Here is a 123,313-nt window from a genome sequence, read left to right on the forward strand (position 1 = left end):
ATTGCATTTACAGTATTCCTCATCAAGTGCAAGACCAGTGCTGGACTATCACAGTCGAGGTATAGGAATAGTCCGGTTATTTTTGCTATAATTAATCCAGTTTATTTTTTTGTTTTGTGTTAGTTACTATTGTTTCACATTATTTCTTGGAACATTTATTTTAAACAACCCACTTCTAAAATAATTGTTATTTTGCATTAATCGACAATTCTGAGGAAAAGTAGTGTGACAATTTGTGATAATCATCTTGATTGCAAAAACCACAACATAAGCCATTTCAGGAATTCAAGTCAAGACAGTTTTGAGTTAGTAAAGTCACCTTGAAATATTTTTCCAGAAATGATCATTCTAAAAGCCGATCTGAACCAGCTGTAAAAGAAAGCATAAATAAATGGATTGAGCATTGAATTTGACAGTGTAAGCCAGTTGAGAGTTTCAATCACAGGAACTGGTACTGAATTATTAGTAAAAGGCAGGAAGGTGACACAAAGAAAGAAAGGAGTCCAACATAATAGAAAAACTCCTAAAACAGTAGCCAGAGTTTTGGTGGCCTTTCTCTCCATCTTACTGACAGTGGCCCCAGACGTTGTTCTCTGACAGGTTGTATTCCGAATGCTGCGTGCCTGTCTCTGTGCCACAAGGAAAATCTTTACATAGATACAGAGCATTATTAACACTGGAAGATAAAATGTCAATATTGGTCCAATAGTGTTTTCTAGGAGAACATCAATTAAACATTTTTCCTCACATTTTTCATTCTTTAAACCAGCGATTATGATGCCAACTCCGATTATAACAGAAACCCCCCAGCTCACCAGGATCATGATCACAATGACACGATAGCTTATTATAGTTCGATAAGTCAGAGGATGACATATTGCATAATATCTGTCAATAGAAATACAACATAGGTTCAGAATAGAAGCTGAGCTCAGTGATATATCAACACTGCTTCGTACTTTGCAGAAGACACTCTCATAATACAAACACGAGCTCAGTGAGAAAGCCATGCTGAAAGGAAAGACAATGATACCAACAAGCAAGTCAGCTACAGCCAGAGAGAGAATGAGGTAGTTAGTAGGAGTGTGGAGCTGTTGGAAATAAAAGACAGAGATTATAACGAGAAGGTTTCCACATATTGTTATAACAGACAATAACATGAGGAAAATATATAATGATACACAAATAATGGAAGGGTTCTTTGTCAGTATGTAATGTAAATTATCTAGTTCGTAGCAGGGATGTATGGCAGTCACAACGTTGGTCCAGTTGAAAGTGACTTCTGGTTCCATGTTTTAGTGTTCCTACAATTAAGGAAAATTCGTATAATCAATAAGCATTCATTTTATGTAGACCGATGGTATCTAGGCAATTGGCCCAATCTAATACCATCTTTTTAACAATTCATTACATTTATGTCTCTGCATTTATTTGTTATATTTTGCAAAAATCAATGTTTAAAAGTGAAGCCTGACACATACAATGCATAACAGAATGTATACAAAAGATATATACAGTGTGTATATTGATCAGTCAACACAACAACCATTCTGAAGAGTTTTACATCATACCTGTTGTTCACCTCACGATAACAACAATAGTGCTAATGTGCAGAACCTTCATACTTATGAACATCTATCTGATCCCCATCATTGTTGTTGTCCAATCAGGAATGATACTGCCTCCTGTTTGCATGACAGCAAAGATACAATGGAAGGACATAGTTGACTAATGATGTGTCAACTTATTTTTTTTTTTGTAATGCCACAACACAATTTCACATGTTTTTTATCCTTCAATTCTCAAGCAGACAGTTACATTGTTGACAGATTGAGTGGTAAACTGTCCGATTGGAGTAGTTTTCATTAGCTTGAGTTGGAAAATACAGTGCAGTGCGTGATAGATACAATAAACAAGTAAATTAAACAATCCTGCATTTTATTGTCATTAAACATAACTATGAGTTCCTTAATCGCCTGGTAACTGACAATACCTCTCTAGCAGTCCAGGGCCCTATTTCTCGTATGTGGTTCAACAAAGTCGAGCAAATGTCCTATTATCCATCTTAAATTAGCGAGATGATTGACGTCAGGGAACGACAGATCCGTTGTGAAACAGTCTCGTTAATTCTAGCCAGACGTCAGTCATCTGTATAAATGCGCGTGCCTGTTCCTCTTCAGAAGGGATCATAATGGAGCACTGACACCACAATGTTCTAACAGTACAATGGCAAATAAACTCAGAGGAACCTCATTTTTCAGGAGATGATCATGAACGCATATGAGGAATTCAAGACCTTAATCATTCACAGCAAACGCGTTGCGAATATTCGCAACGTTTTTGCAACGTTGTTGGTGTGAACGCAGCTTAACACCACCCCTGCTGCCAGACATAAGCATTGCAAATATATCAGACAAGTTAAATGCGTCAGTGTTGGGAAAATGAATCGGCAAATTTTAAGTGCTTCATCACCCAAATCAATCAGATTATATTTATTTAAATGTGCCTACTGGCAGTAGTATACCAATTAATATATACTTATGAGGATATATGTACTATATGCGCGTATGTATCATGTACTATATATGTGTATATACATGTATGTGTAGATTACCATATAACTAAGAGTTTGAATATGTGTATGGGCGGATCATTATGTATGTATTATTCACAATCAGAAATTCAATCAATTGAAGCAGTGAAAAGAAATTGATTGTGATTCTCTGTATTCTCATCACGATCACCTTAATCATGTTCTACAATAATCAGAATCAGAATCCGTCTATTTGCCAGGAATGTTTACACAAACAAGGATTTTTTCTAGGCGGAAGGTGCATACACTAGACATGAGACGTTAGACGAGACAAACAACAATCAACAATCAACGACAACAACAGCGCAATGGGTATTAAATTAAGTATAAGATAAAGTGCTCAAACAAACAGATAATGTTAATGGAAGTGTATGTTAAAGTGACATGTGTGTTTAAGTTAAAGTGTATGTTAAGTGACATGAGTGTTTAAATATGAAGTGTGCACGGGAGTGACCGGTAAGAAGAAAAAAAAATAGTCCTGAGGGTGACAGGATCAGTCAGTGGAGGACCCGGGCTCTGTTTATGAGCCTGACTGCCGACGGGAAAAAACTGTTAGTGTGGCGTGAGGTCTTGGTCCTGATGGAGCGTGAGGTCTTGGTCCTGATGGACTGTGAGGTCTTGGTCCTGATGGACTGTGAGGTCTTGGTCCTGATGGACCTCAGCCTCCTGCCAGAAGGAAGGGACTCAAACAGGTTGTGTCCAGGGTGAGAGGGGTCAGCTACGATCTATCTTTCTAGCTCGCTTCAGAGTTCTGGAAGCGAACAAGTCCTGGAGGGACGGCAGATGCAGCCAATCACCTCTCAGCAGAGCGGATGATGCGCTGCAGCCTGCCCTTGGTAGTGGCGGCGGTGTGTCAGACGGTGATGGAGGAGCAGAGGATGGACTCAACGATGGCAGTGTAGAATTGCACCATCATTTTCTTTGGCAGGTTGAATTTCTTCAGCTGCCTCAGGAAGAACATCCTCTGCTGGGCCTTCTAGGTGATGGAGCTGGTGTTCAGCTCCCACTTGAGGTCCTGAATTAGGTTGGAGCCCAGAAAGCGGAAGGACTCCACAGCGTCGACGGGGGAGTCACACAGGGTGAGAGGGGCGGGTGGGACTGCATTCTCTCTGAAGTCCACAACCATCTCCACTGTCTTCAGGGCGTTGAGCTCCAGGTTGTTTTGGCTGCACGAGGTCACCAGGTGGTCAGTCTCCCACCTGTAGGCGGACTCGTCCCCACCAGAGATGAGTCCAATGAGGATGGTGTCATCCACGAACTTCAGGAGCTTGGTGACCGGAGGTGCAGCTGTTGGTGTACAGGGAGAAGAGCAGCGGGGAAAGAACGCAGCCTTGGGGGGAACCGGTGCTGATGGTCCGAGAGCCTGAGACGTGTTTCCCCAGCTTCACGTGCTGCTTCCTGTCAGTCAGGAAGTCTGTGATCCACCTGCAGGTGGAGTCGGGTACGTGCAGCTGGGAGAGCTTGTCTGCAGCAGGGATGGGATGATGGTATTAAAGGCAAAGCTGAAGTCCACAAACAGGATCCTGGGGAGTCCAGATACTGGAGGATGTAGTGGAGGGCCATGTTGACAGCAATGTTTACAAACCTGTTGGTCCTGTAGGTGAACTGCAGAGGGTCCAGGACTGGGTCAGTGAGGTAGGACAGGAACAGGCGCTCAAAAGACTTCATGACCATAGAGGTGGAGAGGCGTGAGCCCCTGATGGTTTGTGGCTGGCTGATCGGCCTGTGGGGGATGGCGTCAGGACTGCTCCATTGTCTATCAAAGCGACAGAAGAACTCGTTCAGCTCTTCTGCTCGGCGGAGATCATTCATGTCATGGGTTGTTTTTGGCTTGTAGTTGGTGATCTGCCTGAGCCCTCTCCAGACAGAAGCAGAGTCACTTGTTGGGAGCTGTTGTTGCAGTTTCTCAGAGTGCAGTCGTTTACCGTCTCTCGCCGCCTTGCTGAACCTGTATTTTGACTCTGTGTACTGTAAGTCCTTGTCCCCACTGCTAAATGCCTGGTCCTTGTGCAGTCTTAGCTTTCTGAGTTCCGCTGTGAACCAGGGTTTGTTGTTGTTATAACTCACCCTGGAGCTGGTTGGAACACAGCTGTCCTCACAGAAGCTGATGTAGGAAGTTACAGCTGCTGTGAACTCATCCAGACTGTTAGTAGCAGTCCTGAAGACATCCCAGTCTGTACAGTCCAGGCACGCCCGAAGATCCTCCAGAGCCTCACTGGTCCACTTCTTGAATTTCCTCACCACTGGTTTGCAGAGCTTTAGTTTCTGCCTGTATGAGGGAATCAAGTGAACCATGGCGTGGTCAGAGTTTCCCAGAGCAGCACGAGGAACGGCGTGATAAGTGAGCGTCCGCTGTGCATCCTGGGCGTTGGCCTGCGGCGCCATGTAAACACCGACCAGGATGAAGGAAGCAAACTCACGTGGGGAGTAGAAGGGTTTGCAGTGGATGATCAGGGATTCCAGGTCCGGCAAACAGTGCTGTAGAATCACTGTTACGTCGTTACACCAGCCGTTGTTGGAGTAGAAACAGATTCCTCCACCCTTCGTCTTGCCGGAGATCTCCGTGTCGCGGTTCGCTCTGAACAGCTAGAAGCCAGCCAGCTGGAACGTGAAGTCCGGTATCGATCCACAGAGCCAGGTCTCCGTGAAGCACAAAACGAAGGAAGAAGAAAAGTCTCTGTCTCTCCCGACAAGAAGCTGGAGTTCCTCCAGTTTGTTGCACAGTGAGCGGACGTTGGAGAGAAATATTCCCGGCAGCGCTGTACGAGATCCTCATTTACGGAGCCAGCACGTTTCCCTCTCCGACGCCATTTCACTGCGTGAGTTAAGGTGAGCGCACCTTTCACGAGAATGTCCAGTAATTCCACAGAAGTTAAAAAAGTTGGAAATAAGTCCGCTGGAGTTGTTCCCTTGATGTTCAAGAGCTCATCTCCGGTGAAAGAGCTCCTGGAATCGCAGCAGAAAACAGCAATTAAAACAAAAACAATAAAAAACAATGAGCATCAACACACCTAGGCTGCCATGTGCAGCGCCATCTTGTGTTCTAATAATAATATAACGATATGTATGGTGTACTAATAATACTGTCATAGAATTATGAATGCTTTCAACACATCCATAAGTTTCTTAAGCGCTAAATAAACGTTACGAACAGCAAGGCAAGCAGCGGCTGAGTCTGTAAGACGTGCGATGACAATGGGCGTGTAGTGATCAATGTCCGCGGCTCGAGAAGCTCTCATAAATAAGTGATTCCTTGTCGGCAGAATCGATAGCGCTCGTACAGGAAGTCATCATGATGTGAGGTCGTACAGGAAGTCATGATGATGTGAGCTCGTACAGGAAGTCATGATGATGTGAGCTCGTACAGGAAGTCATGATGATGTGAGCTCGTACAGGAAGTCATCATGATGTGAGAACGGATCTTGGCGATCTAGAAGAACTCTCTCCCTATAAAACTAATATAACTAATATCGCTCCTTCATCAACAAGGAAGGGATCTGCCTTTTTAGTCCGGTAGGAGTGGCCAGCTCATCCAGTGAATTTCAGTTAGCCTGCGCTGGAGCAGGTTTACATTTTTGGCTGTGTTGCTATGGTGAATTTTCTAAACTTGCTTCGAGGAACCAAAAAGCCTGACCGACGTCATCTTATCCTGAAAATTAGCCCGCTAATTCAGTAAACCAGGTACGAAGAATAGGCCCCAGCAGAACATGAGACTCAGATCAGCCATCGCAGACATTTCCGATGTATGACACGCAACCCGTGCAACAGCTTTTAGGTAAACTTATCGAAAAGGGATCGTAAATTCTACTTGGCAACAACAGTTGAACTGCTGCACTATAAGGCGCATATTGATACGGCTGATGATGTCATTGTATTGTCTGACACGCTGTTCGACCAACTTGAAACATTATCTCAACAGTTAGGACAAACCCTCCATTTGCATTGTTGGACACTGGACGTCTATACCTTGTCCACATGGAGGCACCAAGCTGAAATTGTTAGCCCTAATACACTGGACGATCAGACAAATTAAGCTTGTCCATCTAGTCTGCGAAGTCAAACAGAAGCCCACTGCTATGGTTTCAATGCTGATGAACAAGCACCACAACCTCTGCCTGAAGACAAGGTGCTCAATCAGGGAAACTCAATCAGGATAGGAAGAAAAAGCCATGAGAACATGAAGACCTCCCTTTGGCCTCCTCCAGGAAAACAAAGAATTCCCCTGTTGTTTTGAAAAACCTCAACCAACAAGGTCTAATACTGCCTTCTTAATACTGCCCCCTTTTGAAGGCTGGATACTTTTGAAAGGGCACTCTGTCTCAGGAAGCAGTCCTTGTCCCGCGAGCAAACACATATGTAATCTCCTTGAACCTGGTTGAAGCTCTACTGTGCAACTATTCTGAATTACAATTGGTTGATAAATCCTTTCACTTTGAGCACCAACCTACCAACCACCGTCACAAGAGTAAGAAAGGGTACAATACACCTGAAATGGAACCAGCAGTGCTACAACTCTGAATTTGTCAGGATTGTCATTGGGCTAGCTCGGGGGTTCTTAACCTTTTTGACCTCGGGGCCCAACTTTTCAAGTACTAAGTGCCCCAGGGTCCATTCAAATATTAGTACTGTATTGGTTTATTAACTAATTGATCTCACTCTTGATTTGACTTGTATTCAATAACTGTCGAAATGAGTGAGGAGTCCTTACTTTAAATCCAAGCCGGTTGTTTATTTCGTTAACTTGTAGAAACCATATGAACCTGAATACAACTGAGTATAACAGGCTAACATTTTAACTAGACGGGAGGTGCGCGCACTGAACCCGAACCCCACTGCGCATGTGCACTTCTCCGAGTACGGTGTCCCGTAGCGTGCATACAGAGCCCGAACATAATCATTCACCAGAAAGATCTACATCCCCTTTCTTTAGTTTGTGCCTTCCATAGAGAACAAATGGAGGGTTGGGCATTAACTAACAAGATAATAGCATAGCTGTTGTTTTTAACATTGCGACATTGTTATATAGAATAGAAATTAGCAACAGTTTCAAACAACCATCTTTAAATATACTTGAACGGTAATTAACCAACTTATACATTCATATTGCAAGACATTCCAACATTCATTGCACTTCAACTAGACATACAACGTCCCATAGAATACAGTGCGGATTCAGCTCTTTTTTTTTTTTTTTTAAAGTCCTCAGCTTATAATAACTCAATGTTCATTGTTCATACTTTGGGTTTGGCCTGCAAATGCGACCTGAGCGCGTCACATATAGTGAGTTACCCAGTGTTACCTCTGTAGGAGAGTGAGCTGCAGGCCTCCGCTGCTCACTGGTGGATCGCTGAGGTGTTGCCGGAGTCAGTTAAGATGTCTGCGGCGTGGAGGGGAGACTGTCCGGTACAGCTGGGTCGGCATATTGATGATCAAGGTCTGCAGGGTCGACCTGTCCTGGTGGTGGCTCAGCGACAGGAAGGATGTGACGGCGATTTCTCCTGTAGGTCCCTCCATCAGACTTGATGATGTAGGAGCGTGGTTCCTTGCACCGTCCTTTGACAGTGCCCAGACGGTCGTGTCCCTTGGTAGTCCGCATCCTGACGACTTGTCCCTCTGCGAGTGGCTGTAGTGGGCGGCTTGACGCATCATAGTATCGCTTTTGGGTGAGTCTTTTATTATGGAGTTGGGCAGTAACCTGCTTTGTGATTTTTGGGGCTGGCTATAACAGTCTGGTGCTGACAGGAAGAGCTGAGCGTGTCTGTCGTGACATCAGACATTCTGCGGGTGAGCCCAATGCTTGGTCGCGGGGAATATTTCTGATGTTCAGCAGATTTCTCCATCAATTGTTTGGCACTGCGGACCGCCCTTTCTGCCAATCCATTCGACTGTGGATAATCCTGGCTGCTGGTGACATGGATAAAGTCCCACTGTATGGCGAAATCTTTGACACTGCCTTGCATTGTCTGTGATGAGGGTGTGAGGCGCACCGTGAACCGAAAAGTGTCTTTTCAGCTTTGTGACCACAGCTGCTGAAGTTGCGTCACGGAGGAGGTCCATTTCATACCATCCTGAGTACGAGTCTACCAGCACCTGGTATTGTTGTCCGTGCCACTCGAACATATCAGTAGCCACTGTGGACCATGGCAAGACTGGAACCGGATGAAGTTGTAGAGGTTCCTTTTGCTGGTGTGGTCTGGTGCTATTGCAGACGGAGCACAACAGCAGCTCCTCCGCAATGTCATTGTTCATTGTCGGACAAAAGACTGTGCTCCTGACTCTGCGCTTGGTCGACTCTAAACCTGGGTAACCCCTGTGTATGATGTTAATGTATTTTCGGTGTAGATAACTTGGAATCACGGTTCTGTGGCCCTTAATAACTATCCCGTCCTCCACTACCAACTCGTCTCTGTGAGGGAAGAATGGACGAATGGAAGGGTGGACGCTGCGTTCTTTGCCAGGCCAACCGCGGTGGATGACTGTGCTGAGAGTCTGTAGCACTTGATCCCGTGTCGTGTGGGTCCAGAGCTCCTCCAGTCTGTTAGTCGAGATGTAGCTAACAGACATCACCTCAAACGGGTCGTCTGCAGCTGGACTTTGTGAGATGGTTTTGTTTGGAGCTCGTGATAGGGTATCGGCTAGGTACATGTGCTTACCCTTCTTGTAAACCAGTGTGATATCATAGGCTTGTAACTGTAGTAACATCCTTTGCAGTCGGGCAGGAGCAGTGTGGATGGGCTTCTTCCGGATTGTGACAAGGGGTTGGTGGTCAGTTTCAACGACCGTGGGCTTCCCATACACGTAATCCTTGAATTTGATGCATGCAAACACCACTGCCAAAAGCTCCTTTTCGATTTGAGCATATCGTGTTTCTGTGTCCGTGAGCGTGCGAGACGCGTAGGCAACTGGCCTCCCATCCTGTAGACATGCAGCACCAAGTCCGTAACATGACGCATCACAGGTCAGTGTGACTGGTTTTCTTACGTCGTAGTAGGATAGAATCGGTGAACTGGAAAAGCATGATTTGAGACGATCGAACGCCTGCTGATGCTGTGGAAACCAACACCACGCAGCGTCTTTGTGTTTGAGCTGTCTCAGAGGTGCTGCAATATCGCTGAGGTTTGGGATAAACTTCCCAAGGTAATTCACCATGCCAAGGAATCGCTGCATGGCTAGGACGTCCTGAGGGACTGGCATGTTTGTGATCGACACTTTTTTTGCGGGGTCGACGCTGCGCATTGGATAGTGAGTTCTCTTCAGGGCTGTGTCGAGGTCCTTTGGATTGATGCACAGCCTGATTACCTGTTTGTCCTTTTTGTGTGCTGCAACCATGGACGAAATCCAGTCCGTAGGTTCAGCAACTGTGGTTATGACACCTTTGTTCTGCATGCTGTTGAGCTCAGCTGTTACGTCCCCTTTCCCGTCTAGGGGATAAGGGGGGAACGAACACAGGTCAGTCCAAAGAATAAAAGGAAACAAAGTCAGAAAATAGGAGTAATGAAGAAACAATATTTATTCGACACTGGCGGTTCACAACACACAAGGAAAAGGTTCTGTCACGTGGGAGAGATTGGGGACAGCTTGTGGTCGTGCCAAACAAACAGAAATCAAGAAAACAAAACTAGGCCTAGCTCTCTACCTCTGGAAAATAAACAAACAAAATGGCTTCTCTAACTTCTCTACAAAAGAGTGGTCAAAACATATACAGAGGGAGCACCGACCATTAACCTAGTTTTTCTAGACACAAAGTACCTACGTGTCTGCACCAGTGTACAGGGTATCCCAAACTTACCTACTGCCCTCAACCTCTCACCACAAACCTTCCATCTAGCAGTGTCAGTGTGCATTCAGTAATGACCAAACAAAATCCGCCCCGAACTCTTCTAACCTCCTCCTTTTAAAATGGCCGACCGTCTCGCCGATTGGTCTTCACAGGTGGCAACAATTAGCCAATAGGAAACTGTGGGGGAAAACAAGAGGGGAGGGGAGAACACAACACTGACACGTAACATCAGCTTTGACTCATGCTTGCATTGCCACCGGGATGCGGTGTGCTGGACGAACTACCGGTTGTGCAGCTGGATCCAGTGTCATGGAGTATGTGATAGGGAGTTCTCCAAGCTCGTCACTGAACACGTCTTTGTATTGTACATGGACCTGTTTAGTGAATTCAGCATTGCTCTCGGTGCTGACCTGATGAACGTGTGGGCTCATTGCGACAATTCCGAGTCGCACACACGGGCGGAATCCCAATAGTGGCACTACGTCTCTGTCCATTATGAAAAAAGGTAGTGTGTGTTGCTGTTCATCTAAACAACAAAGCAGTGTGGCTATGCCTATAGTCTCTATTTTGCTGCCTCCATAAGCCACAAGGTTGATATCTTTACTTTGTTCCACTGGTTGCTTGCCATTCTCCAGCTGTCGGAAAGTGTCTATTGACATTACATTGCACTTTGCGCCCGTGTCAACATTTATCTCGATTGGCCGGTCGTGTATATGTAGTGTAACAAATCCTTCATCTTGTCCTTCTGTTTGAGGATTGATAGTGTCCACTATGAGACCATCCACATAGAAAGTGTCGTCACTGGCACTGTCATCGGGCTCTTGTAGCTCTAACTGGTGCACTGATCTTCCGCAGTCCCCTCTCTTTACGTAGCCTTTCTTTTCATAGCCTTATCCGTATGACATGGACTTGCAGCATTTTTTGTAATGATTACATTTTCTGCAGATATGGCATTGCTGCCCGAAGGCAGAACATTTGTCTCTCTGTGCGGCATGGCTGCCTCCACAGTTATTGCAGTTTGCAATGGATCTTGCCTCACGTTGGCCTGCTTGAGGTTTAGGTCTTGACCTGTAGTACCAACCACTGGAGTTTGGCTGAATTGCGTCAACAGTAGTAGCTGTTTGGGCCTTATTACTCTCCTCAGTCATTTCATAGATGCGGCAGATTGTAATGGCTTTATTCAGGGTTAATTCACTGTCACGTAGCAAAGCCTTTCTTATACTGTCATTTCTGATGCCACACACTATTCTGTCACAAATCAGTTTATCTGTCAGGTCTCCAAAGTGACAACTTCTAGTTTTGATCCTTACGTCAGTGATGTAGGATTCAATAGTCTCACCTTGCTTTTGATTTCTTGAATGGAATTTGTGTATCTCCGTAGTTTTGTTGTGTTGAGGGTTACATACTTCCCGAAATTTCCGTTTCAAGCACTCTGGGTTTTCTCTGGATTCAGCCGGAACGATGACGGCTCCATCTTCACCAGGCGCTCTCACCTCTGCTGCATAAACAAATAAACGCTATCGTTCGATGGCCTCCGCTACTGCGAGATTGAGAAGGATATGTGCCTTTGTCCGAGCAGTCTTGTCTGAGTGCGCCGCTGCTATGAAGATATCATACTCTTGTTCAAAAATCCGCCAATTCTCGGCGATGTTCCCGTCAAAAACGAGGGGGTCTGGTCTGCGAAATCCATCTGCCATATTTTCCGTACGTTGAGACGTTAGCTTAGTTGTCCGCTCCGCACGAAGAAAAAAATAATAATCCCAGGCGATAGATTTATCCCTCTTCTGACACCATGTCGAAATGAGTGAGGAGTCCTTACTTTAAATCCAAGCCGGTTGTTTATTTCGTTAACTTGTAGAAACCATATGAACCTGAATACAACCGAGTATAACAGGCTAACATTTTAACTAGACGGGAGGTGCACGCACTGAACCCGAACCCCACTGCGCATGTGCACTAGATCATTCACCAGAATGATCTACAATAACTAAATCAAATCTACCTACAGTTTAACAAGCACACACCTTATCAAATAAATGACAATGTGATACAATGTGATACAATGTGATCATCACAGATACATTTATTGATCATGTGTATGTAAACCTGCACAGACAACAAGTCAGTCATGGGACAAATCAAGCTAATACAAGAACTCATTTACAGGCTCAAATCAGGCGTATTAACACACAAATAACTAATTATACAATTTTTCTACAAAAACAAGGGAGACTTGAAATGTGATAAATACATAATGTGGTAATACAATAAATACACTGCACAATTATTAGGAAAGTAGTTATTTTAGGATTAATTGTATTACTGAACAACTACAGTGCTCTCGGTTAATCTAACATGTAAATAAACCTCAAACCTGAATATTTAAGACAGTAAAAGTGAGGTTTTTGCTTTCTTCAAAGGAGAATATCTGTGTGTTCACAATTATTGGGCAACTTTTATATAACAATATAACAATTCCAAATAATAATTTTCAAATTAAATAAACTGTAAATAACATTTAAATAAAGTGCAAATTCAAATATAGCCTTATGATGTGAATGATATGCTTCAGCAGTCTTCATGTTTGCAGAACCAGAAGTTGCTCTTCATATCTGACAGCTGGCTTTACAGCACATTTGGAGTTGCCAGTCAGTGACAGACCTTTTCTACATCTGTAGTACATCGTCCTTTCTCTGGAAAAATCCCACCTGCTTTCCCACAAGCGTTGGATGTTTGGTCTCTAGATACCGCTTTAGCTTTAAAGCCTTCAGTGCTGCGTTAGCTAGCGAAGGTAGCGTTAGCCCACACTCCACACACTGGGCTCAGGGCTCCGCCTCGTTACCTCCTTTTACGAAGCTCTACTTCGTGAAGTCAGGATCATACTTCACAAACATTTAGACGTTTGGGGGGAAGTTCAGCAGCACTTTAGTCTTCATGTTTTCATTTTAAATACTTCTCTATAAATTTTGCTACAGGCTAACGGCTGGCTGAGTGTCTTCTTCTGCATATTGGAACTTGTTAAATAACTGACTGACGCATTACCGCCAGCAAGTGTTGGGAAACTATATTGTAACTGAGCTTCTCGTTGATAACAGTGATATCTCTGTTGTCGGATCGTTTTTGGCGGCCCGATGGTTAAGAATCACTGGGCTAGCTGATGCTACTGTCCACCAGATTCCATCAAAGGGCTAAATCTCAGACACCTCATGGTAGTTGTCATTGGTTTCCTTGTATATGACTTTGAAGACCACTCATAAATCAATACCACTCTCATGTCTGTCGATTTAAATATGGAATCCACAGCCAGCTGCCTTTTAGCTTAGATTGGATCATGACTAAAAACAGCTGTACACATCTAGCCTGCATATTTTAAAAGTAAAATAATCTACCTAGCAGCACCTCTAAAGTGAACAAAGTATTGCTGTAATTGCCTCAAAACAACAAAAACTATCCAGAACCCCAAAATTAGCATTTACGTTATGAAATAGATAATACAATTGAAGTTATAAATACACCCGAGTATTCTATGGAAATAGAATAGATGTGCTCAATCCGTACACCTCATGGCGTTTAAGCAGAACATTAGTGTTGTTGTTTTGTTAATGTGTTTGCTTTACTTTAAATAAATCACTTTCGTTATAACTGAAACATTCTAGTCTGCTCAATTTTTTTTTACGGACCTTTTAGCCCTTAGAGAACTGCTACTGCTTCGAAGCGGTCTACAATGTTTACGCGATATTTCTGTTATTAGTTCCGCGAAAAAACAGCACAGAAATATGGTTCCGATGTTGCTGGGCGCTCCAGACTCTCCACTTCCGCGTTCTTGTTCTGTGAGATCGTACGTGATTCACACAAGAGCTCTGAGCCTGTGGCGTTTGTGTCGAGCTCCGCCTTTCACCGTGATTTGTAGATTTGTGTTTCATTCGACAATTTGTGTGAAACTAACCAATGAACACTCAGGAAATCCTTAAGGACCTACCCACCTTACACTGCAAAAGTACACTGGTTTTCAGTCAGAGACGACAGACCTACCCACCTTACACTGCAAAAAAAACTGCACTTTTCAGTCAGAAAGACGACAGCTCAGATCAGAACAGCTGTTCAGTATTGCTCTGCGCGACGTAACACACGACCATGCGCTGGTAAAGAGTACATAGTAAGGCAAGGCAAGGCTAGTTTATTGGCATAGCACATTTCAACAAGAAGGTGATTCAAAGGGCTTCATATAAAACCATTAAAAGCATCAAAACATAATGCAGAAGAAAACAAGATTTTAAAACAATTAAGAACATTCATTAAAACATTAAAAGACTGTCAAAAAGCAAAAGAAAATATAATAAAAGTTGCAGTGTCGTTCAAGAAATAAAATGCAGTAGTGAGATGCAGAAATTGATATCCTTTAATCTGGTTCAATTAAGGATGACAAGCTACAATACCCTCATAATCCAAAACAGAAAGAAATATTTATTTTACAATATGGATTTCATTCTCATTTCTGTACAGAAAACCACGTATTGTTCTCAATTTAGCAATTCTAGTGTTAAAAGGTTCAATATGCAGCTTTTCCCTTCAAAACAATATAAAAACTGATTGAGAAATAAAGATTCTCAATCATCACATATGACCAGCTAGAATTGTCTGGCAGTGCCTGAATTCTGAGAGACCCTGGCCTCTTCCTGTGTTGTCTTTTTTTCTTATTATTTTATTGGGCTCGGTAGGGCTAGGCGGTATGGCCAAACATTCATATTGCGGTAGCTGGCCAGCAGCTGTTTGTACGTTGGTACATAGGTTGTGTTAGGAAGATAATCTTGGAGGGATTTAGGACCCAGGGGAACATAGTTATTTAAATACCTTCAGACCGGTGGCACATGCATAGGCAGGAACATTGAGTGTTTTTAGTCACAGTGGCATCTACAGCGGTCTGAGCTACTTACGTCTCAGGGATAGAACTTGACTCATGGTTTGAAAGAAATTGCATCGCCAAAATGCATATTGTGTAAAGCCCGCCCACTCAGTCACACAGGAAGACTCTTCTTATTCTATCCCTGAGACGTAAGTAGCTCCGTCCGCTGCTCCCTCAGCTTCAAGTTGTGAACATTAAATGTTGTTGCCTCCTAAAGAGCGGCCACCAGTATGACTGTATATGAAAAAATCATACCGTATGGAAAGTATACCATGATCGGATGTTTGTGGGCCTTTGGACAGAGCCTTTGGGCCACAGTTGGGTGTGTAACCCCCAGCCAATAAGCAGGGTGCAGTTCTCCTTGTGTGGTTGTAAAACATAACTGTTTTGTCATGGCCTGATACTGATGCACAATGACTCCTTTATCATTTGTATGACACAAAGCGGCAATGAACTTGGGCGTGTGTATGTATCAGTGTTTTCCCTCTTTGGCTGTTTCCTCTGCTGTGTGCTGCTATCGGTGGCTCGTTAAGAACTGGAGACGCTTTGAATTCTGTATGTACACAAACTGTAAATGCAATTCAATGAACAGTTTCAGCTTCAAGAAAAAACATGTGGCATTATTGTCAGTGTTTGTTCCTCATCAAGTGCTATACCAGTACTGGATTGTCATAGTCAAGGTATAGGAATAGTCAGCATATTATTGCTTTAATTAATCCAGTTTATTTTGTTGTTTTGTGTTAGTTACTATTGTTTCACATTATTTCTTGGACGATTTATTTGAAACAACCCATTTCTAAAAATGTTTTTATCACGTTTGCACATGTATCCACTTGTGAGTAAAATGTATGGTACAGTAAAGTGACAAAGTGTGAAGATAATTATCTGTATTACAGCAATCACTGTCAGGGCCGGCTACAGAGGGAGGACCCAAAATGCCAACAACTGTTTAAAGTCAATTTATTCTCAAAAAACAAGGACAGGCTTCCAAACAGACCGGGTCAACAAAGGCGGAGGAACGAACAGGAAACAAACGGGCATCAGAGCAGGGATCTAACAGGAATCAAAAACTGGAATCTGACAGGACATCTAACAGGACAAACACACAGTCTACACGCAGAACAACCTGACACTGGGGCAGAAGACCAACAGGGTTTAAAAACACAGCGAGGTGCAGGTGATTGGACACAGCAAAATAAATCAGGAAACAAGAACAAGTCAAACCATGACAATCACATCATACGCCATATCAGTAATTCAAGTCAAGACAGCTTTGAATTTGTAAGATCACCTCGAAATATTTTTCCAGAAATGATAATTCTAAAAGCCGATCTGAACCAGCTGTAAAAGAAAGCATAAATAAATGGATTGAGCATTGAATTTGACAGTGTAAGCCAGTTGAGAGTTTCGATCACAGTAACTGGTGCTGGCCCATTAGTAAAAGGCAGAAAGGTGAAACAAAGACAGAAAGGAGTCCAGCATATTATAAAAACTCCTAAGACAATAGCCAGAGTTTTGGTGGCCTTTCTCTCCATCTTACTGACAGTGGCCCCAGACGTTGTTCTCTGACAGGTTGTATTCCGAACGCTGCGTGCCTGTCTCTGTGCCACAATGAATATCTTTACATAGACACAGGTCAGTATTATCATTGGAAGATAGAATGTCAATAGAGGTCCAACAGTGTTTTCTGTGAGACGATCAATTAAACAACCTCCCTCACAATTTGCATTCTTTAAACCAGCAATTAGGAAGCTAACTCCGATTATAACAGAAACCCCCCAGCTCACCAGGATCATGATCACAATAACACGATAGCTTATTATAGTTTGATAAGTCAGAGGATGACATATTGCATAATATCTGTCAATAGAAATACAACATAGGTTCAGAATAGAAGCTGAGCTCAGTGATATATCAACACTGCTTCGTACTTTGCAGAAGACACTCTCATAATACAAACACAAGCTCAGTGAGAAAGCCATGCTGAAAGGAAAGACAATGATACCAACAAGCAAGTCAGCTACAGCCAGAGATAGAATGAGGTAGTTAGTAGGAGTGTGGAGCTGTTGGAAATAAAAGACAGAGATTATAACGAGAAGGTTTCCACATATTGTTATAACAGACAATAACATGAGGAAAATATATAATGATACACAAATAATTGAAGGGTTCTTTGTCAGTATGTAATATAAATTATCTAGTTCGTAGCAGGGATGTATGGCAGTCACAACGTTGGTCCAGTTGAAAGTGACTTCTGGTTCCATGTTTTAGTGTTCCTACAATTAAGGAAAATTCATATAATCAATAAGCATTCATTTCATGTAGACCGATGGTATCTGGGCAATTGGCCCAATCTGATTCCATCTTTTTAACAATTCATTACATTCATGTCTCTGCATTTATTTGTTATATTTTGTTTTTCAAAGTTAAGAAAACAATGTTTAAGTCAAGCCTGACACGTAAAACACAAAACAGAATGTATACAACAAATATACACAGTATATGTATTTATCAGTCAACACAACAACCATTCTGAAGAGTTTTACATCATACCTGTTGTTCACCTCACGATAACAACAATAGTGCTGATGTGCAGAACCTTCATACTTATGAACATCTATCTGATCCCCATCATTGTTGTTGTCCAATCAGGAATGATACTGCCTCCTGTTTGCATGACATCGAAGATACAATGGAAGGACATAGTTGACCAATGATGTGTCTACTCTTCATTTTTATTATGTCAAATTACAATTTCATGAGTTTTTAAAAAAACAGACAGTTACATTGTAGTGTTGGCAGATTGAGTGGTAAAACTGTCCGATTGGAGTAGTTTTCAATTGCTTAAGTTGGGGGACCAAAAGTGGGCGAATGATCTGAACACATTCCCCAGTCATGTTTTCTCAAAAATTGCAAATGGTTTTGCATACCCATACTAAATACAGAATATCTCCTCAACCACAAGAGCTATTTGAATCATTTCAAAAGGCATAATATATGAACACCATGTTCGAGCATAAGGTGGCTCATACGTGTACCTGGTACCAGAACACCGAGTGGACCATGTTCAAAGCCTCTATTGTGGACGTGGCCGCTAGGAGCTGTGGTCGGAAGGTCATTGGTGCCTGTCGTGGCGGCAACCCGAGAACCCGGTGGTGGAAATCGGGGGGTCAGGGAAGCCGTCGAGGCTGCTTCAGGGGTCTCCTGAAGCAGCTGACAGGTACCGGCAGGCCAGAAGGGCTGCAGCTGCGATGGTCGCAGATGCTAAAACTCGGGCATGGGAGCAGTTCGGAGAGGCCATGGAGAAGGACTTTTGGTTGGCCTCAAGGAGGTTCTGGCAAACCATCCGACAACTCAAGAAGGAAAAGCAGGGCCTACCTCAGGCTGTTCTCAGCAGGGGAGTGGAACCCGGTGCTGACCCGGACTGGGGATATCGTCGACTGGGGCGCTGGAAAGAGCACTTTGAGGAACTGCAGAATCCGGTCAACATGTCTCCTGGAGAGGGGGCAGCGCCTGACTTATCCCTGGCAGAGGTCGCTAAGGTAGTCAAAAAGCTCCTTGGTGGCAAGGCGCCGGGGGTGGATGAGATCCGCCCTGAGATGCTGAAGGCGCTGGACGTTGTTGGGCTGTCTTGGCTGACACACCTTTTCAATGTTGGGCACAGTGCCCATGAACTGGCAGACCGGGGTGGTGGATCCCATCATCAAGAAGGGGGACCAGAGAGAGTGATTGAACCATCGTGGTATCACACTACTCAGCTTCCCGGGTGCTGGAAAGGAGGCTCAGACAGTTTGTCAAACCTCGAATTCAAGAGGAGCAGTGCGGATTTCGTCCCGGCCGTGGAACAGTGGACCAGCTCTTTACCCTTGCAAGACTACTAGAGGGGTCCTGAGAGTTTGCCCAACCAGTCTACATGTGCTTTGTAGACTTGGAGAAGGCTTTCGACCGGGTCCCTCTGTTTTTTTGGGGGGGGGGTGGGGAGGGTGCTGCGGGAGTATGGGGTGCCGGACCAGTTGCAACGAGCCATCCGATCTCTGTACCCCTGCAATTAATTGTGTTAGCTGTGTTCGTATCCTCGGTAATAAGTCAGACACATTCCCGGTGGGTGTTGGCCTCCGCCAGGGCTGCCCTTTATCACCGGTCCTGTTCGTGACTTTCATGGACAGGATATCTATGCGCAGCCAGGGGGCGGAGAACGTCAGGTTCGGGGGTCTCGGGATCGCCTCTCTGCTGTTCGCAGATGATGTGGTCCAGTTTGCCTCCTCGTTCCGTGACCTCCAGCATTCACTGCGGCGTTTTGCAGCCGAGTGTGAAGCAACGGGGATGAGAGTTAGCGCCTCCAAATCTGAGGCCATGGTACTCTGCCGGAAACCGGTGGATTGCTCCCTTCAACCCTCACCTATGGTCACAAACTCTGGGTTGTGACCGAAAGAACAAGGTCTTGGATACAAGTAGCCGAAATGAGTTTCTTCCGTAGGGTGGGCTCAGCCTTAGAGATAGGGTTAGGAGTTTGGATAACAGGAGGAAGCTTGGAGTTGAGCCGCTACTCCTTTGTGTCGAAAGGAGTCAGCTGAGATGGTTCAGGCATCTACCTCACTGCATGAATCCTGGACTACCTCACCAACCTATGTGCAGATACGGGATTGTGAGTCAGACCGGGTGTCCTGCAGGACGGGGGAACCGTTCTGGCTCCATTCCTCTTCTCCATATACACCTCAGACTTCAAATACAACTCTGATAACTGCCACCTGCAAAAGTTTTCTGACGACTCTGCAATCGTCAGCCTCATCTCCGCCGATGATGACGGGGAATACAGAGAACTGAACCAGGAATGTATATGATGGTGGAGTACAGAGAACTGAACCAGGACTTTATAGGATGCCAGGATTGCATCCACATCAACTCTAGTAAGACCAAAGAGCTGGTGGTCGTGGACTACCGCCGGGGTAAACGCTCTCCTCCGGTACCAGTGAACATACAGGGACTGGACATTGAGATTGTACAATTTTACAATTACCTGGGTGTTCGCTTGAACAATAAACTAGACTGACCACACACACGCACTCTATAAAAAGGGACAGAGCAGACGCTTTCTGCTGAGGAGACTGAGGTCTTTTGGAGTGCAGGGAGCTCCTGAAGACCTTCTTCGACTCTGTGGTGGCATCAGCCATTTACTATGGCGTGGTCTTCTGGAGCAGCAACATCACAACAGCTGACAGGAAGAGACTGGACAAACTGGTAAAGAAGGCCAGCAGCGTGCTGAGGTGTCCTCAGGATACTGTGGAGGTAATGGGAGACAGGAGGATGATGACTAAGCTCTCGTGCCTGATGAACAACACCTCCCACACCATGCAGGACACCCGAACAGCTCCGCACAGCTCCTTCAGCCACCGGCTGATTCACCCCCGGTGTGCGAAAGAGAGGTAATGCAAATCCTTCCTTCTTGCTGCTGTCAGGCTGCATAACAAACTGAGCTCGCAGTAGATCACAAAAACACTTAATAACACTTCAATCACTTTGGTAACTTTAATGACTTAAACTGGTGCAATATAAATATATTTTAAATAATTATTATTCCGTCTGTATATATAATATTGCTATTGTGGATCATGTTTTCTTCTTTACTGTTTTTATTACTGTTTTTACTGTTTATTTATATTACTTGTTTTTTTATTTTGCTATGTGTAACTGGTGTGCACTGCTGCTGTAATCTTGTAAATTCCCCACTGCGGGACTAATAAAGGATTATTTTATTATATAAACTTATGTTCAAGCCTCAAGATTGTCCACGCATTAGTACGGATGTGCAGAACCTTCATACTTATCAACATCTATCTAATCATTAGAATTGTTGTTGTCCAATCAAGAATGGGGCCACATCCTGTTTGCATGAGACATCAAAGATACAAGGAAATTACATAGTTGAAAGATACAAGGAAAGGACATAGTTGACCATTTTTATTGATATACCACAACACAATTTCATTGATAATTTGTTTTACTTTGACTCTACACCAGACCTCAGTGGTAGATTTAGTTAAATCTTCTTTGTTAAAGCAGTGTTGCCAGTTTGGGTGGTAAACTGGTCGATTGGACTTGTTTTTATCAGTTTACGCTTGACAGAAGTGTAGTGGGTGGGCTTGAAAAAGGGTTTTTTGGGCAGATTAGTTAGCAGAACCATCACTGAAGACTGCAGTTCCTTGGTTCCAGTTGGCATAATTCGCTAGACAGAAAAACGGTATGATAGCAATCGCTATTGTGGTGCTGGAAGGCGAGCTGTCTGCAGACATTCAGCTGTGTCCTTCGGTATGTGGTACCACTGGGGGCCAAATCCTGTGTAATACCAAAGTCAGTAAAATATGAGAAAATCCATCAGAAGGAGTGGGGCATTAAGCCTGACCTAAGTTTGCACCAGTTCCAGGTAATGAGTCCAAAGCTCGTGGTATGAACTGTGATTAATGGAACCCCTTCTGTGATTATGATTGGCCGAGCTGCACTCAAACCCGTTGTAAAATACTCCATTACCAGCTGTGACTTAATTACAGTATCACCGTGCCAATTAGTCACCTATCATCACAACTGGAATGAATGAAAGAGAAACTGGAAGGCTTGAAAAGTAAAAGGAAGCTGCTTTTATGTCGAAGTCTGTGTTTCCCTCCTTAAGATGATGTTGTCAATTGCTTGAGAAATACTTATTTAAGTGTAATTCATGCAATAACATGAAGAGGCTATTATTAAATATACTACAGTGTCGTGTTGAAGTAAGACAAGACATTGGTCGTATCATTAGATGCAGGTAAAGCTTTTGATAGGATAGAATGGCCATACTTAGTCCATGTCCTTGCTAATTTTGGACTCGTTGATAACTTCCTTAAATGGACTAAGATGCTTTATGCTGTTTCAAAAGCCTCTTTCATTTCAAACAGCAAATGATTTCCCGTCTTTTCACTTCAACGAAGCACTGCAGAAGGCTGCTGCTCTCACTTTCACTCGTAGCATTAGCAATACAGCCTCTTCCAGAGGCCATCCATACTGATCCTGATGTTAGGGCTATTCAAACAGGGGCGAAGCAGCACAAAACAGCATTGTATGCTATTGATATATTACTTTACTTGTGTAATCCTGCCAAGTCTCTTCACTGAGTTATAAAGCGTATTGATATGTTCTCTATATTCTTAGGGTACAGGATTAATTGCACAACATCTGAAGCAATATCTCTCTCCAAGCAGGGTCCTTGTTCACCCGATGCTTCTACTTTCCATAGTCTCCTTCAGGATATACTTACTTATGCGCATTACCATCTCTCTACCTGATTTGTACATTGACACATTCACACACTCCCAAAATGGAATGGGAGACGGATGTTGGTGTAGAAATAGAAGATACAGAGTGGGATGGTGTGTGGCTGATCCAAACAAAGGAACTTTGAATCATCGGCTTCCTGTCCACGGTGAACCCGGCCTTCGTGCCAATGGCTCACCCCTCCCCACAACTTTCTGATAACGGATGGATGGATAGACTACGTATTACCTTAGTGTAGCTAGTCATCCTGAATCTAAGTCAGTGGTTCTCAAACTTGTTCTGTCTTTGGAGGAAGAAAAATGTTCATGCCCCAACAAAACAACTAAACATTGTGTGACTCCTCCATCTGTGCTTTTATGAATAATGGAATAAAGAAAATTGCAATAACTTTCAAGTTAACCAGATTGCTCCATAAAACAAAAACGAATACAGTTTGCAATCACTTTGTTAGAACAATGCAAATAAAGTTAAAAAAAATGACTAACATTTGGCAGAAGGAGGAGAGGAAATGTTCTAGTGGGGTGTGTGTCAAGAATTAAAGTGGTTGCCATCTTGTGCAGACTACTGAGCAGCGTTCAATCCAATTCAGTTCATTTTATATAGCCCAACATCACACATACAAGTTTCCCTGTCCCGGGACCTCACATCGGATCAGGAGAAACTCCCTAAATAAAGAGAGTAAAAACCCTTTCACAGGGAAAAAAGTCTGTGTACTTTGTACTTTTGTAATATGAGTTCTCAATAAAGTTCTTGAAATAAAAACATTCTGCATTTCCTCTTGCTCCCCGCCTGTAATGAACCCCCACAGTTTGATAAATACTATATATATATATATATATATATATATATATATATATATATATATATATATATATATATATATATAAAACAGAAGGCTCATATAATCACCGCTTTACCAGAATGTACACAAATAACTTAGGACCTGATTGTTTTCTCACATGAATGTAGATTTTTTATTTACAATGTTCTGTGTTTGTTCATTGCTGTTCTGTAATGTCACAGGCTTTTTCTTTGTCAAATGTCACATACTGTAAACATTATGATATTTAATAAAAACAAATGCTCACTTGTGTGTTTTGATAATTATGCCTCCAGTTAGATGAAGTGATGCAACGGCCTTCAATTAGAGGTGTGAATGTCTGTTGTGGTTGCTGCTCCCTGGGCCACACACACGCACACACACACACACGCACACACACGCACACACACACACACACACACACACACACACACACACACACACACACACACACACACACACGCACACACACGCACACACACACACACACACACACACACACACACACACACACACACACACACACACACACACACACACACACACACACACACACACTCTCTCTCGCTCTCTCTCTCTCTCTTCCTGCATCATCTCACCTTTTCAACCTGGGGCCTTACAGCTTTCTAGCAATAACAAAACTAATTGAGCAAAACAGATGTGTGTCACTCTAATGATCTGAATAACGACATCATACACCACAGAGTCCAATTTAATGAGAAACAAGAAACAAACTAGAAATATGAATTAGCCGTCCTTATATTCTAGAGAATACATTCGGTTTTTGTAATTGTTAGATGTTAAATGTACTTAAGTATTGAAAGTAAAAGTAAATGCTGTTAATAAAAAAGCAAACGGTCAGAATTTTGAGAATTATGAAGTTTATTCTTTTAAGTGCTGAGGCTCCATGACCAAGGAAAGGAGTTGTGTTGAACATAGTTGTGTTGGCTGTGATCCATCAGGAGCAACAATGTTCAACATAATATATTGTACAGAAGTATACTTTTGCATCTACTATGAACTTATCATCATAATTCTCCAAAAAGCAATATGACACTATGAAGGAGTTGTAACAGTGTGGTTACAAGTATGTTCATTCCACCCAGTACCAGACCGTGGGTCCCTTAGTACCAGACCGTGGGTCCCTTAGTACCAGACCGTGGGTCCCTTAGTACTGGACCGTGGGTCCCTTAGTACCAGACCGTGGGTCCCTTAGTACTGGACCGTGGGTCCCTTAGTATCGCATTGTGGAGCCGTGGGTCCCTTAGTTCCAGACCGTGGGTCCCTTAGTACCGGGCAGTGGGCTCCTTAGTACCGGGCCATGGGTCCTTTAGTACCGGGCCGTGGGTCCCTTAGTACCGGGCAGTGGGTCCCTTAGTACCGGACCGTGGGTCCCTTAGTACCGGGCAGTGGGCTCCTTAGTACCGGGCAGTGGGCTCCTTAGTACCGGGCCATGGGTCCTTTAGTACCGGGCCGTGGGTCCTTTAGTACCGGGCCGTGGGTCCCTTAGTACAGGGCAGTGGGCTCCTTAGTACCGGGCCATGGGTCCTTTAGTACCGGGCCGTGGGTCCCTTAGTACCGGGCAGTGGGTCCCTTAGTACCGGACCGTGGGTCCCTTAGTACCGCTTTGTGGGACCGTGGGTCCCTTAGTACCGGGCCGTGGGTCCCTTAGTACCGCTTTGTGGGACCGTTGGTCCCTTAGTACCGGGCCGTGGGTCCCTTAGTACCGGGCCGTGGGTCCCTTAGTACCGCTTTGTGGGACCGTGGGTCCCTTAGTACCGGGCCGTGGGTCCTTTAGTACCGGGCAGTGGGTCCCTTAGTACCGGGCCGTGGGTCCTTTAGTACCGGGCAGTGGGTCCCTTAGTACCGGACCGTGGGTCCCTTAGTACCGCTTTGTGGGACCGTGGGTCCCTTAGTACCGGGCCGTGGGTCCCTTCGTATCGCTCTGTAGGAGCCGTGGGGCCCTTAGTACCGGGCCGTGGGTCCCTTAGTACCGGGCAGTGGGTCCCTTAGTACCGGGCCGTGGGTCCTTTAGTACCGGGCAGTGGGTCCCTTAGTACCGGGCCGTGGGTCCTTTAGTACCGGGTCGTGGGTCCTTTGGTACCGGGCCGTGGGTCACTTAGTACCGGGTCGTGGGTCCCTTAGTACCGGGCAGTGGGTCCCTTAGTACCGGGCCGTGGGTCCCTTAGTACCGGGCCGTGGGTCCTTTGGTACCGGGCCGTGGGTCACTTAGTACCGGGTCGTGGGTCCCTTAGTACCGGGCAGTGGGTCCCTTAGTACCGGACCGTGGGTCCCTTAGTACCGCTTTGTGGGACCGTGGGTCCCTTATTACCGGACCGTGGGTCCTTTAGTACCGGGCCGTGGGTCCCTTAGTATCGCTCTGTGGGTCCCTTAGTACCGGGCCGTGGGTCCCTTAGTACCGGGCCGTGGGTCCTTTGGTACCGGACCGTGGGTCCTTTAGTACCGGGCCGTGGGTCCCTTAGTATCGCTCTGTGGGTCCCTTAGTACCGGGCCGTGGGTCCTTTAGTACCGGGCCGTGGGTCCCTTAGTATCGCTCTGTGGGTCCTTTAGTACCGGGCCGTGGGTCCTTTAGTACCGGGCCGTGGGTCCTTTAGTACCGGGCCGTGGGTCCTTTGGTACCGGACCGTGGGTCCTTTAGTACCGGGCCGTGGGTCCCTTAGTATCGCTCTGTGGGTCCCTTAGTACCGGGCCGTGGGTCCTTTAGTACCACAGTCCCCATCTGGTCTCATGATTGTTTTTTCTAAAGATAGATTTTGTAGCGAGTAACGAAGGTTTCAGGGGAAATGTATTGGAGTAAAAGTATCAGTTTTCTTTGCAAAATTAAGTGAAGTTCATTTTTCAAAGAAAACCATTAAAAGTCAACAGAAATATAAATAGTAAAGTACAGATATCCAAAAAAACGACTTATATTAAAGTAACAAAGTATTTCTACTTTGCTACTGTACACCACTGCTTATGGAATTATCAAAAGAAGATCTCTAATGCGTGTGATTTGGTGAAAGAGACACCGTAGCTTTTGGGAATGTCGCTAGTTTCCCTCTTTCCCGAGTCGGAAACTAATAAACGCTTAAAAACAGACCTTTGTTATGTATTATGTGTAGTCTGAAGCTATGTCAAACACAATATTGGATTAATTTACTGGCGTCTATGGGATCAAATAATATCATGATTCCATAGGCATCCAGGAAGTAAGAAAAACTAAGTAATCTTAGGCGGGGGGGGGGACGGAGCGCAGACTTTTAAAAACCTGGTTTAGGTGCCATGTGATGAACCATGTGCTGCTGTTTGTTGCACCAAGACTTTCTATTGTCAAATCAATGTTTTCGGGATATCGGACTGTCTATTCGATCAAGTGGGACATTTTTGGACTATTGGGGTTCTCATAATAATGGGCTGTCAGAAAAGTGGGCGGTCCCTAGCAGTCAAACCTCAGACAATGAAACAATGTATATTATGTGCATCCAGTGGCCGGTACATTCTTCAAGCCATTCAAGCTCGTTTCTGTTGCACTTTGTCACAGTTTACCTTGACTGACCGGTCGGGTTTTCCACAAAGCATCAATATTCAAATTATGCAGTTATTTTTATGTGTGCAAAAGATGTCCAAGTTGCCTCCTCAATCCTTACATCTGCAATCACCCACTTTCAGGACAAAAAGATGTCAAACACCGTCAACATATATTTTACAAAGTTTTAAGCAAATTAGGCCATTTTCTGACAGTAAGTGTTAATGTCAGTCTGGTTTTAACAGGTTTTTTCATGACTCCTGTACAACACTTTGTGACCTTTGTCTGTGAAAAGTGATTTATAAATACACTTAACTTACTTCCTTACTTCCTTTAATCAATAGAGTAACTTTTCAAGAAAGCCATAGAAGTCTGTTGTAAAAAACATTTATTTAATGATTTGATCGTTGTAATATACTTATTATTGTAAAATATTATTTGTAAAGCTTATTAATATGCTTGTGGTATGCGTCAGGCTTTTCATGGGCTTCCTGCGCTGTATTAAAATGAATGCATTAAACAGATGGCTAAACATGGCACGGGGCCACCACTAGGGGACTGAGGCCCCACATGGATGCACCACGTTTGGGCAAACTGTGCTGTCAGTAAAGTGAAGTAAATATTGGAATAGCTTCCCATGTGCAATAAGGGAATGTCCACATATTCCCCCTTTAAGACCCATCTCAAACAAACACAAAGGCAAACCAGAACTAACTTGAATTATAGTACAAGCCTTTTGTCTTGTTTACTGGGTTTTGCATATTTGTATCTGTAGATCTTCACCTGTAATGTTTCTGTTTGTGGTACCGGCCTCGGGACTACGGATCTAGATTAGCATGTTTGCTAACTCATTACATCAAGTATGTTATACTGATGTTCATTAACATGCTCGCCTTATCAAAGAAATACGTAAATAAATACATTTGACTTTAATTGATATACCAACTTTTCCTATTCAGACAAGCATACTTTTCTTTTGCAAAATTTGTACTTTAAATATTAGACTCCCTACAAGAATAAATACTCTTAGGAGTCTTCTGGTTAAAGTAATAGCCGTCTTCAGTTGTCTTGGATGGACTATCGCCCACTGTTATATATTCTCCACCTTGTACACATATTGTCAGCACAATTCCTGAAAGTGGTTCAGTATGTTCTGAACTTTTTTTTTTCAGTGCTATAACATCACCCGACTTCTGACTTCACTACTTGAACATGAACGTGATGTCCTTTTCACTGCCATACAAAGCTGTGTCGTTTCTGGAGAGGACATTATTTGCAAGACCACAAGAGGATGCTGCCGACAGCTCCTTGGAGCAAATGACTCATGCTATGGATTTCATACGAAAGCACTTTCATGTAGGCATAGAGAAACATTTAGTAATGTCTTGTAAATATGCCGTGTAAGATTAAAAGCATGATCACAACATCAGCATATATGATACATACAACATATGAGTGAAGATGTAGGCACGTAGTCTTAGTTTGTGTATTTAGATTCCCCTGTGGTTCTACCACTGCACAGTAATACAGTTTACTGCCAGGAGGAAGGCTGGTGCTCAATGCTCAAGGAGGAAATGGAATTCCTAAACTTCTCTTTAAAGCTGTTGCATGAATAGGAGCCTCTTTGTGGCCCAACATGCATGCTTTTGTTTCAAGATTCACACATGTACAAATATTGAGTCCCTCTATCCACTACTCATTTATTAACTGAGAAACTATGTGTGGTCGACCTCTATGTAGAATGCATACATACACCTAAATCTAGGATCGTTAACAGGCATGTGCACAGACATTTTGGGGGGCAGGTGCTCAAACCAAAAAAAAGGGCACCCATCGCCAAAATTATTTATGAAAATAAAAATTAGAATAATACATAAATAAAACACACAGTAGGGTATTTTCAACTTATATATTTATTTTTGTTAACAAACTAACTCAAATTAAATAAATAAATAACACGCAAAAATTGATGGATTTTCTACCTGCCCACATCCCTGTCCCAGGACCTCACATCACATCAAGGACAACTCCCCAAATAAAGATAGTAAAAACTCTTTCACAGGGAAAACAGGAAGAACCTTCAGGAGAGCAACAGAGGAGGATCCCTCTCCCCGGATAGACAGAAGAATAGATGTCATGTGACCAGAATGAACAACGTAACAGAGTTACAGCACATTACATGAATATGACAGGAATTGAATAAACTGCAATCTGCTGCATTAAAAATTCCCTTCAAAATAAAAGCACAGGGTTTTTGTTTTTTTGCCCATGCAAATGCCCGTGAACGACTGAATACGGCTCTGTGAACGACATTAAACATGACAAACGTCAGTACACAGCTGGACAAGGCTTTGAAATCACGGATTTCGTGAGTTTTCTGTTTGTTTATTTTTTTTAGGAAACGTAGGACCAGTTGCGACGTAATGTTTTCAGCGGCGCTAATGTTGTGATTAATTTATCACCAAACATTGCACAAACACGTCAATAGGCTCGTTCGATAGAGCTGCTTCTCGCCTGGAGTCCAGAGAGCAGCGGCCTCAGCAGCAGGCGATGTCAATAAACTGAGATCAAGTCGGACAGTTTCCAGCTGCCTTCAAAGTAAACACAGGAAGTCACAGAAAAAATTACTTCCTGTTAGTTCCGAACTTTTGTCTACTTGTAGTTTACAGATCACGTTTGGATTTATTCATATGTGTTTGTAAATATATATTTATGCAGAAATGTATGTGTAGCTGCAGCCTTTGTTCTTTTTATGTCTGCCTGTGAAATACATTACTACTGGTTTAGATATGTGTTATATAAATATGATTTTGTGTTATCAACCACACAAGATATGTTTTTAGATTAAACATGAGACGAATAGTCAACAATCCAGCGTTCAGTATTACAACTACACATAAAATAAGGATTTTCTACAACACGTGGTGTTTGCTGTCAGATCTAATAGCCAATCAGCTCTCTGATGTGGCGAGAGCCAGGCGCTTCCCATCATGCACTGGGCCAAGCAGTCGTTGGAGAGCTACTGCGGCGCCTGACTCTGAAATCGACAGCCGGCTTGATCTCGTGAGAGTATTGTTGACAACGTGTGCATGACGTCAGAGCAAGTCGGACACAAATCTAACCGGCATGCATAATCTGGATATTTTCTTTACCTAAAACTAATAGGATTTAAACATTTGAACGACCCCGCCCAGCCACCGCCACCTGTCAGACACAATGCTTTGATGTCTATATGCAATAGTGAAAGATCATCATATCACATTGCTCCATTATACAACCAACCAGTAGAAGACAATGAAAGGTAAAAAAATACAAATAGCATTTTAAAACTTCATTTTCTTTTTCTGTACATAGGTGTTACAATGCTTTCAAGGAAACTGTAGCTGCATAATACAAAGAAGCATGTTTGACGTAGCTTGGATAGTCTTAGTTAAACTTAGTCTTCAAATAAATGATCTAAGTTAGGTTTTTACCAGTCAGACATTTATTGGCAAATGCAATTTATACCTGTGCCATTTGCCAGACAGTAAAAGTGAGAGCAGCAGCCTTCTGCAGTGCTTCGTTGAAGTGAAAAGACGGGAAATCATTTGCTCTTTGAAATGAAAGAGGCTTTTGAAACAGCATAAAGCATCTTAGTCCATTTAAGGAAGTTATTAACGAGTCCAAATTAAGCAAGGACATGGACTAAGTATGGCCATTCTATCCTATCAAAAGCTTTACCTGCATCTATTGATACGGCCAATGTCTTGTCTTACTTCAACACTACACTGTAGTATATTTAATAATAGCCTCTTCATGTTATTGCATGAATTACACTTAAATAAGTATTTCTCATGATGAGAAGTTGTAGTCTTTAAAAGGCAATCGTGTCATCATGTCATACAAAGTGTTCTCAAACACATTTCATTCATTTTGATTATTTGCTCCTTTGCCAGTAAGAGCGTGAGGCTTCTCATAAAAGATAAAAGGTGATGGAAGTTTCACAGAAGAACATAATTGGATTGAATGCTGGGAAAAAAGAAGAAAACAATCGAAAACCTATGAAAAAGTTAATATGCAACAAATCAATAGCAATATTCATTTATAAGCATTGTGCTATTAACTGAACATACTATCATTTAAAAAATAAAAAGGGTTAAAAAACAAAACCAGCAGATCGGAAGACACAAGAACAGTGAGAAGATCAAAAGAACCATATGTGTGTGCTGATGAATAATAATAATGATAATAAATAATATGAATAATTTCTGTCATTCATTGAATGTGCTGTAACTCTCTTTAAAACCTTTTAAAAACCAATAGGGGGAAACTGAGCGATTGTTTGAGGATGATTACATTCCAATATAATATTTTCTGTTGTTATTGCCCAACCTCTGGCTGGAATGCCCCTCTATGCTGACAGTTCCCCTACTTTCTTTGAACATGTGACACGTAAGCCCATGGAACATGTATGTGAAATGACAACTCACGTGGCGGTGACATGTATTGAGGTTAACATTCCCCGCAATTTAAAGTGTCAGCTGTGAATTCCCTCAACATTTTTTTTTCTTGGTGATACCATCTCATGCTGCGTTGTCGACGCCAGAAATGTTCAACCAATTTGTTCCAGTGACTTAAAGATAACTCAACCTTAACCCAAGTTGCCTTAAGCACATTGTGTGGAAAATTAAAACACAAACAAAAAAGTCTGTATTTTCTGCTTGCATGTTCAGTATCATGTGTCCACAAGCCACACTTATAACTGTACGTGTGGGAAAAAAAGCTGTTATTCTTCTCTAACCACCCGTTATTATTTTTTTCTTGTTAACTTCCTGGTAGCATTTTGAAAAAAAAGCTCATGCCTTGCAGTTCCGAGCATCTATGCAACCATCAGCTCCCGCCTGGGTCTGGGTGCATTATTGAAATGTTAACGGCATATGAGTCCTCGCAGCCTTAGATCCTCCGCTAGGGCCCTCCTGGCCCTTCTGGCCCTCCTGGCCCTCCTGACCCTCCTGGCCTCCCTGGCCCTCCTGGCACTTCTGGCCCTCCTGGCCCTCCTGGCCCTCCTGGCCCTCCTGGCACTTCTGGCCCTCCTGGCCCTCCTGGCCCTCCTGGCCCTCCTGACCCTCCTGGCCCTTCTGGCCCTCCTGACCCTCCTGGCCTCCCTGGCCCTCCTGGCACTTCTGGCCCTCCTGGCCCTCCTGGCCTCCCTGACCCTTCTGGCCTCCCTGGCCCTCCTGTCACTTCTGGCCCTCCTGGCCCTCTTGACCCTCCTGACCCTCCTGACCCTCCTGGCCCTTCTCCTGGCCCTCCTGGCCCTCCTGGCCCTCCTGGCCCTCCTGACCCTCCTGGCCCTTCTCCTGGCCCTCCTGACCCTCCTGGCCCTTCTCCTGGCCCTTCTGGCCCTCCTGGCACTTCTGGCCCTCCTGGCCCTCCTGGCCCTCCTGGCACTTCTGGCCCTCCTGACCCTCCTGGCCCTTCTGGCCCTCCTGGCCCTCCTGGCCGCTTCGAAGTCAAAGCTTAAATCAAAGGGTGACTGTGCTTTTGCCATCACTTGACTTTGGAACGACCTACCGGAGGAGATAAGGCTGGCAGAATCAATGACTTCTTTGTAAACTTTGTTTTTAAAGGTGCTATATAAATACAGTTATTAGTATTAGTATTAGTATTATTACACTACACAGAGTGCATGTATACCATCTGACCGACCTGGTAATGAGAAATCATGGTGTTGCTTGTAGTCTCTCTAGTTGGGATGGCGTGGTCAAAGGCAGCGGGATTCCTGGTTGTTCTTCTGAGTTTATTCTTTAAGGTAAGAAGAAGAAGAAATATTAACACTCAACTGTCCCTAAAGATGTGAAATATGTGCTGTGTAGTTTTGCCAGTATTCAGTCACAGTACAAAGAACTAATCAGCTGGACATTGATATTTTTCAGGAATTGTTGGGTACAAAAGCATCGCATGGCGGAGTAAAAAGAGCGGTTGAGACACATTTGTGTATTGTCAACAGAATATAGCCCTCCTCAGTCTGTCCTTATCTCCTCACTAAATTGTGGACTCAATATTCAGTATCTGATTCTGTCCATCCCATGTCTTCTCAGCTAACTCGGAAGCGCCTGAGTACGAATACAAAGTTATCCTCAACACCTCTGACCTGGAGTGGATCCAAACGCTCTTGAGCAACCTCAGATTCCCTCCACCGATCGACAGCAGCTCCGTAATTACCAGCATTAACGCCACAACAGGTACAACGTCCTTTCATCGTGTTGCCATGTTGTTTAACAGGGCGACTGTGGCTCAGTGGGAGAGCAGGGTCGTCCTTCAATCAGAAGATCGGAGGTTTGATCCCTGGCTGTGCCAGTCGATGGGTTCTTGGGCGAGACACTTAGCTGTGCCTACGGTCTGATGTAATGTTAGTTAGTCCAGGTGGGCATAGTAGGCCCCTGTCATCATCCTATAAATGGGTTAAAGCACTAGACTAGCTACACAAGTACAGACCTTTTGTTAAAATATGTGTTAATGTCACCAGTGAACGCGTCCTTAAACCTTGATGTTGTGCGTTGCCGCAGTGTGTTCACCAACTGGGGCTGCGTACCAGTGCAGATGTGAGGAGAGCTACGTCTGGTCATGCAACAACTGCGTTACCCATAATGCCTGCGATGACATCATCGGGGACACGTGTGGATGCATTAGTGGCTTTCCAGCTTATGACCAGTCCTGCCAACCAAGAGCCAGTCCAGCAGGTGAGCCCCGCCTTCCAGCAAGAGAGGATCGCTCACTCATCACATCACATCGGGTTTTATGTGGACTGAGATGTGTATTATCTGGACAAAAACAATATGTGGAGTATAGACTTGAGCCATTTTCAAATCCCGGTGGTATGATTTTCAATACCATCATAAATCCACGCCCCACTTTTGTATTAATCTCTATTGATGTGGTGTATTGCACCAGAGGCCGCTCTCTACAGTGTAACCATAGATTGTAACATTTGAAAGCCCCATGCTGAAAGGAACCCAAAAGCACGACACAGGGACAGATTAACGAGGACAGTGTGTTTACTTGAGTTCAGGCAGTTTTAAGACACTTCCACATTGGCTTCCGAAGGGTTTCCGCCTGGGTGTAACAGGCAGCTGAGCTGAGAAAGACGTGAGGCGTACAAAGGAAATAGTCATGACTACAGCATATGATGAACACTGTTGTGAGGATGAGTTGTGTCTAATGGTGATCCTCCTGTTCTCCTCCACAGACCTTCCAGTGAGGAGCCTCTCATTCATTATGGACCTGCCTTTTGATTCTTCATTCAATAACCCAACCAATAGCGTTTACCAAAACGTGTATAAGTCTGTGAGTTTTAATTTGTCTTCTGCATCTGTGATTCAGCTTTGTCACAATGTTGATGCAATGAACGTATGTGATATTTTACCCTGATTGTTATGGATCGGAGAACAAGCAGGCTATGTCACTGTCTCATACAGATTGAAAAGCAAAGTGGAACGTACATCTCAACCTTTCAGTCAATACAGTCAATTAATTTCCGGTAAGTTCAATTTTATTATTTTGATTTTTGATTTTACTCTTCTGAAATCAGTAATGGGTCTGATTGCAGCCGCAGCCGTTGATCGTTGGTTTACGCAGGACAGGAACGCCCAGTGGGGGCAGTGCCTTGGCTTGGATGGCCATCAGCTACTGGCTTCATTGTCCTGTTCATGTCATTCTGTTCTAAGTATGATTTACCTAAACTCTTAAATCCCCATTATTTGTGACTTTGAAGAAACATGTTGAGCAAACTAAGCTAACTAAGTGCTGAGTATTACACCAACATCCGTTATGTGTACCAACTTAATTTTAACTAAGCTAGCTTTGAAGCGATTCAAAATCCATTGTTGCTAGTAATATAATAATGTCCTTCCATAGCCTACATAATCTAATAACCTAAATTATGACATGAAAAAAGGCTCATCTTGGTTTGTTATCTGGTGTGTCTTTATGGTGTCGAACATGGATGTACTGATGTACTTATTAGACCACAAGCAAGGAAACATTAGCATTAGCCAGCTAGCTAGCTAGTCCGCCTTAGTCCCCGTCGCTCAGATTACATCTCCAGGACATCTCTCTGCTCTTCTCCCGGCAAAGTAGTATGCCAGCGGCAGGGAGTGAATGGTATGCTCATGACAAACAGCCAAAACCAGCTGTGCATTGGGAAGGCGGTGGCTTGTACCCACGAGCCAATTGAAGCGTTGCTGTCCTGCTTGAAAGGAACACCCCGCCGTGGCTGCAATCAGAATTTACTGAAATCACTTTTGGTCCAGTTAAAAATATCTCAACAACTTCTTGTTTTCAAAAGTGAACACTCACTTAACTAAACTGAAAATTACAGAACTCAAACAAGTCACCATACAGGGTTCAGTGTACAAAGATTAATGGTTAATGGTGATCCAGAGCAGATGCAAAACGGTCTTTACCTTTTATCTACCTGCTTGTGATTTAGGACTGCGATTGAATTCTGCATTGCAGGAGCGGAAGCACCATCTGCGACTATGATTTAAGAGCAACTTCTTTTCAAGACACGGAAATAAATGCTGTAAAACAAGGAATGTTTAATGAGCTGGCAGAAAAATACACAATGTTTTATGACAGTAAGACCATTTTACACATTTTTTAAATAATAAACACTGTTTGTAATGAGGAATGCGTGATCATGTTGTTTGGTAATTGACTGGTCTGTGTGTGTGTTTTTTAAAGGCCCTTCAGCCTTAGTGTTTGATCCAGTTCAAGTACCTATTGGGGAAAAGGTAGCTGTGACATGTGGCCCCCCACCAGCCAATCTCAATGTTAGTACCACCTGGACTGCAGAGTGGAAACGTGACAATGACGTCATTCAAAAAGATGATCAACACAAGTTCTCAAATGGAGGAGCAACACTTACTGTGCTAAAGTTTTTTAGCACGGACAACGGTAAGAAACAGATCCAGTATGGTGGAGTTGATCAATTATTTGTGTATTTGTGTCAGGTTCCACACATACATACATAGGCCTGTGACCTGTGTGAATGCATAACTGATTGATTTGAGGGCAATTTGAATTACAAATCACCCACAATGTGTCATTTGTTTGCCTGACCCACCAATTGCAAAAATATTACTTTGCAGTGGTTAATTAAATTTGACCAAAATGTAAAACATCTCCACACAGAATGAATTGATGATTAGGCTGAAATGGTTTAATATGCCTAAATAGTTCAAACAAATATTCTTCTCCATCTTTTTTACATTTGATTTGAAACCTAAAGTTTAGGGTAAAAGTGGAAAACATGTTTCTACTGACGAGGCCTCAATATGCAGCCTGTCAACTTCCCATTCTGAATAATGCAGAATAGCCATTAACAGACACAACCCAATAGTCACTAAAGAGTTATGTAGCCATGTGTTCAAACTCCGACATCGTCTTCGTGTTTTTGAACAATCATTGTAAATGTAAAACAAAAGACCTAAAGGTCGATCAGGAAGACGAAACTCCACTTTAAGTGTAACTGAAGGCACATTTAGTCATCCTTTTTCCCATTCAGAAATAAGGTCGCTGTTATATTAAATGAATTGTCAATTTTTTTTTTGTATTACCAACAAGAGTGTGGAAAAGCTCTTTGTAGAAAGATCTCGGCTGTTGTTTGTCTTTTTTCTCTCGTGCTACGTATGTCTGATGCTCAGTGCCCAAAGAGCACTAACGTTACTACTTTATGCAAATAGGTTGTTGAAAATGAAGCGGTAAGAAAAATATATAAATGTTTATTTAGTTATTCTACATAACATAACATAAAACAACATGCAGTTTACTTTGAATATGAAGGCACTTCTGAACCAAACACATAAAGCTATGTTTGCTTCTTCATACTTGCTGACACGGTCCTAAAATCAATCAAAAAGAAACAATCTGACACTTAGAAGTCAGAAATAAAAATAGAAATGTAATATTGATAGTAGTTCCCTCTTGTAACCTGGTGGTGGTGTCATCCCATAGTTAGATTTGTTTGACAACACCAGCTTCACTTTGATTTGACTTGAACTGATGATCGCCTTCAATTTCAGGACGTTACGGATGTATGCTGAGAAGAGACGACCAATCCGCCTTCAGACAGAGATCCAACGAAGAATACAAACACAAACCAAGGCCCTTGATGGAAGTGTCACCAGTCAGAAGTACTGTCCAATGCCCGACCGAACAGGAAGTGCTACTGACCTGCTCTGTCAACAGCCCCTTTGAGGTCGAGTTTAAAGGCATACTCACCGAAGGTAAACCTGAAACAAAAAAAAGCACCAAGAAGAAAATCAGCTTAACATATTTATGTAGTTCTCAGACAACAATATGAGAAATAATCAGTATACATATATTTCAACAAAAGAATGCTGGTTGTCTTTTTCCAAGTTTATTTTGTTGTTTTTGCCGGTTTAGGCACAAACAAGATCACCCATCGGTTTCTAATCAACTGTTCAAAGAGTGAAGAGGTCATCACCTGTCAAGTGAAAGGCTCTACAGACGTTCGTAAAGTTATAACATTGGTGTTAAGCCAGCTGAGTAAGTATTGATCTAGACATTACAGAGCATTGAAATAAGATAGGTGTTCCTGTCATTAGAGGTACCGAGGTCCAACCCTATTTCCTTCTCTCTAGCTTCATTTCGATGTGAGGATGAAGTCCATGGTGTTGGAAATGAAGGCGATGAGGCTATAGGTCGCTGCAAAGAGGGCGAGGAGGGAGAAAAGACCCTAGTTTGTGGGGGAGATGGTTTGTGGAGAGTAAAGAGAGACAACTGCATGCTAGCATTGCTTTATGAGCTGAGCGAGCAGTCTCAGGTGAGTTCTCCCGCTGTTTCTGACACCAAATCACTTTGACCGGCAGATTCAGTGAGATGAGCGCCTTCGGTTACCCCAGGCATGGGACGGTCCAATATGTGTACCGTATAGAAGTGTACCTCTGCAAGTTGTGATTATTTTGTAAAACCACTGTTTACAGAGTAATGAATGAACTTTCACGTGAACAACTACACATATCTAAGCTTGGATTTAAGTGTTAATATTGATATTTGTGAAACACACACACAACCACAACTAATTATATGATCCTCCACCGGATCAAGTTTAACTCAAGCCTGTCATCAGAGTAGCCCAGAGGGACGTTTGTCATTTTTAGACAGCAAAAGTGAGAGCCTCACTGGACAAAACACAGTAAAGTCCATCCATCCTCCTGTTTAGGGTCCCGGGGGGCGCTGGAGCCGATCCCAGCTGTCAATGGGCGAAGGCAGGGTACACCCTGGACAAGTCGCCTGTCAATCGCAGGGCACATACATATATAGACAGACAACCATTTACGCTCACACCTACGGCCAACTCATGCCGTGTTCACACCGGACGCGACGCGAATTTGCGGCGCGACCAGTTTACATGTAAAGTCAATCCACAGACGCGCTGCGGCGCGAATTTGCAAATTTGCGAATGTGCGGCGAGATAGACGCGTTGGAGGCGGCGCGAACGGAACGTTTGACCTGGGGCGAACAAAGCGAAGGACGCGGCGCGAATTCATGTGAGTTGAATTATCCCAACTATGGCGGAGAAATCGCTGTTCCTGGAGGAGTCGGTGAAATTCACCGAGCTGTGTGCGGCTACGGATGATGTTATGAACCCGAACACGAGGGCGTTTCATGTTCCGACATGTTTGGGACTTCCACAACAAGTATAAAGCAGAACTAGTGGTTATTTATTCCATGGTCGATAGCGGAAATGAAAGCTTCGTCGCTTGTCTCTCACAGAGGCAAGCAACAGAGCTAAGCCACGCCCCTTTGGTCGCGCCGCAAATTTGCGTTTGGTGTGAACGCCCTCTTTCTACTCGCGCGAGTAAACTTCCGCGGTGGACGCGGCGCCGCAAATTCGCGTCGCGTCCGGTGTGAACACGGCATAAGAGTCCAATTAACCTGCACTGCATGTCTTTGGGAGGAAGCCGGAGAACCTGGAGGGAACCCACGCTGACACGGGGAGAACATGCCAACTCCACACAGAGGGACCACCCGGACCGGGATCCGAACCCCGAGCCCTCTTCCTGCGAGGCTAGCCACTACACCACCGTGCAGCCCTACGCACAATCCATTACTATATGCCTCAGTATCGATCCTTATGATTGGCTTGGGGCAAATATTTCGGGTGATCTTCTGCGACTCCTGTGTCAACTTATTTGCCTTTAGGATATTTTGTAATTGTTCCTATTCAAATTGATCTGATGATCTTTTGAAGTGCAATGTATACGATCGGGTTGTAGTGTCGTCTGGACGGCCCTCCTTTGCTCTCCCTGTGTCAGCTCGGTTTTCTCTTGGTTCTCCGGCTTCCTCCCACAGACCAAAGCCTGTGAGCATGAAGGATTGCCTGTCTCTGTGTGTGATAGCCTGACTTCAGATAGGCTGTTATGGATAATGGATGATGGTTGGACAGATTTATCTTATTAGAAGAGGAGAAAAATATATCGTGACTTTTTTGAGTGACATCGCTTCACACCTGAATGAACTGAATCAAAAGCTGCAGAGCAATTCAGTTCAATGAATCTTATCTAAAATGATTTACTTGCTCAAACGCTTTCTGTTTTGTCAGTTATTTGTAAATGGTGCCCATATTGTACTTGAATTGAGAGAAGTAAATCCATGAGTAAACATTTTTTATAACTCATCCAGTGTATTTGAAAACTGTCAAATAACATTGTAGAGATATTACTCAATTGAACTTTCTTTATTTGATTTGACAGTCAGTTGTCGACTACATACAGACGTTGATAGAACTGCTAAGCCTCTTTAATGTTCTCTATCTGGACCTTGTTGAATATAATTGACTACACCTGCTCTGAGTGGATGGAAATCACACATTGTAACTTTGATTTGATGCTTGAGACAATATTGAAACACTTTTTTCCCTTTTAAATTTCAGTTATTGAATAACAATTCACTGCCAATATTCTTGGAACAACTCAGCAACGTCAATCTCAACTTCACCGAGGAAGGTGGAAGTGGTTGGATCTTTAGTCAACATGAACAGCAATATCGACATACTCAACAGAGTAGCCAACTTGAGTGTTCCTATAACTAATACGTCGACGAGGGTTTGTGAATAAGTCTGCTGGGGTTTGTACATGTACTGCATTTTGCATAATCTAATAGCTTCTTTCTTTTCAATCTAGGATATTATGTTAACTGCAGGTGTCCTCACAACAGATGGAGCAAAGGAATCATGGGACATTCTAAACACCAATAAAACCATGAGCCTCTTAGGAGCAGAACCAGTGTCAAGAAGACCAAGTAACAGCAAATCAACTAAAGCCATCAGCTCAGCATTCTTGTTGTCTCTTGAGACGTTGACAAGTAAACTTACCAATGATTCCTTTGACATCGACACGCCGTATATTCTCCTGAACAAAACTACATTCACTGACAATTTCAACACTGAGTTCAATTCTTCTGTGGAGATAAATGTACCAGAGTCTGGCGGAGAAAACAAGTCCATCACCGCGATAACATTTGCCTCAATGGACAACGTGCTGCCCGTAAGAGCTGAGGACAATTCATCCTTCAACGGGAGAGTCGTGCTAGTTCGGTCCAGTGGCGCCATCAATAATGTTTCCTTATCTTTTGATATTATTGATGAGGCTCTCGGGAACCCGGAGTGTGTTTTCTGGAACTTCAGCCTCTTTGAGGCCATCGGGGGGTGGGACGACAAGGGCTGTGAGTTGGTACGCCAAGGCAACACAACTGTCACCTGTAACTGCAACCGCCTGACCTCGTTCTCTATCTTCATGTCACCCTTTGTTCCAAGTGACGCTGCTTTGTTGAATTACATAACCTACATTGGAGTTGGTATATCTATGGCTTGCTTGGTCATATGCCTCATAATTGAAGCTGCCATTTGGAAAACAAGGACAAACAACATATCTTACTTGCGACATGTTTCCATTGTTAACACCGCGGTCTCTCTCCTGATTGCAAACGTGTGGTTTATTATAGGGGCGTTCATTTCAGATGCAGATGAGAAAGACCAACCAGCATGCACTACGGCTACTTTTTTCATCCATTTATTCTACCTGGCCCTGTTCTTCTGGATGTTAGCCTTAGGTCTGCTGTTGCTCCACCACACGGTGAACATCTTCGACAAGGGATTGTCCAAAAACTCTAAGTTGGCTATTGGATTCAATCTCGGCTACGGGACGCCGCTCCTCATCGCGATCATAACGATAGCTGTAACTGAACCTGAAGAGGTGTAGAGACGACAAACTGGCTGCTGGCTCAACTGGGACCCGTCCAAAGCTCTGCTGGCCTTTGTGGTGCCTGCGCTGTTAATAATGGTGATAAACCTTGTCATCCTGTTGGTGGTGATATACAAAATGGTGAGGAGCAGGGTATCGGTAGATGCTGCACAAGCAGCTAAAAGGAACGATGTGGTGGTTATTATCAGGAGTTTGGCTGTCCTCACACCATTTTTCGGATTAACTTGGGGTCTGGGAGTCGGAACAATGGTCAATCCAAGCAATGAAGGAATCCATGTTTCATTTGCATTCTTCAACTCACTGCAGGTACAAACATGGCAGTAATAGAGATCAATATATCCTGTGGTACCTAAATGTGCTCCATGGATTCTGAATAGTGCGTTGGCCTTTTTTCATTGATGCTTTCTTAGCTCCTCTGTGTCTTTCTTTAAAGGGTTTCTTCATATTGGTGTTTGGAACACTGTTGGACAAAAAGGTATGTTTGTCTAAATATCAACATTTTTAATGAACTGCTCACGTAATTACAAAGGAAATCAACTCACAGCTAGAATGTTATATGAATGTTATATGATTCAGAAAGTTCAGTTTTAATAATCCATTCAGGAGTTGGAAGTCTTATGAAACGCAAAACTCTGCACAACAGCTTAGCTACATCAAATGATACTTGTTAACACATGTAGTCTTTTTTTTCTGTGCTAATATTTGAGAATTATCTTTTCATTATCTTTTCAGGTGCGGTCAGAATTAGCAAATATTTCACAAAGTTCCAAAACTGAGACAACGGTAAGAACTGTTTGCTTGATCGCGTCTTTCTTTTTCTGCAGACTCAGATTTTGTGGTGATTCATGTTTTTGCTTGTATTCTTGTTTTAGAGCAACAGCACTGAAGTGACATCATCAGGTGGATTGGGCTTTTTCAAGAACTGGAGAAGAGCATAAGGTATGGTCAACATTTTAAAAAGAAATAAACAAAAGAGCACAGACTGTTTTTCTTAATTCTAGTGTCACAGTTTTGTAGCTGTAGCTCTGTAATGACTCAGTGGATTGCCATGAATTCAAAGTTTGCACTTTTACAGTTAAATATCTCAGCATTTATGGAGCGACTTTTAATGTTTCCTAGAGTATCTTAATGTGAAGTGGTGTTCCTCTGTTTTTTCATGTTGCGCCACCATCTGGTCAAATGTCCCTTTGTCTATTACTTGCTAATGGGCTAATTTCTAAATGGTAGCTTGCATACCAAACCAAGATTTTGACTTTGCTAAACGTTACCGTTGAATGCTACTGTTGATATTGTTTAGAGTAGATTGAAATTGCTGGCAACCAAATGTGAAAAGCTATTTATGTTATCCTTTGAGTTTTAATTCTGCATTGGAGATATGATATCTCCCACTTGACAGACATAATTACTGTGGAAACAATCCAGTAGAAAAAAGGATGCATAGCCTCCATCACTGCCAGTTACATCTAAATAAACTCCCTGATTACCCTAACACAACGGGCTAAACTCATGTCTGAGTATCTGGGTTCACTCCTAAACAAACAGCTGTGAAGAGCAAACAGACCATCTGGGCCTATATATCTGGTTTGCTAACAAAGTAGCTGTGGGGGGAACTATTTTGGAATAATAACAAGAGCTCATTGTTTTTCCCACTTAACCAGCGTTGCATGAATGTAACATTAACACCAGTCACCATTGTGAGCAGGTAAGCATGCTGACCTGAGTATTTAGCTCAAAGTGTGAACTCCCAGATCCACTTGCATGGCTGTAGATTCTCAGGGGAAAAATTAGCAAAAGGACTGTGCAGGTTTTGCAACACTTTGTCAGCCGGGACCTTTATCTTCCAAAAGAACTGTGTTCTTGGCACAAATGCAACTCCACATTTTTGCTCTATACACCGTAGACACAGCAACGGGGAGCAATTAGGGGTTAGGTGTCTTGCTCAAGGACACAACGACCAGGACTAACGGAGCCGGGGCTCGAACCACCAATCCTCTGATTGAAAGACGGGCATGCTAACCACTGAGCCAGAGTGGTTTGCACTGGTGCAATATCCTTTGTGAATCGGAGACCAGGCAGCTAGCTAGATAGCAGTTGACTATCGCTAAGTCCTGCCCCCCAAACGCCAAAATGTTTCTACTTAAAACCCATGGAGCGGAACATAAGCAGAGTTCATCAGCACATCATTATCTAGTGTTAGCGTGTTTATGCTACGCTAGCTACTGAAAGTATACTGAATGTACACACGTGCTGCGTTCATTGCCTTCTGTCTTGATCTGCTGGATCAGTTCATCCTGGATACATCCTATGTGCTCAGTGTGTGCTGTTAGTGGCAGTGTGGGCTCCATGGTAGCTCCGACTGATTGATGGCTGCAATCCAGTCTATCTGAATTTGCCCATTAGTCTTGTGTTGTTAGCAGTTGTCATATTGTTTTGCCACAGACTTAATCACTTTCTTTTGTTTTTGCAGATGATAACAATGTGTCATCTATTGAGTTAACTCAATCGCCTCACACCACCAAAAGATATGTTAGATCAGGGGTGTCAAACATACGGCCCGCGGGCCGGATCCGGCCCGCCAGGGGGTCCAGTCTGGCCCACGGGATGATTGTTAAAATTGCAGAAGAAAGGAAAGAAAGCTGAGCTGGGTCTCGAACCACTGATTGAAAAACGGCACGCTAGGGCTGTGCGGCATCCCGGTTGAACCGTTGTACAGTCTCTGTTGAGCGTACGGTATGAATTGTTCACATTTCTTCATATCGGCTGCCGCTGTTTGGCAGCACCAATATTTAATGTTCACAGCTTGCAGCTTACGTCTCATGTTAACTCATTTGACTCAGAGTGTGCAAAAAATGACATCGCCAAAAGGCATGCTGGGTAAATGGCACCGCCCACACAGGAAGACTTTTCTTGTGAAGGAAGAAGTCTTTTCCTGTGCAGCACAGTGGGCGGGCTTTACCCATCATGCCTTTTGGCGATGTCATGTCTTGCACACCCTGAGTCAACTTATATCCGTGAGACGTAAGCAGCTCAGACCGCTGTACACGTATCTGTGACTGTAAACATTAAATGTTGCTGCCGGCTGAAGAATGACAATAGTCGTTACCGCCGCGCATGCGCCACTAGTATCAAGGTATTCCCCTGGGTCCTAAATCCCTCCAGGTTAGCACCCTATGTGCCAATCAAAACAGCTGCTGGCCAGTTGTGAGCGAGTGGTGAGTAAGATGGCGGTGACGGTTCTTTTCGACGTCAATAAATTAATGTGTTTATTTGGAAAAAAAATGCCGTGATATACCGTGAAACCGCCAGAATCTTACAAAATACCGTGATATGAATTTTTGGCCATACCGCCCAGCCCTAGGGCACGCTATACATTGACCCAGAGTCAGAATTCATTAGACCACTGACATTACTATAAATATTGCTCAACTGTGAGGGAATCTGCAGAGGAGAGCCCAGGCAGGTAAACAGTGGGCTGATGTCTGAATTTTTGGTCTTTATGTTTCTAGTTTATTGTAGAAATACCTTAAAATAGGGGTTATCATCCAAAAACCTTCACCAATGATTTAAACATAGAGAAATATTGTCATTATGTATGCGTTAATATGCTGTGATTTTACTGGTCCGGCCCACTTGAGATCAAATTGGGCAGCATGCGGCCCCTTCACTAACATGAGTTTGACACCCCTGTGTTAGATGGTAAATGGACTGTACTTTAAAGTAGTTGCCGAAGGACAGATCGACATGGATTTAGAATACGGAATATATATATATGACATTTAAAAGTATTCAGTACATTGTGATGAAAGAAGATGCAAAATGGCTCTTGGTTTTGAGTTGCTTTGCCAATCAAATCAGTTGGACAAGGCAAGGCTGTCTTACACAGATCACTGAACTTGTTTGTTCAAGGTGTGGCATCACAATGACAAATTGACTTGGACAGGACCATCAGTCAAATATAATGCCAAACAGGTAAAGGGAGTGCCAAGAATCACCTAGATAAAATATTTTAAAAAGCTCTTTTTTTACAGTGCAACCTTTTGCTGCTATTTTAGCATGTTGAGCAACAGGAAGATCGACACACTCCACTCTTCTCTCCCAGATCTGGACAACGTTCTACCACTGCATGTAAAGAACACTGCAGCACACAACCCAGTGCTGCTTTTGGGGTTATTGTTTGTGCATATCCATAATGCCAATACAACTACATACCATTAAAATACTCATTGTTATCCAGTGTGTATTTTGCCGGTTGAGTTGTTACACTTGTGTGATATGGATGTTGCAAATGGCCTCACTTAGCTTCACTAAGTCTCCAACACATTCATAACACGTGTTTCAGAAGAAACGGACGCATTTCCTCCAGCAGTTCAGGAATGTACGACCAGTTTGATGAAGTGTTGAAAATGGACAAAAGCTTATTAGTGCAAGTATATGTATATCTTTGGAGCAGGTTGCTTGGCAATTATATGTTATTGCTTCATCACTTTACTACTTTGTTTTGTCCAAATAAAGGTTTTCAAGCTAATTGTATATAAACCTTTCAAATGAGCTCCATGTGAGACTGGTGAATGGATCTATTTCATGCAATATATAAATGACACATTAGCATTATATTTGGACAGTCATCATGATTGATGTAAAAGAGAAGTTATATAGTCTACGTGTGTATATTGTTATTTTAGCTTTGGAGTAAAAAGCAAAGCAGCGTAGTGAAAGTAGCAAAGAAGCTCATTGGCATTCAGTACACAGTATGCAAAACACTAATCCCCAATGGACGGGCACACTCACATCATCGCCTCTCCTTCCAGGACACCACAGGCTCGCTCATATCAAACAGACTAACGGCATTTATTGCACATGAGGAGAGGAGACATTGTTTTGAAAAAGAAAATGCTTCCTTTGAATTTCCCATCTCTCTCTCTCTCTCTCTGTAGGTTTTGACCAGTCCTCATGTCTACATGTTGTTAACTTTGTTCTAAAAATGACGCATTTGTGATGAATGGAAATGTGTTAGATATTAAAATGAAACCCTTTAAAAAAAAAACATCTGACCTTGAATGTCAGTTCGTGCTTTATTGTTAGTCTGGCACATTCTTTTGCACCAACCTTAAAAACTAAATATTTAAAAAAGCTGTGGAGACCATCCCTCGAATCTTCCATCCAGTTACAGCTCTGTGGTTTCAGGATGTGATCAGTATCTAGGTTTCGTTGGAACTTTTCAGAGTTTCATTTCAGTGTTTTAACCGGATGCCAAGTAGCAGCGGATCGTGGCGAGAAGTAAATGCATGACGTAACATCCCAGGCATTTCAATGTTGTGTCCGAGGTTAAAAGCAGCATTTAATTCTCCTCTCTCAAACACAGCACTGACCAGCAGACTGGGTGGTTGGCGTCACCCTGTTGTCTGTCGCTGTCCTTTCAGCCTGTGGTTATTTGTGTTGTTTGTTCTCAGGCGGCTGTGAAGTGATTTGCATAGCCTGATATTGATCTCTGTGCCAACAGTGCTACTTGGTTTACGATGCAGAATTATACGTTGTATACTTGCAGCAGCAGCATTATGCACTGCTGCACTAAAAGAGACACACCATGTTGACTGAGATGAACTCCATACACTTTGTCTGGGTCTCCACATGGCCTGAAAGAAACAGCCTTCAAATACCATGAATGCAACAGCAGAGGAACGTGGAATAACTATCTTAAAATGAGGGTCCATATTACGTGCTTTGTCTTTTTTCTTTAGAGGTGAGGCAGATTGAATTACCTTTGGACAGAACCAGGATAGCTGTTTCCACTATATATGCTAAGATAAGTTAGCCTCCCACTGGCGGTTGCTGAATGTTTCACATGCAGATATGAGAGGGGTCAATAGAGTGGGGCCTTTCACTTGGAGGTTTAGTTGGTAGCATTTGGCAACATCACCGCTAAATGCTGCTAAATCCTTCACACTGGACTTTTAAGAATATTAAAGTTATATAAACAATTAAACATAATAATACATACTATATGTTATTATATAATAGAGAGGCGACACAACACTAAACATAAAAAACCACTGAGCTGAACATGAACCTGTTAATTATCTCATTATTCTTTTTAAAGAAATGGTTCCACAAATCATGATGTCACAGTGCAATGATATAGCATTTAGTAGGTTTATGCATCCTTTGAATATTTCTGCCTAATATAAGCCACGGTTTCTTCGGCCCAACAGCACCGGCCTGCCTGGAGACACAGAGCGCCGGGCGACAAGGATCATGACATCATGTTTGCCTCTATGCAAAACATGTTAGTTTTACAACGTAAATAATGGATTACATAAAAAGTAGACAAAAGACAGATGATGCTAGCTATGCTTGGTCTCGTCATAGAAGACAGGAAAGAGTTTAAGGTCGAGTCCATTTCACTTTCCTCCACACACTTCTGTCTGACCCAATGTGTGACTCAACTAAAGACATTGAAATCAACAAGGAAGCCAAGCGACGGTGCAAAGAGCAGACTGGTCCTTGTTTTCATTCGATCTTACATTACATGCATCGCTTCATAGATTAGTTTAAGTTACATGGTCTACACAGAACATTCCTTTTGCAGTTTTATGATTGCTTCGTTCCTCATGTTGTGTTTTATAACCTAGTTTTATGCTCAGTCAAAGTTCCATCTCGTACTTTTGCCCCCACAGCGGTCAAAGCTGTCTTTGTCCCATCATGAGCTGTAGTCAAATAAGTGTTTAGACGTTTAAAGTAGCAATGCCACCATTTTAAATACTCTGTTACAAGTTCAAGTCTTGTACTCAACATCTTCTAGAAGTGAAAAAGTATTCAAGTTGCCAAATGTGTAGTACTCACTGTGCAGCTCCAGTGTTACTTTACTATGAATCAGGGGATTCAACTAAAGTACAGCGAGGTCCAGTCAGAGAGGATGTCCTCATGCAAAGTCCGGAACATCACAATAATGTCAAATTTGCACAAAATCATTTTTTGCCAAATGTATTGAAGTAGCCAAGTATTAACGTCTGTATGTAGTCAACAGATTCAATAGAATAACATCTAAATGATATTCATTCAGTTGTGTTGTATACATTGAGCATCTTTCATTCCTGATATGTTTGTGTCTTGCTACTGTGACAAACTAATGTCCCCTTGAAGTGTATATATATATATATATATATATATATACATATATATATATATATATATATATATATATATATATATATATATATATATATATATATATATATATATATATATATATATATATATATATATATATATATGTATATATATATATATATATATATATATTATTACTATTATTATTAATATTTCCAATTGAACTGGATTAATTATGAATAATACATACTCTAATAATAGATACATTATCTTCAAGTAAAATAAAGGCTTTACTAAAGTAATGACTGACTTACCCTGCTCTGACCTCAGGACTCTATGTTCTGACCTCAGGGTTCTATGCTTTGACCTCAGGGTTCTATGTTCTGACCTCAGGGTTTTCTGCTCTGACCTCAGGGTTCTCTGACATCAGGGTTCTAGGATCTGACCTCAGGGTTCTCTGACCTCATGGTTCTATGCTCTGACATCAGGGTTCTATGCTCTGACATCAGGGTCCTATGCTCTGACATCAGGGTTCTAGGCTCTAACCTCAGGGTTCTATGCTCTGACCTCATGGTTCTATGTTCTAACCTCATGGTTCTCTGCTGTGACCTCAGGGTTCTATGTTCTGACCTCATGGTTCTATGCTCTGACCTCAGGGTTCTATGCTCTGACCTCAGGGTTCTATGCTCTAACCTCAGGGTTCTAGGCTCTGACCTCAGGGTTCTAGGCTCTGACCTCAGGGTTCTCTGTTCTGACCTCAGGGTTCTATGTTCTGACCCCCAGGTTCTCTGTTCTGACCTCAGGGTTCTCTGTTCTGACCTCAGGGTTCTCTGACCTCAGGGTTCTATGCTCTGACCTTAGGGTTCTCTGACCTCAGGGTTCTCTGACCTCATGGTTCTATGCTCTGACCTCAGGGTTCTAGGCTCTGACATCAGGGTCCTATGCTCTGACATCAGGGTTCTAGGCTCTAACCTCAGGGTTCTATGCTCTGACCTCAGTGTTCTCTGACCTCATGGTTCTCTGCTCTTACCTCAGGGTTCTATGTTCTGACCTCATGGTTCTATGCTCTGACCTCATGGTTCTATGCTCTGACCTCACGGTTCTATGCTCTGACCTCAGGGTTCTATGTTCTGACCTCAGGGTTCTATGTTCTGACCTCAGGGTTCTCTGACCTCAGGGTTCTATGCTTTGACCTCAGGGTTCTATGTTCTGACCTCAGGGTTTTCTGCTCTGACCTCAGGGTTCTCTGACATCAGGGTTCTAGGATCTGACCTCAGGGTTCTCTGACCTCATGGTTCTATGCTCTGACATCAGGGTTCTATGCTCTGACATCAGGGTCCTATGCTCTGACATCAGGGTTCTAGGCTCTAACCTCAGGGTTCTATGCTCTGACCTCATGGTTCTATGTTCTAACCTCATGGTTCTCTGCTGTGACCTCAGGGTTCTATGTTCTGACCTCATGGTTCTATGCTCTGACCTCAGGGTTCTATGCTCTGACCTCAGGGTTCTATGCTCTAACCTCAGGGTTCTAGGCTCTGACCTCAGGGTTCTAGGCTCTGACCTCAGGGTTCTCTGTTCTGACCTCAGGGTTCTATGTTCTGACCCCCGGGTTCTCTGTTCTGACCTCAGGGTTCTCTGTTCTGACCTCAGGGTTCTCTGACCTCAGGGTTCTATGCTCTGACCTTAGGGTTCTCTGACCTCAGGGTTCTCTGACCTCATGGTTCTATGCTCTGACCTCAGGGTTCTAGGCTCTGACATCAGGGTCCTATGCTCTGACATCAGGGTTCTAGGCTCTGACCTCAGTGTTCTCTGACCTCATGGTTCTCTGCTCTTACCTCAGGGTTCTATGTTCTGACCTCATGGTTCTATGCTCTGACCTCATGGTTCTATGCTCTGACCTCACGGTTCTATGCTCTGACCTCAGGGTTCTATGCTCTGACCTCAGGGTTCTATGCACTGACATCAGGGTTCTATGCTCTGACCTCAGGGTTCTATGTTCTAACCTCAGGGTTCTAGGCTCTGACCTCAGGGTTCTAGGCTCTGACCTCAGGGTTCTCTGTTCTGACCCCAGGGTTCTCTGTTCTGACCTCAGGGTTCTCTGTTCTGACCTCAGGGTTCTCTGACCTTAGGGTTCTATGCTCTGGCCTCAGGGTTCTATGCTCTGACCTTAGGGTTCTCTGACCTCAGGGTTCTCTGACCTCATGGTTCTATGCTCTGACCTCAGGGTTCTATGCACTGACATCAGGGTTTTATGCTCTGACCTCAGGGTTCTATGCTCTAACCTCAGGGTTCTAGGCTCTGACCTCAGGGTTCTAGGCTCTGACATCAGGGTCCTATGCTCTGACATCAGGGTTCTAGGCTCTAACCTCAGGGTTCTATGCTCTGACCTCAGTGTTTTCTGACCTCATGGTTCTCTGCTCTTACCTCAGGGTTCTATGCTCCGACCTCAGGGTTCTATGCTCTGACCTCAGGGTTCTCTGACCTCATGGTTTTATGTTCTGACCTCATGGTTCTCTGCTCTAACCTCAGGGTTCTATGTTCTGACCTCATGGTTCTATGCTCTGGCCTCATGGTTCTCTGCTCTAACCTCATGGTTCTCTGCTCTTACCTCAGGGTTCTATGTTCTGACCTCATGGTTCTATGCTCTGACCTCATGGTTCTATGCTCTGACCTCACGGTTCTATGCTCTGACCTCAGGGTTCTATGCTCTGACCTCAGGGTTCTATGCACTGACATCAGGGTTCTATGCTCTGACCTCAGGGTTCTATGTTCTAACCTCAGGGTTCTAGGCTCTGACCTCAGGGTTCTAGGCTCTGACCTCAGGGTTCTCTGTTCTGACCCCAGGGTTCTCTGTTCTGACCTCAGGGTTCTCTGTTCTGACCTCAGGGTTCTCTGACCTTAGGGTTCTATGCTCTGGCCTCAGGGTTCTATGCTCTGACCTTAGGGTTCTCTGACCTCAGGGTTCTCTGACCTCATGGTTCTATGCTCTGACCTCAGGGTTCTATGCACTGACATCAGGGTTTTATGCTCTGACCTCAGGGTTCTATGCTCTAACCTCAGGGTTCTAGGCTCTGACCTCAGGGTTCTAGGCTCTGACATCAGGGTCCTATGCTCTGACATCAGGGTTCTAGGCTCTAACCTCAGGGTTCTATGCTCTGACCTCAGTGTTTTCTGACCTCATGGTTCTCTGCTCTTACCTCAGGGTTCTATGCTCCGACCTCAGGGTTCTATGCTCTGACCTCAGGGTTCTCTGACCTCATGGTTTTATGTTCTGACCTCATGGTTCTCTGCTCTAACCTCAGGGTTCTATGTTCTGACCTCATGGTTCTATGCTCTGGCCTCATGGTTCTCTGCTCTAACCTCATGGTTCTATGCTCTGACCTCATGGTTCTATGTTCTGACCTCATGGTTCTATGTTCTGACCTCATGGTTCTCTGACCTCATGGTTCTATGCTCTGACCTCATGGTTCTATGTTCTGACCTCAGGGTTCTATGCTCTGACCTCAGGGTTCTCTGACTTTTGGGCTCTATGCTCTGACCTCAGGGTTCTAGGCTCTGACCTCAGGGTTCTCTGACCTCAGGGTTCTAGGCTCTGACCTAAGGGTTCTTTGCTCTGACCTCAGGGTTCTATGCTCTAACCTCAGGGTTCTAGGCTCTGACCTCAGGCTTCTAGGCTCTGACATCAGGGTTCTATGCACTGACATCAGGGTTATATGCTCTGACCTCAGGGTTCTATGCTCTAACCTCAGGGTTCTAGGCTCTGAACTCAGGGTCCTAGGCTCTGACCTCAGGGTTCTAGACTCTAACCTCAGGGTTCTATGCTCTGACCTCAGTGTTCTCTGACCTCATGGTTCTCTGCTCTTACCTCAGGGTTCTAGGATCTGACCTCAGTGTTCTCTGACCTCATGGTTCTATGCTCTGACCTCAGGGTTCTATGCTCTGACCTCAGGGTTCTATGTTCTGACCTCATGGTTCTATGCTCTGACCTCAGGGTTCTCTGACCTTATGGTTCTATGTTCTGACCTCTTGGTTCTTTGCTCTAACCTCAGGGTTCTATGTTCTGACCTCATGGTTCTATGCTCTGACCTCAGGGTTCTCTGACCTCATGGTTCTATGTTCTGACCTCTTGGTTCTCTGCTCTAACCTCAGGGTTCTATGCTCTGACCTCATGGTTCTCTGCTCTGACCTCATGGTTCTATGTTCTGACCTCATGGTTCTATGTTCTGACCTCATGGTTCTCTGCTCTGACCTCATGGTTCTATGTTCTGACCTCATGGTTCTGCGCTCTGACCTCACGGTTCTATGTTCTGACCTCAGGATTCTCTGCTCTGACCTCAGGGTTCTCTGACCTCAGGGTTCTATGTTCTGACCTCAGTGTTCTCTGACTTTAGGGCTCTATGCTCTGACCTCAGGGTTCTAGGCTCTGACCTCAGGGTTCTCTGACCTCAGGGTTCTATGCTCTGACATCAGGGTTCTATGCTCTAACCTCAGGGTTCTAGGCTCTGACCTCAGGGTTCTATGCTCTGACCTCAGTGTTCTCTGACCTCATGGTTCTATGTTCTGACCTCATGGTTCTATGCTCTGACCTCAGGGTTCTATGCTCTGACCTCAGGGTTCTCTGACCTCATGGTTCTATGCTCTGACCTCAGGGTTCTATGCTCTGACCTCAGGGTTCTATGTTCTGACCTCATGGTTCTATGCTCTGACCTCAGGGTTCTATGCTCTGACCTCAGGGTTCTCTGCTCTGACCTCAGGGTTCTCTGGCCTCAGGGTTCTATGTTCTGACCTCAGTGTTCTCTGACTTTAGGGCTCTATGCTCTGACCTCAGGGTTCTAGGCTCTGACCTCAGGGTCCTATGCTCTGACATCAGGGTTCTAGGCTCTAACCTCAGGGTTCTAGGCTCTGACCTCAGGGTTCTATGCTCTAACCTCAGGGTTCTAGGCTCTGACCTCAGGGTTCTAGGCTCTGACCTCAGGGTCCTATGCTCTGACATCAGGGTTCTAGGCTCTGACCTCAGGGTTCTATGTTCTGACCTCAGGGATCTAGGCTCTAACCTCAGGGTTCTCTGACCTCATGGTTCTCTGATCCCAGGGTTCTATGCTCTAACCTCAGGGTTCTAGGCTCTGACCTCAGGGTTCTATGCTCTGACCTCAGGGTTCTCTGATCCCAGGGTTCTATGCTCTAACCTCAGGGTTCTATGCTCTGACCTCAGGGTTCTCTGACCTCATGGTTCTCTGATCCTAGGGTTCTATGCTCTGACATCAGGGTTCTAGGCTCTGACATCAGGGTTCTCTGATCCCAGGGTTCTATGCTCTAACCTCAGGGTTCTAGGCTCTGACCTCAGGGTTCTAGGCTCTGACATCAGGGTTCTCTGATCCCAGGGTTCTATGCTCTAACCTCAGGGTTCTAGGCTCTGACCTCAGGGTTCTATGCTCTGACCTCAGGGTTCTCTGACCTCATGGTTCTCTGATCCTAGGGTTCTATGCTCTGACATCAGGGTTCTAGGCTCTGACATCAGGGTTCTCTGCTCTGACCTCAGGGTTCTAGGCTCTAACCTCAATGTTCTCTATTATTGGGTTTATATTATTAATGCATTTACATGTAAACAACATTTTAATGTAATATGTTGCTGAAGTAGAGCTTGTTTTACTCTAATATCATGGAAGGTAAAACAACTACACTGAGAGAAGAGGAAGATATTCAGAAAACATTTTGGAATTTACTAAATTAAAGTTATACATTTATGAGACAGAAACTCAAACATGTGAGAAACCAACTCAACTCAGTGTGTTGTTTTCTTCTCATGAGTCTCTTCAAAGTCTGCATGCTGATGACAACATGGTGATTCTGGGCTTAACTCTTTATTGATAAATGTGATTGCAAAGTGTAGTCTGTAGTGGATCCAGACTATACGAAGATTATCTCATCTCATTTCATCTCATCTCATCCTCCACTGCGGACAAGTGGCACGATTAAACGTTACCAAGTGAAGAAACGACAGGGTTCCTATACTTAATAACAGTATTAGTTTGTTTTATGACATTCTCCCACAAATGTTCCACTTGAATCTCAAAGAATGTCCAATTGTTTTTTTTTTCTCGTAACTTTACAACTTTATTCTGACTTAATCTTAATCTTAATCTTAATCTTCTCACTTTTACAACTTCCCCTCCCCTGGCTCTTCAATTATTGATGTAATACGCTCAACATGTTGTATCCTGTGTTTACTGCTTTTTCTGACAGCACGGTGCTTCACAGTCTTTCCATCTGATCATGTCAGATCAGATGCGCTTGGTGACCCTACTTCTTTGCTCGAGTCAAAAGAGTTATGAAACAAACATCTTCATGACAGTCTAGGATATATTTAGGTTTCAAAGAGGACACAAACTCTCCTGCTTTCACCAGGCAGACGACCTCTGTCAGCAGGATTTGGTAGACAAATGTCCATGGAAAGCTGAAAGGGTGTGTGCATATCCTGCCAGTCCAGTTGACAAGACATGCCATCAATGCAAATGGCTCCCAGCTCAAAGTCATGACTCCAGTGTGTCCCATGGCCGGCCCCTCCTCCCCAGCACACAACTAGCCCCGTCTTTCTGACACATGTGCTCACTTACTTTGACTCCGACTCCGATGCGTACCTGAGAGGTATGGAGTGCCGTCGCATGTCTCTATGACGCCGGGTGCAAAGCCGAGGTAAGAGCTTTTTATTCATGTATTCATCTGTTTTTACGAACGCAGTCAAGTCTAAACTGTTGCAATAGAAACCGGCAAAGTCAATAATGAAAGGCTTTCACTTTAAAAATGCACATGCTATATTTGCAATGAATGATAAGCAACGGTCCAACCAGGATATCAAGAGATCTACACCTTCCCAGGTCAAAGAACCGAGAGCCAAGAGACATTCTTACACCTGTATAGTTGATGCCATCAGTGGGCTGCATGGAGGAGTTACTGCCACGGAGTGAATGGGTGATGTTCTCTGACTTTGATTGAGGGAAATAAAACATGGTTTCCCTGGTGAAGCCCAGACTGAATAAAAGCAGAGTACTGTGTCCTTCTGCAGACATTGAGGTAAACATCCTGAAATCGTAATGTTAGGTTTGCATGTTTAGTTTTTGTTGAAAATGTGCAAATTTAAAATGAAGTTTAAAAAAAACAAAAACAACAATCAATCTCAACAAAGACTGTAAGCTTCAAGACTAACAAAGACAGCGGAAACCTCTCCACCTCAAAAGTTTCAGCACAGAGTGTGAAGTTCCAACGTGTTCAGACACAGCGGTGACGCGTCACACGGAGCCCGCAAAGTGCGTCCGTTGGTCTTGTACGAGAAGACCCAACATGAACACTATAAGCAATATTGATAAACAGCATTTGTATAGAATGATTCTCCCGAGCTTCTTGAGCGGTTGACCTCGGTCACCGCACTCAGTTTCCACTGGGTCATTAATATAATAGAAGATAAGACAATCCTGTATTCGTCCAGCAGCAATGCACACAAGAGACACATAGTAAATACAAAATCAAGTAATATAAATAAATAAACAGTAATAAAACAGTAAAGAAGAATACAGTAGCAATATTAAATATACAGACGGAATAAAACAGTATATAAAGTACTTAAATGTATTATATATTGCACAGGATGAATGTAGTTGAAGTGTTTGTGGTCTACTTGTCATTAAGGTATTTTATTACAACTACAATGGTAAAGACATTTAGGTGTTCCTGTTATTGTGTCCAACTCTTATTGTACAATAAAATAAATGCATAAAGAAGTTAAGTGGAGGGCTTTTATGGGGGTTACAACACTCTCACCAATACGTGTGTACACTAGTCAATGTGTGCATGTAGGTGTGTTTTTATTAATAAAAATGTCAGCATGCTATTGTATATCAGTGGCTTTAATAGACTTTAATAGAAACATCTGTACGGTTTAATACAAACCTCGCCTGTGCCTTGTGAACTTGTTTTAGTGGTATTGTTTCCGCACTGAGGTCAGTGGTGTCGTTTATGTTATTCTGCCTCTGGGTATGTAAATAAGGAGGACAGCACATGTATTGTACTCCAGTACAACACCAACATGCAAATATAAACCTAGGATTGAATTTAGACCTTTTGTAACAATTTCAACATAACCGAACATTCTAACCTTTGAAGGTATTGTAAGGCTGTCCTTTTGAATCTCAGTAGACTGGACAGGTTGACCTTTAAACAGCTACTGTGTGCCAGCATGTGGTCCAGTGCTATATGACCACAGAAACCATGTCCAAACCCAACAAGAAAATGAGGTGGGCATGGCCTGCACCACAGCGACGGGGCTCTGAACCCGCGGTGCTGTTATCACAACACATTCAAAGTCATGCAAACAAGTTTGGCAGGCAAAAATATGCTCTTCCATACACTGGAAAGAAAAACAGACGGCAGTGTCGTGGAAGTCTTCAGATAAATCCTGTTATAGTGTAGATGCACTGCTAGCATAGCCATTTAAACATCTAACACACAAATCAAATATGACTGAAAGATTCTTTTAAATAAGAGACCGTGTGAATAGCCAGGAACAGCTGAGTGTGGAGAGACAGTGTAGCTGTGTTGGTTTGTATATGTTTAACCTCAACAGTTACAGGAGTGTTCACTCATCATACCTGAAGAGTCAGACTTTTAACTGGACATAATGAGAGTTTTTCCCGAATAAACATGATAGAAAGTGTTAACTGGCGCAAACCTCCAGTTAAATGTCATAACACTTGCCTGACCAGCAGGGGGCGACTCCGCTGGTTGCAAAAAGAAGTCCGGTTGTATGAAGGTCGTTGTATGTCATTGTCATGTCAAACTTTGGAATTAGCAATATTCAAATGATATTATTGGCTTCAGCGCAGAGGCGGGTTCATTTGTTTTTACATTTGCTTATTGCCGGTTTAACGGCTGCTCTCTGCTTCCGTTGACAGAGCGTGCACCAACCAGTTCTCAGTTTAAGGTGGATGTCGTTATGCTTCCTTGTTTATGAATACGTGGGTTACATGCAAATTGATTTTCTCTGCATATCCACAAATTACAGAGCTTTCATTGCAGGTTTAACTACAAACGCTGTGGGAGAACCGTCTGCACCATCTGGTGGAGAACTAAAGATCAGGGGATCAGCAAGAGGATTAGGAATCATGAGGAACATGAATATCCTGATACAATGTCATGATGTGTATTAAGTACTCGGGAATTATGATCATTTGACTGTTTGTTTAGAAGCGTGCTCCTTTATATAAGTGCCTGTCTATGCATGTGCACTTGTAAAGGTGTCAATGTGTTCCTCAATTGCACTTTTGTTTTGTCTTTCCTACACCAGATTAACAATGTATTCCAGAGCGCTTGTGCTCCTGATTGGAGCTGCGCACATCTACTATCAGGTAAAGATCCTCAGCAGAACTATGAGAACATTGTTTAACATTTCTAATGTATTAACATGTTCATAATCTTATATACTATTTAAATGCACATAATTTAGTTGCATGTACTGACAAAAATGATGTAAATGACAAAAAAACATATTTGTATCTTGATCTGTGTAAATTCAGCACTAAAAAGATACACTTTATATATTTTAATCTGACATGACAGACAGGCTAATTCTGTTGTTTGCCTCTTCGTGTCATTGCAGGTCCTTGCAGCAAGTGAGTTGGCTGCATTGTTATTAAGATGCTTCGGTGAAATACCACAAATAAAACCGGGCCAGGACGAAAGACCTGATAATGCTGAGCTCTGAGGGGACGGGAACCAGAGTCTGCAAAGGAGTTAGCTATGTTGATGCTGTTACTTACACTCCTCAGTCAGAGGGAACACTCTCCGTTAGCTTACCAGCTACAGCTGTTCACCAACTAGCCCTGCCAGTTATCAGCAGGCTTCTAAAACCAAACACTTTTGCAAAGACTAGCGGATTCATTTCAATGTACGACTTGGCAGCAGGTATGCTTTGAAATTAAATGTAGGTTTATTAGAACATTCCAAAGTGAAATGATGCAATGTTTTAGTTAAACGGTACCTTCGGTAATTTTGAACTTGGACCCTATCTCCCAATGCGTTTGTGTCTAACTGACAAATAGGAACGAACAATTTCAATAGTTGGTCTTTTATCGAGCAAGAGCACTGCAGGCGGCAGCCGCAATGATATTACTAGTGCAAATTGGTGCTTGTTTTGGACACTCATTTAATTCAATGTATTAAAAGATTCTATAATTAGAACATGACGGAAAGCGTCTTAATCAAGGAGAAGTTGTGTTATGAATCATTGAGAGGTGACGCTGGAAACGTGGAAAGTTATTTAAAATATGTTCCATGTCATGGTTAAATATTGAGATGACTTGTGTGTGATGTCTTTATAAAGAAAAGCATTTTCAACTTTCTGTCGGGTTCTTTCCATAATGTTCTCATAACTTCACATGACAATCTGAACACTTTTCATATGTTCCCAAATTGCTTTCAGACCTTTTCTAAATCCCTTTTTAAATCAACACAGTTGCTCAAAATACAAAAAGATAACACACAATCTCTTATTGTGTGTTTGTTGGAGATGACGTCTACTTTGGGGAGCTGATGGTGCAAAGTAACATCACTCTGGATACCAGTACTATCCTGTCCATCTTTAATTCAACTGACCTCCAGGTGTCCGACGCCACCGCAAACAGCCACACAGTGACCCTCGGAAACACACAACTGGCATCAGGTATCGTGCTGACGCTCTTTGGTCTTACCGTGGCTATTTACAATCAGTTCTTCTGTAATACAGAGACAATGAGTATTCTATGTCTTACTTCGAAAAACCAGGAATCTCAGCACGTAGCATAATGCATTATTGGTATTGGTCAGCATGCCTGTCATTGTTGTAAAGTTATGTTTGGCCAACATATTGTCACTTTCAAGTGGCCCTACATTTTTAAATATGGCGCCCTCTCTAGCGTCAGTTTGTACGTGTCAGAAACGGCCAGTTTCTAGCAGGCGGCAACCTCCGGTTCTGCCGAGCGAAGCCTCTTAAAAAAATGCTTTCTCTCTACTGACCATAAGGGGGCGACTCCTCCGGTTGCAAAAAGAAGTCTGGTTGTATAGAAGTCTACATAAATGACTCTACTTCTCTTGATGTATTCCCTCAGTAAACATTGTAAACATGAGTTTATGTCTCAATCTCTAGTTTCAAGTCTTCTTCAATACAGCATGATGTTCATTTAGTACATGATGTTCAAACCACATTGTCCTAATGAAGCAGATTAGAGCCTTTGAGTATTTTCACGGCCTCTCTCTTACATTTGTTTCTTTGTAGAGAGATACTTGAAAACCAAGTTCTGAGGGACTTAAATGACGATTCTGCTTCTCAATCTAGACTGCCTGATTATTGGAGATGAAACGAATTGCACCTGCAGTGCCGACTACACTTGGAGCAACCCAATCTGCTACAATTTCAACTGTTGCCGGGAAACTAACTGTCTGCAAAACGTGTCCGACATCGCGTCACTCTGCATTAACAAAGTCGATGGTAACAGCCCTGATCCGGCCAAATGCTACTCCTTTTCTGTCTTGCTGTATTTTTGTCAATGAGTGTTGTCCATTGTAGATGGAACAAGGGTCCCTGTCATCTGAAACTGTTCCTGCATACTACACTTTATTGTTTTTCTTTATTTATTGCTTGCTGATATCTGAACTGAAAATGCTTGTATTCAACAGTTTCCATCAATGGATCGATTATATTGAACGGAGTCATTTGGGATGCCTCCAAAACTGCCTTGGTACATCTCTTTCTCTGATCACAAATATCTACATGTACATTCCTTCGTTTACTGCAATACATGAGTCAATATTTAAATAAATCAACGCTCTTTCTTTTCAAAGCTTCAAACTTTCTTTGAGGAACTGAATGGCTTTGAGTCCCTGAATGTAACCGGTCAGAGGTATTGTAGTTTCCTTTCTATTCTTTTCTCAAAGAACATGTTTGGCTGAAATGGATGGTGCAACTAGTCTTGACCTGGAGAATTAGATTGGTGGAGCTTTGTGAGGCGGCAGTACGACTCGTGGAGGGATACACTGGTTCAGAGGAAGAGTTCAGGCCGAGAAGACGTGTCCGTCTCAGCACGTACTTAGTTTATGTAGCAAGTACACTTAGTATACTTAGTTTATGTAGCAAGTACACTTAGTATACTTAGTTTATGTAGCAAGTACACTTAGTATACTTAGTTTATGTAGCAAGTACACTTAGTATACTTAGTTTATGTAGCAAGTACACTTAGTATACTTAGTTTATGTAACAAGTACACTTAGTATACTTAGTTTATGTAGCAAGTACACTTAGTATACTTAGTTTATGTAGCAAGTACACTTAGTATACTTAGTTTATGTAGCAAGTACACTTAGTATACTTAGTTTATGTAACAAGTACACTTAGTATACTTAGTTTATGTAACAAGTACACTTAGTATACTTAGTTTATGTAACAAGTACACTTAGTATACTTAGTGTATATAACAAGTGTACTTAGTATACTTAGTTCATGTAGCAAGTACACTTAGTATACTTAGTTTATGTAGCAAGTACACTTAGTATACTTAGTTTATGTAACAAGTACACTTAGTATATGTAACAAGTACACTTAGTATACTTAGTTTATGTAACAAGTACACTTAGTATACTTAGTGTATATAACAAGTGTACTTAGTATACTTAGTGTATATAACAAGTATACTTAGTTTATGTGACAAACATATTCAGCGTAACGTAGCCCACGTAACTATGTAACAAACGCATACTTATTTTTACCCAAACCAAGTTTTTTCCTGTAAGAGCTATGCTGAAAAGACAGTTTGAAAAGACCATGCTCCACATCTGTACACTTGGTACATTTGCTTGTTTTGTGTGCTATTATTCCAGCGGGGAGATTTGCGTGAATAATAGCACACAATAAAGCAAGATGGAACTGTGCCTTGCATGTCATCTGAACACACCTTCCATTCTCATAATAATACAACGGTATGTTCTCACTAACCCATAATCTTTCATTTATCCGAATCTTAAAGGCTGGACAACGACGCAGTCGACTTCCTGGCAGCTGTCAGCGTCCGGTTTGAAACTTCTAAACTTCAAGAAATCGTCGACAATCTGGAAAGAGTTCTCGGTGTTGTGCTTCTGGTCAACACTGAAGGTCAGGATCAAAGAGTTGATGGTCAATCATTTCGACCATGTCGACTTTCATCGCTGCTGTAGTTCTGTGTCCTGACACTTCACAGCCTGCGATCAGCTGCGTGTCGGCTTTCGAGGTCGAGTCCATGTTTTCTGCGTGCAGAAACATAGACAGTGAAAATGATCTTTTCACAGTTTATTGACGTCATACCAGCATCATTAATATCTGTAGATATATTGGGTTTAGAAATATATACATAATTTCAAAATAAAAGCTGTGTAGCACTTTCCGATGGACAAAATCTCTTCATTTGTAATTTTCAGCACAGTTGCAAACTAAAGGAACATGTCATGCGAGGCTCAATCCCTCCCCAGGGAGTCACAGCGGGCTGATGGAGGGCCGGGGAGTTATTTGTGTCTTACAACTTTAACCCTTTTAATCTCGTTATTATCCTTCTTTAAACATTAATCTTAGTTTCAGGTGTTTTTTAGAAACTGGGATTTTCACACTGTCCAGGTCTGTATGACGAAACCAGCCCAACTACCAATACAAGTACCCCAATACCAGAACTCAAAATACGCCCGTGTAAACCATAAACACTGCTTTTAAAGTCCAGCATCATTGCCAAATGTATTGCAATATCTATACAGTAAAACCAACAATGTTTAGTGCAGTGGCATTAAGTAGTCTTCCCTGTGAGCATTGTATTAACACTATTCCAACTCGTGCACCTTATCCTGTTAATCCACAACATTTTAATAAAAGACTCACAATATGTATGTGAATATGTGAATTTACTGAGCTTTGGTATAACCCCCTTTACCTTTAATGTCACTTTCCCAATCTCTTGTACATTCCTTCACGTACTTTGCTCACTTATCAGGCGTCTTTTCTTCTTAGGCGGTTAACTTGTTTGCTTTGCCAGCTCCATCCTTACTTTTCACAGTTTTTAAGATAAATTATCAACTGACATTGAAATCATTACCACTCATCCACTGAGATGAGTGAGTGTGCATCATGGACACTGAACCAGAAGTCTGGGATAGACAGCATGTCTGTAGGGACTCACAAGCCAGTGGCTTGTCATTGAAAGGCTATTGTACTCTAGTCATACGTATTTATGTGGCCTTCTTCACACAGGACTGGTCTCCATCGAGGCCCCACCGGCTCCGGTGTGCTACCTGTCGGTGCCGGTACTGACATGCAGATTGGAGGAGGCGACAGGCAGCGCCGGCTGGAACTTGAGCACGATGAACGCGCGCTTTGACCTGAAACAAGGCAGCGTGGTGAAACTGAACCACGACTGTGCCACAGCGGAATACAAGTCTTGTATCCAAGTTGAACTCCAGAATGTGACAGGCATCTGGTCAGGCAAGTACAAAGCTAAGATATACTACCTTGTACTGTTTTGACTTGTTATTTGGTACGAATCGTAATCCCCGCAAAGAAGATGTTGTATTTAATTATAGAGCACCCTTCATTAATTCCAGGAGGTGCATATTTTTCAGAGACAGCGAACGCTAGCTAGACCGCTCTCCTTTCTGTAGAGCCAACAAACACAATACTGAGTGTCCCGGAGGGGGCGTCATTCCTATGCTAGCTATGGTCTTATATTATAATAGTCATATGTTTAATGGATCAGTGCTGACAATGTCCTACATAACAATATATCACAGAGGCCACTACTTTTACTTTCATGGAATTGTTTAATTCCAAGACAAATCTGCTGGCGACACTTCTGACCTGAGTCATCTTCACATTCATCCCACGCTGAAGCTGACCCGTGCTTTATACGATGTGCCTGCAGGCTTATACGAGTGTGGGTTCACCAGCGGGTCCATCAGGCACACATCCAGGGCGCCGCTGAAGGTGATACTCCTGCCTGATGTGATCACCTTGAAGATCATGCCTCTCGCTGTGAGCTGTTTTGCACTGCCGAGCACAGACGTTGTTCCTGTGACGGTCACGGCCACCATCTTAAAAACCGACGAGACCTTAAAAGTCTGGTTGGACTACATGGGACTGACCATTAGTAGCACACCGATATGTGAGTCAGTCCTGCAGTATCTTATACATCTTTCTGTCCCCTTTGCATACTTTCATCAGCTGCAGCATGACATTTTTTTTCACTTGATAACATCAACACACATTTGTATTCACAATAATTCTGCAAAATGCACACATTTCCACAACAGCAAACCTCGATAACTTCTCTTTCTTTCCAGCTGATGAAGATTACCAGGTCTACACTTTCAGCATTAAAGTCGCTTGCCGGAGAATCCCAGACCCACATAGGGTTGTTGTCACTTTTAAGAATAGCATGGCACAAATCAAAAGTGAACAAGTGGATATCCCAGTAATTTATGGTAACTTTTTATTTTCAATTAAATAGTAAATTATTGTAATTTGATTTAGTCTCTGTAATCATTTAATACAATCTTACATTTCAGAGTGCTGTATTACTTTATCTATAGTTACATTTATTAGCAATGTTTCATGCATCAACTAATAATTTCATATATTTTTGTTCAAGAGGGTGACGTATTTTGCGTGGAAGAATATGATATAAATGGAGACCGTTGGCCGAATACCCCAACTAAAGACACAGTGATTAATATCACGTGTGCAGAGAACATGGTTGGCTATAAGTCACGCACTTGTGAAGGCACCACCTGGCAGCCTGTGTTCTACTACTGCGTCAACGCAGCGTTGCACACCGTTGGAAATGAGGCAGATGTAAGTGTGGCAAAATTATAAAGTTTTATAACATTTTTAGTACATGTATTTTTAATTTCATGCATTGATGGTCCTACAATTTGACAAGAGAAAAGTTATTTCTTCAAAGTTGTTATGACGTTCAACCTGCAGACCAACTATCAGTGCTCAGAAAGTACACTAGAGTCTAGACGACCAATCACGTGTTGTCTCTTACCCCTGACACCTCACTGGATCATTCACATGTTCAACCATGTATGGCTTTATCAAAACATTAGGATTGATACTGCTACAAATGCCAACCTTGTTGGGAGTGATCTTGTTTGAACTTGATGAACACACACGTTTACCATGAGGTACCATACTAGACAGCTAGCATGCTAATCTATACATTGCTCACACTGTAAATTAAGATTGAATGCTATAATTAAGTAACTCAAGTTACTGTGACTACTCCAGAAATTAGGCTACTGAAGTAGGTCAATATTTTGGAATGTAGGAATCTGAGATAAATTATTGTTTATGGCTAGCTAATTTCTGAATATTGTGTATTGAAACACATGATTAAACTGTCTATACCATGCGTGGGAATGTAATTTGTATTTTGTTTTGCTTCTAGAACTTCCATAAGGGACTAAATGCTACCCAGGAGATGGCCATGAAAATATTTTCAGGACTTAGGAACAGTTCTACAATCTCGTCCGATCCCATTGAATATATGGCCGACATTAACGCCTCCATCAATATACTTGACGTGATGGCCAGTGCATCACAGTATGTTGCCTTGAAAGAGGCCGTCCTTCCTGTAAGCCCCTGCTGATCAATACTTTCATTGCAATGCATGTGGAGTTTTAAGCTTGAAGGTTCCTGCTTGACATTGGAAAAAGCAGTTTGAAAATAAAAACTACTCCTAATGCTGCATTCACACCAAAAGCGTTGCAAATGTTTGGCGCCAGTAGATCGCATACAAAGTCAATGCACAGACGGGAATGAAAATTTGCAATACGAGTCAGTGAATTCTGGGTATCTGAGGATACAGAGTCCAATCTGATACCTAATACCTACTAAAATGTTAGTTAAATATGTATTTGAATCAACTCCTGTTGCCTACTAAATCTGACACACTGTATTTCCACAAATGACTCAATACAATCACTTATTTTCCTAATTTAAAAAATACAATGAATAATGGAAGTTTAGTTTGGAGGTTTGGAGATAGTTTTGTGCATCTCTTTACTAATGATAATTATCGTCAGCGCTCGGCAAATCTGGGCATTTTGGCAACCTCAATGTCAGAACTCGTACCAGTTATCCCAAATACTTTTCCCACATTCACACTGTAATGTATATTCCATTTGCAGTGCAATGCTCACACGGTAGGCTGTGTTGAACAAAACACATCACAGTAAAGAAAGGATTGGATTAAGATCTTCTTTTTTTGGTCGATATAAGTACATTTTATTATCAGTGGATCGGCACAATGCCGATCCTTTGGATTAGATCAGCACATCTCGAGATAGCATGCGCCTTAGCACTGATTACCTTTTCATTCTTTTGTTTCAGGATCTTATTACCACAGCAAGCAATATGGTAAACAAGTCCTGGGTCAACCATGTCAACAAATCTGTCATTCACGATATGTCAGCAAACTACCTTCAGTCTGTTGAGCGTCTGGTGGATAATATCCAGGTCAACGGGAGCGCAAAAGATATTTTGTACAATGAAAATGTACAGCTCAAATTCTGCTCTAATCCTGAATGTAGTATGTCTTTGTTTGGCATCGACCTGAGTCTAAACCTGATCACCGGAATTATGAAAACCCTTGCCGTGAAAAATCTTATGGATAAATTAAGAAACAACTTCCGCGAAACTTCCGTGCCTAGCAGCCTATTATTATCGGCCACAATTCAGGACAACAAGAATTCGTCTTTGCAAATTAGAATGCAGTTCCCCCTGGAGAAGCTGGAATTCTCTAAACCTTACTGCGTCTTCTGGAACCCCAAAAAGAAGGACTGGTCAGATAAGGGATGCGCTGTTGTCACACCTAGTAATGGTAACCAAACATTCTGCAAATGCGAACACCTGACTGCATTCTCTGTCCTCATGGCCAAAGAAGATGTATCCAATGAAGTCCTAGACATCATTACCTATGTGGGCCTGGGTGTGTCCATCTGCTCTTTGCTAATCTTCCTCACCGTTGAGTTTCTTGTGTGGTCAGCCGTGGTCAAGTCCAACCTTTCACATTTCCGTCACACAGCCATCGTGAACATCGCCACGTTCCTCTTGCTCGCTGACTGCTGCTTCCTGGCCTCTCCCAAGGGAATCGACGAAACCTTGTGCCTAGCTTTGACCGTGTGCAAACACCTGTTTTTTTTGGCTATGTTCAGCTGGATGATGTGCTTGAGTGTCATGCTCGTCCACCAGCTCATCTTCGTCTTCAGCCCGCTGAGGAAAAAAGTCTTTATGTTCCTCTCCAGCATCGTAGGCTATGTTTGCCCAATCGTAATAGTTGGATCCAGCTATACGTATTGCAAGTACACCTACAAGCCGTACTTTGATAAGGACACATGCTGGCTGGTATTTGTACGACTCTTGGAGGGTTCTATACATGCTTTCCTGCTCCCTATTGGAACTGTGATTTTGACAAATCTATTTTCCTTGGTGGTCGTCATTGTTACTGTTGTGAAGTCCTCGGCCCCTGAAGGCAGCAAGGCGGATGACAAGGAGACAGCCAAAGGCATCATTAAATTGGTGGTCTTTCTATCGCCTATCTTTGGACTGACATGGATTATTGGCTTCGCCATGCTCCTTTTGGACAAGAACAATCCCATGTTCACTGTCGCTAACTACAGTTTCACCATCCTCAATTCCTTCCAGGTAATTTGAAAGCAATCCACACACCAAACAAACACGTCGGCTCAGCTACACACACCAACTGCCAACCTGATACCAGTGCTCTCTTTTCCCCAAATGTAAGCTGCTTTAGTAAACAGGTATTGTAAACAGGGATTGCCATGGCACTAAACTTAAAGGGGAGCACCACTTACACCTCAATGGTCTTGAGGCACAGTAATGCATATGTTGTGAAAAAAAAAGCTATTTCAAGGATAATTAATAACATAAGGCCACACAGGGTTGACTATGTTTGAGCACAGAGCGTCATTGATGTAAACAAAGAGTCCGCCTCCTCTCGTCACACCAGAGTCCTTCGCTCTGTCCTGTGGTCAACACGAGATGGAGGTCTCTGTATAAGTGCCATAAGTGCTCCAGTACTAAAGACAAAAGACAACACATTTAGACCAAAATGTAGCAAAATTCATGGGATCATTGGCCAAAAGCAAGACACGTAGTGTAGAATTAAAAATCAGTATTTTTAAAAAAATCGGCCTAAAATGAAACCTGTTGCTCTCCATGTCTTGTCTTGCAGGGCCTTTGGCTTTTGATAACCGGGTGTTTTGCAGAGCAGAAGGTAGGTTTCATCCACGCTCTCTCAGTGTCACCATGTTAATTGATTTATTGAACAGTTGTCGGGGATTCTTACCTGTGCGATGGGAAGCATATGTTGCCAGTTACTATGTTGCTTAGTTTTACCATCTTTTCTTTGTGTTACTATTGACAGGTTCGAGAGGAAATGCTGAAGATCATAATGGTAAGTTTACCAATGAGGTCTATCCAGAATAACACCGTGAATGATGGGAACATGCATTATAACTCTGTTTTATTTTACCCTCAGGCAAAATCAAAAGGGAAGAGTGAAAGCATGAAGAATTTGACTTCAACCACAAACACCAAAGACAAATAGAGACAGAGGTCAGTCTTTTGTTACGTCATTGGTCGTCTCTTCTACTTGTGTCCGTGTATTTTCTGCTTCTTCAATAACACAAACATCCTTCAGACCCGTATTGTAGACCCTTCTGTCTGCTTCACTCGGACATCTATTCTAGATAATCTTTTGAAAATTAGATTTGTTTCATCCAGTGAGTGCAGTTAGTGACAGTGTGGGCTCCATGGTTGCTCTGATAGCTTGGCGGAGTAGCAGTGAGGGGCGGAGCTTAACAAATGGTAAACGGTACATTATTTCATGATGGATGAGTCAGAACACATTGGAGCCAGCAGCATTTCTCATGATTCTAATGTTTCCAATGCAGCAGCGTATTGCTGGAACAGTTTGGTGAGTCTACCACGTGGAATAGCAAAGTAACAAAGTCAAGTTGTGTGTAACCACTTTTATCTGTTTTCCGCTTTTGTGATACTAATATATGCCAAGTATGCTGCAGTAACAATAGGAAATGTCATCTTATGCTATGCTCAGTTACATGAAATTGGTCTCTCAGTTTAAATAGCAGCAAATCTCCTTAGCTCCACATGTAAGCAGAATATATATTGTATTGTATTGTTGTGTGAGTTTAGTCTACAGATGTCTCAACACTTGATCCTCTCTGTTTCAGATCGTGGAGATGGAGACAGCAGCTCCACTTGAAGCCAACGACTCTTAGTCGACTTCATGTTTGATTGTAGTTCCTAGACAGTTTCATGAGATGATATAGGTAGTATACATTAATGTCTAAAATAATGTTACGTTGTTTATCGTATTTAACGTATTACATTTTCATCTCAAGGCTAATTCAACAAGCTTGAGCTAAAAGTTGAATTCATAAGTTTTGCTAAAATGTATCTATGTTATAGAATTGTCATTGGCAATATGATTATTAGTTGCACTTCATTAGTTTCACTGACAGTCATCATCCTTAGCTGAGGCTGACAAAGATGTCACATGAACACATTGATTCCAGAGATTAATATGTAAATCTAGCAAATGCATGACATTGTTTTAAGGGTAAAGCAGATACAGATTATGTTCCATTATAATTGTCGAAGAAGTGAAACACAACACTAAACTGTATGGCTTCAAGAAGAGGCTTTAGACTCCAAACACATTATTGGATGTGTTGTATTCTGTACCACCAGGATTAGCTGACTGTAGGTTTTTTTTTAATAAGTTTGATATGTTGGTATAAAAGAAAGTCTTTAAATTACTTAAACTACAACCTGTATACTATGTGTGTAACCACTGTATGTATGAACATATCCATCAAATAAAGACAAAGAATATAATGTATTGTATTGTTCATTATATTATACATGATTGAGAAATTCTTACCTCAACTATACATTTTGTATAACAGAATCAATTTAGCAAAACCACATATGATTCTTTTTATCATACAAATCAAACAAACTCATGCTCTCCTGCAAAGCTGGGGCTTGACTTCTACAGATTTAGGGACTATATGGGGCTTGGGATGCAATTAGTGTCCAAAATAATACGCCTATAAACTGATGCTAACACGTCTCTCTCCAGTTTGGGCCCATTGTTTTCTGCTGAATGAATGCAGAGGAGACGCGTGTTTCACTGAGCTCTCCTGATGACGCTGAAGACGGCCAGGGTCAGAACCACGGTCCCTGCTGCGCCGCCAAGCAGCGCTCCCACGACGCCTCGGCCCACCTTCAGCTCCTCACACCTCCTGCCAGCGTAGTAGCTGGTCTGGGTGGACACACACCTGAACAACACATCGTAGTATTACAAAACAACATGTCCTGAGGCACGAGGAGTTGCTTTGAACTATTTTCTAAATGAGAAATATAAAAAGGCCAATTTGTGTTTTTTTGAGAGACCACATGGTGATGTCAACAGTCCAAAAAGTCCCTGCTTCTACATTTTGTTCCCTAAGAAATAGTTCAAGCTCCTAACTGCCAACAAAGCCACTTTACTGTTTGTGTATATTTTAAATATAAACAGGTTGGTACATTTTCAAACTTTTTCCCCTTTATTCCAGTCTTCATGCTAAGCTAAGCTAATTGCCCTCCAGCTCACTTAACACACAGACAGGAGATTGGTCTACGTCTTTGTATCATACTGTCTGCAAACATTATTTTTCTCAAAATGTCAAACTATTTCTTTCGGGAATCTAAATAAACTACAATTTAATTTCCCATTATTTTGAATTTCCCATTATTGTTTCCCTCCTGATGAATACGTCTAAGCTCGTACATGAGCGTGAACATATGGTCACCCCAGCCTAGAGTGGCTTAATTATCTTATAAATTGGCGTAAAGCTGAGCAATTGTGTTAATTACGTTTTATAAGGTGATATTAATCATGTTTTATATTTGGCTAGAATCAGACTCCCTCTCTCATTCTGCCTCCAATCTTATTAGCTTATGCTAAGCTAAGCGAGGCGTGGCGTAGTTCCATATATTAAAAAATGTATAGGTGCAAGTCTTATTTGCCTCATTGGCATTTCATTCATATACTTTTTTTGTTTTAAGTGAGGATTGCCCAAATATACAACATTCTCTAGAAATCCTAAATTTCCACAATAAAAACAAAGTAGACATTAATTATTGCAAACAACGTGTGCTGTATATTAACCCCAGCAAACACACACACACACACACACACACACACACACACCTGCACGAGGCCTTCCCTTCACTCTCCACACACACGCCTCCGTTGAAACAGGTGTTGGGCCGACAGGCGCTGGCAGCACGCGCTTCTCTGTGCTTTGAAACCTCGGGCCTCATTTCCACCTCGCTGCTCGGGTCCTCGTCCATGATGTCATTGCTCGGGGCGGCCGGTTTGACGGGCACCTCGCTCTCGATCAGGTGGGTCAAATCTAACAAAACGACATGTTCATGAAAAGGTCTGATAAAGTGTGAGCTCATTAAAGACGGCAATGTAAGAATATGTGTGATGAAGTGAGACAACATTTGATGTAGGGGCAGAAATGAATTCAATGAATTGAGTTATTGTTTTAACTATTTGTCTGATGTAAGAATAGTTGAGTATACCATATATTAGAGGTACTACTCAGGTAGAGGAGGTGACATTTTGGTATGCTCACCATTGAAGTCAGCAGTAATGATGAGGTCATTGTCTTTGAGGAAGCTCCTGCTGTGCAGCTGCTTGTGAGAAATAAAAGTGCTCCAGCCAAAGTCTTGACCGCGGAAGCACTGGCAGTCCTCGTCCCACACGGCACCTGAAGCAGCCAATGGTCTGTTCCACCGAGGATCAGTGTCTGAGGGGGTTAATTATTAAAGAAAAAGTAAAACATTTATGCACATTTGTGGTTGCAAAATGATGTGAGAGTGGGAGATGATGCAACTTGTAAAGAGCCAGGCTTTGAGATATCCGCTCTCTTTGTTGACCCAGGTTGTGTGTCTGTCATGTGAACGCAAAAAGCAACACTGTTGGTGCAAATAAGGCAAAAGAGGAATGCTGGCAGAAGATACCACTCTTGCACTCTCAATGCCTGCCGTTTTTTTCTCACGTGACGGCTGCTGTGAAGCTGATATTGTTTTCACCTTGAGAGTTTGGGTCATCATTGCAAAATGCAATACAGGTGTGTAGTTGAGTTTGAAAATGGGAGTGATTCCATTGGAAGATGATCTCTTGCTTTGACGCTGTATTCGGGGTGAAGCAAGAATCTCACAATCTGAGTGAGCAAAAGCCAAACTATAAGCAAACTAGACTATAACTCTCTTGTTCCTGACAGCCAGTGACCTGGGCTTACCTGTGGTGAAGCTTCTCGTCGAAGACATTCTCAGTTTCACATCAGGGTCCTGGTCCATGGCAACTATGGTTGCTTGCCTGTTTTCGGCCGGCCACTGCATCACTGCATCATTTTCCCCGCTGCAGAGGTGCAAGGTCATGCCGACGTAGTCAGGGGAGTCGATCTCCTTTCCATTCGGGTAAACGCTGATACCGAACGAGTAGCCCTCCGAGTTGAAGAAGCACTTGCTTTTTAACGAACCGCCAACAGAAGTGTTGTTGAGAACGCCGGTGAAGTTGTGGATTTGCCAGACAGCGCCGGGGCAAATGGTCTCAGTGAGCGCGATGTCGTCGATTAAGATGGCACCCGAGGAGCCGGACGATCCTCTGACGCCTTGGAAGAAATAGCGGAACTTCTCTGTCTCCTTGAGAGTCACATGTACTATTTTCCAGGCAGCATGTCCACTTCCTGAAAGACAACAAAAGCAGCGGACTACTGTAGTGTCGTTCTGTGCTGGCGTAAGAATGATGCAAACACAGTACCTGTAATGGTGTGGATCTTCCTGACCCGGCGCACAGTCCCGGTCCCGTCGTCCGTCCTGATCCAAACCACCAGTTTGTCCCCAGCTGCTCCGGTCATCTTGTAGAAGAACTGCAGGCATTGCTCTTCTCTCTTGGGGTAGAGGATACGCGACTCCAGCAAGGCGCTGCTTCCCGGTACGCCGGGAGATGTGTCAAACCTCATGAAGTAGCCGGAATCTGAAACAGGAACAACCATCGGTCTATAATGCGTCGACTGGATTATACTGATGACGTCTTTTTCTTGTCATTCTTCTATAAAGCCCAGCTTTGTGGAGTGTAACACTAATAGTGGTCCTATGGACAGATACTGTGGAGCTTTCCAGCTCTTTCTGGGTTATCTTTGGTCTCTTTGTTGCCCCTCTGATTAGTGGCCTCCTTGCCCCGTCCAGGAGGACTCGGTCCTCTCTTGGCAGGTTTGTTGTGGTGCCATATTCGCTCCATTTTGAGAGCTCATTCAGTGGCTTCATAGTAAAAGGGTTGAATACTTATGCATAATTCCATTTTAGTTTTTAGGATTTTTTACAACACGTTCTTTTTATCACCATTTTGTGTTGGTGTTGGTCCATTACATTTTAATTCCAGGTTGTAGCGCAACACAATAGGAAAAGCGCCAATGGGTGTGAATACTTTGGCGAGGCACTGTTTCTTTGTGTATGATGTGAAACTTAAGTGAAGTACCTCTGCAGCGCCCGCCCACGGTGTGGTCCATATCAGCAGGATTGCTCAGCGTCTGGACCCAATCCGCGTTGTCCTCCTCGTTCTGGACCATTCCACAGATGTTGATCAGCTCAAAGGAGCACTGGTCCAAGAGAGTGTGTGTGTTGGCTGGAACACGACAGTTAGAAACAACAACAACATGTCTGGGGTAAATATGGAGTACTAGATGGATATTTACAAAAAAAAACATCTTTTGGTCTTATTCTCTTGCAGAAAGCTGAGGAGGCTGTCAGAGTTTGTAGATAATTATTTTAGCGCAGCTATAAGATGAGAATGTAAATGTATTTCAGATCTAATGTGACAATAATTCCTTTATTTACTTTCACATCACTTCCCCACTTTCCCTGCCAGGATGTCTTCTCTGACCTTGAGGTGCACAGGAAAGGAGGCACTCACCACAGTCGTACATGCGGTTGAGCCTGGTGATGTCGACAGCGCTGAAGTCCAGCCGCTGGCCAATGACCTGATTGAAGTACGGTATGGCGGTGGTGATTGTGGGGACGCTGTCGTTCTTGTTGAAGGACAGCGGCCTGTAGTGCATGATGGACTCATAATCATATGGCGTGTTCAGATCAGTGATGAAGTCGTCCTCATACTTGTTGAAGTTGTGCTCCTTCCCTGTGAGGAGAAAGTAACATGTAGACAGTCAAGTAAAGGTTTACCAACAAAACATATGTATATGTAGAAGCTGTAAATCCTCCTGTCCTTTAAAAGTATGGTTATTTGTTAGAATTCACTTTCTTGTATTTCTTTTTTTCAGATTAAACGCAGCCTTCAACCTGCTTGGATTAGATTACATTCCCATTGAAGACATCTGGCCCATGGCCTCTGTAATATTTCTGTACATTTTAGTTTGTATTTTCAGATTTAACAAAAAGAGTTTAGTTATCTTTGCATGTAATAGCAAAATCGTTGGTCACAGAATAATACCTGCAAAACCAATGCCATTCCATAATCTTCAACCCTGTGTTTAGTGCTAATTAGCTAATGTTAGCATGCTAACACACTAAACATTATACCTGTTAAACATCAGCATATTAGCATTGTTCTAGACACCAGAATGCTGACAGTAGCATGTAGCATCTCGAGATCGGTCTCGTGGGAATTGGCCTCATTTTGACTGTGCTTTGTCTCGGTCTCAGACAAAGAAGATGTTTTTACAAGACAACAACTGCAGAGTTACCATTAAACTGCCTGTGAAGTGTCCCATTTATTTCTTAACATCATTAATCTGATTGCTCACAGAAAACTAATGAAAATGTTCACCTAGTAACCTTCACATCTGCGCTTCCTTTTGAATATTTTATCATGACATTTCTTGTATATATATACAGCATGGAAGTAATACAAGAGGTAAATGAAGAATAATGTGCCTTTGCCTTCTGTGGGTGTTTTTATGAGAAAGTGTATCTTTTAGACCAACATCCAAGGTCTGAAAAGTGCAGCCAATGTGGAAATGCAGTCTTGCATTCTTTAGTGTGTACTTAGCTCCACCCTTTCCTGTCACTTCTGTTTGGAAAACAAGCCAAGATGGTTTTATGTGGAGCCATCAAGATGGTGACTTTGTCCACTGTTTACACAGAGACCATGGGCGTTCTCACGCTGTTCACCTCTCACATTTCATCATTTGTGTGTCTGGATACACTTTGGTAATGACTTGGTCGAATTTCCGTTCAACCCACCAACTTCAATCTGGTCCCACCAGATTTTGACATAGTCGTCTCTATCTGAGCGCGACTGTTCGTGGTAAAAGCCCAGCGCATGGAGGAGCTCGTGCTGCACGATGGCCTTGGTGTCACACCTGGACCCGATGGACACATTCTGGCCCGTTCTGTCATCCCCAACAAACGACCAGCATCTGCATTGGTAAAACGGCAAAGCAATGAACCGAAAGGTGCTGCCAGTGCGTGTGGTCACAACGTGGCCACATCGTAACACTTCTGATGACTTGACTGCATCGTTCCACAAAGTTGTGCAGCCGCCAGCTCACCCGGACAGCTTGGTGAAGGAGACGTAGCTGCTCTCTCCCTCGTAGGGCTTGAAGTCCACACAGGATCTCAAACGGTATTCCTCAAAAGCCTGGAGGATCACACCTTTGGCATTCAGTTCTAGAATAAAGGGAATCCCATATCACCACGTGTAGATGTACCTTCTCGTTTAATTATGTGGCGGGGGAAATGTTCTCAGTTGTGCTCCTTGTACCTAAAGAATCCGTTAAGATATAGGGAATGGGAAACGTCCATCTCCGTGATTGATCGAGGATGGCGTTCCGGCCGGGCTGCAGGACACAATGATCGCGCTCAGAGTCGGCTTTTGAGTTCCTGACAAACATCGTCTCATCTCTAAGATACTTACATCAACAGCGATGTCTCCCTCAAACAGGTGGTTTAACCCTTAAGAAACACAGGTTCAGTGCACATGAATATCAGCCAACAAAGGAGACGGGTATATATACGGGTACAAAGGTATACCTCTATTGATCTCGGGTATGTCGTCCCTCAGCTCCCCAGCATCTGCATAATCAGCTAGAAGATAGATGTATTGTTACTGCGGGGGGGAATATAAAAAAAACATGCTTGTTTTTGATCAAGTTAAGTTAACGGGAACAAACCGGTACGTGTAGGAAGAGCTCGCACCTGGCGAACAAAAAGAGATCCATAAAAATGTAAACCTCTCTATGAAGACTTTTTATTTTTTGTTGCAATTTCTGTTTCTTGATATGATTGAATTTCAAATGCCCCTACCGTCAAAACCAAGAAGACTCCAATCAGGGCGGCAACTTTGCTCAAGCGGTCCCCGGAGCCCATGTTGCTGTCCGGGCACAGAGCTGTTCCTCTGAAGCTGCATGAGCGTGCCTATAAAGAATGTGTCCCAGGGGACCTTTGATCAGCATTACGGGTTCAATGAGTAACAGAAGCTTCACACCTTTCTGGCATGCAGACTGCAACATGTACGGAGGCATCAGCATCAACAGTACAATAACATGAACTCTGACCTGAAGCCTCATAAAACAGGCAGTTATGTTGTTAGTGAGTTTGACCTTGGGGGTACAAATGTAATCCATGTAGGCCACAGAGCCTCGGTGAGAGGAAAACCCAGGAGGTCGTCTATGTCAGTGCTGCTCAACTTTTTTTCAGTGATGTAAATATACTTTATTAGAGAATGTTTTCAATATGACGACAGGGATCAGTGAACAAGTATTTTCATGTTTTTTTATATATGTATATATTCTTTTATATATTTATAAAGAAATCTTGCGAACCCCCTGGAGTGGTGTCAAAGCCATGACCTCTCTGTGTTGGAGACCAAGGGGAAAGGAACGCTATAACTAGATATGGAACTTCCCCAGTTTATTACTTACATTAAGGCAATTGTTTGTTTTATTACAGGTTTTCTGACTGTGTTGTATTGTATGTTTAAACATGCAAATGAGGCATTATCTTAATAAATATGTACTGATTTGCATAGATTTCCAGAACATATATGTGAACATTGGATTCTTGTTTCACTTTGTTGAGATATTAAAGTTTCCACTGAGGGAAGTTTGGATATCTCTTTGTACTCCACAACGCAGAGAATACTGTCAAAAGATAGAAATCCATTCTTCAAGGCTTTTAGTAATACAATGTTCTATGCATCAGGCTGTGAATAATATATGAACAAACCCTTCTGTAAAAACCTTCAGAATATAGATAGGAATGAAAGTGGAGCGTTTGGAGTCTGAGTTCTACTGCAGTGGAGCTTCATGGCCTTTACAGATGTGTTACATTTGCTATCTTTACATATGCAAATGAGGCTTCATCTAATGGCAACTTTGGGTGAATTTATGATTAATCTACAGACGCGAATGGACAAAGTAAAATAAACAGCTGCATGTGTGCTATGGATGTTAAGACATGTTATGGATCCTGATAGCGTGCTTTATTACATTTCCCCTATCTTATGATAACTGTGACCTATCAAATGTCCATGCAGCAGACCGTGTTAATATTGAAGCAGAACTTGAGTGATTTATTATTGCACCACCTTTGTGGAACTCAAACTTGACCTTTGACCCTTAATCAAAGATACCAGCAAAAACTCTTTTATGTCTTTATATGTTTCTGCCAAATGATAAGAGGTCATGCCAAGAGAGAAGCGTTCACTTGTATTGGTACTGTCCCTTTGTTGTTGATTACAGTAAGCAACACATAGCATAATAATAACCAGTAATGATGAGACTGGCAGGCATAACCTTCATGTTGAGAAACATGTTTTCATTTTGTATGATTTATGATCATTCACCAACATGAAGTCAGGAGATAAGTAGCTGTTATCTCCCTTCAGGTCGGCTCGCACAAGTTCCTATAAAGACATACTAGAATATGACTTTTGATGACATACTATAATATGACCTCTTTAGACATTAGCACAAGGACTTTTTGCAACACACTTGACGTGATCTTTGACTTTTGTTTTGTCTCTTTCCTGTTTTATTTTGAAGTTCCTTGTCGCTTGTGTCCTGTGTTTGCTTGACTTCCTGTCTCCGTGTTTCTTCCCCTTGTTGTTGTGCATCAGCTGTGCCGCATTAGTCTCTGTTCCCTTTGTTTCTTTCACCATCAGCTGCCCTCCAGCCCTCAGTCCGCCCAGCTGTGTGCTGTTGTCCAACTGGTTTCTTGTGGATTCATGGACCAAACAAGGATCTCAGCAGAAAGAGAACCTTTATGGAGAATCCCTTGACAGAGTAATCGTTCAAATTCTTAGGTGTATGGTGAGATAAAAAGCATGGAAAATAGTGAGAAGGTCCTGAATATTATGAGATGCTTGGATGTTCCTGGGGGTCAGATAAAAACAGATACTATTTAGACCTAAAAAATGTTTTTGACATGCTGGGCTTCTACTTTTTTATGATTGTTTCTGACATGCTATATTATATCACAGCTGTTTTTAGACAAACTATATCAGGAGCATTCATTCATTAATTACAATTCAACCAGATTCAGTTAGAGAGAATGTCCTCATTCTAAGGTCAGGAACATTTCATAATGTCTAATTTGTGCTATGATGTAATTCCATATATATTGAAGTGGCCCAGCAGTTATATTAACGTCAAATCAAATAAAGAAAGTTATCTATCATAATACCTCAACAATAGTTTTACATTTTACAATTGGACTGGATTAAATATAAATAATACATACAAATAAAACAAGTAATGTTCTCGTTTTAAGTAAAATAGAGAAAATAAATCATTTAAGAATTAAATATATAACAGAAAGCTTATGAAAAATGTGACTCTTAAAATAAAGTACTTCATTTTAGAAAAAATTAACAGAATTCTCTTTGCCCGTACATTTCTGTGACTTTTTATTACCAAATATTCTATTTTATACTATATTATGCCTTTATTTTATTCCAATGTTTTTAATTTTATACTATAATGTTTTCTTTATACTATAATATGCATTCTTTACAAACTATACAGAGACTCCCATGACTTTTCATGACATTACTTTTTATTACCAAATATAATATGCCTTTTCTATGACATACCTTACTTTTGACATATTATACTGTGACTTTATTGCTTTTATTGACATCCTATACAACTATTATTTCACTTAAAATACTGACTTCTTTATTACTTCAAGACATTCTATTATTGTCCTTTTTTGGGATACGTAAAAAAGCAAATATGAAGACTAGTTTATCAATTTAAAGAATACAGGATACGTTTCTCTAAAACAAACAGACCACAGGCTTGTTCTTTAACTGCTTGATTTAATAGTTTTTATTGAGACAACCATTCAATGCAAAATAACTTTGTTGTTAAAAAATGATGACGCTTAAAAGCGTAACATGCATATACACAATTGCAACCCTTATTTATTGATTATGGACCAAATATAACTTAATAACCGTTAAATTTGACTCTTATATTCGTAATCTTCCATTCATTCGTTGTTCGCTTCCCAGCTGCAGATGTTGCATCTGATGACTTTAAATGAGAAGAAAAGAAAAGTCACCATCCAGCTATGTCATATTGGAACTAGAAACATGTCTGATCCCTTACCTCCAGCTCATCCTGCTGTACGATCCCGGGTGACCTCACTCCGCTGGTTTGATGGGAACTTCTGTTTTGATCAGTGATGTCATGTCTGTGGACGAGGAAGTCGTCACCGTCAGCAGTCAGCCGGGCGCTCAGCACCAAACGACACTGAACAAGAAGGCCACTCACCCTCAAAGTCCACGAAGATGAAGAGGTCGTCGTTCTTCAGGTAATTGCGCCGCTTGAGGTCAAAGTGCTTGATGAAGTTACTCCAGCCCCACGATTCACTCCTGAAGCATTTGCAGGAGGGGTCGAACGTCCCCACCTTGGACGGATTGTCCCAAAACAGCTGTCCTTCTGGTGCTAGAGAACACAAAGAGGCAGAGGAGTGAGGAGGGATCCCGTCCAACAACCTGACCCTCCATATGGCGCGGCCATTGGATGGACTGTCTTGGGGAATGACTTTGATTCCCTGACTTTAGCACCGTGGGGTTTTTGAGTAACTGTCTCTCATCTTCCAGACACATTCACGTCCACTTCACGATTACGTTTAGCAGGTGGGAGCACGACCTTAGCATTCACAGCTGCAGACCTCCAGTAGACCTCTGACTTCAGACCGAACGCGGGGATGAATTTGAAAGGATGAATGTATAGGAACTCAATGGAAAGACACAAATGGACGCCATTAGACACAAAATCACGATTTGAGGGCGAAGACGTGCGGAATTTAAAAAATATATATTATTTTTCCTTTAAGAGACAATTCACGCTTGTCCCTTTATGAGTGTGCTTCATAAAGGGTTGAGACTGGAGGAAAATAATCGAAGGAACTGGTGAGTTTTGGAATACAGCCACATACAGGCGCACCTAGCTTACGGCTAACATCTCTACGCTTACATTGGCTGTTTTAGGTGAACGAACACAGACTTTAAAACTCCCCAACGTTTAAATGTGCACAGAAACAAACATTGTCTTCCCTTTCTGTCTGAACACAGCAGGAACACTTAAAGGCACTTAAACACTCTGGAGATGTCTTCAGTAGTAATTTGAAGTTTCCCTTTTTTCCGATAGCTCATGCATTGGAAAGCACTTTTTTCGGGGTTGTTTGAATGGATTTACAAATAATATTTCAAAGTCCAATTGAACATGTTGAGGACACTGGAGCGCTTACTCTTCATCTTGTCAGTGGTGAGGCTGCGAGCGGAGGACATCCTCTTCTTCATGTCCGGGTCCTGGTCCATCACCACCAAGGTGGCCTGTCTGTTCACGGCCGGCCACTGCATCACCACGTCGTTCTCCCCGCTGAGCAGGTGGAAGTACAGCCCCACGTAGTTCCCGGTGTAATCGGTGTAACTCGACGACGGCATGACGCGGACGCCGTAGCCGTAGCCTTCGGGGCTGTAGAAAGGAGGGCTGTCGATGACGGTGCTGCTGTTGGCCGTCTCCATGATCCTGGAGAAGTTCTGGATCCTCCACACCGTGCTGGGGCAGCGCGTGGAGGTCAGGCTGATGTCGTCGATGTAGATGCCACCGGCGGACGCGACGGGATTGCCGCGCACCGCTTGGAAGGAATAGCGGAATTTCACCCCGACCTCCATCGGGACGTGGGCGAGCTTCCATGTGTCGTCAGAATCCGCTGGGTCACAGGGAGAGGAACAAGATGACCAATATCACTATGAGTGGACATATTGTTTGTGTGTTAAAGTGAGGTTTTGCTAAACAGAGTTGGATGAAATAGAGTTGGATGAAATATTTTACACCACTCTCGTATCTCTTGATTTAGGATGAATCTAGACCCATCTTATTGTATAAAGACAGGAAGCCAAAGGGAACAGCTAGTATGGCTCTGTCCAAAGATAAAAGCCAACCAGCACCACTAAATTCTACTCATTATCTTGCTTTGTAAAATTTGTACACAAAAAGAAAATTGGAAAAAGACAATTTGTGGTTTTATGGGGATTATGTACGGGAACAACATCTGCTTGGTTTTCTGAGAATAGCCTGCTAACCTTACCGATCCAATCTTGGACAGAGCCTGTTACCAATTTGCATGCTAAGCTAAGATGATGCCGTGCCGGCTGTGGCTCGATATTTAGCATGCTGGCAAAGCGTATGCTTTATGGTGTCTTAGAATAACTTGATTTGAATATCATTTTCAAACTAGCGGGCAGCTAAACAAATGTTCAAATAAACATTTGCCTCGGTGCAAAGCTGTGTACTCAAGTGGCTTTAAGCGTCTGCTGGTAAATATGTTTCCGTAAACATGCCCACTTCCTATTTTACCATAAAATGTGTGTATTTTCTTCATTCTACGGACGTCGCCTGTGCCGTCGTCCATCTTGACCCAGATCACCAGCCTGTCCTTGGAGCTTCCGGTCATCTTGTAGAAGAACTGCAGACACTGAAGCTTCCTCTTGGGGTAGAGGGTTCGGGATTCCAGCAGTGCGGACTCCAGAGGATTCCCAATCATGGTGCTGAAGTGCATGAAGTACCCGGCATCTAGAGTCGGGAAGAACCAGACAAGCTTGCAGCATACATCTTCAGTTTTGTTCTTGTTCATTGGGATTTTAGCAATAGTCAACTCTGACCTCTGCATTTCCCCAGCAGGGTATGGTCCTCTGCACCCACACTGCTCTTGGTATGGATCCAGTCAGCATCGTCGGTAGAGGCCTGGATCATCCCGCAAATGCTGGCGGACTCAAAGGCACACTGGTCCAGCAGGGTGAGGGGACCAGCTGCGGAGGGAAGAGGGTCATTCAAAAGGTTTTGGCCCATTTTCAGCTTTCAAGAGAAGTCAAAGTAGGACCCTGAGCCATGCAGCACATACGTACAGCAGTTGTACATTCGGTTGAGCCGGAGGGTGTCCATCTCACTGAAGTCCAGGTACTGGCCAATGATGTTGTAGAACTCTGGGATTTTGGTGGTGATGGTGGGGATGGATGCGTTCTTATTGAAGGAGAAGGGCCTGTAATGCATGACGGACTCATAGTCGTACGCCGTGTTCTGGTCGGTGACGTAGTCGTCGTTGTACTTGTTGAAGTTGTGTTGGAGTCCTGCGGGGGAAATTTCACGTGGATTTTAGTCATTCTGAACTCTGTTGAATGCCTTTAAGAAGAGTCCAAGGTCGCCGCATGCTGTCAGTTCCCAGACGTACCCGGCAACACCTGATCCAGCCAGATGTCGACGTAGTCGTCCCTGTCTGTGCGGGACTGCTCGTGGTAGAACCCCAGAGCGTGGAGCAGCTCGTGTTCAATCACCGCCTTGTGGTCGCAGCCGGACCCCAGAGACAGAATCTGACCGGTCTGCTGGTCCCCAACGCTGGAGAAACACCTGGACGCAGCAGGGACAGTTAGCTTAAACACGAACCTACGGTTTAAACGGGCACAGAGGTATCGGGTCAATTTTAACATACCCGCCTCTCTTTTCAAACTTGATGAACGTCTTCTCTCCCTCATAAGGCTTGAAGTCAATGCAAGATTTCAGCCGATACATTTCAAAAGCCTGGTGGACGCAGCCCTTGGCGTTCAGATCTGAGAACAAAAGAGGAAGTCACAAAAGAGGACGAAACATTCTTTCATCCTCGATGGTTAGTGACTCGTAAAGAAGAAACTCACCCAAATCGTCACCCAGAATGTAGGGAATTGGAAAATTCCATCTGTATCTTTTGTCAATCATGGCATTCCTTCCTTTCTGTAGCACGAGAGAGGTGTTTTAAAAAAAAAGTAGCAAAACAAATTGTGAGCATTAACCTAATCGAGGCTCATAAACACACACAATACAATACATCTTGTTATCTGGAATAGATATCACAATAAAATTACTCAAGAGCGGCAACAGTCTCGTCCGCCTGACATGTGATTGCAGCGCTGCCAAAATAATACACCGCTCAAGGTCTAATAAAAATAAAATATATTAAAGTACAACTTACTGGAATTAAAATGTCCCCTTCAAGAAGGTTAGCGTCTGATCCTGTGGTACAGGAACAACACCATATATTTAAAACAGGAACACACACACACACACTAAATCAACACATTGCCTCAGGATCCGGAGCGAGGAACATATGCTGCCGCTCACCCAGGTTCAGGGTGGGGTTCTCGTCCTCTCCGTTCTTGTACACCTCTGGAACACAAGACAGTCCGGCTCAGGTTCCTCTCACAGCCTTTCAACAACTCTTATTCCTTTGAAGAAATGGTTTAGTTCTGACTTACCGTGGACCTCAGGGGAAACGGGTACCTGGGAAACAAACAGTGAGAGTCGTCAGTCAGTTGAAGGCCGTAATCGCATCGCCTGCCTCACGGAGAGCGGATCAATACTCACAGTGTGTGAAGATGCTAGGACCACGAGACCAAACCACAGCAGGGCTCGCTCCATCATCGCGCTGTGGCGAGCTAACAGCGCCGCTGTGCTTTAAACGTGCACGTTAACAAGGAGACCTTTAGCCCAGGAGTGAAGCTCACGCTGCAAAGAGTGACTGAGGGACTTTGGCTCTCCGGTGTTACTGATTAAGCTGATTTATGAAGTGTTTTATATATGTGCAAAAGGAATGCTTCTTTTCTTCTTTCTTGTTTTACACCACCTTCTGTTATCTGACTCATTATCAGATTTTGTTACAACATGTCATAGCAACCCTACATTTAGAATGTCATTATGTTTATGTGGCATAACGCCAAATGTTTTGTTTTCCATCTCCTTGAGATGCGGCGAGTTCTACCAAGCAGCACCAAGTTATACCAACTTCCCCAATATTGCAAGTGTAGGATAAGATGAAATAAAATAATCCTTTATTCGTCCCGCATTGGGGACATTGCAGGATTACAGCAGCAGTGCACACAGAGACACATCAAAAATCAAGTAATATAACTAAAACAGTAATAAAAACAGTAAAAAGAGTAAAAACAGAATATGAAAAGTATTTAAATGTATTTATATTGCACCAGATGATGAACGTAATTAAAGTGGCTGTTAGATTGGAGACTTACAGATTTGACAGCTATTGTTCAAGGTCCGTGGCGGTCAGTAGAGGTCAGTGGAGGTCAGGGCAGGTCAGTAGAGGTCAGTGGAGGTCAGTAGATGTAGTAGAGGTCAGTAGAGGTCAGTGCAGGTCAGTAGAGGTCAGTGCAGGTTAGTAGAGGTCAGTGCAGGTCAGTAGAGGTCATTAGAGGTCAGTGGAGGTCAGTAGAGGTCAGTACAGGTCAGTGCAGGTCAGTAGAGGTCAGTGGAGGTCAGTAGATGCAGTAGAGGTCAGTGCAGGTCAGTAGAGGTCAGTGGAGGTCAGTAGAGGTCATTAGAGGTCACTAGAGGTCAGTGGAGGTCAGTAGAGGTCAGTGCAGGTCAGTGCAGGTCAGTAGAGGTCAGTGGCGGTCAGTAGAGGTCAGTGCAGGTCAGTGCAGGTCAGTAGAGGTCAGTGGAGGTCAGTAGATGTAGTAGAGGTCAGTGCAGGTCAGTAGAGGTCAGTGGAGGTCAGTAGAGGTCATTAGAGGTCAGTGGCAGTCAGTAGAGGTCAGTGCAGGTCAGTGCAGGTCAGTAGAGGTCAGTAGAGGTCAATAGAGGTCATTAGAGTTTAGTGGAGGTCAGTAGAGGTCAGTGCAGGTCAGTAGAGGTCAGTGGAGGTCAGTGCAGGTCAGTAGAGGTCAGTGGAGGTCAGTAGAAGTAGTAGAGGTCAGTAGAAGTAGCCTGCTGGTTCTGTTGTTATGGGGTCAAGTGAAGGCAAAGGTCAGTCAGCTGGTTTTATTTACAATGAGTGAATCCAACCACTAGATGGCGACAAATACCCACACAGTGCACTATGTTGTGTCACAGATGGAGTCTGGACTTTAAACGGAATAGGAGCTCAAATAGACCCCCAGGAGACCAGCAGATGTGTTTTATTGGTTGTGGATTCATATTAAACTGGAGAAATGATGTGTTGCTCTGAAACAGCTGCTCAGTGAGTTTGTTGTGGTGCAACATGCAGTGCTCTAAAGGGAACATGTACACGAACACGGAGGAACTCTAAGCAGAAGTTACCCGGGTCACACTGTCACAGGACATCTGAGTGGCTGCTTAGTTTAATTCTCTTTGGATGATCTGGATGTCGTATTCCAAAGTAACTAGTAGTTACATGCAGAGTCCACGTGAGCAGCAGTCACAACGCTACATGTGTAACTGCTGACGTTACAATGTAGCGGTCACAGTTAAACTAAGCGACGTCACATTTTACGCTGCGGACGCGAACGTCACGTAAACTCACGTCCCACCGCGCGCACGTTTGGTATCCACAACGTTAACGTGGCATGTTCAGTCGTAGCTTCAAGTCGGCTCACTAGCAAGTTAGCAACGGTTAGCATGGAGCATAGCACAGAGCTACAGCCTGACACACATAAGCTCCGCTTTTTGGAGGATTGACGCATGAAAAGTCATGAAAACGAAGCTTAGAGAGCAACAGGAAGCGTGCGCGTCTTTCTATGCTGCGTTGGCCCCGTCATGTGCTACGTGGACGAGGTGGCCGAGTGGTTAAGGCGATGGACTGCTAATCCATTGTGCTCTGCACGCGTGGGTTCGAATCCCATCCTCGTCGGTATCTTTTGCTTTCTCTTAAAAACACTTTTACACTAATAACTCTTTAGCAAGCCGCGAATTCAGTGAAATATGCTTTCTGTTTTTCGTGTTTTGCTTTATTTCATTTGAGCATATGTCGTCACTTTCACATTACACCAACATTCCATGCACTTTATTTTAACTTTAATTGTATATTCTACTGTAGATTCAATTGTAAATGTGCATGCTCCCCATTATTGCACTGTTTATTGTTAAATGTTAAATGTTATGCACGACAAATTCCTTGTATGTGAAAACAAACATGGTTCTGATTCTGATTATTGTCCCCTCTAGTATTATGGCACCACCTTTAAGAAGGAATGATTGCATTGTGTGTTACTCTGAGCACTTTAAACAAAAGCTTTCACATTGAAATCACAACCCTCATATCTTTGCTTTGTCAGTTTTATTTCATTCAATCCTCTGCTTGATAGGCTCTGTTGTGACGTCCTTCACTTCTGTGCATGTGTTTCTCATCACTGCTGGCCGGGGCGTCAGCGGGACGCCCCGCTTCTCCCGTGGCTCCGTAGTGACCCCGCCCCGGTCCGGGGTCGAGCCGGATCGAGGCCCGCTCCTCCTCCTGGTCGTCCTCGGCCGGGCTGCTGGTTGTCTACGAGAAAGATGCAAAGAAACCATCAGTGTGTCGCTAAGCGGCACATCGTCTCCTGACAGCCACACCAGGACTATAAGAAAAGGTGTTGTGCCGGTCTGCGTGTTGCATTTGACTTTACCTCAGTGGTTCTCAAGCTGTTTCTGTCGCGCCCCACTTTGGAGGAAAACTTTGAGAACCACTGGTTTAGTTCAAAATGCAGTCCATGCTGAATTTTGATTGAAACAACTTTTTGTGACTCCTCCATCTGTGCTTTTTCAAATAATAGAATAAAGAAAATTTAAATCCCTTTCAAGTAAACCAGATCGCTCCATCAGACACAAACCAATAACATGTGCAATCACTTTGTTAGAGCAATGCAAATAAAAGTTCACCTATTGTGGCTGCAAATCACCTGTTTTTGCACTGAATATAAGATTATAACAATAATGTTCAACATGTGTCAAACAAATAAAAAATGAGTGCAGATGTGTGTGAGGATGAGTCAAATGCAGAGAATAATAAATACAAAATATTCTTTTTAAAAGAAGAACAAAAAATCCCCACCTGTAATATCTCCGCGCCCCACTAGAGGGTCGCGCCCCACCGTTTGAGAACCCCTGCTTTACCTCGTGGTCGCGGTGATGTTGGTCGATGGCGTACTGGTATTTGGCCGCATTCAGTCCTAGCGCCCCGGCTAGCCGCTCTCCAAGGAAATCGCAGGCTGATTACGGAGACAGTGACACAACAAGTGAGACTTCCTCCCCGGTGACCGTCCCTATCGGGGGTTTGGTAAGCTTCAATGTGTTGGATGGTCGCGTGGCGTACTCAGCAGGGAGATCCTCCCCACCAGGAGGGCCACGCTCCGGAACGACAGCCGGGTCTGAGGAAGAAGAGGCAAGACAAACAGATGACTTGGGTATGAGACGCAGTGGAACCTCTCTTCTTCACTGTGTCCCACCCTGTGTGCAGCTTCACTGAAGGGAGGCCTGTTTGATGGCTCTTCCTCCTCCTCCTCCTCCTCCTCCTCCTGCTGCTCCAGAGTCTCCCCGCTGGAGAAGTGGATGATCCTCCTCTGTTTGGCCAGGGCAGGACTCCCGGGCTCCGCCTCCCGTACGCCTGGTGACGGCTGACAGGTGGGACAGGACTTTAGAGACGCCTTTGTTTGTATTGGCAAGTCCTCCGTGTGTCACAGTGTGCTGTCCAGCATTGTTTAGGCTTTATTTTCATTATTTTAATGTTTGTAACTATACACCAGGCTCCCAGAGTCCCACAAAAACCTGTCAAAAGTTAACTTCCACCTTCACAGTCCCTGCACACTACCAGCTGACATGTTTGCCTTGCAACACTTACTTCCTGGTGGCTGAGGTTCATTCTTCATTCGCCGTTCTCTGCCTTTCCAGAAGGAAACGCACCGTCAGCGTCCTGGTGCCTCAGCTGTGTCCGTCCACGCTGAGCTCTGTGGGGGAGCAGGACTACAGGATGCAGGACTACAGGATGCAGGACTACAGGATGCAGGACTACAGGTTCTCGCCCGAAACCAGAGCAGCACACACCTCAACACAGAGTCACACAGCGACGCTGTGAGGCAGAGGGCTGGTCTTGGGCTTGAGGGGCTGGGCTTAGGTCTGAGGGGCTGGGCTTGGGTCTGAGGGGCTGGTCTTGGGCTTGAGGGGCTGGGCTTGGGTCTGAGGGGCTGGGCTTGGGTCTGAGGGGCTGGGCTTGGGTCTGAGGGGCTGGGCTTGGGTCTGAGGGGCTGGGCTTGGGTCTGAGGGGCTGGTCTTGGGCTTGAGGGGCTAGGCTTGTTCTGCTGCAGAGAACATCCAGGTTTCTTCTCACTTTTTAGCCATTTAAACCATGTATATTTGTCCCTGCAGGAGGCCCAACGTCAGATAAAACATCCCATTCATTCATTCATATCTACATGGTGTATATCTGCTGGTAAAACCATTACAATCCAGGGAACAACTATTTTGGTTTTGTGAGATCTTGATTAAAAATGTAAAATGTATTTTAACTTTAAGCCCAACCAGTTTTAACTTTTAACTTTTCTCTGGGAGGGGTTCTCCTCCAGAGAATCACATTATTATTTATTTACTTTTATTTATTTATTAACTTACCCGAACTAAAAACCTGCTGTGGTAGCGACCTGTCAATCACTTTGTAGCCCCGCCCTAAAGCGTCCCCTGCTTTAAGGTCTGTTTGACTCTATGACCATAATGTACTAAATGAACATCATGCTGTATTGAAGAAGATTTGAAACTAGAGATTGAGACATAAACTCATGTTTACAATGTTTACTGAGGGAATACATCAAGAGAAGTAGAGTCATTTATATAGACTTCTATACAACCAGGGCCCTGTTTCTCGTACCTGGCTAAACAAAGTCAAGCAAATGTCCTAATCTTCAATTTAAATTAGCGAGATGATTGACATCAGGCTGTCTGGGTTTCTTCACGGCTGATCCGCTGAAACGTCTCGTTAATTCTAGCCAGACGTCAGTCATCTGGATAAATGCGCCGCTCCTCTTCAGAAGGATAATAATGGAGCACTGACACCACCATGTTCTAACAGTACAATGGACAATAAACTCAGAGGAACCTCTTTTTATTCCTCTGCTGAGAAGCAGGAGATGATCATGAACGCATATGAGGAAGTCAGTACCGTAGTCATTCACAGTAAAAGCGTTGCGAATATTCCAACGTTTTTGCAACATTGTTGCCGTGAACGCAACTTTAACTCCGCCCCCTCTGAGAGACATAAGCGTCTAAATATATCAGACAAGTTAAATGCGTCAGTGTTGAGAAAATGTATCGGCTAATTTGAAGTGCTTCATCACCCAAATCGTATGGGCGGATCAGTTGTATGTATTATTCATAATCAGAAATTCAATCAATTGAAGCAGTGAAAATAAATTGTGTGTGATTCTCTGTATTCTCATCACGATCACCTTAATCATGTTCTACAATAATGATATGTACGGTGTACTAATAACACTGTCATATAATTATGATGCTTTAACACATCCATAAGTTTCTTAAGCGCTAAATAAGCTTAAGAACAGTGGCATGCAGCGGCTGACAGTCTGTGTCTGAGACGATCAGCTGCGCCTGTGGTGATCAATGTCCGCGGCTCGAGAAGCTCTCTAAATAAATTATTTCTTGCCGGCAAAATCTATATCGCCGCGTACAGGAAGTCATGATAATGTAAAGGATGGATCCTGTGATCTGAAAGAACTCTCTCCCTATAAAACTAATATAACTAATATCGCTCCTTCATCAATGAGGAAGAAGCTGCCTTTTTGTCCGTGGGAGTGTCCATCTTATCCAGTGAAGTTCAGTCAGCCTGCCCGGGAGCAGGTTTACATTTTTGGATGTGTTGCTATGGTGATTAATCTAAGCTTGCTTCGAGAACCCGAGAAAGCCTGACCTACGTCATCTTATCCTGACAATTAGCCGCTAACTCAGTAAGCCAGGTACGAGAAACAGGGCCCAGAGGAGTCACCCCCTGGTGGTCAGGAGAGAGAATGCAGCTAAATAACTTCAGCATTTCCCTTGAAAGCGACTAATCGATCTACATGTTACTGCAGGGCTCCATCCTGAACGAGTAATTAGTGTGACTATTATAAAATTAAAAGATTATGATAGTTAAACATTAAAATATGAATGAGATAATGTTAGAATATTCCATACAAGTATACTATTACTTAATTCCAGTCAGACAACACAGCAGTTTAATAAAATAATTACACAACCACCATTGAGATTTGGTTCCTTCATTATATCCGTGTGCAAGAAAAAGGTATGAAGCTTCAATCGTGGTGACATACATGAACACGAGACGTGGAGGAATGGACTCGTACGGATGATTTAATGCCGTTAGAAATACATGTTACATGACGGACACCGCTGGAGAGGAGCCATGAGCTGCAGCCCTCAGGAGCAGAATAAAGTGCGACGGTGTTACGACGTGCTGTGGTGAGTTTAGTGAGACGGCACTTTGTTTTGGACTTTCCACTACCGTAAAGAGTTAATACACCTGTCGGGGCACAACAAGTTCAACAGTATATTACAGTTTTTACAACGCGTTTCATTGATCGATGTCCTGGTGTGGACATGAGGAGCTCTGTGCTTAAGGAAGGAGGAAACACGCCACTTCACTCGCTCAGCAACCCAACACTTCAGCTGAAATATATATAAAAATAATTAAAATCAACACAAAAACACGCAGGATTGTATATGCTGCCGTGAGCGTTTTCAACTAAAACGTCACATAATAGAAATAAACGACTATAATCGGGGATAAATCATAGAATCCCTAAGCATGTTGAAGAAAGACTCATCCAGTAATACAAAGAGTTCCTATATGAAGAGTAGAAGTGAAGACGCAGAATAAAAAGAACCCAGCGATGTAAAAAGAGCGGCAGGACGTCCGTCATGTGATCTAAATAAAGGACTGATTGTAGACGACGACGCGGCCACCGATTTCCATTTCAACCTGTTGTCATCAGTGTTTTAATGTGGAGTGAAGCGCACGCAGAGCTCCTCACTCTGGAAGGCTGCTTGTCGTGGGACATGTGTTACTTTATTCTGATGTTGTCGTTTAGATCCATGTCCTGTTCTCATAACCGGGCCAGACTCGTCTCCTGTGAGGAGGTTTAAAGGCACCTTAAGAAGACGACGTCACCAGTAAGGCTTCTTCAGTCGTGTACTTTAGCTTCCCAAGTAAAGACTTACACCTGAAGTCATCGATAAGCTGACAGGTGTTGACCTCGTGAGCAGCCGGAGAGGAGAATGCACTACGCACGCTTCAGCAGAAACGTAAAACACCACGGATGAACGACATAATAATCATAATAGTATGTACATGTTTCCTATGAGAGGGTTTAGGTGAGAAGAGGAATGATGCCATCGTTACAGTAGATGGCATGAAGCATGAGGCTTTAGGAGAGGACGCAGCCCGTGTCCTTCTGGGGCTTCAGGTCCGGCTCCTTCACCGGCTTCACCTCCTCCTCCTTGGGCTTGGCCTGCAGGCAAGAGACAACACGCATGAAGCAACACCACACACACACACACACACACACACTAGAGGTGCATTGAATGAATACCAACTGCAATGGTCTAAACCCGCTGTCTAGCCTGCGAGAAACACTTTTTTTCATTTTAAACCGGCTACATATTTCATTTAAACTGCACCGGCTACATAAACCGGGAGGTTGATGCCAAATTCTCCCTTCACGTCTCTATTTGATATGGGAGAGGGGGAGAGATACTACATGCAACACGAGGTCCCGAGCCTGGAGGTCAGACGTGCGACGCTACGAAGGCGTGCAGGAGCTTTGTGGCGTCCTCAAGTGTGTATATGTGGACATGGGTAACTCCTGGAGCAGGGCTCACACTACAGGCTAAGACTGGCTCACGTGATGTCACGGGGAAGCAGGTCAACAAGACGTGGCGCTACGACGGACGAGAACGGGTCGTTTGTTCCTCAGTGAGAACTGGAGGTCAAACTCAGTTTTTATCGTCGGTCAGCGGCACGACGCTAGCTGGCGTTAGCCTCAAGGCTTCAGATGGTTCATCAAGGCACACACACTCTACCTTGTCGCTTTTGGCTCCCTTGGTGAGGTCGAAGGTGGCGTAGACTTCCGGAGAGCACTGCTCGCTGAGCGGCGGCAGCTCGAAGGAGGTCGGCTCCGCCAGGCCGTAACTCGCCTTCAACTCCAGCTGCGGCGCCTCCACCGGGATCTTGTGGAAGTATCTGAGGAAATGTCCAACGTCACCAGACATGTGACAACTGGGAGGCTACACTATGCATATGCAACAATATCAAGGACTTCTCCAGGCCTGGAAATAACCATTACCAGCCTTGTGGAGGGTTCCTCGTGAGAACAACCACACGGAACAGGACTCACATGAAGCCGTTTTCTCTCTGGCACTTCTCCAGCGTGTTCTTGATGACGCCGCCCAGCTTGAGGAAGAACAGCTGCTCCGACGGTTTGGCCGTGGTGCCGGGGCCTTTGGTCTGCCGGTACTCTTTACACAGCACCTCGGCGTGCGAGTAACCTGAACACAGAGACACCAGGAGTACGGCAGGGGTTGTTGACTCTTCAGCTCAACACACAGGAAACACCTGTGTGACGACCCGTATGCAAATACAGCATGCTTCAACCGCACCACTGAGCATACACTGTATTCTCTGAGTACTGACAGTAACATTAGAACCAAGAGAAATGTAACTCCATACTGTAAATATGTCACATGACGCTTCTCTGACACAAAAAGTGCCTTAAAAAAAAAAAAAAAATCACGTAAAAGATGAATAACTTTCTTTCCATGGATAAAAACCCTGTGCTTCGTGCAGAAGTACCAGATGATCACGTCATGAACGGAGACGCTACACACACGTACAAACACATCACATATATACATACACTTTTCCGCCTCCTGCAGGGATCGTATGGCCTCGCCACACTTGTCGGTGGCCAGCAGCGTCTGTCCGTGGTAGCAGTACGCCTGAAACACAGCCACCAGTAAGAAGCACGATCTGGAGACGCTCTTCTTCCTCCGCTGCGAAGAAGAGCGTCTCATCCAAGGCCACGTCTGCTTAGCTGGGTTCAAGACGTACGAGTCAGGTATGCTTACATAAGCCATGTAGAAGTGCTGCTTCAGCTGGAAGTACTTCCTCCACTTGCTGCTGCACTCGGGCTCCAGGGTGTTCAACGTGTGGTCTGCGGACAGAGAAGCGGACCGTCAACAGCCGCTTGGACAGATGTTACGACCTCATAGGAAGGTTCTCTCCCGCACACGTGAAAGAACATGTCCCGTCTTTCCAGTGAAGAAATAGGTCACATGAAAAGACGATGCGTTATAATTTATATACAGGGTTCACACACATTCTGACCAAAGGGTTTTAACGTAACGGTTAAGTGCGAGTAATAACTGACATAATACTGACCGGCCTTTTGATAGAAGTTGGCCGTCTCAAAGGCCAACGCGGCGATCAGCGTGGCGTTGTGCTTCAGCTCGATCGCTCTGGCAATCGTCACTGAGAAAGAAAAACACAGTATGGATGTGATTATGAATCATTATCGAGTGTCTAGAGTCGCTGGAAAGATCTTTAACTCCTGGTCTGGATTCCTCTCTGTTGTCACACGTTTATATATTAAAGTAAAACAAACCACATTATTATTACATCACACAACCGCAGAACGATTCTGTTGTAGAAAGATTTAATAATAATATTCTGATTTATTTCAGGTTCTGATACAATGTTTCAGATCAAATGAATCGCTCCTTGTGGGGACGTTTGATCTTCAGGGTTCAGACACATTCTGACCATTCCATGACTTTAAACCAAATGTCCACTACAAACATTTAGTGAAGTCTGGGTGTAAACAGTAAAAAGTGAGTAAATGTAGTATTTAAACTAACAATGAGAATACAAAGCATACAGTAAACCTTAAATGACTCAAATGAATGAGACAATAGTTTGATTAAAAGAATAAACATTTATATAGATGCCTGTATGTATGCCTGCTTATATTTTGAGTCTTTCTTTTAAAAGCATATTCATTATTTCAAACTCAAGGACTTTTCCAGGCCTGGACATAACCATTTTCATGACTTCCAGGTTTTCCGTGACCGTAAGAACCCCGTCCTGAATTCAGATGCCAGTGTGTGAGTATTAGTCACATACTGCCACGTCACAGTTGTAGTGACTCCCCCTAGCGCTGCTACAGAGCGCTGCTACAGAGCGCTGCTACAGAGCGCTGCTACAGAGCGCTGCTACAGAGCCCTGCTATAGAGCCCTGCTACAGAGCCCTGCTACAGAGCGCTGCTACAGAGCGCTGCTACAGAGCGCTGCTACAGAGCGCTGCTACAGAGCCCTGCTACAGAGCGCTGCTACAGAGCGCTGCTACACAGCGCTGCTACACAGCGCTGCTACACAGCGCTGCTACAGAGCGCTGCTACAGAGCGCTGCTACAGAGCGCTTACCTTCCTGCGCCTCCGCTTGGCACTGGATGATGTAGGCGTCGATCGCTCGGGGCTCCAGGTCTCGGCCCTTTTCGGCCGGTGTGATGAGACGAGGGATGTGGACCTCCTGAAGCCAACGGAACATGTTGCGTTAAAATCTCTTTTCTTCTTTCATCTATGCGTTTATTTTATTTGCATTCATCTGCATCAGCAAACCAGAGAAGGGGATTGGTGGAGCAGTGGAAAAGACGTTTTACAACGATAGGGAACATTACTGTTACTGTCCATGGAGACTGGTGGCTTTAAGTTTTCTACGTTAAGAAATTATAATAACTGTGCAAGAGAGCCGTTTGTCCGGAGAATGAATGATAACTGAAGCCCAAAGCCAGACGTTAGTGGTTTGTTGGAAGACGTGTCTGTAGATGTGCGTCACTCACCTTGAGGGTTTTGAATATACCAGCTGCAACCTTCAGGCTCCGGTGAACATCTTTCGCTTCGGCCTCCGTCACGCTATACAACAGGAAAACACGACGGTGACGAATATGAAGCATAAACGCAATCCTCCATTTTAACAAAACTCTAGCTTTCATCAATATACGACTGATTTGATAACAACGATACAGACACACACACAGAAAGCACGTACTTTTCTTTCCCTGCTAGTCTCGAGGCAAACTTGGTGTACCAGAGGGCGACGTTGAAGGCCATGGAGACCAGCTCGAAGATGGCATCCTGCTGGGCACTGGAGAGCGAGGAGAGACGGAGGCCCAGGTTAAACATCAACACATACTCATGAGCCTTTTGGGTTACAACGTGATGAGCTAGACCAGAGCTGTAAGGTGTCGTCCTCCTTGCTGCGAGGACGTCACACAGGGTTAGACCCAATGAGGTCAGACGTTTGTCGGTGTGACTGTCACTCAACTTATTAGTAAGAATAAAAAAAGTGTCTTGAAAGTGTTTTCACGTTTTAACTACTCACTTCTGCCCCAATACTTGCAGCACTCGGTGATTAAAATGTGAATGATGAATCATTCAAAGTGGTTAAGGCCTCCTGGAAAGCGTTTACTTTGCCCCTCCTTAAAGCTGCGGTTCGCTCCAACGCCGTGAGACCGTGAACGCCACATGAAACGCTCCCATGAGCCTGAAGCACTCGGGCAGGTTTTTACCTCGGGGCGTTTCCTTGTAAGGTGTCGGTCCACTTGAAGTTCTGGATGAACCTCATCTTGTTCTCCTGAGTCGTTCCATCCAAGGACGAGATGAAGCCTGTTGCGTCATGAACCAGCATGGAGAAGAAGAAAAAGAGAAGCAGTTGGTTCGGTGTAAAGAAACAACCAGAGCACAACACAGGGCTTTGGCTTTTTTTTAAATATACATGTTTTGTATCGATAGTTTTTATGTTTCTACTGCACGGTTTGATCAGCGCTTAACTTTCACTTTAGCTCGTCTTTCTTTGTTGAGCTTTCTGTTGTTTTACTTTGCTTTGTCAACTCAGTGTTGAAAAAGATGTATGAATAAAGTTATGAGTATCATTATAAGACAGATGCACTGCATGTCATTTGAAGCACTTTTTCCAATGTAGGCTCCCACGATTGTTGGACATAACAGAAAGTGTGTATTATTTAAAAAGGGGTGAGCACACACACACAGGGCTTGTTTAGGGAGCGTAAACACACCTTGGAGGAGGGAGAAGTATGCGTCCGTGGCATTTTTCATGATCTCGGGGTTGCAGGTGACGTCGGTGAACATCTCCAGCAGCCGGGCCCTGTTTGTCCTCAGGTCACTGAAGGGGTCAAACCAAGTAGCCGTCAATTGACGCTCTAAAAAATAACCCGACCATTACTGCATTCAGAGCAATTATGTCCATGACATGGACATAATTGCTCTGAATGCAGTAATGATCGGGTTATTTTTACACAGGTGACTGATCAAACGGCAGGAACAGGGACAATACGTCATCGGTAGAGACAATATAAACACACAATGGTGGCTGTTCTGTCATGGTTACAGACATACTTGCATATCTTGTTGGCAGCCGAGCTCCCTGCCACTCCGTAGAAGTTAAAGGACACGGGCGCCGTTGCCTTCAGGGGGTTTCTGTGAAACCAGTGTGCCATTGTGATGCACGAGGACACACCTTGAGGAGGCTGAAACACACAGGTGACACGTTAATGGACGCGCTGCCCTCCTGGGAGTAGCACACTGTGTGGAGTGCGACGGGACGGATAACCTCCCGAAAACTGCATTAGCTTGCGTGCAGTATTCATTAAGTAGCTCACCAGCTAGCTAGCTAGCTAGCGTGATAGCTAGCACCTCGCTAGCGGCCGCATTGTTGCTCTCACGCGGCGCTACCTGGAGCTACCGAGCCGGGAGAAGTGGCACCGAGCCTCCGGCGTGGCCTTCAGTGGCTACACATGGTGTTTTTGACAATGATTTGTCCGTGTTGTAAACAAAAGTCTATTACGTAAGCTCCCGAGAGCAACAGCTAGCTAACGGCTAACAGTGGCTACACCAGTGTGGAAACGTAAACATGATGAATTTAATCGATTTGACAGCTGACTGGTTAGACTCCAGCATAATGAACAAAACGTGATTTAAATCGGTTCAATAGCGTACAGGTGTGAGTGTTTACCTGTCGGTCCGGAGCTGTAGAGGTGCTATAGTCCTGATGGAAAGTCTGACACTGACAACAACTTACTTCCGGAAATAAACACCGAATGGATCTGGCCAATCACAGCGCTCGGCTCAGTCACGTGACGCGTGACCGGGAAAACACCACAGATCTCCGATCAGCGTCTCTTTTGTTCCGCAGCTCCAAAGTCCGTGAACGCACCACGCTGTTCTGCGCACTAGTTATGATGCCGTCATTTCCTCATTATTCCATTAACCGTTTACTGCTAATAACTAAGTGTCGCCCATTAATTATAAGTAATGCTCTCAAGAGTTATGAGGTGCGGGTTGTTCATGTGTAGATGTTGACTTTTAGAATGGTTTCCTTGGCTGAGCTGCTAAAATGAAGGATACTAATAAACACCACAGAGATCCAGAGTGAGCTTGTCGGTACATGTTAGTGTTCTTACCCTCCTGAGTCATGGCCTAAAACCTCCAGGCAGCTGATGGAATGAACGGACTGTTCCCCTCTGAACACGTCCAACTTACTGTCACATAATGGTGTCTATTGTTGTCGTTATCAGGAAAACCTCCATCGGAATGTACAGTTTCATACAAGTTAATATCTACAATATTATTTGTGAATATGGGACTTGTTTAAAATCCACGATGAGACAAACGATGACAATTCTGGCTTTTATTTATTTTTTCCCATTTGGCAAACATCACGTGAACAACCGACAGATATTTCAAGTGATTATCAGAAAGAAAAGGAAACATGCTAGAAAAAAAAAGAAGAAGTTGGTCTCATTCTCAACAAACCCCACACACACACACCCACACACACACCCACACACCCACACACACAATCTTTGCCGCGTTATTCAAGAAGTAATTGTGCTTTTCAACATATAATAGAAGATTTATTTATTTTATCATCACATTCACTTCATATTTCTCGACCAGGAATCTCCATAAGACACCCCGGGGTGCCCCGATATCAGATTAAACCACTTATCTGATCTCATCTTTCCAAAGTGATGCAATAAGTTATTCTAATTGGACTATGAAGATTTTTGCGACATAACCATTCACATCTCACAATAAAGACGCTAACTAACAACAATATATATATTTATTTGAGTTGAACTCCAAGTCCCCCTCACTGAATGTATGTGTTATCAGGGCACCTTTAAAGATCTATTTTCAACCAAGTGGAGGCACAAAGTAAAAAGGCACTTTTTGGTCAGATTTAAAAAAGGCAATAATGGCATCAATATGCTCGTGTTCATTCTGAAGGAAAGAAGGTGCAAATACAGAAACGCAGAATCACAGAATCACAGATGACCCCCGGTGTTTGCGGAGAGAAAGACCTTGAGCGAGACTCCAAAGGGTCACGTTTCACTTATCAGAAAGCAAAGAGAGAGCCCCAATCAAAAGGAGAAGCGTTAAATCAATATCAGCCAGCTCTCTTGTCGTAGCCCAGGTCGACCTACAGGTGAGGAGCAGCGGACTGGATGAGTGGTGTCCGCTGGCCTCGCCTCAGAAGGAACCCTGGTTACGCTGAAGCGACATTCAGTAACACAATCCCATTATGTGCAGGAAATAAGAAGTCAACCCCAGAAAGACGGCATGAACTACACGTTCTGTATAAGATGGTCATACGTGTGTTAAACTCTGCAGTCTGCACAGTGCATGTGTGTGCATGTGCCCTTTTGTTGTTGCACTTAAAATCGTACACGTAAAATGCATTGCCGTTCATAAAATCAATGCAAATCATTAACACGCCAGCACATTGATCTTCTAGTAAACAAACATCCTGTGTGCAATGGTCCCAGTCAATGACTTCATTTACACAACAAATTAAATGTCCACGCGTTTGAGTACATTCTGATGGAGTCGACTCTTATTTCCTGTCACTGTGCAATAAATCTAGTCTGATGTTTTGGCTCGTGAAACACCCAGAGACAAACAGAGCAGGTGACATGGCAGCTTGCATTACTAACACACATATCAAGGGAGTCTTTGGCAACTGTGCAGCTTTGGTGATTCAGGATAAAAGACTTAAAAAAAGTGAAGTCCAGCCGTGTCAAGGCCTCGGGTTTGGTCCCAGTTCTTGGAAGACCTCTCCAGGAAGTGAATATTCCCAATGCAGCCCTGAAGTGTTACGTAGGAGCGGCACATCCGCGGAAACTTGGGGAAAAGTCCCGGCTCAGAGCCGCTTGGCGTAGTTCTTGCACAGAACGTGGTCCCGAACGTCCCCCCACCCGCCGTTCTTCACGTGCGCCTTGTGCTCCGCCGCCTCCGCGCCGCTGAGCACGAGCGCCGGAGGGAAGAGGCCGGCCTTGGCCGCGGCGAGGCCCTCCTCCGCCTTCTGCGAGGCCCACTCCGGCCTGCACTTCTCCTTCTGGTGGAGGCCGCAGTCGCCCGTGTGGAGGACCCGGGTGCCCTTCGCCGCCAGCACTTTGACGGGCTTCGATATGCAGGTCCCCGAGAGGTGCTGCAGGGTCCAGTCCCAGTTGTAGTCGTCGTAGGTGCAGTACTCGTTGTTGCAGCCCATCAGCTTGTAGTACACCTCCCGGGAGACGGCCATGCCGATGTTGTGCTTCGTGGACATCCACCCGGCGGTCGACACCTTGTTGGACCGCGCGGTAAAGTCCGCCAGGCCGTCGTGGTTGCCCAACGCCAGCATGTCGCAATCCGGGCAGCTGCTCCTCCTGAACTCCATCATTGACTTATAGTAATGGAAGAAGTCCGGCAAGATGTAGTTGTCCTCCTCCAGGAAGACCACCATGCCGCTGTAGCCCTGCACCGCCTGCACCCGCTCCCACACAAAGTGCAGCTTCCACCACCAGTGGTGCTTGGTCTGCGTGATGAAGGCCTCCCGGTAGTGGCCGTAGGAGTCCGGGTGCGCTGCGTTCAGGCATCCGGCCTTCAAAGCGGCGTCCTTGGACGCGTCCCGGGGGCAGTCCCGAGGGTCCTTCCCAGGAAACCCGGCGGGATGCAGCTGGGTGCTGAAGGGGAAATAAATCTGCAGCACTTTGCAGAAAGTGATCTCTTGCACAATGGCGTTTATTTCCTCTGAAAAGTAGTCGTGGCTGAAGATGAGGAGGAAGCCGTGGACCTCGGCGGCGTTCTCCAGCGACCTGATGAGCAGCCGCAGGTATTCGGGCCTGTTGTGGACCTGCACGACCAGCACCAGGCGGGGCTCCCCCGGGAACGCGTCCGCGTTGCGCACGCACTGCTTGTAATTGGCGTTGAAAACGGACTTCGTCAACTCCGGGAGCGAACCGAAGTCGAACTTCGCCGCGTCGCCGCTGTGAGCGAACCGACCAATCACAGCGACGTCGTCACTGGGTCCGCTCGTGCCATCGTCGGGGACTAATAGCACGCGCGTGGTGAACAGGAGAGTCACGACCACGACGGACACACCCAGCAGCGCGAGCAGGTTCCGCTTGACCAGCCGAAACCTCATCTTCTCTCGCGGAGAAACGGACTTTTGGAAGACGACAGGAACGTTTCATTCACCTCGTCGCGCGCGCGCCCTCATCGTAGACTCTGTGTTCCTCGTGCGGCGGCGCGTGTCTTACGTCAACACGGCGTTTGGCGGCTGCTGCTGCTGCTCCCCACCTGAACCCCGTGCCATTTGCCAAAACCAGTCGCTGGGACCGCTTGTTTTCCCACCTGTTGGAGAGAGAGAGAAAGAGTCGAACAAAGCGAACGCAGTCAATAAAAGACGCGCGCGGTAAGAAGAGGAAACAATGTCGCGCGGGCTCGCTTCGTTTGACTCACCTAACGAGGCGTGAAGTGTCAGCGCTCTCGGACCAGGAAGAGGACGACGGGACGCGACACTTCTTTGGTTACAACTTATTGACTGCTGACGTGTACCAGCAGCCAGCCGGGGGGGGCGGACGCAGCGCCGCTCCGCGAATCACCGGCCTGCTGCGCACGCGCAACACGAGGAGGACGAGGAGGCGCCTTCAATAGTGGAACACACAAAGCATGTGTGATCTCAAGTTATCCTAACTTTATTTAAACAACACTGGAACAATGTTCTCTTGTGAATTCACATCTCACACTGAAGTAGTAAAGTGTGTGTGGAGTGTGTGTAAGTAGTTGTGTGTGTAAGTAGTAGAGTGTGTGTTGAGTGTGTGTAAGTAGTTGTGTGTGTGTGTGTAAGTAGTAGAGTGTGTGTCGAGTGTGTGTAAGTAGTTGTGTGTGTAAGTAGTAGAGTGTGTGTTGAGTGTGTGTATGTAGTAGAGTGTGTGTATGTAGTAGAGTGTGTGTATGTAGTAGAGTGTGTGTTGAGTGTGTGTAAGTAGTAGAGTGTGTAAGAGTGTGTGTAAGTAGTAGAGTGTGTGTTGAGTGTGTGTAAGTAGTAGAGTGTGTAAGAGTGTGTGTAAGTAGTAGAGTGTGTAAGAGTGTGTGTAAGTAGTAGAGTGTGTGTTGAGTGTGTGTAAGTAGTAGAGTGTGTAAGAGTGTGTGTAAGTAGTAGAGTGTGTGTAAGAGTGTGTGTAAGTAGTAGAGTGTGTGTTGAGTGTGTGTAAGTAGTAGAGTGTGTGTTGAGTGTGTGTAAGTAGTAGAGTGTGTGTTGAGTGTGTGTAAGTAGTAGAGTGTGTTTGTGTAAGTGTAGTATAGTGTGTGTGGAAGTAGTTGAGTGTGTAAGAGTGTGTGGAAGTAGTAGTAGAGTGTGTTTGTGTAAGTGTAGTATAGTGTGTGTGGAAGTAGTAGAGTGTGTGTGTGTGTGTGTGTGTGTGTGTGTGTGTGTGTGTGTGTGTGTGTGTGTGTGTGTGTGTGTGTGCGTATATAGAGTGTCTTCCTGGCATGGTAATAGGGTGTTCACTTTTGACCCATCTGCACTGCTGCTATGAAAACTGTAAATTGTAATTTAACATGAAATAGTAGTTAAATGTATAACAAGTTAAGTGTTTATATATTTAACCCCTTTTTTAACCTCTTGAAAAGCTATGGCAGATATTGCTATAAAAACGGTATAATGCCCTTCTCCATTTACTCATAACCAGTAACATATAGACTGATATTCATACCTCTGAACACACAACTCACATTGTACTCTATTATAACCAACATTATTAAAATAGCCCGAGTGGTTGCAGAGATGCACCTTTCTTAGTTTGGGGAGGACATTTCCGATCAGAGGCCTAAACGTAGGTGGGTTTAAAGAACCTCCCCTACAGCTGTCAGGTTACCTGTTCAGGTTCGACTGGTTGAATCTGTCTTCTTGACATCTCACCCAAACAACACAGAGCACAGGGCGTGGAGGGAGTGAACATGGGCCTTCTACCCCTGATGAGGGGCGGCAGGAGGTGGCGCTAGAGGCGTGGTGCTGTGTATCCTGGTACAATAGGCCTACTGGTGGAGAACACCTGTTTGTGAAGCCGTGCATGCTGTGCAGATGTTCCGGGGCGAGGACTCCCTGAAGCCACTTTAATTGGTTCAACTGGTGCAATATAAATACATTTAAATTGTTTTGATATACCTGTATTCCCTCTGTATATTTAATTTTGCTATTGTATTCTGCTTTACTGTCTTTATTACTGTTTTACTGTTTATTTATATTACTTGATTTCTTTACTGTCTGTCTCTTGTGTGCAATGCTGCTGTATTCCTGCAATTACCCCACTGCGGGGCTAATAAAGGATTATCTTATCGTATAATCCATTGAGGAGCAGGAAGGACCTTTGGTTAGTTTGCTCAGAAACAAAGTTCCGGTTGAAATGTGTTGCGTTATGGCAACGCGCCTGATGCAAAGATCACAGTTCACCTGTTTGGTCATGTGGCTCCTTCTTAGGACGCCGTGTCTCCCGGACCAACATGAACTTACCTCCCAGTCTCTTTTTTATTACCTATGACACTACAAAACAAACTGTCTTCTTGTATAATGTAAAGCTTTACATTTTGTATTTGGTTGATTTAAAAAAAAGAAAAAAAGCTCTACAGTGAGAAAACGGGTTTATGTTTTCTACATGAGACGTGTTGTTTTCCGTCTATATTGGTCTGTGTGTGTGTGTGTGTGTGTGTGTGTGTGTGTGTGTGTGTGTGTGTGTGTGTATATATACTTTTCACACACTATGCACTTTTTTCTCTCCCGTAACAATATTTCCAAATGACTACTGTATGACATTTTCAACCTACAATGTGATATATATGTTGTATTTGGCCTAATTTCCTGAGTCCCATGTCTGTCACATGACTCCATGAATGAATGGGAAGCTTGATACAGAGGTTCATACGAGGAAGGGCTCTGTTTTTTTTTCCCCTTCTTCTTTTTCCGCAAGAATGCTGTTATTAAATGTGAGATGTCCTCTTGATAATCCCCGCCGCACGCTGTCACGCTCCACTCGTGGTCATCGAGGGTCACTCGTGTCGGCCGGCTGGCCCACTTCCCCCAGATCACACGGGGCCTAGTATACCTAGTATAACGGATAGGACCGCGTCAAGACCACGTGGCCTCGGAGCATCTCTACTTCCAGGGAACAGTGTGACAGGTCATGTAGTTACAAAAGAAACTGATTACTAATAAAACCTGAATGTAAACAAACCAGAATAGAAAGGATCATGGCTCCACTGTGCCGTCTCAAGTGTTCACATGTCTTTCATATGAACTACAAATAGACATTAAATCATTTAAAGCATTGTTACATTTCCATTTGATTCTATCATGAGCTCAAACTGAGGCCTCCCTGCAAAGCAGGTAACATAAATCATGTTGTTTACCAAACAATGTGAGTAATTGTGGGCAGATTCCCCGAGGCACGCTTTCAATAACAATGCTAGCACGGCCAGGCTAAAGGCATCCTGGGAAATGTAGTTTCAGTTTGCTGAAGGTTGCCGTTTTGTGATTTCACACTTACTTTTGAATGTAATTAATGTAATTAAACGCAATTAAATGCTCATTGGAACACTTTCATCAAACCCAACACTAATATACTCTAGCATGGTCAAGAGGCAGCACTTTCTCCCAGCATGCACTAGTTGAAAACACAAACGGTCAGGACACACATCATTCTTTACGCTTCCCATTGATTCATGATCATTTCCTGGAAAGGAACTGACATACCACTAAACGTCTTCATCAGGGGAAATGGACAGGATGTCCCTGCAGGAGGAGCAGCGCGTAAACGGCAACGAGCTGAAACACCGTTTTCACGAGTTTGTCTCCTCACATTTCCTGGTCAGGGAATAAATCCCCCCGTAAGGTTATTCTAAAAATAAGAGTGCACTTCTGCTCATCAATTCAATTGGATCAAATCTCTCATAGAGACAACGTTTCAGAGCGATGCTTAACCATGACGTCACCCTGTAACTCACTATGTGTTTCAGCTTCACACTTTTTTCTACCGTCACAAGAATTGCACAAAACATGATTTTGGACCAAATAGAAACGCAGCTGTAAAAGCATTAAACATGATGCATGTGCTGTATGTGGGATTGGCGTTGACGCCGTTTTCTACCCAGCATGACGGCTCCCAGAAGTCCAGGTGGATTGTTGTCATGGGACCAGACTGTTTGTTTGGTGATGTTGTTGTTCTGTTCAGAGGGAAAATATCATTTACGCTGTGATGCGTGAGTGGCTCGCACAGAGGATCTGTTCTGCATCGTGTGAGAGAGAGAATCTGGATTTCTGTCATTGTTGTACAGCATTGCTCAATAGAGACGTCTAACATTTAATTAAATATCACCGTGCAGGATATTACTGCATTTCTTTACTATGAATGGCTTGGCAAACATATATTATACACATGGCAATATTTGCTTATTTGCTGCAGTGACAAAGGTTGTCGTTCCTACTTGCTTATTGTTCCACATACAGGTTTTTAACAAAGTCAGAAGGAAATAAAACAACATATTTCTTAAAGTAAACAAAGCTATTACACAAGGACTACATTCCTTTCAGAATTGTTATTGTAAATATATTACATGTAATAATTAAAAAAAAGACAATGTGTCCCATGAAAATAAATTGTTTAAAAGTTCCATCGTCCTGATCCAAAGACTGCTGAGAGGAAGACGCTTCTTCTCTGGGAGTTTGTCCTTTTCCGTTGGTCAAGGACAGGATTCTGCTATTTCACGCTCTCACTGACAGAAAACTAACATGTCATCATGTTAATGGTGGCATGTTGATGACTTTAATGGGCGTGTTAACATGTCATCAAAGCTTTTGTGTAAGTGGCAAAATCCATTTTTATTTTTGCAGCTTTTATAACAGAGATGACGAGTTCCTCTCAGCGGAGCGGGAGTTCACAGACAACCTCTTGTTTCAACCTGCACTACATTGTCAAAGGAAGTATTAGTTTAAGATTGGATGTATAAATCAACTTTGTGATATTCACTTTTCCCACAGCAGCCTTAAACGGTCCAAACATGTAACGGAGATTTGCAAATCTATAACTCTGGAATAGAACACAACGGATGTGTCTTCATCCCCAGGCAGTGCCTCTCGTCCTGGAAGGCCTCTGAGTCTCAGACAGGAAAACCCTCCACTCTTCTTCCCGTCTTCTTCCATGTTCATCCTCTTATCCGGGTCGGGTCTCGGCGGCAGCAGGACCAGCAGACCTGGGATCCCGAGCGTTCCCGGTCAGCCGGGAGATCTAATCCCTCCAGCGTGTCCTGGGTCTTCCCCGGGGTCTCCTACCAGTTGTTCCAATAACCCACAAGTAAAAATACAAAACACTTGGAGCATAACTAAACCTGTTAACTCTCCACTTGATTTATTTCATCGCACATTCAGCCGCTTTGTCGAATTTGACTCAGTTGATTCTTTCTGCACAGATTCCAGTTCAATGAAATGCTGTTCCAGAAATAACACTCGCTTCCTGTTCTGGCAGGAAGAAGCTTTCGGTTTACCGGCTTCCCCAACGTGTCGCATGTCCATCCATGATGTCATCACTTCAGCATCTTATCCTGTTAGACATCTGTGTGAAATCACCAGGATTAGCATTTCAATTATTGAAGTCCAAACAGAATTCTGTTCCTGAAGGACTTTGCGCCAAATTTAAAGTAAAAGTGAACTTTCATTTTGTCCTGATTTTGTTTCTGAGCACCAGATTCCCTTCAGGAAACCTCTCATTTTACAGCAGCAGAGGTCTGACAGTCTGCTACTAGATAGTACTCCTAGATCCGGTTCTCCCAGGTCTACCTTCCCTCCAGCGGGTCCAGCAGTACGGCCTGGGTCTCCAGCAGCGCGGTGTCGGCTCCCAGCGGGGGGCCGGAGGAGCAGCTCTGCTCCTGGAGAAAGAGGAGGAGGAGGAGGAGGAGGAGGAGGAGGAGGAGGAGGAGGAGGAGGAGGAGGAGAGGAAACCCTGCTGCTGCCGGGAGCTGAGCTCTCCTTTTCCCTCCGGAACTCCGACTGCAGGTCTGAGGCTGCAGGTGAAGACGGGTCTGGGTCTGTCTATGGACTGGTCTCTGCTGGGTCTGGGTCTAGTCCATGGTGGACTGGTCTCTGCTGGGACTGGGTCTGTCTATAGACTGGTCTCTGCTGGGACTGGGTCTGTCTATAGACTGGTCTCTGCTGGGTCTGGGTCTAGTCCACGGTGGACTGGTCTCTGCTGGATCCGAGCTGAAGGAGGTTCTGGTGAACCTGCATGATGTCATCTGGTTTCACCAGAGTCTGACCCGGTGGCTCCGATGAGGAGCTTTAAAAAGAACTAAATAGAAACAGACATTTCTCTCTGATGGTCTGTTTACTGATGGAGGTCTATAGAGGACCAGGACTAAACTCACAACCAGCTAAGAGTTCCTCCCAGTACAATAAAACCTCCCTTCCCTCATCAATCACCATGTTGTTCAGTGTCTGCTGTGTTGTGGTTTCCCTCAACGTTTCTGTGTCCACGTGATTATTCTTTCTGCGTCGCCTCAGGAAGCTCCAGCCCCGGAGCTTCCTGTCTGCAACTTTGTGCAAAACACAGCAACCTTTTGCATAAACTAAAAACAGACTGTGTTGGTTTTATCAAGGCAAGGTTGCAGCTACAAACCAGTTGCTCGTGGGCCTTCACTGTAGCCCGACTACGCTTTACTTCTTTCAGCGTCTCTTAATGAAAGCGAGCTTGGACTGACGTGCATCACGTCTATGGCTGATCAGGAGTTGCAGGTTCTCTGCATGCATTGAATCAGAAAACAGCACAACTGTAAAAAATAAATAAAAAAGCCTCTGCAGCAATGCACAGAGGTGGTGAATAGTCAAAAGCATTGAGTATTCAACTATTGCACTTAATCCCAGGTCTGTGCATCGATTCCCTTTATTTGTGAAGCTCCTCCATGTTCCTGAACGCGTTCATAGTTACGACTCGGACGCACCAGACTTGTGTCTGCTCTCTGTGTCCCAGCTTCCCCCAACCGGAGATCGTGTGTCAGGACAGACCACATGAAGTCCAGGCAGACAGACTTTGTCAACTGATAAAGAGATCCTTTTCCTTCCTACACTCCTTCACTGTGTCGCCACTAGGTGGTAGCAGTCACCCGGACGGTCTTGGTCAGTCCTCTTCCAGCTCCTTGTGTCTTGGTACTCATTCATATGGTGCTCGTCAGTGTCTGAGCTGCTCCAACGCTGCTGAAATACGTCAACATGTTCCCCATTTCTAATGCGACGTGAGTGTGCGTGCATTGACTGTCATTTAGGGAAATGCACACGTTGAAGGCGAGGCCATCTGCGTGTCTGCAAGACCTCAACACAACAGCTGGAATCTGGATCCGAGGGACACGCAAACATGGCTCCTTGAGTGTTGTGACTGGCTGCCTCTCAAGAAATGTTGTACATCATTTCAACAGAGCACAGCTTTAGGAAAGTTATAATAATAATGAACATATGTCTCATCAACACGGAGCCATCTGCATGCTGCGTGTTGGAAAAGTACACTGTGTCCTCTAAACGGAGAGAAAGTGGTTTCCTCTGTGATGAAGTTAGGGAGCTTCACTCATTTAAATATGATTTATATATTCCATCCGGTTTAGTCACAGCTGCACACTTGGTTGTTACTCTTTTCCTGACAACTCCCTAAAACAAAGGAAGACCATCGTGTCCTTATAACCTGGAGCCAGACAGCTAACTGAGCCTTTTAAACCCTGCATGTACACTGTCACCAAGTCACGGATATTCAAAGTAAAAGGGTTGGATTTTGGTTGCAGCATCAATGATATTCCTTCTTTTAAAATCCGCACACTTTGATCTTCTCAGCCTGAAAATACAGCGACTTAGATTGAAGTGTTCTTAGGAAATGAAGGAGATGGCTCCTCCAGCGGTGGGATATTGTGTTCTTTGACAGAAGCTGGTCTGGATTCCTGAAAGGAGCTGCTGGGTCTCCCCTGGCCTCGCAGCTTAATGGTTCACCGTCTTCATGGTGTTCAAATCCTCCACATATGTATCTTCACTCCACAGTGCTGGGATGGCAGTGCAACTGAAACGGATGCTGGTCTGTTTACAGTTTAGCGAGCAGCTGGAAGGGATCTCTTTAGACACACTGCATTCAGCCAAGGCAGGGATGCAGGATGTGTCCAATGCTTTGCTAGCTGTATACGCTGCTGTATCTTAACATGGCGACCAGGACGAGCTGCATTCCTGCTGCATTCCTTCTCCTCTGCAGGGTGGTCCCAGCTTCGCAGTGAACAAATGCAAATGTCTCCTCTTGCAGTCCAGAATGTCATGGAACCAGCATCACATCCACATCCAGTATGTTTAGTGCTGGACGTCCTCCCTCTGGAGCTGCTGCAAGAAACACTCAACATCAGAAGAGTTATTCTGATGCTATCAAATGTACTTCCCAGCCTCCATAGAACATAAAAAGGAGACTGAAGACAACAGGATGTGAGTGTGGACATTATGTTGGAAGTGTTGCTCTCTGTGTCCAATTCTGAATCAAAGCACATTGTACCGCATGAGGAGCCGGTTTCCTTTTCCTCTTCGGCCCCATGAATGAACTCATAATGCAATACATGTGAGTAAAGTAATGAAAACTAAAAGCATTCTTACTCAGTGAGTTTATAATATACTGTTTGTTTTACATATTATGTAATGAGCGGTGACATTATGCACAGGTTCCTTAGGATCCTGCAGCTTTTCTACATATACAAATTTGATGATTAGTAAACCACAAAAAAAGATGCATAAAGGTAAAGACAGCATCGTGTCCAGGTGGCCTAGCTGGTTTCAAATCAAAAGCTGATGGGAAGCCAGTGTGGGATCAATTTCTATGTATTGCACTAAGGCACTGATACTCCACTATAGAGGTCTATGCTTCATGTGTTAAAGCTGCATTCTCTCTCCTGACCACCAGGGGGTGACTCCTCTGGTTGTATAGAAGTCTATGCTTCATGTGTTAAAGCTGCATTCTCTCTCCTGACCACCAGGGGGTGACTCCTCTGGTTGTATAGAAGTCTATGCTTCATGTGTTAAAGCTGCATTCTCTCTCCTGACCACCAGGGGGTGACTCCTCTGGTTGTATAGAAGTCTATGCTTCATGTGTTAAAGCTGCATTCTCTCTCCTGACCACCAGGGGGTGACTCCTCTGGTTGTATAGAAGTCTATGCTTCATGTGTTAAAGCTGCATTCTCTCTCCTGACCACCAGGGGGTGACTCCTCTGGTTGTATAGAAGTCTATGCTTCATATGTTAAAGCTGCATTCTCTCCCCTGACCACCAGGGGGCGACTCCTCTGGTTGTATAGAAGTCTATATAAATGACTCTCCTTCTCTTGATGTATTCCCTCAGTAAACATTGTAAACATGAGTTTATGTCTCATTTAGTAAATTATGGTCATTTAGAGTCAAACAGGCCATAAAGCAGGGGACGCTTTAGGGGCGGGGCTACAAGGTGATTGACAGGTTGCTACCAGGGCGTTGCCGGGTCTGGAAGTTGCCCGCGCTATGCTCTGACCTCAGGGTTCTATGCTCTGACCTCAGGGTTCTATGCTCTGACCTCAGGGTTCTATGTTCTGACCTCAGGGTTCTCTGCTCTGACCTCAGGGTTCTATGATCTGACCTCATGGTTCTATGCTCTGACCTCAGGGTTCTATGCTCTGACCTCAGGGTTCTATGCTCTGACCTCAGGGTTCTATGCTCTGACCTCAGGGTTCTATGCTCTAACCTCAGGGTTCTATGTTCTGACCTTGGGGTTCTATGTTCTGACCTTGGGGTTCTAGAGGGATAGAGATCCCTCAAAGAATCTCAGCCTCAGGTTTCTCAGCCCATTGTGATTTTTTGAATTTGAGACACATTCCTAAATGCTGAAACGGGGCTGATCCACCATCATAACAACCAACAACTCAGATTAAGTTCTCTTTCAGTTCGTCATAATTTATTAATTGTTTCCACAAGTTGAGATCTGCCAGAGGCCCCAGAGGAGGGTCACATTATAGCAGACCACAGAGGTTCCTGCTGCAGCTCCTCTGATGACACACTCACACATTGCAGCTGTTGTTACATAACTACTTACTACTTTGAAGATGCATTAATCAATCATGTTGTACTTGTAATGGATCAAATGATTAAAACCTGCACAGAACCAAACGGACCACGTTGGCAGCAAGCCAGATATGTTTCAGAACGTTTAGGAGTGTGAGTAATGCACTTACTTTTCTCAAATAAATGTTATTGTTGATTCATGATTGCAACCGTGTATACAAGGCGTTCACCAAATGAACTCACAAGGAGATCGTTCATGTGATTGCAGCTTGTTGCACTGCCCCCATGTGGCCAAACCATGTCGTGGAAATGTGTTTGATAACAGACACTTTCAAAACCACACATTCAGGACACTTTACATTTCTGCTGAACATGTTCATGCTCACTGTTCCATAAGGTCACCATAAGGTCACCATAATGTTCCATAAGGTCACATGTTCACCACAATGTTGGAGCTCTTAGGTGGACTATCACTTTAAGAGTAACTTTCCACGTCCACCAAATGTTTGCGGTTGTTGTAATTGTCAGCAGTTGTTTCTGAAGAGAATTTCCTCAAACTCAAACTCACAAAAAGAAAAGTCTGGAGTTGACAGAGCAACCCAGGGAATACAAAACCAACAGCAGAACATGTTTTTGCCCAATTGTCCATTGTACGAGTCATGAAAACTCCCTTTGGAGGCGGCCTGAGGATAAAACATGACCTCATCGCTCGGAGAGCCTGAAACGTGAAGCGGTTCAGCTCAGAGGAAACACAGAGCTGACAGCACGTGTGTGTGTGGCGGTCAGACTGAACACGTGTGTGTGTGGCGGTCAGACTGAACACGTGTGTGTGTTTACTCATCAACACCTCAATAAACGGGACCTATTCTGCTATTTCCGGGTGCATATTTTTATCTGAAGTTACTGTTACAACTAAAACCACCTCGTTGTTCTGCCCCTGCTGCACCTCTTCTTTCCCTCGGTCTGAAACGCTCTGCTGCGATTGGCCCGGCTCACCCTGATGGTTGTTGCTGCCACCCTCAGGATAAATAAATATTGTGGACAGCATTGCTCTTTATTGGGGAGGAAGGGAGACCCGTCGCTATGAGGCTGAGGTTCCCCTTCACCGGGCGTAGCAGTGACTCACCACCTTACCAAAGTGAAGACAGAAGACTTCAGGCGTTGCAACTCTACGGACCTTTTATACAAATATATGTAACACACGAAAGAAAAGGGAAAAAGAGGAGAAGCCTCTGTGTTCAGCGCTCAGTAGTCAGCACGACGTGGAGCTTTAGTCTGAATCCTCCACACCGAGCGAACACGCTGGATGCATTTCTTTCTGTCTTGCTCCGTCATTTAAATAATGTCGATTAGAATAAATGGGCATTGACGGCGTTCTCTTGGGTGAAGATCCTCTTTTAGTTTGACCCGTCCTCCATATTCAGACTTCTGGATTTGATTAGAAACGTAATTATGACGTCAAAAGCAAACCTCATCTCGGAGGAAATATGTTTCCTTCTCCACATTAAAAGCAGCTCGGTTGAATGGGAACGTCCTCTTATGCGATCTGTCACCTAGTTGTTTTATCTTTATAGGAGTTGACGCCCGAGAACATCCCATAACACAGCAGAGTGGACCATGATGGGGAGGGACTGAGAAAGGAAAAGAAGATCAGGAAGAGAGAGCAAGAAAGAGGAGACCACACAGCCAGACGTGAGCCAGGCGTGTGTGTGTGTGTGTGTGTGTGTGTGTGTGTGTGTGTGTGTGTGTGTGCCGGGTCATGACATGGTGAGAAGTAAGTGAAAGCAGACGAGGCACACGAGCCAATGAGAAGACGCCCTCGTCCGACACCTCACCTCGTCCCAGGAAATGTGAGAATGTGTGTGTGTGTGTGTGTGTGTGTGTGTGTGTGTGTGTGTGTGTGTGTGTGTGTGTGTGTGTGTGTGTGTGTGCGGGGGAGTTGGTGCTGTGTTCAGGGGAGGGGATCTTTTCTCTTATCAGACAGAAATGGGTCTTGTAACTAAGTTGTTTCCAATTAAAGTCGGATACTTGTTCCCTTTCATTCCAATAATCTCCTCTCTTTTAGGGCATTATACTTTGTTAGCATGCTTCTTTATTAAAAATAACACAAAAGACCTCAGGCATCCGGCTCAAGAGATTCCTCCGATCCCCAGCTGACAAATTGTGAAACCAAACATGTGGTCACTTCCAAGTGAATCTTTTGTTCTCATCTTCTGTCTCGTTGTCATCATCCAACATGCAGCTGCTGAAAGAATGATCCACTCCACTTTGATGATGCTACTTTTTCCATGTCGCCCAATTCATAAAGTACAGATGCTGTTGTGCTTCCAGTCTCTGAAGCCGGCCGCTGCTCTGACACGTCGTCTAAACACAGAGCAGGATGTGTTTCTGCTGACTGCCCCTTTGATCCAGACACTTTCTACGGACACATTCAGGAGGAATCCGCTCGGCCAATTAGGCTTAACGTTGGTTTGTCCTGTTGAAAACACAGTGGATGCTCAGCCACTTGTCTGAGCATGTGAGAAGAAGAAGAGAAAACAGGCTTTTAATAGATGATTTAATTAGGGGTCTTAAGTTTTCTTTCACATTCACTCATTTTCTCTGCCAGCAGCAGCAAGTCCAGCTGCCGGGTTTTCACTCTTTGTGTTTGTTGTCGCAGCCGAATGCCATAGAGATAGGACACCGTGTGATGGAAGCTCCACATCTGGGCTTTCTGCTGAAGCTCCACGTGCTGCACAGAGGGAGGTTGGCCCGCAGCCCTGAGCCCTGAGTCACTGAGGGAGGAACGTCTGAAAGCAACTGGAGTGTGACCGATGGCGGCCGAGGAGGAGAAACCAGGAAGTGTTTGGAGGGTTGGGGGAGTTGTTGGACAATCAAGACGAGCACTTTAGGAAACAAGAGGGGAGACGTTTGTTTGTTTTCAGTCACAGTCACCACGGTTCCCAGTGTCCAGATGCAGTCTTCAGGATGGGGCTGGGTTGTAGGGAGTTACTGAATGACCTTCACATGTCTTCTGAATATGACGCCTGCTGTACCAGCCCATTCTCCCTGACCACTAGTCAAAGGGAACAGCTTGGGCAGACCATACGTTGCAGACTATGACGTGGCCGTAGTGATAGTGGGAGTGACGGAGGTGGGGTAGAGGAAAGAGCCAGAAAGTTCACATGGGGAGGAGGTCGGATGGTTGGATGGGTCAGAAAACAAAGGACTTTCACCCAGGAGACGAAAAGAATGTTTGGGACACACAAGTCAATGTTGATTTATTTCAACTTTAGGCTCGCTGACGTTTCACCTTTCCAGTAAGCTACGTTGCATTTCATTATATTATGCTACGTTACATTATGCTACGTTACATTATGCTACCTTACATAATGCTACGTTACATTATACTACGTTACATTATGCTACATTACATTATGCTACGTTACATTATGCTACGTTTTATTATGCTACGTTACATTATCCTACATTACATTGTGCTATGTTACATTAAGCTACATTATACTATGCTACATTACATTATGCTAAGTTACATTAAGCTACGTTACATTAAGCTACATTACATTTGCTACGTTACATTAAGCTACGTTACAATAAGCTACATTAAGCTATGTTACATTACGCTACATTATATTATGCTACATTACATTATGCTAAGTTACATTATGCTACATTACATTAAGCTACTTTACATTATACTACGTTACATTAAGCTGCTTTACATTTAGCTACATTAAGCTAAGTTATATTATGCTATGTTGCATTATGCTAAGTTACATTATGCTATGTTACATTATGCTACGTTACATTAAGCTACTTTACATTATACTACGTTACATTAAGCTACGTTACATTTAGCTACATTAAGCTAAGTTACATTATGCTATGTTACATTAAGCTACGTTACATTAAGCTACATTACATTATACTACGTTACATTAAGCTACGTTACATTAAGCTACATTAAGCTATGTTACATTACGCTACATTATATTTTGCTACGTTACATTAAGCTACTTTACATTATACTACGTTACAATAAGCTACGTTACATTTAGCTACGTTACATTAAGCTACATTAAGCTATGTTACATTACGCTACATTATATTCTGCTACGTTACATTATGCTACGTTACATTATGCTAAGTTACATTATTCTACGTTGCGTTACGATGCGTAATGACATACTTAACTACATAAACCTAAAACCTTGTCCTAAACCTTACTGAGTAGTTTTCTTGCCCAGACCACACCAAACTAACCTTTATCTAAGATGCACGGAAGGAGCGGACATTGACACGTGCAAAACTGACGCTGAGTTGTACGCGGAGCGCCATAGTGAAGTGTAGAGCCACTGACAAAGGTGAGTTGGGAGAGACAACGTTAGGCATAAAAAGAGAAGCTTCTTACGGATACAAGATTTACCTATGAGGGGAAAAAGGACAATGAAGACCGTTATTCTATAATAGAAGCCTGTTCCAAATTAAGACCCTCTGTTCACTGCTGTTGAAGTAAATAAAGGCTCCAGTCTAGAAGATATGTTGTGAGTGGTTAAATATGTTTCAGCTCCACTTAATTCACCACAGGGTGAATTAATTAACTTGGCCGACTCGTCTTGAATTTCAACAGTTTTGAGAAGGTTATGTTAATCCAGCAGGGTCCCGTTCTCTCTTCTCTTCTTTTAAAACATGCTCCTCTGAATCTGTTTTCCCATCCAAGGCTGTGAAAACAAAATGATGAAAACAGAATAAAAGAAAACCCAAAGGAGAAATGATTCACAGATACAACATGTGAAACCTGCCAACTACAGATACGACATTAAAGCCTCCGTCCCCTTCAACGTTGTAGTCTGGATCGTCTCCGATGTGAAGCGCAGAGCTGACCTCGTTCATTTCCCCACACGACCATGAAGCTGTCTCAAGCTGGAGAAGAGCTTCAACTCTCTGCCAGGCATCGCTAAAACTCTCCCAGTCCTCTTCCAGTTGGGATAGACAGTGTTCTCTCCCCAGACAATGCACAACATGCAGTGTCTTGAAATATAACTATGAAACTTCCAGAAGTTATGAGCATGCATGCAGTTAATCTTTTCTTGTTTAAAAGTTTGAGAAGATGTTTATACAGCTGCCATAACAGCATAGAGTCAGATATACAATACAATGTTGTGTTGTTATGGATGGATTCATACAGACATTTTTTTAGCATATGATCATAGTACCGTAAAAGTCGGGCTACAAGCCGCTACTACCTTCGGTCAGTGTCCCCTTTAGCTCCCCGCTGTAGCCAGCTAGCGCTCCGCTAGTTCCCCGCTAACTTCCGCTAGCCTTGGTGTTACTTGCCAGTAGCAGCAGCAGCAGGGAGCTAGCAGCAGCAGGGAGCTAGCAGCAGCAGGGAGCTAGCAGCAGCGGGGAGCTAGCGCTAACTAGCGCTGCTCCTAGCTTGCTACAGCGGGGACACTGACTGGAGAGCGACTTGTAACCCGAAGTAAGTTTATTTATGAAGCACTTTTCACAGACAAAGGTAACATAGTGCTGTACGTACAGGAGTCAGGAAAAAACGTGTTAAAACCAGACTGTAACAGGGCCAACACATTACAACAGTTAAGAGACACAGTCAAACACACATTAAAAGATGGAGCAGTAAAAAAACACAATAAAACAAATAGTGAAAATAAATACACTACCGGTCAAAAGTTTTAGCGCACCTCAATTTCTCCAGTTTTTATTGAAATGTACACAGTTTAATTTCTCAATGTACTCTGAAAGGAAAGCATAGAACAAATACAAATAAAATAATAAAATTAAATTATGGAAACGTTTTGTTTAAAAGGTTAACAAAATGTAATCTACATTTTTGACTCCTTTTGCAGATATAACAGCCGAACACACTCGTGGCATTCTTTCTACAATGGAAATCAAATATTGTTCAGAAAGTTCGGCTTGTTCTTTTCTTCTGAGGTAGTTGTGACATAGCCTGGAGGGACGTGTTGGGTCACTATCCTGCTGCAGGAGGAACCCCTGACCAGGCGTATACCAGAGGGTATTGCATGCTGCTGCAACATGCTATGGTAGCCGTTTTGGTTCAGGCTGCCAGTCCCTCTGTGCAAGTCACGACTCTGAGTCCAGCAAAACAGCCCCAGACCACCACGCTTCCTCCTCCATGTTTTACAGTTGGTGTAACACCGAGGAACCATCCTTTCTACTCCACGCCGTACACAAACCCTGCGTGACGGACCCAAGAAAGTCCATAAGACCTTCTTCCAGTCTTCAGTCGTCCACTTGCTTGTTCCTTGAAAAAGGCCTTTTTGTATAACTCTGAAATGTACATTATTTGTTCTGTTTTCGGTAACCTAAACTTCTTTGTTTAACCTCTAGCAGTTTGCTGCTTACCTTTGTTCCATTTCAGGTTATTCACTGGACTTGAACTGCTTAAATTTCAATAAAGACTGGAAAAATGTGGGTGTTCTAAAACGTTTGACGGGTAGTGTAAATAAAAACAGATAAAAAGCAGGTCATAGCAGGTATTTAACCAAACGGCAGCGTAAACAGGTGAGTCTTTCGTTGTTTTCTAAAAGACTATTATTATTACTAGTATTTGTGCAGGCAGAGCGCTGCTGCCTCTCATAGCATGCTGGCACCTGTAGCATCTTATTTGTCCAATAATAAAAATGCATTTTTGGGACCATGGGATTCTCCCTGTGGACTTCTTCCAGGAGGATGTTCCCACAGTCTGAGCACAGATAAACAGCTGGAAGATTACTGAGGAAATACCAGCAACCACGTAGCTCCTGTTCCTGTGGTCTCCGTCCTGAATGTGAGGAGCCAGGGAAGATATTAAAATGTGGATCTGGATTCTTCTTCTTTCGTTTCAAACTCTTTCCTCATAATGATAATCTTGTGAATAACCGTCAAGTTGTCTGGACCTGTATTTGATCAGAAGGCGATGACTATGAGGCAGGTTATTCATCATGACATTGATACTGTACATGCATATTCCTTTGGTCTAAAACAGCCCAAAAAAAATATATGACTCTCTCCCAAATTCATAACCTAGTGCTAAAGCTTTGTGGAAAATGTGGAGCTGCTAAAGACAATAAATGGAGGATCCAGAAACACAGCAGCCGGCGTTTGACACCATATAAATCCGCCCTGCCTCCTCGGCCTTAAAGGGAGCAGCTCATACATTGGAGCTGTTCTGGTGAAACAGGGAGGCTGTCGGCCATCAGGACCATGACCTCCTGTGGGGCCGACCAGCTCCTGGAAGTCTCTCTGCTCAGGCGTGAGTCAAAATGAAGGAATGCTCACAGGAGGATTAATTATCACTCCACCAATGATTCTGGTGAATGCACTGCCGGCCGGTCAGGACGGGGCGGAGAGAGGTTCAGGACATGAGACCTGATTTGTTTAATGAGGTCCTGTTTTCCTAATCGACTAATTCAATTCCAGACATTTAACAACCCTCTAACCCAAGAAGTTCTGGGCCGCTCTTTGGTCCAATCGCATTTTACTCTCAAACCTTGATTTTCACTGCAATATAAAAGTCCTGGACCTCTATGGAAACATTTTAACCTCTACTTAAAGCCTGTAAACGGCTTAATGCTTTTTAAACGTATATGTTTTTGTCACGTGACTGTTGGTCTCAGCCATCATGGCTTCCTCGTTACGCTGAGGAGCTTTTCTTTTAGAGCATCTAGTTCAAGTTTTTTAAAGTAAAATACAATGTTGTTGATGGAATACCATAATTAAAAGCTTAATGTTGGTTACTTTTTCAGGTTTTTGTCACGCATGATGTGTTCATGGTCCTTTGGTTTTTGCAACTTCTGCCTTGAATAAGTGGTGTAGATTTGGTGCTTGTTTATAGAAAAATGATTTTTAATCCCGCCGCCGGTTCTTCAGAGGGTGAACAAGCAGTTTAGAGACCGTACTTGATTTTCATTCTGAATGCCATGTCTCCGCTGGTAATAAACATTCGAACCCACCACGCAGTGTGAGGTACTTTAACATGAGCTGGAAACCGCTTCAGCAACATTCCACTCCTCAGGCTGGATTTTGAGGTATGCATGTTCCCTCTGCAAGAGCTCTGCAGCACATGCAAGACCCGAGTCCAGCAATGTGAAGCACATGTTTCTGCAGCGTTTTATATGAGCATTTAAGACGTGCAAGGCAAGTGAAGGAAACCCTGTCCTGTAGAGGGAGCTTTACTCCCGCCTGTTACATAACTGTGGACTGTAACTCATCGAGGGCTTTGGCACTTTCACAATATACTGTCTATTGTTGTGCTGTTGCTGAAAGTCCTCTGCTGGTTTTCCATCGGTCTGGCCTCACACCCCAGAAAACTACAGCGAGCCCTGGTTCCCCACATGTTTTGAATCTGGTGAGGTATGCCGAGAAGCTCCAATATTATTGAATCTGATTGATTGGTTGGGCCGGTCACCCAGAGAAACGGAGAACAACATCCTGCTGAAAGCTGAAACACTAAGAGGGGATGAGGAGGAATATGAAAGGAGTGTTTAGAGCAGCGAAATGGACTTTCTCTCTACTCCAGAAGAGTTAAAGCCCAGACCACAGCTGCTGCTACAGTCACGCTAACACTGGATGTACTTAGAAATGCTAATGAATCATTTCAGACAAATACGGGGATAAAAATATATACACTTTCATAGGACAGTTATAAAACGTATTATTCTTGCCGTCAGGACTGTATTCACATATTAATCACGCAGTGACCGGCTGCTGGACTCCAGTCAGGGTCACATGGGGAAAGTGGTTTACATGAACCTTTGACATCGTGCATTTGACTGCGGTTGCCTTGAATAAACCAGTTAGCAGAATGTTCCTGTCCTCCTTCACGCTCACGAGTTCAGCTTGTGTCCTCACAAGGACGAGTCACTTGTGTCCTCACAAGGACGAGTCACTTGTGTCCTCACAAGGACGAGTCACATGTGTCCTCACAAGGACGAGTCACATGTGTCCTCACAAGGACGAGTCACTTGTGTCCTCACAAGGACGAGTCACTTGTGTCCTCACAAGGACGAGTCACACGTGTCCTCACAAGGACGAGTCACACGTGTCCTCACAAGGACGAGTCACATGTGTCCTCACAAGGACGAGTCACATGTGTCCTCACAAGGACGAGTCACATGTGTCCTCACAAGGACGAGTCACATGTGTCCTCACAAGGACGAGTCACACGTGTCCTCACAAGGACGAGTCACATGTGTCCTCACAAGGACGAGTCACTTGTGTCCTCACAAGGACGAGTCACATGTGTCCTCACAAGGACGAGTCACATGTGTCCTCACAAGGACGAGTCACATGTGTCCTCACAAGGACGAGTCACTTGTGTCCTCACAAGGACGAGTCACTTGTGTCCTCACAAGGACGAGTCACACGTGTCCTCACAAGGACGAGTCACATGTGTCCTCACAAGGACGAGTCACTTGTGTCCTCACAAGGACGAGTCACTTGTGTCCTCACAAGGACGAGTCACACGTGTCCTCACAAGGACGAGTCACTTGTGTCCTCACAAGGACGAGTCACATGTGTCCTCACAAGGACGAGTCACATGTGTCCTCTCAAGGACGAGTCACACGTGTCCTCACAAGGACGAGTCACATGTGTCCTCACAAGGACGAGTCACCTGTGTCCTCACAAGGACGAGTCACACGTGTCCTCACAAGGACGAGTCACTTGTGTCCTCACAAGGACGAGTCACAAGTCACACGTGTCCTCACGAGGACGAGTCACACGTGTCCTCACAAGGACGAGTCACATGTGTCCTCACGAGGACGAGTCACATGTGTCCTCACAAGGACGAGTCACATGTGTCCTCACAAGGACGAGTCACACGTGTCCTCACAAGGACGAGTCACATGTGTCCTCACAAGGACGAGTCACATGTGTCCTCACAAGGACGAGTCACATGTGTCCTCACAAGGACGAGTCACTTGTGTCCTCACAAGGACGAGTCACATGTGTCCTCACAAGGACGAGTCACATGTGTCCTCACAAGGACGAGTCACACGTGTCCTCACAAGGACGAGTCACATGTGTCCTCACAAGGACGAGTCACACGTGTCCTCACAAGGACGAGTCACATGTGTCCTCACAAGGACGAGTCACACGTGTCCTCACAAGGACGAGTCACATGTGTCCTCACAAGGATGAGTCACATGTGTCCTCACAAGGACGAGTCACTTGTGTCCTCACAAGGACGAGTCACATGTGTCCTCACAAGGACGAGTCACTTGTGTCCTCACAAGGACGAGTCACATGTGTCCTCACAAGGACGAGTCACAAGTCACACGTGTCCTCACGAGGACGAGTCACACGTGTCCTCACGAGGACGAGTCACACGTGTCCTCACAAGGACGAGTCACATGTGTCCTCACGAGGACGAGTCACACGTGTCCTCACGAGGACGAGTCACACGTGTCCTCACAAGGACGAGTCACATGTGTCCTCACAAGGACGAGTCACAAGTCACACGTGTCCTCACAAGGACGAGTCACAAGTCACACGTGTCCTCACAAGGACGAGTCACACGTGTCCTCACGAGGACGAGTCACACGTGTCCTCACAAGGACGAGTCACATGTGTCCTCACAAGGACGAGTCACAAGTCACACGTGTCCTCACGAGGACGAGTCACATGTGTCCTCACAAGGACGAGTCACAAGTCACACGTGTCCTCACAAGGACGAGTCACAAGTCACACGTGTCCTCACAAGGACGAGTCACACGTGTCCTCACAAGGACGAGTCACACGTGTCCTCACGAGGACGAGTCACATGTGTCCTCACAAGGACGAGTCACACGTGTCCTCACAAGGACGAGTCACTTGTGTCCTAACAAGGACGAGTGACATGTGTCCTCACAAGGACGAGTCACATGTGTCCTCACAAGGACGAGTCACACGTGTCCTCACGAGGACGAGTCACACGTGTCCTCTCAAGGACGAGTCACATGTGTCCTCACAAGGACGAGTCACACGTGTCCTCACAAGGACGAGTCACAAGTCACACGTGTCCTCACAAGGACGAGTCACACGTGTCCTCACAAGGACGAGTCACATGTGTCCTCACAAGGACGAGTCACACGTGTCCTCACAAGGACGAGTCACAAGTCACACGTGTCCTCACAAGGACGAGTCACACGTGTCCTCACAAGGACGAGTCACATGTGTCCTCACGAGGACGAGTCACACGTGTCGGTCTCATCAGCAGTTTTCTCAAGATAAGGAGTTCATTATCTCGTCATCTGGAGATAGCAAAGATAATTATCTTGTGGTCTTGAGATAACGGCATTATTAAAAGGAATTGCAAGCATGGCTGTTCTCAACTTTTGGAGTAAGCACAAGAGAAAATTAATTCATAAAAGTGTTCATCAATATTACCTATAATGATTAACATGGAAATGCAAAATACTCAAGTTGAGCATCAAAACTATAGCAAAACTTGTCAAGGTTAAAAGGAGTAATAAAGTTTGTTGTCTTCAAACGGCAGTTCTCAATGATACATGTATGTTAGTTCAATAAATCACTGTCCCCTGTGTGTAAAGTACTTATAAGCAGCAATAATCACTATTAAGCTAATATAAAAACAAGAAACAACAACAAGAAAAATGTAAATCACAGGTCATTTAAAATAGTCTGAACAAATGATATCGGAAACTAAAACACATTTAACTAATTTGCTAGATAAGTAACTCCAACCAAAGAAGTGAATGAGTTTCCATTTGTCCTTAATTTAAGGCTGACTTATGTCGTAGCTTTAAGCAAGACATTCAAATCATTTCTTAAACTGGAGCTCCGGTTGGTCTTTGTTGTGTATAATATGTGTAATATTATTGAATCTGATTGATTGGTTGGGCCGGTCACCCAGAGAAACGGAGAACAACATCCTGCTGAAAGCTGAAACACTAAGAGGGGATGAGCAGGAATATGAAAGGAGTGTTTAGAGCAGCGAAATGGACTTTCTCTCTACTCCAGAAGAGTTAAAGCCCAGACCACAGCTGCTGCTACAGTCACGCTAACACTGGATGTACTTAGAAATGCTAATGAATCATTTCAGACAAATACGGGGATAAAAATATATACACTTTCATAGGACAGTTATAAAACGTATTATTCTTGCCGTCAGGACTGTATTCACATATTAATCACGCAGTGACCGGCTGCTGGACTCCAGTCAGGGTCACATGGGGAAAGTGGTTTACATGAACCTTTGACATCGTGCATTTGACTGCGGTTGCCTTGAATAAACCAGTTAGCAGAATGTTCCTGTCCTCCTTCACGCTCACGAGTTCAGCTTGTGTCCTCACAAGGACGAGTCACTTGTGTCCTCACAAGGACGAGTCACACGTGTCCTCACAAGGACGAGTCACACGTGTCCTCACAAGGACGAGTCACATGTGTCCTCACAAGGACGAGTCACACGTGTCCTCACAAGGACGAGTCACATGTGTCCTCACAAGGACGAGTCACTTGTGTCCTCACAAGGACGAGTCACTTGTGTCCTCACAAGGACCAGTCACACGTGTCCTCACAAGGACGAGTCACACGTGTCCTCACAAGGACGAGTCACACGTGTCCTCACAAGGACGAGTCACACGTGTCCTCACGAGGACGAGTCACATGTGTCCTCACAAGGACGAGTCACACGTGTCCTCACGAGGACGAGTCACACGTGTCGGTCTCATCAGCAGTTTTCTCAAGATAAGGAGTTCATTATCTCGTCATCTGGAGATAGCAAAGATAATTATCTTGTGGTCTTGAGATAACGGCATTATTAAAAGGAATTGCAAGCATGGCTGTTCTCAACTTTTGGAGTAAGCACAAGAGAAAATTAATTCATAAAAGTGTTCATCAATATTACCTATAATGATTAACATGGAAATGCAAAATACTCAAGTTGAGCATCAAAACTATAGCAAAACTTGTCAAGGTTAAAAGGAGTAATAAAGTTTGTTGTCTTCAAACGGCAGTTCTCAATGATACATGTATGTTAGTTCAATAAATCACTGTCCCCTGTGTGTAAAGTACTTATAAGCAGCAATAATCACTATTAAGCTAATATAAAAACAAGAAACAACAACAAGAAAAATGT

General features: G+C 43.9%; 9 protein-coding genes and 1 long non-coding RNA gene across 11 annotated transcripts; 3 read left to right on the forward strand and 7 right to left on the reverse strand.

Annotated features, from left to right (window-relative positions):
- Positions 1–290: 290 nt before the first annotated feature.
- On the reverse strand, positions 291–1,292 carry LOC306733552 (trace amine-associated receptor 1-like; the record flags this gene model as incomplete). The annotated part of the gene is made up of 1 exon (XM_079214818.1): positions 291–1,292. One exon carries the CDS (start codon positions 1,290–1,292, stop codon positions 291–293), a length of 1,002 nt encoding a protein of 333 aa, XP_079070944.1.
- Positions 1,293–16,538: 15,246 nt separating this feature from the next.
- On the reverse strand, positions 16,539–17,540 carry LOC306733553 (trace amine-associated receptor 1-like; the record flags this gene model as incomplete). The annotated part of the gene is made up of 1 exon (XM_079214819.1): positions 16,539–17,540. One exon carries the CDS (start codon positions 17,538–17,540, stop codon positions 16,539–16,541), a length of 1,002 nt encoding a protein of 333 aa, XP_079070945.1.
- Positions 17,541–39,964: 22,424 nt separating this feature from the next.
- adgrf7 (adhesion G protein-coupled receptor F7) lies at positions 39,965–42,132 on the forward strand (the record flags this gene model as incomplete). Its single annotated transcript, XM_079215137.1, is given in 5 exon segments — positions 39,965–39,994; positions 40,115–41,188; positions 41,192–41,500; positions 41,628–41,669; positions 42,067–42,132. Coding segments are annotated over 5 exon segments (1,521 nt in total).
- Positions 42,133–57,645: 15,513 nt separating this feature from the next.
- Positions 57,646–69,262, forward strand: adgrf3b (adhesion G protein-coupled receptor F3b; the record flags this gene model as incomplete). The annotated part of the gene is made up of 12 exons (XM_079215138.1): positions 57,646–57,699; positions 57,951–57,963; positions 58,860–59,012; positions 62,592–62,822; positions 63,259–63,498; positions 64,117–64,187; positions 64,786–64,971; positions 65,730–67,043; positions 67,594–67,635; positions 67,786–67,815; positions 67,900–67,976; positions 68,615–69,262. The coding sequence occupies 11 exons, from the start codon at positions 57,646–57,648 to the stop codon at positions 67,966–67,968; spliced, it is 2,403 nt and encodes an 800-aa protein (XP_079071264.1). The 3' UTR covers positions 67,969–67,976; positions 68,615–69,262.
- On the forward strand, positions 60,004–61,426 carry LOC306734644. Its single transcript, XR_013770969.1, has 3 exons — positions 60,004–60,066; positions 60,170–60,228; positions 61,348–61,426. It is a non-coding gene; the product is annotated as an uncharacterized lncRNA (long non-coding RNA).
- Positions 69,263–69,576: 314 nt separating the features above from the next.
- On the reverse strand, positions 69,577–75,827 carry mep1a.2 (meprin A, alpha (PABA peptide hydrolase), tandem duplicate 2; the record flags this gene model as incomplete). The annotated part of the gene is made up of 14 exons (XM_079215140.1): positions 69,577–69,727; positions 70,642–70,846; positions 71,075–71,248; positions 71,744–72,190; positions 72,265–72,480; positions 72,982–73,128; positions 73,417–73,638; positions 74,703–74,878; positions 75,011–75,128; positions 75,223–75,298; positions 75,376–75,413; positions 75,492–75,545; positions 75,638–75,656; positions 75,765–75,827. 14 exons carry the CDS (start codon positions 75,825–75,827, stop codon positions 69,577–69,579), a joined length of 2,106 nt encoding a protein of 701 aa, XP_079071266.1.
- Positions 75,828–78,877: 3,050 nt separating this feature from the next.
- On the reverse strand, positions 78,878–83,425 carry mep1a.1 (meprin A, alpha (PABA peptide hydrolase), tandem duplicate 1; the record flags this gene model as incomplete). Its single annotated transcript, XM_079216341.1, has 14 exons — positions 78,878–78,997; positions 79,073–79,157; positions 79,238–79,411; positions 80,220–80,684; positions 81,332–81,547; positions 81,637–81,783; positions 81,880–82,101; positions 82,203–82,378; positions 82,461–82,578; positions 82,663–82,738; positions 82,977–83,017; positions 83,126–83,170; positions 83,260–83,284; positions 83,369–83,425. 13 exons carry the CDS (start codon positions 83,423–83,425, stop codon positions 79,108–79,110), a joined length of 1,812 nt encoding a protein of 603 aa, XP_079072467.1. The 3' UTR covers positions 78,878–78,997; positions 79,073–79,107.
- A 2,308-nt stretch (positions 83,426–85,733) lies between these two features.
- LOC306734185 (uncharacterized protein) lies at positions 85,734–87,777 on the reverse strand. 2 transcript variants are annotated; one of them, XM_079215523.1, is made up of 5 exons: positions 87,570–87,777; positions 87,178–87,345; positions 87,045–87,099; positions 86,846–86,940; positions 85,734–86,237 (listed from the first exon to the last, which is right to left on the reverse strand). In XM_079215523.1, the coding sequence occupies exons 1-5, from the start codon at positions 87,588–87,590 to the stop codon at positions 86,043–86,045; spliced, it is 534 nt and encodes a 177-aa protein (XP_079071649.1). In that variant the 5' UTR covers positions 87,591–87,777; the 3' UTR covers positions 85,734–86,042. The 2 variants fall into 2 exon arrangements, with proteins under 2 accessions (XP_079071649.1, XP_079071648.1); XM_079215522.1 differs by having other exon boundaries at positions 87,045–87,345.
- Positions 87,778–89,939: 2,162 nt separating this feature from the next.
- On the reverse strand, positions 89,940–96,884 carry brox (BRO1 domain and CAAX motif containing). Its single transcript, XM_079215355.1, has 13 exons — positions 96,819–96,884; positions 96,203–96,333; positions 95,863–95,969; positions 95,356–95,452; positions 94,836–94,931; positions 94,627–94,699; positions 94,211–94,316; positions 93,171–93,260; positions 92,858–92,943; positions 92,647–92,728; positions 92,128–92,278; positions 91,814–91,973; positions 89,940–91,242 (listed from the first exon to the last, which is right to left on the reverse strand). Exons 2-13 carry the CDS (start codon positions 96,301–96,303, stop codon positions 91,159–91,161), a joined length of 1,233 nt encoding a protein of 410 aa, XP_079071481.1. The 5' UTR covers positions 96,304–96,333; positions 96,819–96,884; the 3' UTR covers positions 89,940–91,158.
- A 594-nt stretch (positions 96,885–97,478) lies between these two features.
- On the reverse strand, positions 97,479–100,271 carry LOC306734856 (alpha-1,6-mannosyl-glycoprotein 2-beta-N-acetylglucosaminyltransferase; the record flags this gene model as incomplete). The annotated part of the gene is made up of 1 exon (XM_079216260.1): positions 97,479–100,271. The coding sequence occupies one exon, from the start codon at positions 100,269–100,271 to the stop codon at positions 99,009–99,011; it is 1,263 nt and encodes a 420-aa protein (XP_079072386.1). The 3' UTR covers positions 97,479–99,008.
- Between the last annotated feature and the right edge of the window lie 23,042 nt (positions 100,272–123,313).

This window comes from Taurulus bubalis (genome assembly GCF_910589615.1).
Source record: "Taurulus bubalis genome assembly, chromosome: 3".
Classification (NCBI taxonomy): Eukaryota; Metazoa; Chordata; class Actinopteri; order Perciformes; family Cottidae; genus Taurulus; species Taurulus bubalis.

Coding starts and splice junctions, on each gene's coding strand:
- LOC306734185 (XM_079215522.1), bottom strand. CDS start 87,590: ATGAACCTCAGCCACCAGGAA. Junction 86,941..87,044: donor GGGGAGGATCTCCCTGCTGA/GTACGCCACGCG, acceptor CTCCGTAATCAG/CCTGCGATTTCCTTGGAGAG. Junction 86,238..86,845: donor AACATCACCGCGACCACGAG/GTAAAGCAGGGG, acceptor TCTTTCTCGTAG/ACAACCAGCAGCCCGGCCGA.
- brox (XM_079215355.1), bottom strand. CDS start 96,303: ATGGCACACTGGTTTCACAGAAACCCCCTGAAGGCAACGGCGCCCGTG. Junction 95,453..95,862: donor ATACTTCTCCCTCCTCCAAG/GTGTGTTTACGC, acceptor ATGACGCAACAG/GCTTCATCTCGTCCTTGGAT. Junction 91,243..91,813: donor AGGGAGCCAAAAGCGACAAG/GTAGAGTGTGTG, acceptor TCTTGCCTGCAG/GCCAAGCCCAAGGAGGAGGA.